This window comes from Nesoenas mayeri (assembly GCF_963082525.1).
Source record: "Nesoenas mayeri genome assembly, chromosome: 1".
NCBI classification, from domain to species: Eukaryota; Metazoa; Chordata; class Aves; order Columbiformes; family Columbidae; genus Nesoenas; species Nesoenas mayeri.
In genome coordinates this window covers 102,557,734-102,701,912 of record NC_137541.1, presented here as the reverse complement: position 1 = coordinate 102,701,912, position 144,179 = coordinate 102,557,734, and the positions used below count along the sequence as shown (strand labels likewise).

At 38.1% G+C, this 144,179-nt stretch overlaps 1 protein-coding gene across 2 annotated transcripts; it reads left to right on the top strand.

Annotated features, from left to right (window-relative positions):
- Nucleotides 1-37,693: 37,693 nt before the first annotated feature.
- MID1 (midline 1) lies at nucleotides 37,694-134,512 on the top strand (the record flags this gene model as incomplete). 2 transcript variants are annotated; one of them, XM_080363229.1, is made up of 10 exons in its annotated part: nucleotides 37,694-38,353; nucleotides 69,284-69,367; nucleotides 91,896-91,991; nucleotides 104,875-104,982; nucleotides 108,009-108,157; nucleotides 111,856-111,983; nucleotides 120,827-120,970; nucleotides 130,083-130,244; nucleotides 132,442-132,649; nucleotides 134,164-134,512. In XM_080363229.1, 10 exons carry the CDS (start codon nucleotides 37,694-37,696, stop codon nucleotides 134,510-134,512), a joined length of 2,088 nt encoding a protein of 695 aa, XP_080219355.1. The 2 variants fall into 2 exon arrangements, with proteins under 2 accessions (XP_080219355.1, XP_080219356.1); XM_080363230.1 differs by lacking the exon at nucleotides 69,284-69,367.
- Between the last annotated feature and the right edge of the window lie 9,667 nt (nucleotides 134,513-144,179).

Genomic DNA, 144,179 nt, shown 5'->3' with positions numbered 1-144,179 from the left:
AATAGAGTGGATTAAAAGAATCATGCTATATACTTTCTTTGTGAAATGTAAGTTCTCATATGAATTTATCAGTATTATCAGTATTTCTGAGATTTATTTTATTTTTTTTTTTTTAGTCTTCAACAAAATCACAAGGATTTCCCCTCATATTTGTGTTTATGCTGTTTTGGGTGGGGGTGTGTGTGTGTGGGGGGGGTGTTTTGTTTGTTTGTTGTTTTGGTTTGGTTTTCTTTCCTACAATCTGGACTTGCAAGGCAAGAATTTTTGTTTACCAGGACTCAAGTTGTGGTACATCAGGGAACAACTAAAGGGTTAAATACTACTGTTCTTTCCTCTAATGGAAAAAAAAAAAAATAAAACAAACCCTTTTGCTGTTATAGCCAATTCTGGTATTTTGGTAAGTGTTAGCAATGGAAAACTCTGTCTCTATCTTAGCTGTACCTATCCACCCACAGCTATGCTCCTTACTGGTGTGTAACCTATGAAGGTATTGCAAGGTTGCACTTTCTTTTTCTTAGCTTTGCTTGATCAAAAATGGGCAGCTCTGAAGCCTGATTTTGCTTCTGCTGAAGTCAGTGGGACTGGGGGGGTTGGATGGAATCCTCCTTCAAAATACTGTGTTATTGTAGTTATTCAAGAAGTATGTCTGTGAGTAAATTCACAACCTTGTGACAAATGCTGAACAGATCAGGTGGTAGTGTGAGAGCAAAACCAGGCTTTCTTTCCTTTTTTTTTTTTTTTTACAATTTTTATTTTCTTCCATATTTTCTTGAATAATAAGAAATTTATATTTGAGTTTCAGCATGAGCTGAGTTCCTTGCAGTGTTGAAATATTTTAATGAGGTAAGAGCTGTGCAGGTTACTCACCATTTCTTCACAAATACATCTAATCTTCAAAAGGTTCTGCTTATTTAGATTTTTCAGCTCAAGTAAAATTTAAAATTATAATGCTCTTACATCCCTTGTTAACCAGCTTAATAGGAATACAAGTCTGATAAGAATGAATGTTCAGAGTTGCCTTTTCTGTGCCATAACTTTTGCTCCTGATCTCTAATTAAGCCTTGTTACTGAAGGTATAAAAAATCCTCCCACAATATAACTCTCCTTGAATGTCATGGGAGGAGTTTGCTGTTGCCCCCCCATGCCCTTCCTCCCTTTAAAGAGAACTAAAGTGTAAACTGCTTATGAAAGATTACCAATGAGTGGAAATAAATATAACTTATCCCCAGGCCAGTGGAAGCCCAGGTAATGAATGTTTTGTGTGTACACTCATCATTCAGGACCATGATGGTTTCCCAGTAAATAAGAAAGCCTGTCTGCCACTCCTTCGATTTTACAATCTGAAGGAAATGAAGGATGCAACAAAATATAGCACTTCTGTATCTTGTTTAGCAAGGCTGGGAAAAGCAAATCCTAATTTTCAAAAGAAAATACATGTTGTTTTTAACCTGTGAAACTCAGTATGAGGAGAGATGCTTGAGGGAGAAGACGATTGTGGACTGATGGCACTATTTGTATAGCTAGGAAGACTATGCACAGAAAGGGATTCACAGATAGTTCAGATTAGACTCTGGATATTACCTCATCCAACCTTCTCTTCAACATAGGACACTACAGCAATTTATTCACGCTTGAGCATTTCCAACACTCAAGAGTCCACAGCTTCCCTGGGCAACCTCTTGTCAACAGGCAGCCTTGTGAAGAGAGTAGCTCAATTTGTCCTATAATGAACTTTTTTAGATATTCAAGAAGTGTGATTAGATCCCCCTTGAGCCTTCTTTTCTGCAGGCTGAGCAAATGTGGTTCCTCCAGGCTTTCTTCATATTTCAGATTCTCCAACCCCCTAATAATCCTGGTGACCTCTGCTGGCCCCTTCTCAACTTCTCCAACTGAGGAGACCAGAACTGGTCACAGTATTCCAAGGTGGCCTACCAAGTGCCAGGCAGACTGAAATAGCTGTATTCTTGGTTTAATGACTACACTCTTGCTGGTGCAGGCCAGGAGACTGCTGGCCACCTTCCCTGCCAGGGCACACCACGGGCTCTCATTCAACTCGCCACCACCCCCAGGTCCCTTTCAGCAGAGCTGCTCCTCTAGCCCATCAGTTCCCAGTTTATGCTGCTGCTTGGGATTACTTTCCAGGTGCAGGACATTACATTTATCTTTGCTAATGCTCATGTTATGGCCATGTTGAGAAAGTTACTTTACAGCCTCTAAGAGAGACTTCCTGGCCAACATAAAATAAAAGCTCAAACCTTTCCCCCTTTAGCTTGTTCTTATTGCATGATTGCCCACAAAAGGCTTTTGTTGTTTCTCAAGCATTATCTGTCTTTCTGGACCAGAAATCTTTGGGTATTAGATCATGGATCTTATCTAGTTTATCTATTTCCATGGATTTTTTTTTTCTATTGTCTAGTTCTATGAATTTATACTTTTAAATATTGCAGAGGAGTTAGCGTTAGGAAGACAGATTGTGTCATTGTGTTCTAGAAAATCTGGAAACTGTTACTAGAGAATACAGGTTTATGGAGAAACGTACTTTATTTCCCTGTTTGTCTTGGACTGATGAGGTACATATGTCCTAAGAGAGACTAATAACCAATGGTGCTGATTTTTTCTCTAAGGCTCCCTTGAGTTTTCAGATTAATTCCAGTACATTCTCCTAGTCCTTTATTTATTTATTTAGCTGTTTATTTATTTATTTATTTATCTATTTATTTATTTATTACCTCGTTGAATCAAGCTTTGCTGCCCCTCACCCTGTCCTTGCTCTAAGATTTCTCTTACTACTTTCTCACTGCCCTGTCCCCAGTTTTTTTGGCTTCTATCTTTAACCTTCTGCTCCTTCCTCAGACATCTGGGCAACACTAGAGCTCATGGGATCTGTTCAATAAGCCCAGAAGGAATGAGGGGTCTTGAAGAAAAGGAGGAAATGCCATCTCAGTCCCTCTCCTCTTTGAATGTGTTTCTAACTCATCAGGGAGGTAGGCTTTGCCAGCCTGGAACTCCTGTCCCAGTCAGTGTGCAGCTGGAAATATGACTATGACAAAGAAGAAAACTGGTAGCATTCTTTTAATCTTCTCTTCCTTCTACCATTGAACTGGAAATTTTCCTTGAAAAATCCTAAGCTTGAAAAAATTTTTGAATCTTTCCAAACATATTTTGGTTGATGTTTGTGCCACTGATTGGTGCTACGTCAGGACATGACTAAATGGGTTTGCCTCTTTAGGGTACTTGAGAAGAGATAAAGGAAGGGGAAGGGAAAGAGAAAGAAAGGGGCGTCTCTGGCTGTGTGTGTTCTATTTGTATGTAACAAAAGGGAAAGCAGCTCTCTGTTTTTCTGGACAGCAGTACATTTTGAAATACCAGGGTGCATTCCTGAGGCTAGGCTAGGTTACTCAGAAAATAAAGTGCAGAAGAGAGGGGCAGACAGAGGCCCAGAAGGAAAACAACTATGTGGGAGAGGAGACCTGGCGGAGCCTGTGGAGAAGGAAAAGATTACTAGACTCTCTTTTTAAAATTGCATTAGGAAAGAGACTTTACACAGAAATTGTGAATGAAGCTTGTTTTGAAAGCCTCGATGATGAAAATAGGACTTTTGGTACTACAGAATCAGAAGTTGTCTTGGTAAGCACAGATGCAAGCAAGAGGAATAGTTCACAAACTTCAAGAGTTTGCAGCCAAAGAGAAGGAAGGCAGCAGACAGAAAGGTAAGGAGGGTAAAGAAGACCTCTGAAGGCATACAAAAGGTGTTAAAGACTCACAGCAACCATTGTAGCTTCCCATTCTGTCTTGTTAAACTGTTTGACTTAGGTCTTCTTGAAAGGACCTCTTCTGATGGTACCTGTCCTTTACAGGCCCCTTTGCTTTGCAGTGCAAAGGGATAATAGGACAATCAATGGAGTTTTGGTTTAAAAATCCTCTGGGAAACTATTTTCTTAGCCAGCTTTTCTTTCTAATGGGTATTAAAGACACTACAATGTTCTGGATTGGTGGGTTTTTAACATCTCTAAAATAAGCTAAATTATAAGGCTTAGTTTTCTGATCAAACTCCCAAGATTTTTTGGTTTTTCAATCTCAAGATCATTATGTAGTGTGTAAATAAATGTGTTCTACCAAGTGCTGAAACCTTGCATGTGAGGGCTAGACATATAAGCCATCAGTTAAAAAGCCAAATGTACCAAAACCATCTTCATTTCTAAGGTTTGTAAGCCAGAACTATGGGGCAGCACCAATGTAAAACATTCTGGGATTTAAAAAAAAAAAAGGTAATATAAAAAAATATGGGATTTTTTTTTCCCCGTGAGGCACTATTAAAAGGGCTTCATTTCAATTGTAAGATCCTTACTCCTGCTGATCTTATAGCTCTTCCACTGTGTGAACGTCACCCTGCAGAAGTGACAATCTGACTTTCAGTAGACAGAAAAACAAACCCATGTTGCTTTATTTTGCAAAAGTTTTACTCCCCAAAACTAAACTTTTCCTGCACAATTTCACTATTGCAGTTCTATGGAAAAAGTTATTTTTTATGACAAAGACATTTGATATTGCAGTTATATGGGAAAATATATTTTTATAAGAATTGATATTTTCACATGTCATCTCAGTAAAATGTATTGTGAAACTTGTGGCACCAGTTAGAAGCTGATATGGACAGACAATGGACACGTAATGGATAATGCTGTACTTCAGGCCAAGCCTAAGTCCAGCCTTTGGAGTTGAAAGGTGACTGACTGAATTTTCCCAGCTTTGGACTGTTTCGTTTGAAAGCGCTGTGCGAAGACTTACCCATTAGGGATTTAAAGACTACGTGATAATGTGCTTTTCCATACAGATATACACAAAGCAGTATTAGGATGGCATGTCCAGTGTAGCAAATCAAGCAAGTTAGCAGTGCTTAGGGATTTAATCATATTTATAGAAGACATTTGTTTACTTTGTTCTCTTTCTTGTGTAGGGTGAAAAGGTTGTGTACACCTTCAGGTGATAATGGATGAATTATTTAATTAATAAGGGTGGGTTTGCTCCAAATCTGAAGGTCAAAAATCTTTGTCTAGTGTGTGGGAAAGGGTGATGCTCAGTGTGATTAACACCCAGAGGAAGTTTGTTGAAGTTTATTTTGGCTGGTCTGTAGTTGATAATTCCCTTGGCTAATGGAATGCCCGGCTCCACGTCAATCACCATTTGCAGGGCTTAACTTCCAATAGCACTTATTGGTCACATATGTTGGCCTGTCAACTCTCGTTTCAGAAACAGGATGTAAAATGGTAAACTGCAGCAGTTGGGGATTTTTTTGTTTCTATTTTGTTGTTGAAAGACTCAGATTTTTAAAAAAGGAAGTATAGGAAGGCTCTTGGTGAAAGTCTGCTTATAAGAGAGCAGACACCATGTCTTGTAGGAAACTCACCATGCCACAGTACTTCATTTTACAGGCAGGATAAGTTTGAGAGAGGTTAGGAGAATGGGAATAAATGAACAAATTCCTATGGCTATTGCTACTTCTACCTTGGCTGACAGATGGGTGCTCTCTGAGGATGCTCTAAGGATATTAAAGACTGTATATGTATTAAAATGATGACCTAACATCATACCTTTGGTTGTTGTTGATGGCATTCGCTGTTGGCTGGACTTGATTCCATAGGGAGTTCGAGGAGAGGATGCTTTTTGTGTCAGTAGAGTGTTAGCCAATGCACGGTCCAGGGCAGCTACGACTTTCTGGAGTACTGCCGCTAATAGTGTTGCAAGTACAGCAAATCGTGTGTTGGCCACTCCATACCAGCTAGCTGAAACAAACCCGTAGTCAGAAAGGGGAGCGAGGCAATGACATACTGGAGAGCCATTGGAAAATTTTGTCATGCCTTGGTTTTATCTGGAAAATCAAGATTATAATGATTTTGAAAGATGTTTTGAAGTTTACTTACAGTTTTACTTACAGAGTGGTGACATTGATTTAAGACAGCATAGGAGATGGCTCCTTACCACAGAGTGGAAATGTATACTGTGTCTTTGTGGAATATGCTTCTCTTAAAATGATACCCTCTTCCCCAGCAACAGCTAATCTTTCTTTTCTCCCCATGTCCCCCCCAAAAAACCCAAAATGAACCAATCGCCTTCCAAACCAATCAACCCACTAAAAATATTTCATTTTCTGATGACAGAACTCCAAAATAAGGCGAAGTTAGTTTGTTTTGGTATGTATCTGGACTGAACAGCTATTTTGTTCAACTTGATTGTATTAAAGCACTAAGTATGCTATTCTACATACTGCATGTAAAACAAAAATATTTGTATTTAATAAGTAGCAAAATTAATTGAAATAATTCTTTTTTACTTATTCCTTAAAACATTTCATTCAAGTTGACATATTCTGCCTCTCTTCTCCACTCTGATGAGGTCCTACCTAGAGTTCTGTGTCCAGCCCTGAGGTCCTCAGCACAGGAAAGACATGGACCTGCTGGAGAAGGTCCAGAGGAGGGCTATGAAAATGGTCAGAGGGAGGGAACACCTGTTCCATGAAGAAAGTCTGAGAGAGTTGGGGTTGTTCAGCCTGGAGAACAGAAGACTCTGGTGGGTCTTCAGTTGTTGCCTTTCAGTACTTAAAGGGGGCTTATAAGAAAGATGAAGAGAGACTTTTTACCAGGGCTTGTACTGACAGAACAAAGGGTGACAGTTTTAAACTGAAAGAGGGTAGATTAAGGCTGGATATAAGGAAGAAATTTTTTTACAGTGAGGGTGGTGAGACATTGAAATAAGTTTCCCAGGGAAATTGTGGATGCTCCATCACTATTCATGGTCAGGCTGGATGGGGATCTGAGCAACCTGATTGAGTGATGTCCCTGACCATAGCAGGGGCATTGGACTGGATGACCTTTTCAACCCAAACCATTCCATGATTCTGTGATATATTTATTTTCGTTTATTTAGGGTTTTTTTTTTTTTTAGGTAATATTATGAGATATCCTCTTTTAATAAGTCATTCTAATCTTGATTAAACCATGTGTGACTGCATTCAAAAAAATGTAATAATTTAACTCGAAATGTTCTGAACATACTGCACTCTAGTGATGGGAGTCATCTGACAACATAGGCACTGATGATAGGACATCTATGTCTTAGTCCATTTGCTGCAGGCTTCATTTACAGCCCATGGATACAGGCACTTCTAGGACGGTAATCTTTTTTCCACTGAAGCTATCTAAAAAGATAAATTTCTTCCTTGAAATGGTTATTGAGTGCAAAAGAATCCCATAATTAGTAGGATCTAGTAATCTGTAAGCTTCTGTATTATGGACACCTCTGCTCTATCAAATGAGCTGAAATGTAGTCTAATTTCTGATGGGCTTTGTTTTCCATGACATCTGTTATATCCCATTCAAAGATGGCTGTACAAGACATGCACAGAAGTCTTGCTCTGACCTGAAATCAGGTGAGATGAATTTCAGTCTTTATGGAGGGTGTGACCAACTGAGGTTAGCAGAGTGGTACTACAGTCTCCTAGCAGCCAGGGCTGACTTGTTCAGCAGAATTCATGCTATAGTTTCTTTTACATGCTACTCTATGATATTTAGTCACAGTGAACTGAGCAAGGGCACAAACTGACAACTTAATTTCAAAAACGTTGACTTCAGAAACATTTGTCCCATCCAGAGTAGTAATATGGCTGGCAACTGTATTACATTTTGCAGGTCCCCTAATGAGAATCTCAGCCTGTAACACGCATGTTACCTTCTTCATACCATGCATTTTTATCTTCATAAACCAGGATTCCACTCATAAGTATCTCCTGGCCTTTTAGCGTCCTCCTTTCCTACTCATTCCCATTCCCATAACTTCACCTTTCCCTGTATGCTCTGTTTCTGAAACTCCATGTTTCCTTGCTCCCAAACTTGCCTATGCCTGAATCCTCAGTCAGATTTTCCTTAAGCTGCTGATCTTTTGGCATATTCAGTGCATGTGTCCACATTAACAGGTCATGTTGGATCAGCTAACAACAAATCTGTAGAGTGAAATAACTGATGCAAAGAACCCAATATTCAGACTATGCATATTTTACTCCCATACCATACTCCTCCTAGTCAGGGCTTAAGGACCGGATATTTGTTAATGGCTGAAGGTCATTATTAAGTGTTCATCTAGAACTCGTCATCTGGGTTATTTAACCTGAGAGGATGAAACTTCACGTGCTCCAGTATCAGTCAATGATGAGAACCAAAGCTTGATTAATGGAGAGGATTGGGAGGTTGCTTAAAAATGTTCTCATGACCTGAACTGAAGCACTAATGGGAAGACATACAGCAAGCACAGGCACTTCTGCTTTGCAAAGGCATTGATATCCTTGAATTAGCATATGCATTTGAACCGCTCATTTCCCTAACACTGCTTTCCAAAGCAGGCTCATCCTAAGTGATCATGATGTTAACAATGCAGACACAGCTAATGAGCAAGCCACACTCAAACTGCTCATAAGGCACAACGGTGTGACTATCCCTCCAGTGAGCAGCTTAAGATATATGTGAGTGAATTTAGGTATGCTGAGCACAGAAAAAATTATGAAGGGCAGATTTACTAGGAGAAAAAGGTGGATTTGGGTCAGACTGACAGAGAGGAGTAGTAATGCTAAACGGAGTTACAGTGCTAAGCCTTTTAACTTCCTCTCTGGGCTTTGTTGCCAGACCCCTATGGGGACTTGATTATTCAGACTTTGCTCCGTCTTCCCAAGCATCCATTTCGAGCAGAGCTGCCTCTTTCCATAGTTAACAAGGAGCCGAATGGCAAAAGGCAGCTAGTGTTTCTTTAAGGTGGCAGACAGCTTTTTACTTTTAAAACATTGTAATTCAACCAAAAGTATGGAATATCTACTGAACAAGTGCATAAAAGTGTTTAGGAAGCTATACTGCTCAGGAGGATGGGAGTATTGTATCTGTATTGCATTATATCTTATCTCTGCTAACCATGGAAGAATCTCTTCTATAGAAAAGCTCCGGAGTACATAAAGGCACTGTTGTTTCTTGGAGTTAGTGAAGCTATGAAGCGCGTGAACTTTACCCCTTGCTTCTACAAAAGGCCTGCCAATTCTGTGAATTTTAAATCCATGGGAAATTTTTGTTGCCCTCGGCTGTTGAGTTTCAATGGCTTAAACTCTTTCTGAAGTTATGCTTGAATGCTATTTTCTTTATAGCATCTAAAATGACACCTTATGCTTTTCCTGCATCCATAATGCTGAGAAAAAGATGAATAAGTGTTCTCTGTTCAGAAAAGCTGTCATATATAATCCAGTCTGTTTGGCTGTTTCAATGTAGTGATTTAGTGCCAATAATTCCAAGAAATACTAAAATGTGTTTAGTAGGCTGATGTTTTAAAATCTGAGAATAAAAAGACTGATGTTATGGGTCATGAAGGAATAGCACATATAAACTGGGGCTAGGGCACAAGAAAACTGGAACTGCTTCTTGTGTAATGAGCCATGCATGGCAAAGACTGTAAGGAATGGCTGGCAGCAAAGAGCTATCTACAGTGATGTAGTCATTTTATGTTGCATTAAGGTCTTGTTATTTTAGTACTTAAACAAAATTATGCTGCAGGAAAATATGGAGCATATTGTACAACTTTGGTAAGGAAGAAAATCAAACCTCAAATAGTTGGTCTATGATTTAGGAGAATTACATCCGTCAAGTTCTGATCTTTAGCTGGGTATTTTGGAGATGAAAGGGGGGAAACTTGAATTCAGGAAGGAAATGGTGGCATATGGAGCCTTGGAAAAGTCAAGGCACATGTGGGCAGATGCAAACAGCACTTTTTTGGCTGTGTGACCACAACTTCATTTTTGCTTACCCAAGATGATAGGCAGAACAGCCTGTATTTTCAAGTCACTAGTAACATGCCAAGTAAATAGATCTGTTTTTTTAAAGTGTACTGGGCACTTAGTCCACTGAAAATTTGGACACAAGCTGGATATTTGTAAAAAGTATATTTTTATATGCCCTTTTGAAAATGTAAGACAGTAGTAAGAAAGGAGCAAAAATGAAATCTGCCTTCAGTTTTCCTATCTGTATTATAAACCAATATCTTAACCCAAACCATTCCAAGATATGTCCAGGCTACTGCATCAAAAAAACAAAGATCCTAATTTGAGAGCTCAACTAGGTCTCTGCATCCATACTTTCTTCTATAAGGAAGGCTGTGACGTGCCAAACAATTTATCTACCATTTCCCTAGTGAAAATTCAACCCTACTATTAGTTTAACTGCCAGACATGCTCCTAACTTCTAATACATGATGTAAACCACACCAATAATCTTTGGGTCCAGATTTCAGTCTGTAGTGGTGTGTCCAGATTGACAGACACAGTAGTATCTTCAAAGAGGTTGGAGGAAGAACAGTGCTGTCGAATGCCAGATTGGTAAAGTATGCGGGAATTCTCCCCTTTGTTTCCTTCCAGGTTTCTTCTGCTGCCACAGCAACATCTTCTCTTAGCCAAGGGAAAAACTGCTTGGACAACAGTGTGGTCCTTGGCTGTGCAGTTACCCCAAGCAGCCCTATCCTGCTGTAGATTTGAGAGACTCAGTGTGAATTTGATCTGTGGACATTTAGTTTTCAACCAGGTAAAGTAGGCGTGGTGACTTCCACCCTCAGACAGGCAAACGCTCACTCATACCACTCACTGGGTGTCTTTCACAGGATCAGCTTTTGTGCAGAAAAAGAGTTGAGCTCTTGTGACAGTGCAGAAACCCAAAATAATCAAAGTCCAGGAGGCATATTGAAAGATTTATGTTTATTTTATGTCAAATATAGTAAAATAACAGCTTTTAAGTGATTTTTCTAAATCCTGTTTCTGACTTGTGTGCATGTGAGGGGAGTAATAATGAGGCTCCTGCTTGCCTATGGTGCTTGTCTTTTGGTGGGCTGTGATGGGAAGAGGTGAGTATCAGATCTGTTCTCGCTGGTGGAACTTTGCTAACCAATTCCCAAAACAGTTTTCCTGGAAAAGTCTGCCTGTTCCAGATGCCATGTGTCATCCCACAATTCCTTTCCACTCCCCAAGCACCTGAGAAAGACAGATGGGGAGCTGAAATGGGTCTTGGTAATATTGACCATAAAAAGATACCCTTTCCCTCTATACCTAAACTATATATTTTTAATACATCATTTTGCAATATAAACAAACACCTGCTTCTGAAATATATAAGTTGAAAGAAAGACTGTGGCCCTGATTCTTTAATGTATGAAGTAACAGAATAAGCATACGTGTGTGTGAGACTGCTTTATAAGATTGTATTTTTAAAACGTTTAGTCCTAAGAACAAGCACTACTCAATGTACTGAAGATCTTTTCCAAACATGCAATTCATTGCGAGAACTGGTATACTTCATCTGGTACAACAGGGTGATATTTATCTTCAAATTAGACAGAACAAATCTTCTTTTGAAGCCCTTGTGGCCCTCTGAGTACTGGTCTGACTCAAAGTAATGAAATATATTCGTCAGAGAATCTCAAGTGGATGCTGAAGTATTATGCCTTGATGGTTTATATTCTCCTCCCTCTTCTTTATATTATTTTAAACTCTGTTGTATCTGAAATATGATGGTAGGATATCTGTGTTCCCGATGCAACATGAAGGTATGTGACATAGGATTTTTTCTTTGATTATTTTGGGGGATGGATGTTGCACAAATGCTGCTGAAAAATTAACGTCACTCATTCATTGAGGACTCAGATTTCATGTCTGATTTTCACTATTCGATCATTAATAGTGGCAAACACATGAATAATTCTGTTAATAATATTGTCAGATGCTTTTCCCTCTTACTTGAGTATAAAACCTGAATAATGTAATTTACTTTATTGACTTCTGGAAGTGAAAACAATTCTAGGCATTGTGGTCGGTCACCTGAATTTGATATTTTTCTGCCGTATAGTTGAGTAATTTCTAGGATCTATCATGCAGCGTTTTGATTTTTTGCTGCTTTTTCCTTGTAAGCATGTAATATATTCAGGTTTCCATACAAATGAAAGAGCTAACATCTAAAGAAAGGCTAATAATACCTTGTAGTTGTTTACACGGTTTGTAATTATAAACCATCTTGACCACATCTTGATTGTGTATGAACAGTCCAGCCCACCTTCCACCTAAACAGAGTTATGAAGCTCAGTTTGATTTGATAATAAAGCACTCAGGCAGACAAGGACGGTGTCTCACAGAATCACCTTTTAGTACTTTGATTTGCTGATTCTCATAACTTCATAACCAAAGTGCAAATATAATGCAAAGCTCTATGTCTTAATAATATTTGTTTTTTATTTGAGTAGTAGCACTTCAACATTTCAAGTTAAGTTACAATATAATCAGTGGTAAAGGGAGCAGAGTTTGTCTGCTAAAGGCAATCTATGCACTGTGTGTGAGATAAAATACCGACATGAATTCACAGCAAAATGAAGTATTAGCTTTCTTTTCTTACTAAGGGTTCAAAATGTTTTGCTCTGTGGGATTTGATGTAAGTGATGCTGGATGTTTAGCCTACAGTCTTCTATTCACCTTTGAAAAGCCTAGGTTGTAATCTGATTTAGGTGACAATTGAAAGAGATCAGTGGTCTCAGTTTAGCTCCTTGTTTATGAAACCACCATCACACACTTAATACAATCCTGAGCATTGCATAACGGACCCATTTTGAGACACACTGGCACAATTGCAGTAAAAAAGCTATGGAGCATAACCTTGACTTAAAATATCCAATAAATTACTTTCTTTTCAACAGCACAGACATTTACTGAGAATTTGCAAAGTTGAACCATCCTCACTGGATGAGATGCCTTTATTCTCACAGATGATAGACAAAGGGTGTCAAACTCAATTTCATCGGGGGCCACATTGGCCTCGTGGTTGCCTTCAAAGGGACAAATATAATTTTAGGACTGTATAAGTGTAGCTACTCCTACCACGAGGCTTATGTGGCCCCCGATGAAAATGAGTTTGACACTCCTGTGATAGACTATTCTGCAATACAAATGGCAAAGCTTTTGGTACTGCTGGAAAATAAATCCTCAGTAGGAAGAACTGCATTATGGTAAATGTGATTTACAGTGGCATATTAAAGATAGCAGGATAGCAGAATTTGGACAGATGCTTTATTGTTAGGTGGCCATCAAGTCAGAAAGTATGCTAGGTTAAGAAGGCACTGACTCTGATCAACATCTTCAGTCATCTGTTTACATCTGACCCATCCTGAAGTTGTAATAGACATGACAGAGTAGTGTAAAACTCTGCAGTAACACATTAGTTAATTAAAATAATTTGATATTGAAATAAAGGAAAATGTGGCCATAAGTAATAAAGGAAAATAAATATTTATAAAAAGGATGTTTCTCATCCTGCTTTATTAAATACTGAAAAGAAAGCTCTATTGTAGTTTTTGAAAAACACAGTGCCAGTTAATTCTTTTCTGTAACCAAGTGTGGATGAAAAGTTGTGTACCGCAACCATCAGTAAAGGTTTTTGTGAGATACAGTCTAGACATAGCAGAATAAAGAAGTTTAGAGTTTAGCACTTCGGGGGGCAGGTTGTGGGGATGGAGTTAAGGGGGTGGAGAAGAGGAGGATTTATGCATGTATGGCTGATGTTTGAGCAGCTGAATTTCAAAAAGTGGGAAGGGAAGAGAAGGAAAATCTTGTCTGGCCCCAAGCGGGAGAAAAGAGAGAGAACAAAGCTTCCTTCAGTAAACTCAGCCAGTCATATAATCATAATTTCTGAGTTCCTCACAAGAGACCTACCCCACTATCACTGCTCTAAAGAGAGAACAAGATTGTGAAATCAACAGTCAACACTGGGGGGAGAGAAAAAAAAAAAAAAAAGGTAGATTGTAAATGAGGCAGGGTTTATGCTGAAATAATAACATTAGCAGTGATAACAAGGCTCCTGGTGAACCACTTGGCAGACTTTTAAATCCGTCTTCTCAGATGCAGAGTGTCTGCCATTTTTAGGCAGGTTCTTTGTCAAAGGAGCTTAGCCTTGTGACAGAATAACATACTCTTTAATGTGCATATGGAGGAAAAAATACCTTCCCCCATCTCCTGTGCTGGTAATTATGATGCATTGATAATATCTCTGTATTGCTTGCTTGTTTATTTTGTAGGGTGTTTTTGTATCCAATTACTACCAAATGACTTTAAAAATCAAGGTGATGAGAATACATTTGTTTTCTGGTTACCTAAAACAAATGAAGGTGTACTGAGGACAGCATTAAATCTTCTTTCAGTATTAAACATTTAAGTAAGTGATGGCTGTGCTGCTGCCCTTTGAATTCATGCATGTCTGCTAGAATATTTAATCTAGCAGGCTTTCTTGCACATCTCATCCATGCTAATGGGAGGAAAATGTGTTGGTTTCTGATTTTTTCCAGAAAATATCTCATTGAGTGGCTGGTACGCTCACCTCCTTGAACAGAGAGGGTAATGTATTGCTGATGGTTTTAGTCCAATAGATTTACTCCATATTAACTGAAACACATGGAGTCTTTAAGGACCATACACTTTTTATAGAGAAAAGCAGCCTGCCGCAAATTACATTCCTCCATCCTTTAGATTCATTTTCTTTGAAGGAAGGTAGAAAAATTAATACTTTGTCACAGAGAAGGCATAAGTTGGCAAAAAAAAAAATCATTCAGAATATGGTACATAATTAAATTTAGGAATATAGATGAGAAAAACAGGTCCCATCAGTTCTATTTCCCACAGATCACTTTTTTTTTGTTTTGTTTTGGGTTTTTTTTTTTTTTTTTTTTTTAATTTTCACTTGGCGTTACTGCCTGAGAAATGGACTACACAACCGCTGCAGGATATTTAGGACTGCAAAACTTGGTGTTTTACACAGGGTCTTTCTCAGAATAACACTTCAGAATCTGGTCTTCCCCCTGCTTTAGGAACCTGTTTCTTCATTGCTAAATTATAGGCACCTCAAGATAAGCTGGAAGCTCTGCCAGACTCTGCTGCTACCACCTCATCTTTTGTATCTTGCTTATATATTTTGGCCAGGAGACCTGCCATGCTTCTTGCCAGGTATTTAAACTTGTCCTTATTTTCTAGAGGTATCCATAGTTTAGGGAAGAAAAGCACTCCAGAAAATATAACAAAAGTAGTATTTTAACAAATAAGGTGTCCATATGTGGCCCTTTCATATATGTAAAGTTGTTGATTGAATTGAAAGACAAGCAAAAAAATAGAAGCAGCTTCTATGGGGGGAGGTGCAAAGCTTGGTTCTGGAAATGAGAGCTGCTATTGGCTTTAATCAGTATTTTGATACTGGAAGTCTTCCAAGTGCATTTGCAAGGTTAGTGGAAAGTGGAAATGTGCAGTAGAACAAGGTCTGCCCATTTCTCCTTGGCTTAAATAAGTCCAGCCTTTGTGAAAGTCTTGAAGGAACACTGGGTCATCCATTCCTGATGGCAATCCAGGAACCTGAACAACCTTTGAAGATATTGAGATAAACTGGATATCAGCTATGTGTTCACTGCAATTATATGTTCCTCTCTCTTGCAGAGAGGCCTGGTTTAACTGTCTGAAGGTCAGGAACCCAGAACATCCTGGCTGTTACCTGCTTTTGTCTGTTAACAGTGGAAGAGATGGTTACCTGCAAAAGGATACTCACACTATCTGTTTTGGACATCTATCTCCAGAGTGAGATTTTTCCCATCCTAGGGTGCCTATTTCACTCTGTTTTCTAGAAAGAACCTAAAGAGCTGGCTAAAATTTTGTCTAGCTTTTCAATGGCTAAAATAAAAGTTTTACTCTCAGTCCTGTCTAGAGGAACTTATCTATCAGTCATTTGACACAGGACACCTAACTTAAGCAGCCTGCATCTCCTGCCCTGCCCCCTTGACCCATTTGCCCTTTCTCAGGCTGGTTTCTTTACAATATAATCAGCCCCATCCTATCCAGCTCATCCTGTTTGCAGCACTAGCGATGACGGAAGTTGTCTTTTGCTAACTGGAGATGATAAAAGAAGCTGAAATAAATCTAATAATGGAAAGAATGGATCAAAGCATGGATTTATATTCCAGGTGAGACTCCATGGCAGGTGACACTTCAGCTGCTATTGTAGGTGTGGATGTCTGTGCTGATGAGGAACTTGGAAGAAATAGAAAACACTGCAAAACAGAGTGTAGGAGCAGAGCCCTCAACACATCAGTCTCACAGGCTATAACAACTATATTTACCCCAACTTCCAGCAGCTGCAAAGGTGTTCTTTCTGGCATACTGTAGCTACTTCTTTTCTCTAGCACCTCAGGTAATACAATACATACTCATCATTTCTTGTGGTTGAAATGGAGATGACGACTGTGCATGTTCTGCTAGGGGATTTTCTCAGCCAGGACAAATGCAAGCAGAAGACAATATTAGGTCGATCCAGCAGAAAACAATGGCAGTGAGAAAATGTGACATTTGAGTCCCTATATCCACTTGCAAGAGTCTCTTGTTTTCACACTGATAGAGCAAGTCACCGGTGAGGGAGAGTTAGCTGCCAGCTAGATTGGTTTCCCCGAAAAGAAGTTCCTGTGGGCTACCTGCTGTTTAATAAGTGCACTCTAGTTGTCATTCAGGCTCTTGAGCAGATTATGTTTTATTTTTATGGAGAAAATAATGAATTATTCTCTCTGTTACACAAAAATCACCATGACCTTGAGTTTACCAAAGATTCAGAGAAGTTAGTGCAGAACGATCCAAAGGTGGGTTGTTTGGCCTGTATTGTCTTCTTTTCTTTTTCTTTTCTAAGTCATTCTTGGATGTCAGATGTTGCTGAACCTGTTTGGTTGCTTCGTGAAATATGGATGGACATGAACTGCCACCTGGGGCAGCTACCTGGAGCAGCTGCTACTATGTCTGAGTAGCTCACAAAGACACATTTATTCTAGTTGGCATTAATTAGGTGGAGAAGGTGGGGAAGAAAAGAGAAGTTATTGCATTCCTGAGCTGATGATACATACAGGACTGACAAGCGGAGAGGAAAATTGCAGAGCATATCAGCTGTCTCTACTGGCAACTGAAAACTGGGCTAAGTTAACAAACAAGGCTAAAGAATAACCCAATCTAGCCCATTATTTGCAGCCCAATAACTTTATTTTTCTGGTTTTTATATTTGACCTAAAGAGAGCTAAGTAAAATAAATTAGTGATAGCTGTGGCAAATAAATGTTTCCAGGAATCGAAAATTGAATTTGCAATTAATTTTAAAATGCCTTGCAGCACTGTGCAAGGCATTACCAAGCATTGCATCCACTTTGTGCGTGTGTGTGTGTGTGTGTGTGTATGTGTAATTATTGCTCAGCAGGTCCAAAGCTTAAAATCAACTGGATCTCATTGCCATGGGATGTTATGAAGACCCAAAGTATAAAAGGGCTCTCAAAGGAAAAACTGATGAGAGATGTGCACATGGATGTCTGTCCAGCTGCCTGTTGCCAATAGTAGAGTGAGTACACCTGGGAGAGGTTCAGTCAGTAGCTGGTTGGTTCCTCAGTTTTCCTTTAATTCACATATCTTCTATGTGACACGGCCTGTCCGTGGCAATGGTGAAAAGGGATGTTTGGTTAATTGATAGCTGTTTCCTATGAAAAAATATATCTGCATTAAAAATCTGAGGTTCAAATAGATGCAAATTAATAGCTGTAACATGTATTATTGTCAGCTGGTTAACGGTTGTTCTCTGTGGCGTGTTAGTATCAGTCTTGCATGATCTTTAGGTTTTGAAACATATAATTGAATGTGTGATGGATTCTTCATTGATAGGAACTTTATCACCCTTACCAATTAGAGGACTTTGTCATTCCTTTCAGGCTAGAAAATTTTATGCTCTAGATCTAGAAGTTTTATAAAAATTCCTCCCCAAGGATATTGTTACTGCTTAAATAGCCAGCTGATTTTTTTCTTGAGTCACCACTGGAGTCTTTGTTCTTAGGTTTATCTGCTAGACTTTGTTGTTATTTAAGCTTATTCTTTTTCTCTTGCTTGAGAATAAATGCACCATTTCCCATTGTTTTTGAGCTGAGAGGTATACTTTTAGTTGTAATTTATGTTGTAATTTATGATAGGTTATAGCATCAGGAGAATCTTTTGAAGAAAAGCAGATAGTTAACAGTATTGTATGTCTTTCCTTGTCTCTCGGTTGGCATTACTTTTGGGGCAAAATTCCTTTATGTAGACTACAGTGATTGTGATACCAAGAAGTGAAGGGGCTCTTAGAGAGCTTGCTACATTAGCAACAGTCTCTTAGTCTGATGGGAGAGAATACTTACCTGAGTCCTTAATCTGTAATTTGGCAATGAGCTCTATTTTCTCTGTCTAAATGCAGGTGCACCACCCTGATGAAGACACTGGCAAGAGAAAAAGGGGCAAAGAGGGCAAGAGGAAAGTTGCCAGATAATTAGAGATTTAATAATAAATAGAAAAAATGGGTGCTCTGTTACCCAAGATTTTTGCTCGTTTAAGTTCTTGCAAATCACAAGTACTTAAGGAGGGAGAGTGATTGATGGGATTAATTAGAGGTGTATGTTTAACAAGTGCTCCTAGCTATAATAGCCTCATTAATTAAACTTGAACTTCATAAGAAATCTTTTCATAATCCGTATTGGTTTATGAATTCTCTCTTATTTTTGTTTTTGAGTGGAAGAAAAATCAGATTAAGAGGTCAGTAGTGCATAGGAAAAATAATGTGTAATGCATTTCTGTCATTCACATTTGTTTGGAAAATCAGGAAAACATGAATCAACACATAAATCACACATAATCAGCAAGGCCAGCCTTTGTGGAGATCTTTTCTTTAGCAGTCTTTGGACGTCTGTGTTTAAATTCATCTTATGTGAAGTTGCATGAACCAGCCTTTAAACTAACCATAAACTAAGTAAATAATTTTTATGGTTTAAGCAATTTGCTTTCCATTGAGAACACTGAATATCCATAATCCTCTTATTTTACATACTTGCATTTGTAAATAGTTATATCTCTTCACTTGATAAACTCTTTGGAAAATAACATAAGGGTGTATATGTTTCCATATATATCGAGGGTCTTGATCCTGCAGTCTTTTGTGAATGTAAAATCCACTTAAGTCAATCCATAGGCTCTATGCTGTTAAGTAACAATTTGTGTTCCCTAATGCTTTGCTTTGTTTTATATGGATTAATGTCCTTTATTAAACGTCACCGCTTTCTTTTACTAATACATTTCAAAGCTATTCATTTCAACTTGCTAATGATCCTCATTCATTTTGAAATATTCTGGTACATTGAATACAGGAATATCCCTGGAAGACAAAAGATATACCCTCAGGACTAAAGATCATTTCATTAGCATACACTTGCTTTAGATCTAGTTCTCTAAGTATTTGTCTATGTACCTAACTTCATTTAATATTCCCAGGAAGTTCATGTACCTGATGCTGTCTCTTAGTGTCTGCAGAGCAATTGCCACTACTGTTTGCAGTAAGAAGACACTCCTTCTGTAAGAAAGTGGTTGAACTGTGGCTTTAGTTGGAAACGACTGAAGTTTCAGTTGCAATTCACATGTGTACATATGAATAAGAAAGACAGAAATTTATCACTTAATTGTGAGACTTTTGAAATAACATTTTATTAATATGCAAATAATAAATTCTAGGATGTAGTCCTAAGCCTATAATGAAAAAAATAGTTTGGTAATAGAGCAAACTATGAATTTTCCAATTATTGTGTAGTTACTCGGGAATACATTAATTTCTGTAAGACAAAGCTTAACCTGTAGAAGTATGTATGGCAAAGAGAAATGTAGTTGGACTTACCTGTGAACATACAGTGTCTTGGACATGAAAGATAACATATTATGTCTTAATATCAAGTTTAATGAGAGTGTTTCATATCTATCAGTCTTGATCACTTTTCTGCAGTTTTTCAGGAATTTTGAGTAAAATGTTATTTTCTAAAGAAACTTGACCTGATTCTGCATTCTTTATGTTACTCAAAACTTGCATCATTTTCAGCAAGAATGTTGGCTTAAAAGCGAAGAATAAAGACACTATCTTTTGATTTTTAACACTGAAGCATCACTGTTGCTTTTAGCAAAACTGAGAGCTGGGTATGAGGCTAAAATACACTTTTACTTACTGGAAGTATATATTCATAACACTACTCATGAATACCACATAATCTTCCTGTGAGACTAAGGTTTGTGTTTCAGTGCTTAAGAATATAAATCTAAATTGGTTCTCTAATACAGTTCCTTGTGGCCACTGTTTAAAAACATGAATAGATACAGGCAGTGTTTCTGAAGTCTGTTAATGTGATATTTGCATCTCAGTTTTCTGAAACAGATCACATAGAGGTAAAGCATAATCAGATGTCATCTTTGTAAAGCAGGTCCACTGAAGAGACTAATCCATCTGTTATGCTAAAAAATATTTTAAAAAATAGCAAAACACTGTAGGATTTAGATACAGCCAGCAGCCTCAAAGTCAAGTCTGATCTCTAAACCTGAAGTCTTGAGGCTTCCTAGATTTGGAGATCTCATTGTCCACTGCACCATTTAGGATTAATTGTTTTTCCAAATACTGTAGTAGAGACTTTGATTTCAGAATTATGTCTTTAGAAACTTCAGGTTTCATGTTTAGCAAGTTTCAGATCAAGTTTGTTTTGGCATGACATAGCTAAAAAAGCATACAAACGAAAACAATTTTCTTATCTTTTCAGAACCAAACCTTTTCTGTGTGATTAATTTGAAGAGGTAAACAATCCTTTAGGATGTGCTGCAGGAGAAGACATAAAAAGGAACAAGTTCCTGTGGATTTGACTGCAGTAGTTTTTGTCTTCCCCGCCCCTGTTTTTAAGCATACATTTGCACACTGATATTCTTCAAATCTTATTTTAATACTGATGTTTTCATATGTCTGCCCTGATCATTCCCTCAATGTCCTTCAAGGAGACAGATTAGAATTCAGTGCTATATCATTAATCTAACAATTGGGAACAGAGTAATTAATCTTCTCGTTCTCTATCTAAAACCCAAAATGCAGCACTGAGCAAATGGCTTCATTGATCAAAGGGAATTGTTAAAAACAAGTCCTTTGTAGCAGTGAAATGGGATGGGAGAAGCTGTTATTTTTCACTCTCCTTTCCTTCCCTATCCCCTAAGATTGCAAGTAGCTGCTGTACATTGCAAACAAGGGGATTTTTTTTTTTCATGGCTTATTTTGAATTTAGAAAGATACTATTCTGTCTGAACAAGGGAAATCTGGTACTTGATGGTGCAATTCATAATCTACTCATCTAACATGAACCAAGTGCTACACATTGCTCCTCCAGCAAGGCATAAATTGTTTTTGGATTACATGCTGCTGTTGAAATTAGATTTGCCTTTCCCCAGAGAGCATTAATGGTGAGTCATTTATAGTATGGCTTATTGGGCCAAATTCAAATGATATTTAAAGACCTTTGTAAATGCAGATGAAGCGTTAGAGAGGAAAATGGTCTACCTGCATACAGTGAGACAACAGAGGGGTTTTATAGCTCAAAGAGCAATTAATATTAAACAACCATTTGAAGGAGAGTTGGTACTCAGCATTCATATGAAGCAGTTTCATATTTAGAAGCTCTTCATATTGTATCACGTGAGTTGCTCTTACTGACATGATATTTCCTAATTTTTCCAAAAGACCAGACTGACTTTTTCTTCCTTGGATGTTCTTGATGTGCAAAGAGAATCACAGGGTGCAGACACTGACAGAAAAGCAGGAGCATCTACACTTTCTCCACTTTTACTTGGAGTGGGCAGAGGATGTGACTTATCAGTAAAGTACTGAGAAGGTACTTGCCCAGAGGAGAAGAGCCCTACGTGTCTGGCATGCTGTTCAGAACAACCATGAGGTTGCTCTAACTCTGGTTCTGTTCAGAGAAAGAGTGAGTTGCAAATGTGTTTTGGATCAGTCCCTCTGTGCTGACTGACAATATGGCAAGAGAAAAAAGAATGGAGAGATACTATTTTTAACCAATCCACTGTTGTTATTTTTCTTCATCATAAAATCCTAAGATTAGCTGTATAGAATGATTTTTATAGGTGTGCTTGTCTGTGAGGAAGTAACAAACTGCAGACATACTAATATATTTGTTCTAATTGTTAATATTACAGCTCCACTATGAACTTGTTATACTACATTATGGCATCTGCTTTCTACGGACAGTGGACTGATGATTTGGAGTATGTGCCTGGCAGTAGCACTTATCAGTCTAAGAATGCGTGTCCCCTGTCCATCAAAAGAAGATAAAATAAAATAAAAATCCACCAGTAATGAGCTTTAATACAAAGATTGCATTTTTATTCTGCACATGGAATGAGTAGCATAAAGAATTCTCTTTTGTGGGCAGATGACAAAACAGTAAAAAAGAGGTTTTGGAAACTGCATATTAGGATTTCCAGACCAGCAAGTAAAAATCTTACTTCCTAGCTTTCTCAAAAAACACTTGGACCCATTTTCAAGTCCATCTGTTTTTCCAAAGATATTCATGCCTGACTTATTAGTGAGACAACTGAACCCAGCAAAAATCTATACTAGATGTGTGGGGGTCAGTGAATTCCAGTAGCAACACTAGAGTACCATTTTGTGCCCCATCTAAGTTGCTTCTCCCAGTCAGTCCTGGTACTATATATTTCTAGGACTTTAAATATTTTATGGAAATAGGATTTCTTGTAACCTAAATGGAAATCTACTTGTTTCTATCCTATTGTTGATCTGGTGCAGCTCATAAGGTGCTCTGTCTCTCGACTGCAAGGAGCATTGTAACTGGAATAATACTGCGTTACAATATAGCACAGCTATGAGGTGTGTAGAATATGAAGGTTGCTATTTGATGCTCCTTTAAACAGCAGGATCACACTGGCCAAACTCTTCTAACACAGAGCTGACCCTGAATTCTGCAGAAACAGAAAGCTTCACAGCAAATAGATACATTCTGGAGATACTGCCATCAGAAAAAAAAAAAAAAAAAAATTAGAACTCACACATGATTAAATAATAATTTTACAGTGGCTCAATGGGTGGGTATTTGTTAAGTATCTGAGCCTTAAGCTACATTAAAGTTAGACACATTAACTTATTTCTCTATCAATATATTAGCTCAGAATCTTAGACTGAATTTCTTCATGATCTAATGTTGCCAGTTGAAATATACCAAATCTTCTGGACACAGTTTAAGAAATTATTTTCACCAGCTACCCACTTCTTCCCCCTATTGTAACTTACTGCAACCATATATACCTTAAGCAATCACTTTTTAATTTGTAGCTGGCAAAGAAACTGAGCTGTGGTTTAGCACATAATCTACTACATCTATGGTGAAGGTGGTGACTTTGGTGGCTGACACGTCTTGTGTTTCCTTAGTAGGATTCATCAAAGCTCTTAGTGGGTACCATAAGTATACAAATGCACAGCTGTGCTGGCTCTGAGCTCTAAATATGATGTTTTGTTAAACTGTGGTACTTTGATCATATTCAGAAATATATGTCAGTCTTTCTGCTACATGAGTGTGTAACTCCATGTATAAAGGCTTGTCTAGTGGGGCTTTCATGAATGTCAATATGTATTGCAGAGGAGGAAGGCTAGAAGTCTTCTACTTTATACTTGAGCTCAGAAAGTGGAAGAAGGGACATTACTATGGTAGAGGGTGTGGATATTTGTCAGATACATTCTTTATCTTAAGCTAAGATTCTTGAAGAAACTGAAACAAGCTAGCATAGCCAGTGATGGAAGTAAAAGTTTTTGAGCCTATGGGTTTGAATTCATAATTATTTACTTGTATGCATGTGTGTATGTACAGAGAAAAGTGCACTGCATTCTTCACAGACATACCATCATATAGACATACTCAAGTTTTGAAATAATTTTCTAGTGTTTGTTTTTGGTTGATTGGTTGGTTGACTGTTTTTTGGTTTTGTTTTTTTTTTTTTTTTTTAAATATACCAAATATTACCCTTGAAATGAAGAAGCACACATGCAGGAATCAAGGCAGATGCATCCATAGAATTAAGATTATTGGAACTGTTTTGCATCACTTTTGTGATTGATTAAGGAGAAGATTTAAATGTAGAAAACTACTTATTTATCTAAACTGTTTCAGACTGTGGCTGGCTGGCTCCAAGCATAGAGCATGAAAAACTTGGGCTAACTATAATGTGGACAAGCAGGGCAGCAGGACAACACCTGCTAATAATACTGTTCTTTGGAGTGCCTGTTCCCAAAAGCATCTGGATGAGAATGAGCCAGCATGGCTGGAGGGACACTCCAAAGAAACTGCATGATGCTGTTTAACAAAATATCAAGGACAAGATATGAGCTGAGAAATCTAAAATCCTTCCATCTAGGACTTGTCCTATGGCCTCTGCTGGGCTTCTGATCACTTCACTGGACTGTAGATTATCCATGGACGTTTAATATCATGGAAAAGAGTTCCAATAATAGTAATCCCTCTGCACATCTGTCTTGCTTTCTGTATGCTCATTTCGCTTGTTACAAGCTGTCATTCCACACACATGCTAACAGATGTTGCCAGCAGAGAGCTTTAAAAACCTTACAAAGACTCTGCATTTGTGAGGGCTCTGGTCTATTGTTTCAAGGAAATGAAATGAATAGGAAATTCAATAATCACAACAGTTGTTTATTGTTTCAATGAGAACAAAGTACAGGCTCTTCCATTGAAGAAAGACCAAAGACAGTGTGGATTTGCAACCTTATGCTCAAATGTCTGAGGTATGTTTTGTTACACTTTGTTGTGTTACCAGTGAATGAAAGAGTGCATTGCAACATGAAAAACAGAGAACACGAGGAAGCAATTTTTTCCTGCTGTTTCTACTTTGCATGAATTTTTAACACCTTTGTTGGAGACCAAATGTCTGGTGTGACTTTAGTCAGGATTCCTCCTGGGCACTTTGCTGAAGCATTTGTAGTTTTCTGTTGCAATTTGCTGCTTACATGCAAATTTAGACAAACAAACAAAAATAAAGCACTGCTATCATCTTGTGTTTCACCTGCTGAATTTCAGAAAGTGCGATCTCCATGGTGTTTGTAGGAAGAGAAATCTTTCCCTCAGGTGCCATAGTCTTTCAGACCGTTCCCACCTTTGGTAAACTCCTGCTGGACTTTGTGTTGTTAAGTTTTTGAGTAACATTTGAAGAAAACTGGAAAAAAAAAAAAAAAAGAAGTGAACTGGTTAAGCATGAGTCTTTTGTGCAGAGTTCTGCCTTTCTGGTGAACAGCAATTTGGTAGCATTCATTTTGCTGGTGACAGGTTTGGCTAGTCCAGGTCAGCCTCCTGTCACAGGTCTTGGCACTGCTGGCCCTCACTCGGCAATGGGTTAATTGTCCCCAGGGCTGAGCGTGTCCTCACCTGGGTCCCACCCCAACCCTTGGGTGGATTGCTGGGATGCTCAGCAAGAGAATCCATTTGTCCTTGCCTTCTCACCCTACTGGGGCTGGCTTCTGGAAGGGAGAGAAAGTATTTTGCTCTGAGCGAAGGGCGAAGGGCTGGCTAAGGGAACACAGATCCTGGCGGAGGCGGTTAGGTGGAGCGGGTTTTCCTGCAATTGTAGGGGAGATTTTCCTGTTGTGTTTCAGCTGTGACTGTCTCACAGTTGCAGACGTGGGGCAGTGCTACTACAGGATTACTGGGACAGTGGTGGCTGCTACTGCCTGTCCCAGCTGGGCTGCCGGTGCTTTCCTAGAGGGTCAGCGTGGTTCCCGTCTTTGCAGCAATGTCTCAGCCAGAAGATGTAGGGTGGGATCCAGAGGTGGGTATGCGGCTGGGTGGCTTCCAGAGGGCTGAAGCCAATGTGTATGTGCAGGCTTGCCATTGCAAGTAATTTAGGAAGTATTTATAATGCGTTTAGCACTCGTAAGGGAGGGGCTGGGGTTTTCTCTGTTGCTGTGATGAATTATCTTTTCGGCACTGAAAACTCAGGAAAAAAGGGAACGTTTTTTAGCAAAGAGCATTTTTCATCTTGTGTTTTCAAACAAGAGCTTGTTGTTGTCTTGTTAGTTGTCATTAAACTAGTTAGAGAGATAAAGGGGGTGTTACCATCCTCATACTGTTAACAATATCTGGAATATTACAGTTCTGTTTTAAAAATAACAGATGAAGGCTGAGATACATGTTTACATGAGAAGAATGAAAAAAATATGGTAATTCCCTGAAGTCTGCTCCACTCCTTGTGCAAAGTATTTCAAATTCCATTTATTTATGTGTAACTGATGAAGTTACATAACCTAAAGCGATGACGTGTTTAAGTATGATGACTGAGAGATGACGTTTTTTCAAAGCATGTGTTTTTAGCACTGGTATGCTCAGCGTTATGGTCTGGTCCATACAGTTATGTTATATGCAAGTTCTGTATCCACAAAAGCCCACAAAACATTCCATACATTTATGTGAATGAGAAGCATGTATAGTTCACAGGTACAGAATTTCTAATGTGATTTTCCCAGTAAAATATTTCAAGCTGAGCAATTGTCTGAGAACAAGACAAGCTGACATTCAGTCAAGTTTTAAAGTTGATATTTAACAAGCTCCTGGAAAAAAAAATCTTGAGGCTGGAAGTTGTTCAGATGCATGCCAGTAATTCTTTCAAGTGTGCTACTCTCTTTATTACAGTAATAGTGACCTGCTTGCTAGCTGACAGAAAATCTACAATTTATTCCAATTTTTTTAGATAAACAGTGAGACTTTAAATGTTGTTGATGAAGAACGTCTCAAAAGGTTGTAATTAAGCTATTGTTTTCTCTTTCCATACTATCTTAAAAGCTACTAAGCCATTTTATGAGTGACATTGAGAAACTTTTGCTCAAGAGGCTTATCTGGAGTATTAAAACAGTTACTCAGAGGCAATTGCTCATTTTAGGTGTTTTTTCCTACTCCCTTGTGGTATGTTCTGAAGAATATCCACAGGACAATTAATTTGAGGATGTCAAGTAAACTAGTAAGTAGTCCAACCAAACTAGTGAGTAGTCCAATCACTTGTAGCAAATGGATTATTTTCGTGTGCACAGGTGTGTATGTGTGCCTGTGTGTCTGACAGAACACAACCGTAGCCAGGTAGTGAAAAAGCATTTTCCATTCATTTTATGAGGCTACTAAGCAAGGCCTTTTCCAGGATCCTATCTCCTTGAGCACAGGAGAAGAGCTGTACAAACCCAAAGACCATCACATCTCATGGCTGGAGGAGATTAGGACTCTAAGTAACAAAGCCAAAAAGCTCAAAAAACCAACCCTTTCACTTGATGGAGTGAGCTTAAATTTAATAGTGGAGCTTCTGGCTGTTGTACAGTTCTCTGGCTGATATCAAGTGAAACAGAGGTAAAATTGGATCATTTTTCCCTATCACCTCACTAGCTGCATTAGAAACTGGTTACCTGATTTCCTGATTTACTTCAGCTCCCAGAGCATCTCTCTGGCCATCATCAGGGATTAAAGACTAGTACTATTTACCACTTCTGTTTCTAAACTGTAGATTACATTGCTCATACAATGCAACCCTTTGCTGCTCTTAATTTCTTAGTTTGAAGCAATGAAGTTTTGCCACAGTGCAGCTCCTACAAACCTGTGAGGCAAGATATGTGGCCGTGGTTAATGATTGGTTTTGTCTCAGGTCTTTAAATAGCATTTAAAGGGTAACATTCTTAAAGGATGTAAATGCATAGAAGAAAACATTTGAGATCACCAGGGTTTATTGTGGTTTGATTCTGCTAAGTAACACTTTCTCAAGAAATAAAATACAAGTGGGCATGCCTCTGGCAAGCAGTAAAACATTACTGGTTCTTTGTGAAAAGCACCAGCTGATATAACTTAGAAAGTCCTCAAGAGAGGTTAATGGAAGCTTGCCACCTTCTTAGACTTGAGCTGTATTAACAAGGAATAAAGACTAAGACTTTGCATCTCATTGAGTGAGACATGGTACCTCACTGAACAGGCTGCGTGGGGATGACAAACTGTTGAGTGTCTTAGGGGCAGAGCAGCCTATTCTTGTGAACTCCTACATGCAACTACGTACTTCTTTCTCTTCTCAGTTTATTTTGCTGGGTTTTGTTGTTTGTTTTTTGTAGTTTTGTTTGTTTGGTTTGGTGGTTTTGTTTTGATTTTTTGTATGTATATGGTTGTGTTGGCATCAGAATGTTTACTCATGCACTAAACATTTTGGGTTATTTGGCTTAATACTGCCATTTGACAATGCCAAGCAACATGAGGAGATGTCTAGTAGAGTAGCTACTACACTCCTTGGTATTATAAGTGGGAGAAACTTACCCCCTTGAAGCTTGTTAGAGAGCTGCAGTGGCATGGCAGGAAAGACAGGGATGAACAGTTGGAAGGAGAAAAGTCTTGCACCTGGTTCATGGTATAGGAAGGCAAGCTACTATTTTGTCAAAAAATTGTAAATAAAATACAGAAGATGAAGTTAGATTTGTCATACCAAGCAAGTTGGTCTTAAGACTTAGTGCAGACCCCATTGTGTCTGGTTCTCAGGAGCTGTCCATGTACCCTTCACATGTAGCAGGGACCAGAACCATCCAAATGCAGAAAAATTCCTGCTCATAGTGTCAGCTGGAAATGGGTTGCTTTGGGATCATTTTCCTGTGACTCAATTCAGTTTTCTGTGTATTCTTTTGGATCTATAAATCAGAGGATGATAGAAGTGAGGCACATTGGGAGAAAATTTGACTAAACAAGTCATTGTTGGGTTCGTAAGAATAACAAAGAATAGATGTGGATTCTCTGTTTTCTTTTTTAAAGCTCAAGAACACTGGAAACCATTACTTGTTAGTTGATATGGTTGTAATTTCTTATTTTCTTAAGTTTCTTTTATACCCAGAATGAAGCAAGCACATCTAGAAAGTGCAGATCACTTAATCCTAAAGATAATGTAAAATAGAGATACCTGATTCTACTGACTACCAAAGGACTCTACAGAGACAGTTCAGATGAATGCTCTCACCTGTGCTTAGGAACAACAGTGCAGCAAAGAAGAACTGCTAGTTCTGCTAGAGATTTGTTACAAGGTATTTGCAGATTTCTCTTCTGGACTACAGGGCCAAAGAACATTCCTAAAGCCATTCTGTTAATGGAGAACAGGAATCTAGTACCCCAAGATGGAGTGACAGAAGCTTGCTCCTGGTGGCCTTGGTGACATCAGTAGGAGGGAAAATGTCCCTACTCCTTTTGGAGCAGGCCTTGGGGTTTGATGAGGGACCATGTGAGAATTCTGCTCCCCAAATGGACAAGCAGACCTGCCAGTTCCCACTTCGTTGTTTCTGGGCTCAGGAAGCCAGAGTTGTGTGTTCCCTGCACCAATGACAGAGGTTTCTCTTAGATGCCTAAAGTAGATTATCTTCTGAGCACAGATACAATTTGTTCCTTATCCTCCACTCTCCCACGGTTCATAGCTAGTTTCCCTTTCTAATTACCTGATTAAAATATTGATTTTTAAATACACCACTGGTCTTATGGAGTTCAGCTTACTGACAGTACAGCAGACATAAATTAGAAAGAGGTCCTCAGTGTTGGACAGTGGAGTTTTTTGCAATCACCAGAATCTCTCTGTAGTCTTTGCAAATGTGCAGAATATAATTCTGAGAATGTGTTTTTGTTCTTTAAAAAACAAAAAAATATTTTACAAAATTCTTTTTTAATTATCACATCTGAGGAGCAGAGAGCAGGACTGGAGAGGCTAGCATTGTGTGCCTTATGATAGGGATAGCTCTGTATACACAGGAAGTTTAGTTAGTCAAAACTGCATCTTGTATGTAGTTCAAATTCAGAGTCCTGTGTGGCAGGTGAGATCACACTTTCATACCTGTTGTGGTTCCTGGGACATTTCTTGCTGTTATTTTTAAAGGCTGTCTGTGATAAGAAAGCAGACCTTGGAGTTCTTCATTGAGAACTTATAATGTCATTATCTAGGTGGAGGCGATGAGTATTTAAGATTTCTTTTACTTAGCTGCAGGAAAAGAATTCATAGGACAACTTGGTGGAAAGAGAATGCAATTATTTCTTTAAGCCACCCTAAGATCTTCCCTGAAAACTTGCCGTAGCTTAAGGACCCCAGTGTTTCCAAGCTGCACTAAATTATGTGTTCATGTGTGTGAACACATATGACTAGAAGGAATGTGCCGAACTATTTCTGTTGCTATATCATCTACACTAAAGATCACAGAGTACCATGTCACCTAAGGCATTACACAAGTGAAATTCCCAGCTGAGGAGATGTGGGAGATTTCCAGGTCTACTGTGCAGACAAAGCCCTATGAAAACTGCTGCGTTTTGATATTTACTATATGGATAAAATTATTTTACTTTTCTTTTGTTATTGAGTAGCATCCATCATCTAGGAAGCTCTTGTCTTAAAATCAGAGAAAAAAAAAAAAAGTGTGATATATAGCAATTTGTCCCCTTTGGCAAGTTTGTGAGGTTGCTCCAGTCATTGTTTCCCATACTGCCAGTATCCAGACCAAGATGTGAACCAAATTCCTCAATATTTGTTATTGTATAGTTACTATATACCCCAGAATAAATACCAGTTCCTCAAATGAAGAGTGTGAATTTAGTTGAAGACATTTTTGGAAGAGACTTTCAGCCATAATTTTTTTAGAATGTCACTGCTGTTGCCAGTAGATCTGTGCTGATTCACATGTGCTAAAGATTAAGCAATCCTTTGCTTTCAGTCCCCTGAAGCATTTTGAGGAAGTCTTAAATCTTGTATCTAAAAAATAAAGCTAAGAGAGTTGCAAGAATATAGAAAATATAGCTCTAAAAGCATTCCAAATGTATTGTATATAGATTTATGCACACATGTATGAAACTATCTCTAATGCTACAGATAATAGTAAATCAGCTATTTATCAATGGCTTTGGGATTTATAGGACATGATTTTTTTTCCTTGCCTGTTAGCATTTGCGACTCAGTTACTGTTTTAGCTTCCATGAGAAGGAATATGTGATGTTGTGCCAAAGACCTTAATTCTATGAGATGTTCTTGTCTCACTGAATAACACAAAGGATCCAGCCTATTGAAAATATGTTCTCCTACTAGCATACATTTCAACCAGAGAGGGATGTTGTCTTGGCTTTGTATCACTACAAACAGCATAGCAAATGTGCATTTGTTATATAAATATCCTTTAAATGTTACAAACAACTATCTCAACATCATGTAAATATTCCCTGTAATTTTAGACAAGGCAGCTAATCTTTCTTCTGTCAGTGAAAATGCGTGAATAGGATGAACTAGTCATTTTCTTTTATGTTGAGTATTTATTTTTGCATATCAGGAGCTTTTGAACAGCACTATCCTTTGAATATTTATTAATTTGCACTGCTTTGATAAAAACCAGTGGGAAAACAAATATTTGCTTCCTTCAGGGTGTGTGCAGCTTGCTTTATTTAGCATTATAGAAGTTTCCATTAAGTATTTCTAAAGAAAAAAAAAAAAATCTGAGTTTTTGTTATTAGTTCCTTTGCTCTACTTACACTAACTATACTGCTTACCTGAATATCTCACTAGCTGTGCTGCTGACAATTACTAGCATCACAAGTACTCGTAGACTTCAACGTCTGTGCTACAGAAGGTAAAAACTGTAATGGACTTGGGACACAGTGGGCTATGAAGCAGTCTATTGTTTTTATCACATCTGAAAGGTTTATTGACTGTGAAGTGAAATGATCACATTTACTTGTTGGAAGGAAAAGTTCCTCCTGAAACAACTCTGTGTATATCCTAAAACAGGAAAGAAAATGTCAAGAAAGAATAGCATTTTCTTTTTTCTTCCTTTTTTTTTTTTTCTTTTTCAGAGCTAACAGAAGGAATTGCAAGTGTTTTTTTATTGCCCATAGCAGACTTTATGACAAGAATAGAAATTTTAAGTTTTCCTTTTATAGTGCACTTAAGAGAAAAATACTGTCACTTTGAAAACTGCAGATGTATATTATGATAGTAGCCTTCTTAAGCACTTGCCATAGATTATTCAGGAATAGTGTGTGTGTTGACTGTCATTCCACTTATACTATAAATCTAGGATACATATATCCGTGCACACACACATTCATGCATACATGCACACCACATTTTATTAACTTTCATACTTAAATGTTCATATTTCATGCAAAATTTTACTTCATAGTCATATAATTGCAGTTTAAGAAATTGCATTTTCTAACTGAAAAAGTTGGCAAGCGTTTTCTACAAAAATACTCAATCTTCAAGTATTTGATATTGAATTTTATCTGTGGTCTTGTGTCTGTTTATGAACAATCCTATATATGAGCTTGGAGGATCATGGCTGAAATAGTCTTACTGTAGTATGCATTTGGTAGTAGCCTTAACACAACGAATTGTTAGAAAATTTTATTAGGAAAAAATGCTATTTGAACCTGCTTGGGCCTATTTGGGCCATAATTCGACAAAAGACAACAAACCGTGTTTTTGACAGAGACATAACACACCATGGCATTTTGGAACAAGTCCAGCTCTTTTGCCCAGTGATTTTTTTCTCACTAAGATTTGCAGTATGGCCTACAGGTCTCTTTCCTCCTTCAATATCACTGAGTCACTGCAACTTAAAAGTTTGCTGAAACAGCTTTTATTTTTACTATGGGGTTCACATTTACTAGGGTGGGAAGTGAAATGTTGTAGGACATCTTTTTCCACCACTTTTTCACTCCTGACAGATTCTTTTCTCTCCTTCCCTGAAGGATGTAGGAGCAGCTGGAACAGAAAAGGAGCAAGAGGCAACATGTGGCATGCTAAAACATTGCCTGCTCACTTTATTCAAATAGCTAGTGATTTATTCTTCATAGGGAGAAATCTGTACTGTCTTACTGACCAAAAATGACCTCAGTATACTGGAAATTTTGCCACATTCATTTTTAAGTGTAGCTTTATATTTTACTCATTTCATTTCAAACATTAATGCTAATACTTCAGAACAGTTCATGTCCTATAATAGCTTGAATGTACAGAATTAAGGTGAAGAGTGTTCTTTGGCAATGTCACACTGTAATTACTTTGTTAATATAACAAATGTAAATACTTATCAATATTATTGATCATCTAGATAACACCAGTGAAAAACAGATGAATGTGGAGACCATGTAAGGTCACTAATCACCTCTCTGGTGAGTGTTATTAGTTAGGCTGAAGTGTCCTATCCAGATCCAAATTTAAAAAATGCTGTTAGCCTTCTTGAAATATTTTATTACTGTAGCATCACCAGGTCTTATAGTATTACTGCTAGATGTTTGTCTTTTTCCCAAGGAGTTTAACAGAACCATTGTTTTGGACATTAAATGCAATTTTCTGATTGTATTTTGGGTGCAGAAAGAGTGAAAGCCTGTGCACAGGAGCCAAATAAGGGTGTTTGTTGTGAGGGCAGCTCCACGTAGCAATATGTGGTTTGCAATATCTTTCTAATGGCATCTGAGTTCTTCAGAAAATATAAATACATTGCTTTCCTGTGAGGAAGTGCTTACAGTTTTGATTCATGGAAGACTTCCCCCACCAACACATTCTGGTATTTTTATCCTGCTGCTTCTATATACTGCTTCTGTACTTAAAGCGTAGAGGTCATCCATAACACTGGCACTCCCAGCAATGAAAAACCAGGAGTCAGCCTTCAGTCAGCCCTGAACTGATTTCAGGGACACCAAATCACCACATTTTCCTATAAATAATAATGTTTCAAAGAATTATGAACTGCATGTTTTGTGTTCTTCTCAGGAAATGTGTTTCTAGGCTTTGATTACTAGGGTCTCATTGACATCAGTGGTAACAGTCTTCTGGAGTTTGGTAGTATCTCTGATCTGTATTTTTTCAAGTGTAAAACAAACAGAAGGCATAATACAGCATTTTTGAAGCACAGCATTGCATCCAGTTACGAAACACCTTGACATATTTTTTTTTTAATCTGTTCAGCTTTACTGGTACTTAACATACTGAAATTTATCTAGTTCAGCTTTAGCTTTAATTTCTCTCATGTCTTTTCACTTCTGAAATGTGTTGGGTGCACTTCTGTGCAACTGAAGGCTGTAATAACACCTGCAAAATATATCTTTCTTAAAACAAGAGCTGCAAAGATGCTAATTCCACTAGGCTCAGTAGAAGTCTTGCCATGAATTACATTGAGATTGTGATTTCATTTACTGCATTGCTTACCATATATTGCATAAGAAATTGTTATGGGCTGAGGAAATGTCAGTTCCAAAATTACTTAAGTGTATCTTTGCTTTTTAAATAACACTTAGCTTTTGACAATCACTTTTACTTTGATGTCTGCTCTTAAAACTACCTCTTGTGGGTAGAAAGATAATACTTTCCATTTCGGTGACATTTTCATAATTGCATAATCTTCTCACAGTAGCTCCATATTTTTGCAAATACAAAATGCTGTACTAAGAATTCCTTCTTTCCTTTCTGTGTGTGGAGACTGTCTATGTGGCTATCAATTTATGGGCCGTGTCAAACATGGAATACAACCATGTGCATATATAACCCTGCGTATTGAGTTTCTACCTAATCTTCTAGTTTACTGTAGCTATGGATTATCTACCACTCCTAAGGAAAACAAACAAACAAACAATTCTTGAATATGAAACTTTAAGGCAAGGGCAAATGAGTTTGAAAGATTTTGTAGCTGGATCAGCAGCACAGTCTGTACTTCAGGCACTAACCTAAAAGCAAAAGCAGAATTGTAGGCAATTAAAGAGTAATCATTGGAATGCCCAGAAAATGCAGCCCCTCTTTAGTGCCTCTTAAAGGATTCATTAGTTAGTCTCAGATGCAGCGTGGCAACTGTGAAAGAAAACAGGGAAATGTCATTTTTTGCTTTCTGTCAGTGTTCTCAGCTTTGATTACCTTGGAAGATAGGCTGTTATTCCAAGATGTTTACAGTCTAAGATCAGATTTTGGCACTCTTGCTCATACTGAATAGCATTAGTCAGGCCTAAGCTACTGCTCATTCAGGTCAGATAGATCAGAATTAGTCATCAGTTGAAACAGTGGTATTTATGTAGGGGCATGACAGTGATTCAAATGGCTTTTCATGAAGCAGTGATGCAAATGTTTTTCTGCTGGTTTTATCTGTTTAGCTCTACCTCATTTCATGTGAGTACCATTAAAAAAAAAAACAAAACCACACACACAAACAAACAAACAAAAAACAAACAAACAAACAAACAAACAAACACAAAAAAAACCCCACTCCAAACCTTTGGTTAAAAACAAAAAAATGGGGCTTTAAGAAGGAAACGGAATGAAAGAAACCTTTTGACGCATGAAGAAGCCGAAGGGACTTTGTACAGAAATTAGAGGATGGAGGAAAGCTCCATATCCAAAACATGGTTCTAAGAAACAAACAAGAAAGGTTGGGAGACCTTCACTGGACTGCCAATAAAGGAGCAATGATTGGTTTGCCTTTTTTAAAATGTTGTCTCCTGTCAATGCCCAATTCTCTTCTCCCACTTCCAGTGCAGTGTTCAGCCTGCAGAATAAGTAGATGATGAGGTGCACGGTTGTGGTGTGGAAGGGATTAAAACAGTGTGGGTTTTGATCTTCTGGGACTTCTGTGATACAGATAGCAAAGAGAAGGAAAAGACAAACTGGTCTTCATTTGCAGAAAAAGCTTTCATCTTTTCTGTGCTATGTGGCTACGACTGAGAGGGAGTTGTCTTTCTGCTTATATCAAATAGCCAGGCCTTTAATTTTGATCAGATGCACCATACAATTACGGCAGCTGATGGGTAGTTATAAATGAATTAGTCTTTGGCAAACTGAACTTTATTTCAAGTAAGATCAGCATCACAGAAGATACAGGAAAGGAAATTTTTTGATGGGGTCAGTGCATTTTTTAAATGCTCAGATTTCTTGGCAGAATAAAAGGATGCATTAGTGCAAAGAGGCAAAGTATCCTAATTTCTAAGCAAACCCTTGGAACAGACGCCTTGCTGCTCTTCCCACAGAGCAAGCAGGACTAAATACTGACGGACAGTCTGAACCTTGCCTCTGTTTGCTGAACTTTCCTTTTTACTGTGGTTCATGTTGGGGTTATAGGTAGCATTCCTGTGACTGCCACCACGCTCCCCACACTAATTGTCATGAAGTACAGAAGATTCAAGCACGCTTGGTTCCCAAGGCTGCTAATGAGCCCTGAGCTCTCCTCACCCTTAATGAACCAAGGTTCCTTTGTGGGGGATTCTTGTCCATCCCTTCTTTTCCCTGGCCAGGGGACGAGGCAAGAGTTCACACAACCAAACAATGACTTTACAGTGTAAAGACGATGCAGCTGTGCCATCTGAAACCATCCCCAGTTATGAGCAACAAAGCTTAAATAGATTGTACTGTGAAGAGGTACAGCTCTGTGAGTGTGAAGCATAGCTTTTGCTTCTGCTTCACTGACCTGTCTGTTTGTGGCAGCGACGGGCCCTTGACAGGAGCTTAGGCAGGGAGAGCTGCGTAGGGCGACTCTTTCAAAACCACTCTCTGTAACGCTGAGCACAGGAAAGGAAACAAAATGAAGTTTCAGTTGATCTCTGATGGGGGTGTACTGCTGCATCCTCCAGAAAATCCCTTGCCCTCTGTTTAAAAGTCATTGATTCCTAATCCACTTCAGGTGATTAATTAGGCCACTAAAATAAGCAGTAGTTCATCCATATTAGCAATAGAGAGTACTCACATAAAAGTGCAAGCACACACACACAAACCCCCTAGCAAATCACACATCTTACCTGTCTTACTCTCTAGAGGCTCTTCTTGTACTGTAGGTTAGGTTCATGAGAAATTTGGGCTTAACTATTCTTAATCACCTACTTCATTTGTCTTCCTTTAGTCATTTCAGTTACAGCACTGTGTGATCCTCTGTCTATATGTATCTTTCTGCAAATATGCATGTGATATATATTTGTGCATATGTGTACACGTACACATGCACAAAAATACCAGTATATGTAAATAAAGACACATGTTCTAGAAATACACAGGAGTATTTTGGTATATGATATATATGCAAACTATTACATGCTTTCCTAGAAATGTTATTCCCTGTGTATACTTAAATATATATTTACACAGACATACTTTACATGCTGTACTAATGCTATAACATCAAATGAAATTTTCAATCTGTTAAAAAAACTGTTATTTGTAACAGCAGTGAGAGATTTAAGGTTATCAGTTATAATACTCTAGACTAATCTTTGCGCAGTGTTATATTAAGTTGAAGAGGTTTTTTTTTAAGTTTTAAAAGCAGGATCTGCAGAAGAAATCTAATTTTCCTGTAACAGACTATTTGAAGGCTATAATTTGGGGTTTTAATAATGCACAGAAACATCTGCTGCTTTCCTCTGTTGCATGAGAGAGAAAAAAAAGAGAAAGAAATTAAGAAGGAGCATTTGCTTTGCATTCTTAAGTGAAGAGAGGCAAGACAAAAAATAAAACAGCCCAGTTTTAAATACCTTGATGTGTGCAGGTTCAAAACTTTAGATTGCCCTCCTGCCTGGCGTGGTGGATTGATAGCCCCGGGAGCAGTGGCGAAAGTTGACAACCCCCCATGGCTGACCCCTCATGTACTCTCTCGCCTAATCGAATTTTACGTGTGTTTCCAGATAGCTGATCAGCTTCCCTGGATTTCGCTGACGCCACAGGAAAGCTTTGCCTGAAGATGGAAACACTGGAGTCGGAACTGACCTGCCCTATCTGTCTGGAGCTGTTTGAAGACCCGCTGCTGCTGCCTTGCGCTCACAGCCTCTGCTTCAACTGCGCGCACCGCATCCTGGTCTCCCACTGCGCCACCAACGAGCCGGTGGAGTCTATCACCGCCTTCCAGTGCCCGACCTGCCGTTATGTCATCACCCTCAGCCAGCGTGGACTAGACGGGCTCAAGCGCAACGTCACCCTGCAGAACATCATCGACAGGTTCCAGAAAGCTTCGGTCAGTGGGCCCAATTCCCCCAGCGAGACCCGCCGGGAGCGGGCGTTCGATAGCAACAGCATGTCGTCCTGCGAGAAGGTGCTCTGCCAGTTCTGCGATCAGGACCCTGCTCAGGAGGCGGTGAAAACCTGTGTTACCTGCGAGGTGTCCTACTGCGAGGACTGCCTGAAAGCCACTCACCCCAACAAGAAGCCGTTCACTGGCCACCGGCTCATTGAGCCCATCCCAGACTCTCACATCAGAGGATTAATGTGCTTGGAGCATGAGGATGAGAAAGTTAACATGTACTGTGTGACTGACGACCAGTTAATTTGTGCCTTGTGTAAACTGGTTGGGCGACACCGTGACCATCAAGTGGCAGCTTTAAGTGAGCGCTATGACAAGCTAAAGGTTAGTGCTACTTACTGGCCTTTCTAGCCAAGCAGCCTGTGGTTGGGAAGGAAAGTGCCCTTGGGTTCTGTGCTAAATTTTTCTTTTGGGCGGAGGTTGGGAAAGGTAGGTACACGGTCTCTAATCGGATGAGATACACATGCAGATCTATATGAGCACTTGCTCATCACCATTGAAAAGATGTCAGATGATGCTTAAAGAAAGAGTCCTCAGTTGTGCTTTGATTTCTCTATAGCTGTCATAAGGAATATGCAGCATATACTACTATTTAGCTGATTTTTTTTATCTCCCTACAGCTTTATTTGTGGCAGCTGACAAGGTTTAGTGCTGACTGCACAGACACAGGCGTTGATTCAAATGTCAGGCATTCTTTGCGTATGCTCTGCTGTTGAATATTTTTCATTTGGTTGCTTTCATTGTGAAAAGCCCTTTGCATCGCTGCTAAAAGAAGATGCATTAATCTGTGCCGGCTTCAGGGATGCCATCTGCCCGGCCAGCCAGGGAAACCAAATGCCAGCTCAGCTCTTCCCGCTCTGCCTCCCTCCTCAGCTCACAGGCAGTAGTCCTGAAAACAAATTCAAAATTCTTTCTGAGCTTCTTGTGGCATTCCCATGGTTCGGCGAGCTCCTGGTACGTGTCCTGCCAGGTAGCCAGATAGCTCCAGCAGGCTGCTGGTGCCATGCAGGATGCCCTGGGTGGGGTGGCAGTGGGCAGCCAGGTCTCAGGGTGCTAAGGAAGCTCTCCAGGCTGCTGGCGGAGTTCCCACTGAACTCCCGCCCACATGGGTGCATGTTCCTCTCACGCCAATTTAGGTGCTGCTGCAGAGCAAAGAGAGGAATTAGACACCCACACTTTCCTGCACCCACTCCCTTCGGAGGGTCTGAGTGTTCCTGTGTGTGGCTGACAGGAAATATTTTCTGAAGATGGGCTGCAATAGAGAAACCACAAACGCAGAGGGTAAAGCTTATTTGTCAGCCTTCTTACTCAGCATTTCAGAGGCCGAAAAAGAAACTGAATTAATAGGTTTAACTAACTGGAAGTGTTTCCTTAGATACTTTCAGGCAAAAATATGTGGTTGCACATGATAATTTTATGTGGGCGCAGTTGAAATCTGCATACACTTGCTGTGTGGATTTTGTGCCTCTATGTACGTACAAACATGCAGATCGTATTCTATGATTATTTTAGCATAACGAGAGACAATACCTAGGCTTCATGGCTTCCTTTAATCGACTAAAGACTTTTTTATTTATTAAGGAGGAGTTTGGGTTTTTTGTGGGTTTTTTTGTTTGGTTGTTTGGTTGGTTTTGTTTGATTGTTTTTTTAAACTGCTTTGTTATTTTGTTAGAGTTTAGCCATTGATAAAATGGGGCACGCACTATAAATGTGAATAGAAGGTGCCTGGACTTGCTGTACTTTTCGATAGTCTACTGGGTTTATATTGTTAACAGGTGCTACTATTTAGTAAGGTAATGGTGATTGAATGATTGTATTGCTTACCAACTTTATACAAGTAGGAATGTACTACTTAACAAGAAATACCCTTGGAATTAAGTACTAGATACGTATATTTTTGAGGATGTCAATGAATGTTAAATATTTCTTAGTGTTGGTATACCTAGATGTATTTCTGTGCCAATATGCCTAAGCAAACTCTGAATGGGTACCTCAGACAGGCAAGCAATGTTGATGTTAGATGTTACATAATTTAGCTAGCTTGGCAGAAGCCTAATAAAGTACCTTTTGCCAGCCACTTTGAGGAGTAGTTCAAGTACTAATTCAATGATTACCGGAGGTCTGTGTCAAATATCTCTTCTTATAATGACAACTTCTACCATTGTTTGTAATATCTGTATAATTTTTTTTTTTTTAAATATGGACTTTTTTATACTCAAACTATCTAAAAGTACTTTGTACAGATAATTATTAACCTACATGAAATGAAGCTCCTATCCCCTTTGTCATAAGACAACTTACTTCCATTTTCTAAGGCCAGTGATTACATCGGTCATGCCAATTATGCCAATGATTCTGACATGTTTATACTCTGAGCCCAGGAACAGTAGGCTAGGTGGTTTCCATCCAGATGCAGTATCCATTCTCTGTTTATAAGAAGGTAACCTGAAAACTATGTCCTCATTGCCTCTTCCATCTCAGAAATTTGTGCTGGTTTATACATCAAACTCTGAGAATGAGATTTTCTGTACCATAGATGGGCATCTATCTCTCAGGAGTAAAGGAATGATACCCATTCATACCAGCATTTAGTTGCTGAGAGACAAGAATTTCAGGTCCATTTTAATGTTCAGGTCTCCTCCATCATAAACAATGATATGACCTCTTGAGTCGCTGGTCATGCTGCTAATGTAAATCTTAGGCATGAACTTTTAGATAGCCTTTGTTAACTTACAGCTAATATGCATGTGCCATTGGCAAATTCAATGATGAAGGGGATTAGAAAATCCCTACCTGAAAGGACAGGTTGTTGCTTGCTGTATTGCTGCTGTGGGTTTTTAAAATATGTGGGGTTTGCTAGATAGGCTACCCACATCTTTAAAAAAATTCTGAAAGAATGAGCATGCAGTAGCCAGTATTATAGTGGATTCATTCAAAACTGAGTGGTTAATTGTATCTTTAAAAAAGAAACGCAAAACCGCTTCAAGTGACTCTCTTTCTTGTGGTTTTCTTTTTAAATCGACACATTGTTAGTGCTAACAACAGCAACTGGTGTTGCTCTGGGTGTCAAGCTATGCTAATTACTTGCATTCTCTTCCAGTGGTGTTACTAATTATTTAAACAATATATCATCCTTCATTAAGCATAGGACAAAAGATGCCATTACAATCTAGCTCCTTTTGTGGCAAAAATGAAACCTCTTAATTAGGAGTTCTGTACACTTGTCCAACAGAGGCTTCTATGCTGAAGTGTCTTTAACAGTCAATGTAACAGCAATTGTGGACACTGGAAAATGAGAAAGTATTTTCCCTTAGCAACTACTGCTTGTACTGGTGCTTTTCTTTCTCAACTTGTACTGGGTTGGAGGGAGTGAGAGCATTTGTTTTCTTCCAAGAGGAGCAATTTCTTGCTTAGTTACATGACCACATGAGAGAGCTTCATGCTTATAGTTGTTTTAGTGTTTATTTATGTGGTGTTGGACTTTTTTTAAGTAGATCATAGACAGATGCATATTGAAAATGGAAAAATGGTAAACCATGACCATGACAGAGAACACGAAATATTCTGGTGAAGCGCAGAATTTATGAGGTGGTGGTCAAAATTGTAGTATAAATTAGGAAAAAAAAAAAAAAAGCTACATAAACAACGAGACCTTTAGAAATAGATGATACAAATGCTTATGGTTAGTCCACCATATTACCTCAAAGAAAATATATATGGCTTGATACTTTTGATATTGATTCTTTGCTTTTTTTATTGTTTTAATGGAAAGGAAAAGACAAGTGAAAAATATGTTCATTTTTTTTGGAGAAAATTCATAAAATTACCATTGTTCTATAGATGTATTTATACTCTAGAAAGTGATAAGAAAAATTAAAATATAAAATTTATATTGAACAAGAGAGAATATTTTGGGGAGAAGTTGCAAGGTGTGGATGGAAAGATGTCACTCATTAAATATCAACAAAAAGCCATGAAAGGGTGTAACAAAAGACAAAATAGACAGTAAGCCATATTTTTTAATTATTTAAAGCCAGTACAACTCTATTGAAACCAATGTTTTTATTCACCTTCACATTTACTGAGAATCTGACCACTGACACATATATTCTTGCCAAATTTTGGCACAATTTTTGTGGTGCTTAGTCAAGCACCTTTTGTTGAATGGAACTGCTGTAGGTTAGCTGTGGTTCTCCATGTTTTTGTTTGAATCTTATTAGTGCTGACGTGTATTGGGCATGTTTACCAAGGCAGGGCCATCCTCTGAATGGCACTCAGTAATTCCAGGAACAAAAGGGAGCTTCTTGTTTGTGCGGCTTTCACCTAGTTTCAGTGGCAGAATTCATACACATCTATCTTCCCTACGTTGTTGATTCAGGATGCAAGGATTGGTTTTCTACAGTGTGTCAATTCAATTATTCACAAATAATTTTTTGGTGGGAAGCAGCCACAAACTGTTTCCATGTAAGGAAAATTGCATTCAGCCCTTATAAGCCTACTTTGACTGTTTAAAAGTAGGAGACTCTGTCAAGGCCAAAACTTCTACAAATAGAGTGCAAAAACTTCTGCTTTCCTGCTATGTGTATTATGAATTTTAAAATTTTTCATACTGAAAAGTCTTTGTAGAGATACTGGCAAAATATGTGTTGAAGCTTTCCAACTATTTTTACTTGACATTATATTGTACTTGCACATACAGTGATACCATAACAGCCCAGCACTTATAAATTTATACTTGTGCAAACAGTGGGGTTGACAAACTGGAAACATTGGTTTCTGGACTTGCATATAAATATATTATGCGCATACATCTAAATGTGTGTCTATACACATTTTATGGACGTATTTATAGTGCTTGTGTTAGTATATAAAGGCAATACTGCATATGTTTGTCTGTATGTGTATGTAGACTTGTTTGACTAGCATAGAAATACATGTAATTTCTAGTAATGTGTAAGCTCACTAGTATCTAGAATCTTGAATTTAAATAAATACACATGTGCCTATACTTTAAGTAAGTATATACAGTTTCATATATATGTGTAGGTCAGTTAAAATATATTGGGTCACTTACACATATGAACTACATGTTAATAGTTTTACTTGATATCCATTTTTAACATTCCATACATATAGCGTTTTTTAGTAGTTGAGTATTTCACATCTAAATTTGTAGTTTCCTTGTTTACCCCTAACTTTACTAACTTCCTATTTAAGGGAAATTATTTAACTAAAAAAAAATCTGACTGATAGGTAAAGACATAGTATTTCGGTGTTATAGTGACGTGTTATTAAACATTTAGATAAGTGGCACTTTCCTTTACATGGTACTTAATAGATTCAAAGTGTAGAAAGTTACTTTCTATAGTGCCAGTTATGCAGGTTTAGCATATCGTTAAAACACGATAATCCAATCTGAAAATGTGGAGCTTGTGGACTTTCATTATTACTAGATTATTTTTAGATTAGATGCAGCTTAATATTAGTATTAGATTTTTTATTAGATTAAATACTTCTTGACAGATATTTCAGTGTGTTATTTTTTATGAAATTAAAATGATGAATGGTCACATCTCTTAGTATAGACTATTATCTGATATTACTTAGCCCAGAAATACATGCGAAAATGTAACTAAGTGGCTGTGCTTCATTATTTGCAAAGATACAAAAATATTACGTTGTTGCATGGAAGAAGATTGATATAGAAATGAACTATTTTACTGCATCTGTTTTCCAGCTACACTTATTTTATTATGTAGCATATAAATATAAAGGCAGACTTTAGAACATTCTCTCTTTAGTCTAGTGTTATCTCAAGTGGCTCAGTTTCCTCCATCTTGTATTTCTTTGGCGAAGTCTAGAAGGATTATAGAAAATGTTAATGCACAAATATTAATAATAACATCAGTCCTTTTTTGAGGGCTTGTTTGATTTGGCTTTTTTTTTTTTTCCTTTTTTGAAAATTTTAGACTGTTTTAGTGTAGTTCAAAATTCATTGTATTTACAGCTGTATATAATGAACTATGACTTTACAGTATTTATAAGTATCATGATATTGTTTCTAATGAAATAATTAAATAATATATAAATTATTAGATAGCACAAGTCAGTTTTTTTAAACTCACCTTCACAAATTTAACAGCTGGCAAGTCTTTAAAAGGTGTTCGCATACTACTTATTTCCTTCAATTTTTAGTGGAAATGATGGTGTCGAAGGCGTAGTCTATTCAGGAAGAACACAAGAATTAAGTAAGATTGTGAGCAGTACTGCACTATTATCTTTGTTTTCATGACTTTGGTTTCCAGGGGAGCCAAACTGGGAATTAATTAAAAGATATTTTCATCATTTTCCATGGAGTTGGTCCAAAATGTTCAGATAACAGACCTTAAGTCCGTGTTCTAGCTCTAAATGTGCTTATTGTAATGACCTCTTGACTGACACTTTGTTGCTTATGAGTTTTTAGATAAAATGATGCTTGAAAGTTGTTGGTGGAATATGATGCTCGAAATTTGATGTTGGAATGTCATGCATGACATAGACTTCCTCAGAAGGAGAATTTCTGTTTAAATGATAAATAATAAAGCAATTTAAAAAACAAACAAACAATTAAAATGGAAATGAAGTAAATAGATGAGGGTAAGGGCGAATAACAAGCTGTTTTAGAACACTAGGCATAGACTGACCATTTGTTTAGGAAATGTAATGACTGTTTACCGGAGTAACAAGGATAGGGTTGGTGACAGGAAAAGTTACAAATGAGTGACCTTTCAAAGGCAGAACACTTAAGAGTTTTAGCACAACAGTACATCTTCTCATAACTGATAAATTGAATGAGTAATCTAATTCTTTTAGTGCTTTACTGGGGAATGGTAAAGCTAGTTGGAGGTTGTGACTAAAAAAACCCATGGACAGTAGGCTAAAACTCTTCAGTGGCACTGAGACATATGCAGAAGGGTATGAATATGTTGCTCTATTTGTTAGGCAGGTATATTCTGAACTGATTTTAAGGTATAACCTTATCTTAATGCAAATACTTTAAAAAACAATGTGACAGCAAATAGATTTTCAGACAAAGGTGAAGGTGGTTAATAATTTGCTTTAAACAAGCAAAACCCACCCCAAAACCTGAATGAAATTATCACACAAACAAGCACTGCAGAACACTCAATATTCAGATTTCTCTCAGGCTTTTATTTAATATCTTAAATTACTCTGTGAAGAGACATTTAAATCACTTTAGCTCTGTCCTGTAATGACATACAATCATAGGAGCATGATTAAAGCATTTTAGTTCTTTATTTTATGTTGAACAATTTTCATGACTTATTTTACTTTTTTTCATATTGTCTGATCTTAAAACACAAATACAGCCATCGTCCCAGCACACTATTTTCCATTTCAGGCTTTACAAGACTACATCTATTACGATTTTCTTTGGCTTTCTTTTTTTCAGCAACGTGTACACTTCCTAGCAAAATGATAATATTTTTACGTATCCTCAGCCCTCTGAATCTGTACAAAGGGTCTCATACCAATATGGTGCCTAATCTGGAAAGCCTGAATAGTCCATGTAATCTCTTCCAGAAGGTCATGGATTGGAAAGCCGTGTTGAGTTGCTAAAGCACACTTTGGCCTCAGAGCCTGGTATGAGTGTTAAGACTGTGTGTTCCGTCTTTCTCCCCACCATGTTTACCTGTCCCCAAAACCAGCCATCCAGCCCTTTATGTCCCTTGGCAACCCTTGACCCTCCACACAGGAATTCTTTTGCTGGGAAGGACACTGTTGCTCTCAAGAGCCAGCACCTATAACGAAGATGTCGGGTAAAGGGATTCCTGCCCCTCACAGCTTTCACGTCTCATAATGCACTCCCACAAATCAGATAGAGCCTGTTCTATTTTCCAGTTACCTAGAGTCAGTGAAAAATGAAGAAGCGGGAAATAAAATGGAAAATTAGGTGATTTTATCATTCTATGACTATACTGAGTTATTCCTAGACCTTCTGTAAATGCTTACTTAACCAATTCCTGCCCTCTTACAGTATAAATTGTCTTCATCAGTAAAATGTTTAGAACCTATTGGGAAGCTAATGAGTAATATATCACTGACTTTCTTGATGGAGTGCCTTGATGGTACCAGCAGGATTGCTTTCAATGATAACCTTTTCTTTTTTAATTTCTGTAGAATGGAATGGAATCACTTAGTTTACAAATTTCTCCTTTGTGTGCAGTGTTGGTTCTATGCAATATCCCAATTTAAAACTGTGGAAGGGGAGCACGTGCAGGGTTGTTTTAATGCCTCGGATGAAAGTGCTCAAGGGACTGGAGCTCTGTGTTGCCTCTACCGTATATGTCCCCCCCAGTTAGAGCTGACCAACCCACTTTCAGCTGTCCCCAGTCGCCAAGATGTGAGACTTTGTCATAGCTAGAATTGCACTGCAAAATTTAGAAAATTATGTGCCACCTGCTAGCACCTGTGTGTTTGCATATACACCTGTCTCTGAAAGAGCCTCAAGAGATTGTGAGAGCTGAAAACTGGAAAGGGAAGAGAAAAAGGGGCAAGCAATGAGTTCATAGTCAGGAGTATGGTCCTGTAGATGGCTGGTCCTGGGGATGGAGCTTTTGAGTCCCAGGACTATTGTAAGGATGAGATCACTAATATACCTCTTCTTCAGGGCTATGCCTAAAATTATAAGCATTTTTTTTCTGTTTCATTTCCTGTAATTCCACCTATAATGCATACACATATTTAAATACATACTTTAATGGTATTAAGCTTGCACTTTTGCCTCAGAAGCTAAACTGTTCAGCTACAAATAAGCTGGATCATTTCTGATGGTAGATCACACTGGAAAAAATCTTACCATGCTCAGAGTATCAGAGCTGGAGGAAGTAATGATTAATTTGAAGCTGCTGCTGAAAACTGAAAAAAAAAAAAGTTATTCCCTGATAAAAATTATCCAGTTTTTGTCTTTTCTTTGAATTTTGTTTGGATATATATGGATACTTTTATGACTTGCCAAACTCTCCTGTTTTTCTCATGCAATTCACATTGAGATTTCATGCTGTCTGTGAATAACAATGTCATTTCAAGCTTGTAACACATTAGAATGTCAGAGAAATTTTCCATATCTACATCCAGAAGATAGGTAAAATTAGTTAAAGGTAAGAAAACAAAACAAAACAAAACAAAAAAAAAACAAAAAACACCATCGTCTTTCATTAACTATCAGAAAAGCTAAAACATCCTTTGACAAAGTAAAAGAGAACTTGCATTGCTGTATTAGTTATATGGATTAATGTTGTTCTGGTTTTCAGGACGGTTGTGTCCCCTGGCACTCTGCTTTGCCAGCTCGCAGTTGCTGTGGGCTCCTGCATTACAGTAGCCTCACCACTGAAACTCATCTCTGCACTTCTGGAGTTGTACTGGTTGTTTTGAAATACGAGGCTGTGCACCCGAGTTTTATTATTTGCTATGATGCAGCCAAATGTTAAAAGAGATTGAAGACAGGCAGCTATTCACAACACATGTGTCTCGTGGTAGAAGCATTAAGGAGACTCATTAGGCTGTAGTTAATGACAGTGTGTACAAACTCTATTTCCAGATTAAGCCAGCAGCGTATGGGGAATATAACTCATCCAAACTGAACTGGAGCAATATCTGTCTTCATATTAAGTTACCAAAGAGAAGAAAACATACTGATCAGTGTATGAATGATAGGTCAGCTGAGTAGGTATCTATAATGTTTTATTTGTGGCCCGAAGTCTAAACACATATGTGCAAGAAAACCCTTCAAAGGAATAATTGAAGGAACTATTAAAATATTACAAATATTTGATTGACATTATCAGTTCAAAAAAATAAGAAATTGTCAGTACAAAACTAGATATTTTAAATGTCTTTGCTAGTATAGCAAACCTAACTATATTCTGTAACCTATAAAAGGGGAAAAATATATGTGCAGATATGCAAGAGACTGGTAGAGTTGAATGCTTGGTAAAGAAAGCCCTTGTGTTTTTCCAGTAGACATGGACCTCTTGGTCACTTTATGGTCTTTCCTATGGCTCCTGCTTCCCCCATGTACACAGATGCTGGCGGCTGCTGAGGCAGCGGGTCACTCCAGGATGGTCCTGCCAATGCTGGGGCCCTCCTGTTGCTCAGGGTGTTATTCAGCTTTGCGGGACTGAGTGCCGCTTGCTTCTCTGTGAGTCCTTGCTGTTGGAAGACAAGCACTGAGGGTTAAAATCCATCAGTACACTGAAAACTCTGCCATGTGAGAGAGCCCCTGCATTGAGGCCGTTGTTCATCCCATAGGGTGATTCGTACTCATTTAGGGAAAGGAGCTGCTCAAGGTGTCTGATGAGGCTGTGCAAACTTTGCATGAAATTTATAGGATGATGCAATCTTTTTCTTTTTTTTTTTCACGTACCTTAAATATGGGCAGATGTTATTGTCCCTTCTGCATTTGATTACAACCTTCAACTTAAAAATATGCTGCATCTTGCGGGGGTAAGGGGCATTATATTAGGCATATGATGAGGTTTTCACCCTCTTTTGAGCATTTCTTATGATCACTCTTGAGGAAAAAGTGACCTTTCCATTCAGATCCACCAATTAGAGCAGCAACCATGAAACTGTTTTGTGGTTTTCACATTGTCTTTCTCTCTGCTGAATTAGCTTTTTTTTTTTCAGACTTGGTAGACATGTTCTCCAGCTCTCCTAAAATTTCAATGCACAGAAATTCTTATGGAAGCGGGATGCTATGAATTACTATAGTTCTTTTTGGCTAAGAATATTATCAGGGGAACTTTTTTTTTACCCCTTTAATTTACTTGATTACTTCCAGCTTTGTCGATGTTTATACAAATTGAAAGCCTTTGTCTGAACATACAGTGAATTACTCTAAGTAATACCACCTCTTTTAAATTAATAATTTTCTTCTCATGTCTTTTGTTAAAAGAGGCTTGGTAAAGATGGTGATAAGCTAATAAAACATTTTTCTGAATACCTGCAAAACACTTAAATGAAGTCTAAATTTTGAGCAGTTTTAAATAGATTCTTGCTCTGTCTAAATCAGTTTGCACGTTCACACTTGAAAGCAATGTAATTTGTCTGTCAAATAAATCACTACTACTCATTAGGAAAAAAATCAAACAAACAACAAAACAAGCAAACAAGCCTGATTTGGAGTTGTGCTCTTAAATCTCATAATGCTTAATTTCAGCACTGTTAAAGTCAGTGAAGGCTTTGGATTTTATTGTATACAACATCAAAATAATTTTGAATAAATTAGGAAACTATTTTAGCCTAATTGTTGCCTCTATTGTGTGCAGAGTTGAGTGTTTGCAATGTAAGGGTGCAGGTAAATTGTTGGGTTACTTGTAAATGATTGTCACAAGTTACAAATTCAGATGTGAGAGAGCTTATTTTGGAATTACTCTGCTTATAGTATAACAATTGAACTGTCACTGCAAGAAGAAACACAACAGAAAAGTAAAGGGGAGGATGCTTGTTTTTTATGGTGATTTGTTTGGTTTGGGTTTTTTAATAGTTTTGTTTTGCTTTGCTTTGTTCTGTTTTTTCCTGATATTTTCTAAGTATGGTAGGAAGCTCATTTCACCCTGAAGTTCAAGAGCAGAGTGCCTCATTGAATGACTCCTGCTTGCAGAATGGGCTCTGAATCTGCTGTCACATGTTTTCCTTGGAGGAACATGTTTCCTTCCTGAGGAGATCTGTAAGGTCAGGCAAATATCCGATCTTGGAAGCTGCTTGTCTCAGCGCTGCTCTCTCGGACTCATTTCTACAGAAAAATTTGTAGGGAAAGTCTGTCAGAAACTCTGGAGTGTAGCTAGATGCTTCAGTAATGGGAAGACACTTTAAACAAGGCATGCCAGGTAGAAGAGAAATGTTTTGAAGCTTTGAGGTTTTATTCTTTTACATACTATGTACATAATTTGAGTATTTCTGCTTAAGAGTCAGAATTCATGTAATTGGTTTCTAGTGCTGTAAAGCAGTAATATCTTGGTGGTTTGAGTGAAAGGCCTCCTGTTCAGTCTTAAAAAGTTTGCCTTATTACTACTTTTGCTTCATATTATATTTACAGCATATATCAAATTCTGGCCTCAGGCATACCAGCATAACTCCACATTGCTTCAGCAAATATTATTGGATTTTTTAATTATTTATTAGGCACTTATTTTTGATTATTTGGGTTTTTTCTTGTTTATACTTCTAGCACTGAGAATACATTATGGGATCACTGAACCAATTTAACAAGTCTGCTGCTGCCAAAAACTGGTGCATCCTGTTACATCGTTCTCTCTGATGTAGTCTAGGAAGACTGCTGCGCTAGATGCTGATAGTAGATGTACAAGTCAGGTGTCTAAAATACAATTTCCCAGCAGCCAAATCAATTTAATGGATAGATTCTGTGGGTCCACCGTTTTCCCTCTCCTGTAGCAGTGTATCCCTACTTCATCCTCAGCATCTGAGCCATGCCTGTACATTCTCACCCTGATCTATAACAGCTCTCAAGGTCACTAAAAAAACAACTATGCATGTTAAGTGACTAATTTTCTGGATGTCTATCAAGTTGAAATGACTCAGTGACAGTTCAGACCTACTCTGGTTCTGGCACACAGTAAAGATGAGGATCTTACAGAGCAGGACAGGGAAGAAAATTATTATCCTAAGCAAGGAAGAGCAATTCCATCTACAGCCCCTAACTGTGCATAAAAAGTGGATATAGCAACTTCTCTGTGTCCAGCTCTGCTAAGGGTTGTTCTCTTTATCCCCACAGAGCACTGTTAAGATGTACGGATGGAATTTTTGACATTGAGTCAACCTTTCAGGATTTGAAAAAAGAAAGCTTTCTTTTTCCTTATGTTGTTAAGTAGCCAGAAAGTATTTTTGCCAATAAAAACAGCTACATTGACAAACAAAGCGAAATGAACTACAGAGGTACAAAAGTGGTGCCATAACGATGCCTGTACAAAGACTTTTTTCCATACAAAAATTCTCTGCAGAAGTTACACCCCTCACATGATGTTAGTGCTCTGGCAAAAGCTTCCAGTCTAGTTTGTAACTAGACTGGAAGCTACAGTTTTTGTTAGGAATAGTGATCGGAGAACAAATTTGGTCTTTGGAGCTTTTTACCCACCTGCTGTGAATTTTGCCCTATGATTAGGCTTCATGTCAACCTCTAGTATGTGTTTAGAACTTACTGTAAGTCCACCAGACAGTTACAAAAATTGAACAAATATTTCACAAATTTGGCTTAAAGTTTGAGCTTCAAAGCAGTCATAGAAGTAATTTGTTTTAGCTTTTGTTGAGAAGCCTTACTAGATTTCTAGTAGGGATATAATATTTTCTGCTTTGGGAAGAGTTCATCCATGAAAAATATGGACAAAACTGAGGATTTTGTTATTTATGTATTCATTTTGATTTATACATGACTTCTGAAATAGTTCTAGAGCAGTCCTTGAAATATAGCGGAATGGATCTGTCTGGCAACTCCCTTTTAACCACAAACTAGTAGAACTTCAATAGCTGAGCTGCAACAGGTGTAGATATATCTGATTTTTAAGAACTCATGTCAGAGCCTTCCCACTTTCTCACAGGCTGGAGGATCAAATGGGCTTGGGAGTCATGCTCACTAAAACAGGGCTATTCTAAACTAAACAAAGAGCAAATTCCAAAACACATCAGAGCTAATTTGCCATTGTTTTCACCATAAACCATAATGAATCCTCAGCAAATGAATGCAGCTGCTATGGTGCTGTATCCAAAGTAATGTAATTAAATTGCTGCTCGGGGAATTTTAGAATATAAATTTGGCAGAGACTCGTTACTGGCAATTTGACAGGCAACCATTTATAATCTTATCCAGAGAGGTGATCCTGTGTTCTGTCATTCTAAGAAAAGAGAGAGGAGAAACAGAACCAGGATGACAAATGGCCAAACCAAAATCTGAAACAAGAAACCGCAAGAGCTTAAGACTAATCCAAGCCATGCTGGAAAGCCTATTGGGAAGGCGAGGGGAGGACAGGAGGAGAAATCTCGGATGGGTTACATTAGAAAAATTCTCCACCATGCTCTGCAGTGACAAGGTCAACAAGGAAACAGAGTCCACCAAAGGGAGCCTGCAGGAGCCACAGCTTTGCCACTGTCAGGATCAGAAGAATCACAGCCTCAAAGCAGATGAGCAAACTCCTCCTCCCTGCCTGCTCCCCTACAAAAGCATCCTTCCCCACACTGTCAGTGAGTGTGTGGATGCTTGATCACAACTCAAGTGGCCTCACTTGGGATAAAGCAATGTCATTGGGTAGGTTGGCCTCATGTGTGATGAACTCCTCTGGAGCTGTCAGGACTCAGGGTGGCACATGAAGATCCAACATACAACTCAAACATCTGTAAAAACTTCCGTGATGAATGTGTGCTGAGCACACTAACATTGTCTTCGCTTGGGCTGTTCAGCATCAAACAAGGAGCCATTCAACCGCCAAGAGTTACGATGAATTTACTACTACAGTCATTTTCTTGGTTACAAAACTGTAAAACTAAAACCAGTGTCATTCTCTCTCATCAAGAAGAAGACTTCATTTCTAATTTGTGTTAAAAGTGACCCCAAATTAAATTTCAATTTCAGGAGAGAAGAATTTGTATTGAGGCCAAATCTCAGCCTTTAAATGTTTATGTTTAATAAGCCTTACTGTGCTCATTCTAATTAAGTATATATTAAATATTGCAGCTCAGACCATACTTCAGTTTAACAGCTATGTTTCTATTCCTTTATATGCTAAGCAAAGCTCCTAGGATTGTATTTCCAGTATGAATATTCAGTATTATGGCTTCAGAATTGGATATCCATGAATATTTAACATTACATGTTCTCAAAGGAGCTACCTAACTCTGCAACTTAAGGACAGCTGATCAGATGAAGCCAACAAAGTCCTTCATGTTATCTTCAAAGTCCTTTACATTATCTTCTCTTTTTAATATTTTTTTTTAATTATTCCTTAGTGCAAACCAGTTGCTGGCAAAGTTGCAGAAGCAGCAGCTGATGCCAGTGCCAGCAGAAGTAATTGAAAGTGAGGAGGGAGAAGAGGAATATTTCAGGTTTTTGATGACAACAAATAAAACAATTTGCTAAAGAGAGAACATTGTAGAGATCCAATGTTGAGATTAGAGACTAACATGTTCAACAGTAAAATTCACAGATCATCTTTGATATGGAAAGAACATTCAAAAATACTAACAGCGAAGAGTTCAGAAGCAGGTGGGAATCTCTTATATATGTACATATTTATACATACAGAAAGACTATATTTTGAGGTTTGATACTCTCTACCCTGAGATTTAAAACAAGAAGATAAAATGAGCCTGCTGCATCCTACTGTTGCTCAGCATTGCCCAGTAAACATTCTTTTGGATGGGAATAAAAAATAGAGCTAACATTTGGCCTCAAGGTAAATGTTCCAGCAGCATAAATCTACTCTAGCAACAGACTGATGTCTCCTGAATTTGAACTGCCAGAAGGGGAAGTGAAAAGAGGAATAAGCAGGGTGGGATTTGTAGGTCAGTCACGGATTTCATGTAATTCATTTGTTTATGTAGCTTTGCAAACTCAAAGCTGTCTGAGATTTAGAAAAACAAATATTTGTGTCTTCTCAGAGGTTTGCCAAATGACAGAGTACTGGCAGTCTTAGCAAGAGGCTGAAATCATTTGTTGCCATGTTATTTCAGCTCACAATAAGCTTTATGGTTATCCTGGATTTCATATGTAATACCTTGAGAACTGCTGAAGGCAATCGAGTGCTTCTATCCCATGTCATACCCAAAAAACTGTTGTAGCAGTTGCTTAACAACTCCACCGTGACTTTTTTAGCATTACAGGATGATGGCTTTGGTTTTGGCCTGTCTGGTCGGGTTAATGGGGCTGCTGTAAAGTTCTGCAAAGTCACTGAGAAAATGCTGGCTTAATCTTGAGCTTATTGGAAGGATTAGACTGGCCTTATCCTGCAATTTATTCAACAGAGTTGGGTAACATTTTTAGTGACCACAAATTCATCACAAATGGAGTTTTGATCCTAAAGCTGTTTTCACTTTTGAGTAGAACTGCAGAATCAGTTTGGGGTGAGGAAGAAAATATCCTGGAGATAAATGCTAGTCATGCCACCCCTCTTCTAGCCATTGAATTGGGGATTATGGAATTTGATTTTTATCTTAGCATGAGAGTCTTGGAAACCACACATCCCTCTGCAGAAGGACACTGTCACCAAGGAGAAAATTAGAGGGAATTTGGAGCGGGCTTTTCTTCTCTCTTCAGTGTGCTTTCTATCTTTCATTCGTGAGGGTGGAAAGAGCTGCTACTTCTGATTCTTTCCTCAGTAAACCACAGTAGCATAGTTTGTCCCTGATGCCCTGCATGGAGTCTCTTGTGCCCAGCCAGCCAGAGGTGCCAGGCTCTGCCATCCCAGGGGTCCACAGGCTGCTCTCCTGGCAGCTTTGTCCCACAGGGTCCCCCGCAGCTCATGGCCTGGACACTCACACCACTGCTGAAACAGCTTTAACAGCAAAGGTGTCACTGGCCATGTTTACTCTCCTGTTTGCTTGTCCTAGAGCCTGGAGTTTCAGTCGCATTTAGAAAAGTGGGAAGTCCAGGTCAAGTTTGTTCTTCCCCAGTCCAGGGTGAGGACAGTACCAAAGAGGCAAAGCTACTTTTCTGGTTCCAGTATTTCAGTTTGGCTGCCGACCCAGAAAATCAATTACAGTCACAGACCTATGTAGTGCAGAATGAGGTAATATTCAGTATGACAGTGGTTATGTCTGGTCTATGTGGAGCCAAGATACTTGCAGAGGTTGCTTTCCATGTGCTGCCTTTTGTACTCCTTTAAATTCTCCCAAGGAATCCTGTTTTCTGTGCAGGTTTATTTAAAATAGAGATGCAGTACATTAAGAGAATAGTGACTTTTTTCTTTTTCTTTTTTTTTTTTTTTTGGCACAATAGTTCTATAGAGTGCTCTTAGATGAAGTTCAGCTAATTTATATACTAACAATAGTGAGCTGATATTTCCTCTGATACTGAGATTTGGCAGAGAGGACCAGAAGGAAGTGTTTCAATCAAATATATAAGGGGACAGTAAAAGGGAAAAAAGAGACTTCCTCTTTATTATGTGAGGAGAATAACATATTACAAATAATTTCCACCCATAAAAATGCCCTTTTGTTTTACAGCCTCGTTTGGGATTTGCTGTCAGGCCTGTTTTGATCGTTGTGCTATCTTTGGAACACCCCATCTTTGCCTCCTCATATCCATAGCTTGCCTTTGCATGCGTTGCATCTAATCCTGGTTGTTTACATTCAAAGATCATTAACCAGGATACTTATTATTGAAGAGCAGTGCTCCAAGTCTGGGTTATTCTGGCCCAGTTGTTGCAGCTGGTTTTTTGTGGTTCTTCAGTCATTGCTGGATACTTTCATCTTTAATCAACTGACCAGCTGTAATTTAGTGAGAGCACTAATGGGCCAGGCACTCTGAACAGGGATATTTGAATCTGCTTTCTGCAATTTTGCAGATCCTAAAGTTAAATCACAGGTTGAGAAGCTTCCCACAGACTTTGAAGAAAAAAGCTTTGTTCCGTGCTATCAGCTTTTTCAGTGTTTGCAGGAGCTGTTACTCTGATTATTGAATGGCATGTTTTTGCATTATAAATGAATAATAACTGAAGGAGAAAGAAGGAAGAATTTTACACTTTTGCACAGCACGAGCACCACAGCCATGTTTTCTTTACTGAAGCACATGGCCCATTCTGTCCTACCAGTGTTAGGAAACCCTCTATTAGCTACTTGTCCCTTCAAGCATTAATTCAGCCTCTGAGCACTCAGGGGCTTGTGCTGTTTGCAAACCACACTGTGTAGAAGAGCTGAATTGCTCAAAGGTTTTTCCATCAGAGGCACACCACGAAGCTTGATGTGTGTCTGATTCGGAAACCCCAGGGCAGCGTGTGGTTAAACAGCAGAAGGGCCAAGGAGAGATGCTGCCAAGTCCTGTGGAACCCAACACCAGGTTTCCCAGTGGGGCAGAGGAGAGAGAGATTTCTGATGCCAAGGTTTTCAAAACAATCAAAAAATGGAAGTAAGTTCTGTGATGCCTCAGCAAAGGGCTGATTTCCAGCCACTGATTTTTAATAGCTTTAGGACACAGTCAAGCGATAAATGCCAAAAATATGCTGCTCTCTTCTGCACTTTCATGTTGGTTGCAGCCAAAATCCAGAAGCTTGGAGTTTTGTTTAAACAGCCTGTGGAGCACAGTCCTGGGAATTAAAATTATCCAAATAATAAGCAATATGGAAAAAGTTTTGTTTCTGATTTGTTCAAATTTTTGGTTGATCTCTCTTCATTAAAACTAACTGCTTTCATAATGAATCTCTCCTTCTGAGAAACATTGGAGCTTAATTTCTACAAGGACTCCCATCCAAAGTGTTACTTTCTATTGGTTAGTCCCTATTTCAGCAGAAATTTACAATTGCAAAGTTTCTATCACAGAATAAAGATAGAATAGGCAAATTTTTTCTAATGCAACATTGTATTGTGTGTGACCAAGAGGTCTATTCCCAATGAAGAAACTTCTGTTTTAACAAGTTAACATTTTTTGCAAAATACAGATACTGATATTCTGTTAGACAGCCGATGGCAGCAAAAAGCATTTATCAGTTTCTGGAAAATAACACCATGCTGCTTCTTAATGATGAACAAGCTATAATACTTGTTTTTACCCAGCTTGTCAGCTCAGTTTAGCTTGTATACTAACAACACAGCTTTTCTGTGTCAATTCTACATTAGATCAGAAGGATTTTTTCTATTAACCTTATCCATGCTGCTCAAGTTGACTTCATGAGAGAGATGGGCTCAGGAAACCTGCTTTAGTTCCCTGATTCTGGCTAGCTGAAGTTCATCAGCATTCATTATTATTACATATTTTTCCACATTCTTATTCCTGGCGAGTTGGTAAAATAAAACTTCTATAGACTCAGGTTTTCTTGGATGAGTCCTATCCTTCTGGACTCTGCAAATTTTAAAAACTATAAGAGCGCCCAGAATTTCAGATGGTAACTCTAATGGATTGCACACTTCTAATTTGGCTGCTTTTAATCTGGGATCCTAAGGGTCTTTGGGATTTCTAGTGACCATCACCCAGGCATGTGCATGCTGGTTTTTACCCAGGCACAGGAATTCTGATGCTGTCAGGACACCCCAACATTCCTGAACATGCGTTATATTATATATTCACTTACAACTGCAAAATAAGCCTTCAGTGTGTCCCTGGGAAAGGTCACACTCTGCCCAGATAGCCCTTGCAACCCCAGCAGTTCTATATGCTCTTAATACCTCAGATTTATCGAATATACAGCAAATGTTCACAGCTTTTCAATCAGGAAATCTGCAATAACAGAGTCCTCTTCTGTGTAAACCAAGCTGTGTAAACCTGTCTCCTTGAATGATTCACATGATGGTAGACATGGATGGAGACAAAACCACCACCAGCTTTCTATCTACAAAGATTTTTATTTTTTTTTTTTGCATAATAGGAATGATCTGTGATCTATTTTGCTTGTGTTTTGCCATGTGTTGATGTTTCATTAGAAAAAGTGGTCCTGCAGGGGAAATACCTCTAGCGAGTATTTAAAGTCTATATAGCATATTGGCTATACTAGTCTTGAAGGTAAAAGAATGACTGTGTGGTGCAAAGAAATCTATCACTAGGATATTGTGCTTTATTTCATTTTTTATTTCTTTGTTTGATTCTTCTTTTTTTTATATTTTATTTCATTCATGAACTAGTAGCCTATGCAGTTATGGTGAAAATGGTTGGAAAATATGTCCTGTCTTTCTGCTGTGGATTCCACTTCTGACAACACTATTTCAGTAGAAATTTGAATTTCTGGCACAACTTGTTACTGTATCTACTTGTTTTATTTCTCATCACAGAGTCATAAGAGATGCAAAATAAGTTAGTGTCTACTTTAAAGAACAAAAATCTATCTCTCTTGAAGACTCTTTTTTCCCTTGTGAGACAGTATTCTTTCCTCCTAAGTCAATATAATACTACTCAACTACTTTGATATTTCAAGTACATACATATCCTTTGAGTATCCTAATGCATTTTTTGCTTTGAAACTGCACGCAAAAATGGGATACTTGCTAAGTCTCTGAAATTCGTGGTTCTAATATGTTTTAAGATATTTCTGAGGCAGATATTTGGAGGCCCTATTATTTATTGACTTCTTATTCTGGAGAATATTCATGGTTTCATTATAGCTATTGATCTCTGAATGTTACAATTTGCTATTTGACTGAAGTGAAGGGCTGCTTATTTTGATGATGTACAAATTAATTGATGAAATTTCTGGGTTTAATGCAATTTAATAATTACAAATATTTCAAGGCAGATATGTTTTTTGTAAAAAATTATGAAAGAGAGGAAGAGAGAAAGGAATGAAAATTAGCACAGAAAACATTTAAGATAAAAAAAAAAAAAAGATAAAAGCTGTGTAAAGACACCAGTCCTGTATGTGCAAATCTTGCTGTTGATTTAAATGGGAGCAGGAACTTGCTCCTTATTAGAATCACTGCTTATGAGATATGGAAGTATCATTATGTGAAGTTATTTTGTGGTTTTGTTACATTTTTTTTGGTGTCACAGAAAACACCCAAGAGCTAAAGGCCCCCAAACTAGCATTTAATGTCTAAAACAAGTTTAGTAAACCTCTTATCATTATTGGCAACCTGCAGTCTGTTGCATTTCTCATTCTCCTGTCAAAAAAAGGGTCTTTAGTGAGGTAAAACATGAGCTTTTCATGTCTAGGGACTTGGCAGATGAACACTAGAATCTCTGTTAAGCATCTAATGTACAATAGGTGATTTCACAAGGCACCTTTGCAATTTGGCAGCCTTATTTGCAGGAGACCTCAGGATTAAATGAGCCTATAGTGAATTAGTTAACATTACCCCATAGAAACCTGCCTCTGTAGGTCAAATCTGAAGTTAATTCACTAGGGTACTGCATTTTCTTCTTTCTGTGCTGTCAGAATACAACAGGAGACACCTAGCTCAACTCAGTACCTACTGCACCCTTTAGGTATTGGTGTGAAATGTATTCACAGCTCTGAAATACACCGATGAACACAGTGGATATAGATGTGACACTCAACGAGAGACTTTTTTTTTTTCCCTAAAAAAAATGTATACCGAATCACCAAATTAAGTCTTGCCGTAAAGACTGTGGGTTATGTTCAGGGAATTAGAACCAATATTACCCTAGTTCTTTCTACTCTGATTATGACTCCTTACAAAGTACCATCCAGTTTTTAACATCCATTTTTAAGGGTGGGCTTCTTTTTCCGTACCCTACTCTTTCAAAGTTGGTATTAGCACCATTCTGTGATGGCAGGCCTGATTCAGGGCTCATTGACATCAGCAGAAAATGTCCTAGATGACTTTGCAGACTGTTGCACAAGTACCACAGGGAATCGATGGCTGCACCCATGAAAAATTTACTGGGATTGAGTGTTTTGTCGGCATATTGAGTAATAAAGTCTCAGGTGATGTCCGTAGAGTCAAACTGTGTATAAGCCATTTAAATGCACTGCAGCAAAACCCATGTGCTTTGACTGAGTGCTTAATTGAGCAATTAAATGTCCAAGTACTGTGAACTTTGCATTGTGAATTAGCTATCTGACTCCTATTTATTTATTGATTAACTCCTCTACAAACCCTAATAATATCTTTGTATTTTTCTCACATATCTTTTGTCTCATTCCATGCAAAATATGTCTGGAAACCTTTAAAATGCTAGGTTTTTGTAAAATACATTTTTTCATGTTTGGTTTGGTGAAAAAAAAAAATACACACATTCTTTCAGATTACTCTTTGTTCTATTTACTCTTGGCTATTTGATTTAAATTTTACAAGGCACTGATCATGTCTTCTCTGTTTTTTTAAAAAATCCATTGGTACTTTTACCATATATAAGTGACAGAGGTTAATAATTATTTCACATACAATTTTATACTGCACTTGTACAATGCAGAACCCTTCAGGATTATAGCTAACTCAAGAGATCATTTTTAAAAGGCTATGTTTTTAAACACAGTCAACTTTTCTAAATACATGCACTGCATAAATTATGGTGTTTATCTGTTGCCCTAGGCTAAAGATAATGGGAAGCTGTTTATTCTGTCCTAAAGGGTAACCTGCCCTTTCAGTGTGCCTAGGTCCCATGAGATGGGATAACTGTGATGGGACCTCTGCCTGGAAGAGATCAGAGCAGTCCAATGCATGTTGCTTGCTAATAAAAATTATCCTGCATTTTGTGATACCATTTGAAATGGAACATTTAGAGACGGCATGTGTAATCTCAAAGCTCTTAAGAATGGACAGGCATAAACAGTAAGAAACAATACAGTGTATCAGCCCCACAGAGTGGAAATATATGGCACATGGTGATCTGTTGCTATCTCCAGTTGTGCTACTTGCAAGAGTAAGTGTCACTCATGTGAGGGTTCATGGGATAAAGTCCAGGGCTGCCTTTTCAAAGCACTGAGCAGAATTGCTAAATAATGGTATTTTCCAGGAATGCCTCCAACCAGTATTTTTTTAAAACAGTACAATAAACAACAAACTGGAAGCATCCCTTTCTCTTTGGCATGTTTTCCATCACATGACAAAACTACATAGACCCATTAGGAAAAAAAAAAGAACATTCTATTTTTAAATGTAGGGCTGCATAAAGCAGATTCACTTGAAAGTTATATATATATGTATAAAAATAGAAGTGTCTTTTTTTTTTTTTCTTAATCTTCTAAATTTCTTGCTATCCTAAGTTTAAATAAAAAATTACTGAGTCTTAAACATTGTGTGGTTCAGGACCCATTTAAAGCATTACAGCTAGCATCATTGTGTTTTGTAAGTCATCATGGCAAAGCTGGAGTGTAGCATGTTCCAAATGTATAAACAACCTGAAAATCAGAGGCGCAGCCTGTTAGTACTAGCTGTGACTTTATTCCTGTGAGTCACCATTAAAGTTTGCAGTGGAGATCACAGAGATTGTGCAGGTTTTATATTGTATAGTGGATTGCACCTGAAAATCATATTTTTCAGTCATTATTAGCATCACTCTTGGGGAATTTTGGAGATAGAAAATAATTTTGGACACTACGACAGGTATAGCTATGGGCTCTTGATCTTTTTCTGGACTTTGAAATCTAGATTCTCCATCTCAACTTCTGAGTTAAGGTGCAAGTGGATCTTGGGCAGGATGTGAGAAAAGCATTGTTGGAACTTCAAAGGAAACCATAGTGTGAAGTGGAAGCAACATGACACTACAGAACATCACAAATGTTCTTTCATCGCTTCTATTGTGTTTTCTTCTCTTGAAGCACTTCAAACCCATAACTACTTCCAAACTTTCTGTGAGTGTATCCGTCTTTTAAAGTGAGAACAGAAAGTATTGTGTTCATTTCACCCACAGTCATTGCCAAGCCTTGAGATGGAACCGAGGGGTTTTTTTATTTATCAATAGTGAATTAGGAGTATTGTGCTTATATTGTAACTAGTAATCAATGCTGCCTCAAATAACTGAGAAACAGTTTCTCAATTCCTATCTAGTTTTCAGACTCACTTTACCAAATGCTTCAATGTTTATTTCAAACAAGGAAGCTGAAAAAATGTTTTATTTTTAATTATGTTAGACAGAAGTATCTTAAAAGTCTGTTAAAGCATTATGCCCTGGTGGAACAAATAGAGAAACTTGACACTTCACAGATAGTGAATGCTGCAGTGTAACTTCCAATTTCAGTATAGGAAACAGGCAGATCAGATCAGGTTAATCTTTGATCAAGAGTAAAAATTGCCAGGAAGATAATGATAGTCATTTTGTGGTTTTTATTGTCACAGAGAACATGAGATAAGCATTTTTATTTATGTTAACAGGGGAATGCATGATTAAATAACATCTATTTATTTAAAACAAAGCTAAGACTGACTGAAATAAAATGTTATGCTCTCCCTCCATCCTTATTCTTAATATTTAATAAATTATCTTATCTTCTATCAACTGCTGTCTGATATTCTATACCATTCTTCAGTCTGCAAGGAAAAAATAATTAAAAAAAAGAGCTTTAAATTAAATATAGTCTAATGCCTGGGCACAGATCCACTTTTGAAGCTGTAATTCACTTCAACAGTTTTTGATAATTTCAGAACAAGTAACAGAATCTCCTGTAACTTATGCATATTATTAGGTCACAGAGATTTAATTTCCATTCCAATATAAGCTTTCAAATAGAGACACTTGTAGTTTTTTGACGTGAGTTTGGTTGGGTTTATTTGGTTTTGTTTTGGTTGTGTTTTTGTTTTTCTTAATTAAGGCAATCCAATCTCTTTTGCAAAGAAAATACTTCATTCAAAGATGAAGACTACCTGTCTTTACAGAGGTATTGCAGATATCTATAGATATGAGAGTGAAAGGACTGTGTATGAAATTGGGAGCAGGGACAATTAGGAATTTGGGAATGAACTTTCTATTGCTGTTTATTGTAAATTCTGGTGTAGAAATCATTATTTTTTCTCCAGGAATGATCCAATTTTAATTGAATTTCTGCAAAGAGAGACAGAAGTTGCTTGAGGAACTGAGAAAAGGAGAACCATTTCAGAATAAGCTTTGTATACGTCAGTAATGATTAGGGAGAACTCCCTGTTAGAAATTTATAATTCTGTAAGTAAACATACACATAAGGGGGACTTTGTAAAAGAGGATGATAGGAACTGCATGTTCCAGTCACAGGTAGTCTGCTAAATGACATTTAATGCAACTTGTTCAGGTAATAATATGGGATACCAAAGTTCAAGTGTATGTTCAATATATGTTCAATATGTGACTGTAAACATTGAAATAATGGCAGGAACACAGACCTCACACTAGTGTATTCATACATGATGAGAAAATTGCTCTGCAATTCAGGAGAGAAAATATAGACCCTTATATGTGTATCTATGTTGAAAGAGTCATCCTGGGGCCAAAAGGAACTTTAGAAGCTAAAACCTACTTTTGTTGCTTATCTCATGAAGTTTCTGACCAGTTCATTCAGTTAATACACTGTTATCTTTCTACCATCATTCTTACAAAGCTCTGCAGTCTTCCTTCATTTTTTTGCCACAATACCTTCAGCCAGCTGTCGTTTTCCCAATACACATTCCCCTCCCTCTGCTCCCACCTTTTGTTCCTTAGACCATGTGGACTTCCCTTCTCAATAGCTGCAACTGCTTCCTTGTCCCCATCTGCCTACTGCTCTCTTTGAAACTTTCCCTCAGAGAATATACATCTAAGAAATTAATTTTTAAGATTTTTGACACTCTGACCTTTAATGACATTTGTGGGGCTCGATATCTTTCTCTGAGAGTCATATCTCAACATCTCAGACTCAGGCATCAGCATAGTTTGTTGAGATCAGTCAGGAGCAAGCTCTGAAGGGGAAGGAAAAAGGGTAAAACAAACATGGCTGGAAGGAAAAATAAAACTCGCTGAGATCTAGAGAAAATCAGGCAATTACAGGGTTGAATAATGCCCAGTCACAGAGGTTATTTAATTTTGTCAAGACATTTTTGATCAATGACAAACACGTGCAACCGTAATTGTGTGTGTCTGTATACGTGCACACCTATGCAGGTATATATTTTATACATGTATAAGTGAGGGTGTATGTATGCAGTTGTATAAAACAATGGTTTCAGACAGGCTGAAGTTTCTCATATCTTCAGCCTTTCACTTTTTGATACAGCTAGTCACATACTCCGTGTCCTTGCTTGTCCATATGCTGATCATTCCCCATATAAGCTCCTACTCTTGCTTCCTCGTGAATGTTCATTTCAGGCTCACTTTACTCCTCTTCATTGTCCAAGGTACTACTGTCAACATTTATGTCCCAGCTATTGCTTCAACCATGTTACTTTGCCGTCACTTTAGCATCCTCCTGTTTTGACGATCTCGATTGCAACTTCCTGTGGTTCATTCGAACAGCCTACAAAGTGGTATTTTTGCTGCATTTCCTGTGTCTTCCCTGTTCTTCTCACTGTCTTAGTGCTGCCATTTTCCAAACACACATCCATTTCTCACATTTAGTTCCCTTACCTACAACAAAGCTCAGTGATTCAAGGCAAGGTCACTTCAGGCTCTAAGACGGCACTTCCAAAGCCACGAAGTCTTGTATTTTTGCTTGTTCACAATGTCATAAATCAAGGAATTAAAAAATAAAGTTAACAAAAGGTGAAAAGGTGATCTTTATTTATTTATTTATTTATTTATTCATTTATTTATTTATTTTTTAATGTTAAGATCTCTGCTTGTAATGTTTAACTACTTTGGGGAAGGGACTAAATGTTTGTCTTATATTTATACAGTCTCTAGCAGAGCAAAGTTCTGATATGTGACAGGAGTCTGCAGCAAGAGACAGAAGAAAAGATTATAAATTGAAGGCTTTATTGCAGGTATTTCAAAACTACTGACTAATTCACTTTTAGTATTGGATCTAATATATAACAAAATACAGGGTTTTTCAAAAAGATGGACCCAATTTGAAACCACCGTAGCTTTAGAAATGGGTCCATCTTTTTGAAACAGCCTGTGGTAAGTATTAAAAACTACAGGGAAAATTTTTACTTGTTAGTTTTAGGGTTGTTGTTTTTTATTTTTTTTTATTTTTACTTATAAACACTTGGGATAGTTCTGTAATCATAAATTATAGTTTTTAAAGCATACTCTGTAATATTTACATAGAAAGTTGATAAATTCACTTAATTTTGTCCAGCTATCACTCATCAGTAATCAGTTAGTCATCTGTGGTTTATGGATAATTATCGTTATTTAAGTTTTAGCCTAAATTCTCTAACATTTAAACAAGGCAGCATTTGAGTAAGTGTCCCTGGAGGGACTGTTTCAGTGTTCAGTTCTGCCTGTAATTACTACAAATTTCTTTTAACTTCACAATTATTCACTAGTGATGGTTTATTTACAGACAAATGTCTCATGAACTAAAGAAGGAAAAGGTTTATAGCAGGCTCAAAATTCAATGTTTTGTCCTTTCCTCTCTGTTGTTAATTTGTATATCATCTGATTCACTGAATATGGGTTTATTTTGTGTGCTTATTTTTTTATAATTTGAAGGCTTACTTTGCTCTTTGCATGTTTTAGAAGTGGCTTAGTTCAGATGGATTCCCGGTGCTGGGTAACTGCATGATTACAAAAAAGCTTAAGGGTGAGCACGTACTTGTGCAGCTTGATGAATTCCAGTCTAAGTCCTCTCAACCATTCCAGGGGTGGAGAAAAAGGCTCAGCAGATGTGGAAATGGGGAACTATCATTGCAAATGGCAGATATGATGGATTACCTGAGTGCTTGGTGTTATTCTTTGAAAGAAATTAGGTAAAGAACAGCTTTTTAGGATAGACCAGTTCTTGGGAACCTTCTTAAAAAGTGCTTAGAGGAAAAGCTCCAGTCTATAGATACAACTGCATTATTTAGATCTTTCTCATTAATTTAGACACTTTTCCCACATTTGACAGGCACAAATATTGCAAACATGAGTGTGAAACTCTGATAAAAAATGTACTAAAAAATGCAAAGCTTTATTACTTGACTATAATCCTTTCCAGGCCATGGACTATGCTTTTGCTTGTCTTGTTACAGCTTTTGAAGCTGCAGTACTATATTGCAATATTGCAACATAGTGTACCATGTATTAATTGATAATAGATAGTATCATATGTATTTTAGTATACTACATAATGACATGTAGTAGTAGCCTGCCGTATTGCTAGTGATACAGACGGTACTATCGTAGCACTTTCCAGCTAAGGCAATTATGATACTTTCTGTTTGAGAGTGGTGGATGCATAGGAATTTAGAAAAGAATTTATTCTTTGATTTTAATTCTTCTGTGGCCAGAGATTAGCTCGTTTCCTGGTGTGCATAGCCCAGCCCCAGTTCACGTTGGAGAATCTCTGGAAAGGTGGCATCAGAAAACAGGCTGTATGACCAACAAGACTAACAAAGCTACAAGTAGAGTGGCTTGTGCCTCAATAACACCTCCAAACAAGACCAGTTTCCTCCCGTGCTCCATGGATTCAGTTTTCCTTCCTTGCACCACTTTCTCAAAAACCCATGGGTGTTCCCAGTACCTCTTACCTTCCTTAGGCTACTGTCTGGGAAAGCAGCAGTGCAGCGTGAGGGGTGCTTCCAGGAAAGGTGCATGCCCCAATAGACCCTGTGGGTCAGCTCAGTTCACACCACAATTTTCCTCCTCAGCAGGGTCATAGAATCACAGAATCATAGAATAGTTTGGGTTGGAAGGGATCTTCAAAGGCCATCTAGTCCAACCCACCTGAAATGAGGGGGATGAGGTGGCTCTGCAGGACATCTTCAACTAGATCAGTTTTCTCAGAGCCCCATCCAGCTTGGCCTGGAATGTCTCCAGGGATGGAGCATCTACCACGTCTCTGGGCAACCTGGGCCAGTGTTTCACCATCCTCATTGTAAAAAACTTCTTCCTCATGTCTAGCCTGAATCTTCCCTCCTTTAGTTTAAAACCATCACCCCTTGTCCTATTGCAACAGGCCCTGCTACAAAGTCTGTCGTCATCCTTCTTAAAGTCCCCTTTTAAGTACTGAAAGGCCACAATAAGGTCTCCTTGAAGCCTTTTCTTCTTCAGGCGGAACAACCCCAACTCTCTCAGCCTTTCTTCACAGCAGAGATGTTCCAGCCCTCTAATTATTTTCATGGCCTCTTCTGGACCCTCTTCCAACAGGTCCATGTCTTTCCTATACTGAGGGCTCCAGAGCTAGACACAGTACTCATGGTGAGGCCTCACCAGAGTGGGTCCTTAACTGAGTCTTCACTCCACTACTCAGCAGTAAATTTTAATGAACTTTGTGGGACTTCAACATATCCAGGACTTCTGTGTTGGGTTTTTTTTGATACTAGCCATTCAGTTTGTAATCTACTGTAGATGTGGTCGATAGCCACATGTGGGTAATAACAGGCAGGTCAAAGTTAAAGAGAAGGGTGAATTTAAATGAAACCCTGTTGGAAACAAAACCATTTCTATCCTCAATATATTCTCCCTCTCAAGAATGTTAAAAAGCTTTTTCACCCCTGCTCTTTCCTCTTTCCCCAGCACAGGTCTACACCAAATTGTTGCACTAGTGGCTGTTGTATTGTTCTGTACTTATGAGTGACCCCTGTATTTCTAGAGATACATGTTCTGAGGATTGTCCCTATTCTACAGTTGTAACTTTTTTGTCTAGAAAGATAAGCAAACTATAAGAGCATGCAAATAAAATATTTCTGACTAGCTGAAATCTGACTGACCCTTGCTTGTAGAGCTAGCAGTAAGATCCTTCTTTTTGTGGCAAAGCATATAGATACTACAATGGGAGATGTAAATCACCTATGTCGAGCTTATGCAAGATTTGCAAAAGTTATTCAGGAGTTAAGGTGCCCAAAATGTAATGGGAGCCTATTTTTTCTAGTTTTTTTTTTTAAATCCATGCCTCATAAATGTGTCCTTCAAATCCAAGGCATCTGGAAAAACAAATCACTAACATCTCTTAGTAAAACCAGCTTAATTTTCAGAGGGGCTATAAGACTTTCAACACTCATAAGCCTGAAGAAAATAGTCTAGGCTCTAGAAACTTCTAAGGAAAATGTCATTTACAGAAGTTTTGTGAGCAGTTTCAGCTAATCTGAGACCTCATCAACAAGAGGGATGGTTTTGCTTCACCACTTGCTTTGAGATAACTTGTTATCTACTGCCTCACTTGTACTGGCTGGTATAATCGTACACCTTTGGAAGGATTTGTTTTCAGCAAGATTAACATTTTGATGCCTTTGACTATATGCTCCCACATGGTGTAGTGCTAATGAAAGGCTGAGAGCAGGAATGCCCCTTTCAACAATGGCATGTTCTTAAGTTATTTTAATAACTTGAAATCAAGTCACTAGCTGCCAAAAAAAAAAAAAAAAAAAAGGCAAATTAAACTGTGTTTTCCCTAGCTGGGGAAAGGAGATTAAACAGAGTCCTTCCTCTACTCAGAGAAACAGTGTGACATTTTTTATGAGGGAGTCTTTTCTGGAGTTTCAGAAACAGTCTCTGAGTCACATATTACACACTGGTTTTGCTATCTAATTCCTCTCTTTAAAATTGCATCTAGGTTGGTGCAAAAGTAATTGTGGTTTCAGACCATGAATTTTAAATCATTATAACTAGGCTCAAACACATCTTTATTAATCAAAATAGGAACCATTACAATCCACGGAGTTTTGCCAATGAGAAATAAGTTTGTTTATTCCTGTCGCATAAAAATCCATGCTTCGGGATTTGACGAACTCTTGGAAAGCATTTTCTGCATCCTGCTGGTTGTGGAAGCATTTTCCCTGCAAAAAGTTGTCGAGATGCTTGAAGAAGTGGTAGTTGGTTGGTAAGAGGTCAGGTGAATATGGCAGATGTGGCAAAACTTCATAGCCCAATTCGTCCAACTTTTAAAGCATTGGTTGTGCGAGTGCGGTCAGGCATTGTCGATGATACTTTAGATTTTCAGTCAGCTCATGAGGCACGCACTTATTGAGCTTTTTCACCTTTCCAACTTGCTTCAAATGCCAAATGACCATAGAATGGTCAACGTTGAATTCTTCGGCAATTTTTCAGGTAGTTGTAAGAGGATCATCTTCGATGATTGCTCTCAGTTCATCATTGTCAACTTCCAATGGCCAGCCACTACTCCTCATCTTGAGGGCTCTCATCTCCTTTGCGCAACTTCTTGCGCCAGTACTGCATTGTATGTTCGTTAGCAGTTCCTGGGCCAAATGCATTGCTGATGTTGTGAGTTATCTCTGCTGTTTTGCAACCCATTTTGAATAAAAAAATTGCTCGAATTTGCTTTTTTGTTTCTAACAACATTGCCGTAACCTAAAATAAATATAAAAGAAATAGCAAGTAATAAGTCAGCAGAAAAAAAAAAAAGGGCAAGAAAAGCATATTAAAATCATGTATAACATAACCACATTTAAGGCTATATTCCAATACCAAACAGCAAATTTCAACAATGCAAAAACCTCAACTAATTTTGCACCAGCCTAATACCATAAATAAAAGGGGCAAAGATGCCATAAACTCTGTCAGTGTCAATTCATTTCTTTGTCACTAAGGCACTAAGCCTACCCTCGAGTCTAGACCTTGCTGAGAAATCAGCAGCTGTGACAGTATCTCTCTGTAGTGCCATGATAGGCAAGGTAAGGAAACCTGCATTGATAATTCAGTTTCCTGAACACAAGCATATCAACATCCAGTAATGAGCACATTTTCCACGGTCATGTGAAAAAAATTGTGTCAGATAATGGAAGTAAATGAGGGCAGTGGTTTTTGTACTTTAAAGTAGATCAAGCCTTCTGGCCACATATGTAAATTTAAAATAGATCTTAGAAGGGAAGTAAGACGCATTCATAGCAGAGATTGTCATGCCAGTTATACAGTTATTTTATTCCTTCCCTTACTCTTCTATCATCACATGTAGTATCACATGCTGACTTTACATTTTTCTTTAGTAAATTCCTTACTACTTTTAATATCACAACATCAGTGAAAAGCAGTGATCTACATAACTATATTATACAATGTTTGAAGGGACTTAGTGAGTCAGGATTACTTATTAGTGAATCCACAAATGCTGGCTTTGGTTTGAAGACTTGCCTGACAACTTCTGAGCTGCAGACCCTTCCTCTCCCTGCTCTGTCACAGCTCATCACCTCCTCAGTTTTTCTGCTATAACTGTCTGTGGAGCTGCATTGAAAACTGGGTCTCTTATTCTGGTTTAAAGTATAATCCCATTCCCTCCTTCTTTGTCTGAGAGGTTTGTTTTTAACCCTGATGTGATTTACAGTGCAGCCACAGAGAGTGGTGCCAGCAGGGACAGGGCAGAGGGGAGCGCACTTAAACTGGCTTTGTCATCAGAGCCAGTAAGTGATAATATCATGCTAAAGACTATAGAACTCTTCATCTTAAATGCTCTTGTAACACTGATATCTAACCTCCCTAATCAGTTGATGGGTGTGTGCTAAGAATTAATTTGTACAGGCTGCCAGAACATTTGTAGTGGTTGCTCCCACCCTGCAAAAGTCAGCAAGTGACAGTAGATGGAGGGTTGCTGTGGAAGGCCTCTGGGTACTGCCCTGAGGCCAGTTTTGCATTGCCTCATTAAATAGAGTTAGGCCAGTACTACTTTTTTTCTTTTATAGATGAAGGAACTGAAATACCCAGTGATGTGAAATGGCAAAGGCCAGAGAATTAACATCCCTCCTGGGAATAAAAGTCAAGACAAAACGTATGTGAAAAACTTGTTCTGTGGGGTTTTTTTCCTACCAGCCTGTACTCAAAATAATGTGGCTCTCATAATGACTCTTTTTTTTCTTTGCTGGCTTTTACCAGTCAGGAATGCTTTTTCCTTAAGATAAATAAGAAAGTAATAATATAGTAAATCTGTTCCTTTTAAAAGCATGCTTACTAGGCAGTAGAGCTATATGCCATTTCCAGAATCTCTTAAAGAATGGTAAATCTTGTTTCGCTTAAGTATTTTTTTCGCAAAGGAATTGGGATTTGCTGAGTTACGGTTGTGTGTGTTAAGTCAGACATAAGAATTTCATTTTCAAAAGTAGTTTTTCTTCCAGACAGTGACTTATTTCTTGAACAAATAGGAATATAGAGGAGTGCAAGAGAAATGGTTAGCACTGAATAAAAATTTTGAGGGAGAACAGTTCGCTTTTGGTATATGGCAATTGCTGGATGAATACTACAATATCTCTAAAACAGTTAGCAAAGTCAGACTGTGGCTTTCCTAGGTGGTCTTTTCTCTGGATGTAAGGAATACAGACAGGTTTGTTTATCGCAGTATTAGCACCTAGCAATGTTTATTTGGTTGGTTTTTTCCCATTGTGTTATATTTTCACCAGATTTGTCCTCAGTGCAAAATAGGGGGAGACTGGCTTTGGATATAGGAACATGAATGACTGAAGAGAATGGGTTTTTAACTGATATTTTCAGAAGTGCAGAACGGGCCTTGTGTTTAGGAGTTGAAATTAATAAATGTTATTAATAGATTCAAAAAACTTTTTTTCAGGGCTATGTTCTAGATGCCTGCTTCTCTACACATTTATAAATATCCCACAAAAAAACATATTTGCAATTGAAGCCAACATACCTTTGAAAAACACAAATCAACACATTGAGCCTGCTGTAACACCAGCTGCTTCTTTACCTGGTTGCAATCCAAACCAGGGCCTCAAAACTGAATGTACATACAGACCAGAAATCTGTTCAGTTCAGTGCTGTACACACTGAAGGTCTCAGCCCTGGTATAGATGGGCTGCAGGGACAGCTGGGCTTTAATGGCATCCTTGACTGGGTTGTATCTGATAATAAAGATCGAACTGGAACTCAATGAACCTCACACATTCATAATTAACATTTTTAGCTTGCTTTTGAAGCACTTTGACAGGCAGGACTTTCAGTTCTTTTTTGGCTTGAGACAAAATATTGCTAGGTGGCTGAACACAAGTTTTGAATGCTGACAGTTTTAGGACCACAGGACATATGGGGGTATGAGAGCAGGGTGGCCCAGTCAGGTCAGTGTGGGAAATAGGGCTAATCTGGGGACAAGTCACTGCAATGTAGCATATGTCTTGGTGTCAGGGCAGAGCAGGGTCTCTCACACTGTGACCCCAGGTGCCAGAGGGATCTGCTCCCAAGAGATGGCTACAGCCTAGCCCACCTTAAACCTGTTGGACGTGTATTCACTGAGTAGCATAAATTAACAAACACCTCCAGTCATTTTCTGATCTGCCCACCCCTATGGCAAAGTTATGCCATCACTCTTCCAAATCCTATGCTTAATATCTGTAGTTTTACTCATACTTGACTCTTATGTTAGCCTGAAAACTCAGTGCTTTCATGTTTTTAATGTAAGCTTATAAATGACTCATAGAGCATTAGTCTTCTATGTCAGATAAAGGAATGCAGCCTGAAAAATATGGTATCTCTGGGAGATTTGTCATGATTAATATAACAAGGTACCTTATCTGTTTTTCAAAGTAAATATCAGCATCGCAGTTAGCAGGGGCACATTCTCAGCTGACACAAACAACTTTGTCAGAGTCACAATTTACATCAACCGAGGATCCACTCCTTAAAAACAGATGCTTAAAATTCGAGACACTTTCCAAAGCAACAAATTGCTGTAGGCCAAAACTGTCCCAAATTTTGAAAGAAAACACATTTTGTGAAATAATTATAATATGGGAAAAGAAACAACTTTAATTTCTTCTTTGATTTGCAACGTAAAAACAACAATAACAACAACCAAAAAAAACCAAACCAAAACAAAACAACCAACAACTGCAAACAAACAAAAACTACAAACTCCACAGAGTCTTCTATTTGGAGAGCTTATTAGTAAGAATGCTAGACACTCATCCCATCCTAGCTAAAGCTGGTGACAAGTTGCATTGTATTATACATTATACTTGTTAGCAAGTAGAATAATATCATCCTCTAATACTCTGCTAACTTGCAGAGAGTAAAGAACAGATATTTACACTGCAAATATGCTTAACAAGAAATGGAAACTAAACAGTCATATTAACTTCGCAAGCTTTTGTTAAGTAAAAGCTGCATTAGAAGAACAAGTGCTTTATTTTGGTTTCCTTTTCAAAGAAAGATGAGGTGAAATCCTACTTAAATCTAAACAATCACAAAATTAATAGAAACAGAAATCACAGGTTGGTACTTTAGAGGACTAAAGGATATTTCCTTTGATATTTCCATTTTTGGTGTCTACAAAAGAGCATCATTTCCAGAGACAGACATTGTACTGTTCATACTTTCTAATTCTCAGTTTTTGCATATAAGCAGAATTTCCAAGGTTAAAAAATAAAAAAAAGAATTGCGAGAAACAATTAAAAGCAGAAGGTTGCCTCTATTGGTCCCATTTATGTGATTCTGTTGTAATCTATGATTGCATTTCTGCTGGCAGATGGAAATATTTTGCTAAATGGGAAAGTATAGCTGATATCATAGTGATCATTTGAGAATTAGAAGAATGCTGTCTGGAGCTGACTTTTTTCTCTGTCAGCATAAGTCCATACAAAGGCTTGCAAAATTATCCACCTGAGAGGCCTCTTCCTCTGAGGGAGACTAATTTCTAACTCCCCTCTTCTTTCCATAAAATCAGTCTTCCCCTTTCCTGACACCCCGTCTCGGTCTCCTTGCCTGCTTGGATCCTTTTCCAGTTGCATCTGCTCAGCATCCATGCCCCAAGAGTACCATTTCCCTGGCTCTACATCTGTATTTATTGTGAATTTTTTCCTTTGGTTCCCAGACTGCTTGGATCTCCATGGATCCTCATCTATTTTCGGTAAGCCCCCCCCCGACCACTTTTCTGCTCAGGGCTCTGCCCTTCCTGATGGCTTCCCCCAGTGTATCTGCCCTGCAAGGCTTTATTTTCCTAGTTCTAGCTGTTTTCCCACCATTGTAATTCCTGTATACAGATTCTCATCTAACTCATGCTGACCTTCCCCTGGTCCTTCTGCTCTGTTTCTTCCTCTCCCCACCTTACCTTTTAACGATCCCTGTACCTTTTTCATTCCTGGGGTTATCATTCCAGTATCTACCCTGCCATTTTACCCTCTCACTTCCAGGCTCTCTGGTCTGCCTGTACTTCCAGAGGAGCTTCCAGCTCACCCAACTGCCAGTTTAAGCATCTTTTTCCAAAGTCATTCTTTGCTCACTCTGCTTTTTCATCTGTCCATTCCCACTACTTTCCACCACTTCTTTCCAATTTAGCCTCATGTGGAGCAATTTTTATCCATTGCTAGTCTACCAGACCCATGTCTTTGTTGGACTCCATTCTCTGTCTCAAACCAAACTACGGCATGCACTTAATTGCAATTTTCAACTGAACTCCTCTGGATTAACTAGTGAGTCCTCATGGGAGGGGAACTGAGGGCACAGGAGTGGCAAATTCTGCTTTTAGATCTGAAATATGACCCTGCCTTGAGTCATAAGGTAGGAGAAGTCGGTACAAGGATATTGTAATTTGGTTTTAGTAGCCCTGAGCCGTACTGTGACAGTGCACGGACCTTCTAGTCAGCTGGCAGTTTGGAGCTCAGCTAGTGTTGACAATCTTCAGACCTTTAGATGCAAAACTACGATGCACATTTTTTTTTCAGATCTTGCCTGAATTTGAAAGGACTAAAAGCAAAAGGCAAAAAAGAAAGGCATATAGCTGGCACAGAAACCTCTCCTGCTGAATTTAATTCAAATTTTCAAAGCACTGAATCAGCAGAGCAAGACTTTTTATCATTGATGGCAGCATATTTCCCTGAGTCTATGTTGTGAAATTAGTTGGTGGTTTTATCTGGTATTTTGAAAATAAATAAATAAATAAATAAAATGAGGCCAAGTAAACACTGTAACTGGAAAAAATAATCTGGAATAACTAAGGTATAACAATATGTGTGTGTGAAATCAGGATCGAGTAATGGGAAATGTCAAGTGTGCATAACCATAGGTGAAAACACAATCTCTGCTGATATGAGTAACGGCTTTAAAAAGTCTGAAATATGTTCTAAATAGTTGAGAATAAATTACGAACTGAGCTACATCTCTGGAAATAATCTGATTCTTACATTCGGCTAATGGCTGAATTTAGCCCTTTGTGTATAGCAAAACTTCTACTTTTTAGAACTTGCTGCGGGCAGACATTATAAATTATCAGCTTTCTAAGGCCAGGCATGACCATGGTAATTGCGGAATCTGACCTCATGTGCAAGAGAGACTGCAACATTTTGCATACTGATTCTTTCATTTCACCTAAAACTCACAGTTAGTGTATCTAAATCCAGCTATCAATATGCATGTATTTGGGGGGGGGCTGTTTCCTGGGTTGTATTCAATAGAAGAGGTTGAGCCTAATGGCCATAATGACATGACTGTATCTTAATGGGAACACACCACTAGCAAAACATTCCAATTAACAGGGGATGTACTGAGCTGAAATAAATGGTTTTAAGTGATGATCAGCCTGGTGTGAAATTATAAACTCCATTGTTACTATTAAAATGACTAATTACAGCTCTGATGCAGAATAGCACTCAGGTTTTTAAATCTGTGGGACTAAACTGAAAATGCTTTCAGCCTTTTGCAAGACCTCCAGGGAACAATGAAGAGCATCCAATTTTTAGCTTCCAGTTTTATTTAATTGGTGCATTATTTCAGTACAAAGTATTATATAGTATTTGTTTCCTCTTTCTTCAGTCTTCTTTTAAATTGAGTTTCCACAGGATGTCCTAATTAGGAGACCCGTACTATATATCCTCAAAAGAATTAAAGATTTCACTTCAACTAAATGGCACTTTTGACTGGGAAAAAAAAAATCAAAAAAAAAGAAGAGCACAACAACAAAGCAATTTAATGGGACAGGGAAAAACAGAGCAGCCAGGCTTTTCAGGGAAAACTGAGAAACAGTTTCATATAAGGATTTATAATTTATTTAGGTGGTCCTCTTTACTTTGCACTTTTCTAACACTGTATAGCACTAAATTATCTTAATTCAATTTCTACTTCTATGTAAACCAATCCATACACATTTTAAGGCTTTTTCTTCCTTTTGCCCTACAGCGTTCATATTGAGGAAGCAAATGTTAAAAGCAGTTACAAGAGGACTTGAATCTGTTCTCTCTATTGATAGGGTTTAAAATTAGAGCTCTTTGAAACTTTCATGCCCATCAGTGCAGTCCGGAAGCACTAAATCACAACTGCCTGGTGCCACATGATGACAAGCCAAGTCTTGAAAAAGCAGTGACAATTTTTCTGCTCTAAAGTGCCCAACCAATGCTGAATGGATGAAAAAAAAAACAAAATAAAAATCTGACTTTTCTTTTTAGTAGAGTATATGAAATAGTAAAAGCTGAAGATGCCTTTGAGTTCCTATTCTGTTTCATTTAACATCTCTCACAATTGCCCTGAAAGCTAAAAACATCCCTTAATAAATTACAGTGTCTTTCTTTGTGACAGATTCCAGGCGAAGTAGAAAAGGCATGGTATTTCTGTAAATGTATACTACCCAGAAAGTATATTATACTGAAACTTGATATCCTGCAGAAGATAAGAATTCGAAGGATAGATTCAATGAAGTTAATAGAACAAGCTATGTAGCTGCATTATTTACTCATGTTTTTCAATGTACATTGAATAATGTAATCAAACATACAAAAACTTGGTATCTGTGTACTACAAAGATGGTCATATTAAACAAATCTAATAAAGCTCATAAGCCCATCAAAATCCTAAAAGCAGATTTTCCTGACATCTCTCTCCTTGTATATTTAAATATTCACAGATATTTGTTAGTTCCTTGTGCATTTATAAAAAGTGCAGTAGTGTTCTTCACGTTAGGATATTATGGGCCTCATAGCTCTGATGAAAGGTGAGACAGTGTATAAGCATGCTTCTAAATAAACATCTTTATTAAGTTCTTTACATAAAAACTATTTAAGGCTCAATTTCCATCTTAGAAGACCTTCAGATTTTCACAGTTTTTGTTAATTTTATTATTTGTGAGGATAAGCCTATTAATTGTGAAATTACAGAATAATTTTCCTTGGAAGAGCCCTCTGGAGGTTATCTAGCCCAGCCCCCTACACAATGAGGGCAGGTTGCTTTGGGACTAACTATTCTGGGTATCTTCAAGGATGGGATCCCACAGCCTCTCTAGGCAACCTCTTCCAGCCTTTGACCACCTTCAGGGTGACAACAACCAACTTTGTTGTGAGAGCACACGACTATCCTGCTGTCTACTGCGGTCTGCAGGGCCTTTTCTGCAAGCATCAGGGTGAACAGCTATTTTACATGCAGTAAAATATCTTTCCTTAAAGATAATCACCATGTTGTGCATTGCTTTTACAGTTATTTTCTTTCATTCACATTTGCTTTTAGTGCTAGTTGTTCCACCCTAAACTCCAAAATCATTTTTGATGTACAAACTTCATTTGTACCTAAGACATCTCTGAAGGTACCTGCAGAGAACTGTGCAAAATGGAACAAACCAGACTTCTATTTACTTTGAAAAGTACCCAGCAGCCACTGTCATGCACTGGAGACATACAGCAGTGCATGTTTAGTAGTGGGAATGTACAGAATTAAAGAGCTGGACAAACTCAGCAGGAACTACTGAAATCTCCCTTTTCAGACATGAAATTTCAAAATTAAGTCCAGCAGGAAGAGACTAATTTTTCTTAAAAAGTTCCTGAGGTGCTATTTTTAGAAGTCTTAGTTGGGAATGTTTACCCAGTAAGTTTTCACTTTGGTCATGTGTCAATGAATGGACTGTTACAGGGGCAATATACCTCTCTTATGTCTCTTAGGCATCTTTGTGTCATTGCTTTTGTTGTCATTGGTAATCATGTATATGTTGTTTGAGCAATAGTTTGATATCAAGTACAGTGATACTAGTCTGACAACAAAGGAATAATCAATATCTTGAGTGCCCAGATGACTTCTCTGTGCAAGCATGTGTTACTAGCACGTGGTATCTGTGATAGGAAGGACCTTCTTAGCTTTACTGGCTTGTGATGAATCTCATTCTAAGCCCACTGACTCTGTAGAAAAACTAGTATTGCTGTAGTGGGTTTTGAATTATAAAGGCATCTGAGGCAAATTGAATAATCTGTAAAATAAAGATCATAAAGTTTCTCTCTTGTAGAAGTAATTGAAATTCTTAGAGGGCAAGTAAAAAGTATGCATTGTTACAGTTTCATCTCTATGAAGAAAACTGATTTCATTAGTTTTTATTTAATTACTTAAATTACTAATTTAAGACATTTTGAGATCTCATGCATTTCGTGTTTCATTTGTTTCTTTCAGTTGAAACAAGGTGGTTACTATGGCAACAAAGATATTACAAGATTTGAGTTGCTGTTATCTTTGGGAACAAATACATTATTACAAAAACAAGAATCCCTGAGATATTGAAATATAAAATAGAATATATCCTTATTAATTAACAAATCCTGGGTAAAAGCTAGTTTTATACTGAAAGTATGCAGAATAGGAACTACTGTTGCAGAAACAAATGAAAAAAATGAAAGTTAATGGAGCTGTCATTTCAATATTTGATAATATTATCTAGAATATGCAGTTTCCCAGATATATTTCCCATATGCCCCACAAACAGTTACAACAAAGTGAAAGGCTTACTGACATCAACGTGCTTTTTCTGTCAGTGTAACTGCAAAATGTATGCACTTCTAGAAACAGTAGAGCAATTGGGAAAATAGAGCCATGCTTGACATCAGTTATGTGGGCAATACATTGCATAGTCCTCCTGGCACCCTTTCAGCTATTTGCACAATTATTTTCTTGCTCATCTCACAGACTTGCATGTTTATGAATGGGGCAAACAGGCATGCATGCAGAAAGGAGGAATCAAAGCCACTCAATCTGGGAGAGGCTGATGACCTGAGGGTTGACAAGAGTTGCCAGGCTTTGCTTTCCAAAGTCCTGGACATATGGGAAAGAGTGGACCAGGCCAGTAGGAATTAGAGAGATGTCGGTTCTCCTCTCCCACACATAGCTCATTTTGGCTGTTAGTGACCCTGTAGGTGTTCTGAATCAGAAGAGAATTGTGTAATTGAAATGAGCTCAAACTGGGCAAATCAGCTCAAAATATGGGCATTGAGCCCAGTGAGTTGGAATAAGAGCCCAAGCTAACCCATAGGTTGATTTCACCGTGGTACTTGCTAAAACACACTCATATGTGTGTGCATGCCTGCACGTGCACACACACAGAGAACCACACTTAAAAGAATGAATCAATTATAGATGTAGCTTTTTAAATAATAAATATACTTATTAAATCATTAATCATAGAGCACCACAGTTTGGAAGACATGTCAAAAGATGATCTTTTCCAACCTTTCTTGGGAAAGGGAGCCTAGGTGAGGTTATCTAGACTACCTGTCCAATTGCATCTTAAAAACCTCCGGTGATGAGGACTCTACCATATCCCTGGGGAGTCTGTTACAGTGACTGATTTGTAAAAAATGTCTTACATCAAGATGAAAGCTCTTCCAGTGCAACTTGTACCCATTGCGTCTTGTCTTATCCATGTGGCTTCTTGTGAAAAAAGAGTCTCCGTCCTCTTTGTAGCTGCCCTTTTATGTATTGGAATACTGTGATGAGGTCTTCCCTCAGACTCCTCCAGGGACAAGAGGCCTAACTTCTCCAGTCAAATCTAATTCTTTCAGTCAAGAAAAAGAATAAAGGAAATTAAAGAGCTATACTTTCATTGGGTGTTTTAAATCTGTTCAGTGTACGAAATCAGGTTCAGCCCTCAATCAGTGTTGTGTGACCTCTAAAATGCTACGGTTGATCATGCACAGAAATACCAGAGGAGACTGTGTTCTACCTCTACACCTTTTACACATTGCATAACTTATTTTTTTCCATGTTACAGAATATAAATCCATACTTGCTTCTGTACATTTTATATGGCTAAAGAGAAGATGTTTCACAAAGTCTTTAGGCCTGACTCTTAGAAACAATGAGTGTAGAAAATAAAAACCTAAAGTGATATACTGTGTGAATTAGGTCCCTTCCTTTTCTCTAAAGAAAACTTTGTCTGAGATCAAAATCAAAATTACTTAATTAAAGGCCCCAAATAAATACTTCCATAGGCTTTACAGTTTTTTCCCAAAGTGCCATGAAATCATATACTTATATAATCAGCATTGGCTTATATTTTCAGTGGAAAAAGTTTGCTTGCCTTGATAGTAGGGAAAACTTCAAAGGCTGTGATAACTGAGTGAATAATTTGTCTGGAGGAAGTCCGTATAAATTGCTTATGTTATCTAACTGTGTCAAATGAAATGTTAAGATCTCTCACTTTCTGCACAAATAATTGGATTTGCACATCTCTCTAAATTGCCAGTCTTTTCACCAGAATGTAGGCACATATATTTTGTATTGCCTGAATGCCTGTCATGATAAATGGTTAGAGAAAAGTAGCCAAAGCTATACATGAGAGTTCAGGCAGGCTGATTCTACATCTTCCTACTGTTAGCCCACCTGATGTGAAGATGATCAGCAGGCCATGTAAGACTAGCTCAGTTCTGCATCCATAATTTAGATATGCTGGACTGGATAATATGAAAGGGTCTAAGATTCTTTGTAAATCATGCAAAGGTAAGTTGGAAGGTTCCATTACTCACACATGAGTTCCTCTAGAGGACTGTAATTTCTGCATTTGGCATTCTGGAGAAAAAACAGGTAACAGGAAAATGGCACTTGATTTTTCTTAAGTTTCTAAGGTTTTAAAGAAGGGTTAGATTATACCTATGACTCGCTCTTCTTATAGAGAAGGGACTGTTGTTTCAGATGTTTTATTCTGTTATTCATGAGTATTGTGTTCTTAATTTGACATTTGTGACATTCTAGGATATATATGTACTTTAAAATTGCTTTGGTTTTCTATGTATTAAATACTCTCTTTTCTGATGCCAGATTTACTGAATTTACTAGGGCAAATTTGGATGTTTAATGTTAAGGCCGAAGACAAAGCATCCTGTCCTTATTTTATTAGTAAAAATGTTCAAAGTCTCTTCCTATTGGAATTTGCAGATCTCTTGTTAATTGTTCTGGTTCTCTTATGAACACAACATGTCGATCTTTCCTTAGTGTTCTGCCTTTCAGCTGAGAATCTGAAATGTCAAGAAAACAGAGAAAGTTCCAACTCAGAAGCTGAAGTACAAAATAATGTTTTAGAAATTGAAGCAGTGATAGATAAGCCTGTTCTTGCACAGTGAAAGTTTGAAATCTTACAGGTTGCTGTGGTTTAACTCAGCAGGCAGCTAAATACCATACAGCCATTTTCTCATCACTTCTCCCCTGGTGGGATGACTGAGAGAATTAGGAAAAAAAAAAAAAAAAAAGGTAAACCTCGTGGGTTAAGATAAAGTCAGTTTAATAAGATAGAGGTGTGGAGGGAGGAAGCCACAAACAAACAAACAAATTATAATGGTAATAACCATAAAGGAATACATTAAAAAAGCGATGCACAATACAACTGCTCACCACTAGTCGAAGTGACATCCAGCCGGTTCTCAAGAAGCTATGTACCCTGTTTATACACTGGGCATGACTTCATATGGCATGGAATATCCCTTCAGCCATTTTGGCTCAGCAGTCTTGACTGTTCCCCCTCCCAGCTTCTTGTGCATCTCCACCCTCCTCACTGAAAAGTCCTTGACTTGGTATTAGCAATGCTCAGCAACAGCCAAACCGTCAGTGTGTTATCAACATTCTTCTTGTCCTAAATCCAAAACACAGCACTATACCAGCTACTAGGAAGAAAATTAACTCTATCTCAGCCAAAACCAGGACACCGGTGCATGTATTTGGGCTTCTATTTACACTTTTTCTTTTTTTCTAAGAGTGTGATTTGGTTTCATATGATGTGATCTGTTGCCTTGACAAACAACAGCAGACTTTTTTTTTTTTTTAATTGTATGCTTTAAATGTCTTGAGAGACTAGAGTTCTGTGGTGCTAAAAGGAATGCCTTGTTATAATCCACTAATTCTTACCAATAGAGGTTTTAACCTGGATGTGCTTTCAAGCTATATGTAAGTTGAAGCAAAAAATGGGAAATAACATTTGGAACAGAATGATGGGACGTGAAGGACTGATTAAGTAGAACTGGCTTGAGTTACATTTACGGTTTGGCATGCTGCAAGTGATTTATTGTCATAGGAACATAGTGAAAATAAACTACAAAAGTACTTCCTAACATGTGTTCTTGAGCTAAAATTCACTACTTTGAAGTATCCTTATGCAATTGTTCGTATTACTCTTAACAATTCGTTAGTTGATACTAATTGATTAGTTCATATTAGTAAAATGAAACACATCTGTGATTATCTGCAATGCTGAAATAAGTGAAATACACAAGTCTGCTGTGGCCTCCACATGAGACATTTGCTTTTGGCTTTTTGTTTTTTTAAAGCACTCCATATACATTGTCAAACACTGTTAAATAATCATCTGTCTTTGAATTATTGGCCCCTAAAATGAGAGTTAGATTAACACTGAATTGATTATTGCATTTTCATCCAATAGGGACTGAAAATATCTTAGCAAAGGAAGGAAAGGAATTACTTCTTCAGGTGCTCCCCTGGCTGTAGCATGTGCTCCTCACCTCCTGGGCATTTTCTTGAGCATCCAGATTATTTTCAGATCTTCCACCCAGAAACTCTTGGTGTCATGCACTACAGGCAAAGCAAGAGCCAGTGACTGGGTTCAACTCAGGTTCATAACCTAGCAGGAGGTGAGGGGCATATTGTGACAGCAGCTGGTCAATTTACAGCATGACCAAAGAAAAAGGGGCAAAATATTTACTTGTTTTGGAGGTAAGAGTGGTGAGGGAGATCAGGATGTCTGGCAATGGAGTTGGATCCACTGCTGAGGTAAGGGGAAGAATAGCTTTTAGTGTTGTACATTAAATGAGAGGATGATGCTTGGGCCTGCTGACTATTTCCTTGGTATGCTTTTCTTTCATTTATCAGTTTCAAATGCAAGGAAAAAATGAAGTGCTATTTTTGTTGTTGTTATTTTTCCTGTGCACTCATATTTAAATTGTACTCAGATCTAAGCCTAGTTTTTCAGCTAAAAGCTTCCAGATTTTTGTTTGTCATTACTTTGTTTTGGTTTTTTTTCTGTTTTGTATTTTGAGGGGTTTTTACTTGTTGATAAATTTGAAAACTGGAGTTGTTCTCTAATGAAATATCATCAATAAAGTTTAGACAGGTCAGAACAGAAACCTAACCTGAGTACGACAGAAATATGAAACAGAATCTTATTCCAAATCATGATCTATATTTTGCAATTTATACTCCCTATTCAACTTAAACTTAATTCACAACCATCACATTGTTTAAATAAGCCTCTATGTATGTAATTGAACTAAGATTATTTACCATTATTCTCTCATTTTATCCACATCAACTTGTAAAGTCAAAGATTTAAATGTAATAACAACTCTGTAGCTGAAATCTGAATCAAGGATGACCATTTCCCTTACTCCCAAATTTAAGATCTGGTGCTTGGTCAAAAGCTTTGAACAGAAAAATAGTGATAAATTATATAATCAGGCCAGACTGACAAGCGTCATAGATTAATGTTTAAGTATTCTTTTCAAAAAAGTACTTAATTCCATGTCTAAACATTAAGACTGTGAGTAACTCAAGTTCACTCTACCAGACTTCTTTTGGGGCATTTACTCAATATAGAGGAGGGTTTTAGTTTACTGAATAGGAAATAGAGCAAATGAATAGAAGAAAACAGAGTGAGATTTACACTTCTGTCTAGACTAAGCTCTAACTACGGGCAACAAGGCAATGAGCATGTGCCGGAATGAGCATTAACCTGGACAGATGCCCATTTTTTTATTGCAAGTAACCTCTTGCAGCTGGAGCCTATTCACTGGAAGGAAAAGGCAGAACCACCAATGACTTTAGTGCTGCAAAAACTGAGCACTTCAGAGTGGAAGAATTAGCTCATGGTGTACTTCTTGGCAAAACCCTGGAAAGTTTGTGAACACAAAAAAATATCGTAAAACATAATTGTAAGAGACACTTTGTTTAGTATAATTCACCCTAAGTCAGAGTTCAGTCTTTCTGGTTGACTGGTTGGCTGACCCATGTCTCATGCACCATGCTGTTGGATGGTAGGACTGGCATTTTCCAAAAGCAATGCTGTGCTCTGGCTTCGCTTGGACTTACTGATGGTGCCTCTGTGCCTCCTAATACATCACCAGAACAGCTGGGACTATACTGTGTTCACAGATTCACCTGTTTCCTTACTATAGAGAAGCTGCATAGAAAGTTGCTCCCATTTCTTGAATAAATTCCTGCCGATGGTCTGTTTAGCCCAACTGCTAGATGCTGCATTGGTAGCTGACAAAGCTGCTGTGTGCCCTGGACATCCCAGTTCTTCCAACCAAGCTGAGAGGTGGACTTCCAGCTTCATTGTCTGGATGGACAATTAATATCCTCAGGAGGGCAATCTATAGACATGCTTTAAAGTGCTGTTTGCCATACTGAGAATCATAAATGTGGATGGGTGCAGCTGTCTTACTTAAATGGCAGCTTTGTTATGGGCCAGCAGAAAGGAGCTGAAAAAGGTTTGTGACAGCTCCACCGATCTGCTACCTAACACAGACTAAATCACCTTATTGGCCTTCTCTACTCCTTGCCTATCTAGACGTCCTTTCTAACCTGCCAGTTTTACATAATGCTGAATTGCTTTTTATACATACCTGGTTAGATAAGATGGAATTTTTCAACCGCAAAATGCAGTAATATGTACTGACTGATTAAAACCAGACTTTTTTCCATAATATAACCTCTTAAATAAAATAGAAACTTTCAGAAATGTTTAGGCAGGCATCTGTAGAAGCCAGGACTTTAATACCACTGCATAAATTGTGGTTCTTTAGATGAGTTTTTTGCTTTCTCTTCCTATAAATGTCTGTCATTAGTTATGTGCAGAAGTCATAACTTCAGTTTTTGGAATGAGTATTTCCCAAATCTTGCTTGTGCAAGATTAGTTTGGCTATCTCATGAGCAAGAGCTCTTTTTGAACTCCTGGTTTCAAGTATGTTCCATGTCCTAGGAGACTGGACGTGGATGAAGTCAGGATGCTGCAGGACAGCCATGCAACAGTACAAGTTCTCCTTAACCCCCTTCATTGCACTGGACTAGCCCATGGGGAAAAGCAGGAGCTTACTAACCCCCTAGCTCTCCACAATAAGTCTTTAATGACATGCTTTAAATGCAGGATGTCTGGTATCTGTTGTGCTCTTTTAACACTTCAGCTTCCAGTTTGACTACTGCATTCAGGAACAAAAAAAAATCAAAAATATTTGGGCTTCAAAGATATCTATAGTTTTGCAAAGATTTATTAGCTTACATACCAATCCAAGACTGGTTTTGTTCATTAATTTAGTCAAATACTTAATCGAGACTTTCTTGAGCCTTGATTCCTGATTATTATGCTAGTCCTTCTTTGATTAATGATTCATTAGAAATAGGGCTGAACCAACCCCTCAGATTCCAGCCAAGCCAAGAATTGGGTATCTTAGAATAGTTTGAAATGCTAATCTCTAAAAAAATTACTTGTCCCATAGTCATTGTCTAAACTGAGACAAAGTTTTCATAACATGCTTGAATGCCCTGAGAAAGCAAAGTGCTTTCTCTGTTTGCAAGAAAATGTTATTTTCTTTTCTTTATTGGGATGTCCATTTCACATTGCAATATTGACTATAACTAAGCAGTGTCAGTTCCGTTGGCCTGTTTTGTTGGTAATGATCCCTGTTAACAAACAGACCAGTTTTTAAGTGTATATATTGTTTCTTTCCCAAACATACTACTGCACATCAAAGGAAAACTCTTGCTATAGGGTACTATGTATGGCTCTCATCCTGTCCTTTTTCCTCAGAAGCCCCAGCTGTGAAATTTCTCTTATGCTCTGAGGAATGGAGAAGATGCAGTGAAAGAAGACTAAAGAGCATGGCAGCAAAGCAACTCACAAGGCTGATTAGTGTTGTTAAATCAAAGGCAGAGCTGTGGCTGCAAGTGGCAAGCATCCATGGTATATTTGAGGGCATGGTTTTGCAGAGAAGTGAAAGTGCAATTATAGGTTTTCCCTAGAAAGTTGTCATCTCAGTTAATAAAGATTTTATGTGGTCAAGAACCTGAAATGCTTGGATTTCCTTTAATTTTTACAATGTCTTATTTTAAAGAATGGTTAATAAAAAAATAATTGACATACCTATGAAATATGGAAAGAGGCCCAACTTAGTTAACACCACTTAAGTCACAGTGGCATCGAATACAGCTATTTTTATTGCACTTTTAATAGAAATAGTCCTGGACAATTAATTAACAGTGCAGTATCTCATGGGTCTTTCCTTGTGATACACTGTAATCACTTGAGGTAAAAGTCTTAGTCCCCAGAAGTGTATCAACATTGTAGCTGTTGTTTCTTTCCACACAGAAATGTGGACTGCAGTTGTCAAGCTCTGCACATTTGAGACTTGAGGTCAATCATTCCTATTAACCGCAAATGTTACCATTCCCTGGCTGGAGAAATACAGGGTTGAGCATGTGTATCCTATGGAAGAGTAGTCATCTGTTTCAGACAAGGATGTAGAATAAAAATTATCTTAAGTTTTTCCATGTGCACCTGGTATGTCCATTTAAATAAAGAACACTAAAGGAAACATTAAACTCGCGCAGACCCAAAAACTTGCTCAAAACCACACTTGGTACTCTGGTGGTTCTTCTGGAATTAATTGGCAACTCTTTAAATAGATTAGACACGAGTCCTGAAGGCAATAGGCCTAGTTCATAGGGTATGTCACTACAATGAGGTGGAAACATAACTGGCACACATGCAAGCATAACTCCTTCAATTTAGGAGGAAAAACACTTGCAGTGAAGACGTGGTTGCATGGACTTTGTTAGCGACAGGATCTCTAGCTGGCCTGCATGTGCTAAAGACTCATCTGCCATGTAAACATTGCTCTGGTTGCCCTTCTAGCTTGAGTAAGTGAAGGTACAATCACACTTTTGCTTTGTGGCATTTTATTCCTCATCTCTCTTTTACTGCAATCTCTCTTTTACTGCAGTGCAACTATGTGGCTTTTTGTTACATGCTTTAACCAACCAAATCTCAGAATTTATAATCTCCGTTTCAGTTTGATCATTTGTAAAGAGATGATAGGAGCGTGGCTGTGGTTCTCATGAAAGCTATATAACTACTTAAACTCATTTCCACTATGTAGGTCTCTGATAAGCCCAGAAGTCTTTCCAAAGTTGTTTTCTTCTTTAAACCAGGAGGTAGCCTCAAAATAAACCTTATCCTGGTCAGTACTACACCAGGAGCAGAGGATATGCAACCTGCTGTCAAAGTTTTCTGCCAAAAGGCTTTGATCACGATGCATTTGATGTGATGGCAAGGCTGTTGTGACAAAGGACTATCCCACAGTGTGTGATTCTTAGCACGTGCTGCATTTTCAGTGGATTGGTTCTCAAAACTTTCCAGTAAGCAGTGAGCGGAAGATACAAATGAGTAATTGTATTTAACCGTGCTGTGAAAAAGAAAAATTTTAATGGGAAAAAGACAGTGGTTTTACTTCAAATGGACTTTAAAAGCTCATTGTAGCTGATAACTATATGTTTTATTTTGTGAGCTGTTGAACAGACATTTTTTATGGACTGGGAAAATGCCTCTGAGAAGGTCTTGGGGATGCTGTTGTTTTCTCTGCTGTGACGTAAGGCAGGAGCACACAAGTCAGCATTTTTCTCCTTAAGAAGCTTACATTAATTTATTTTGACAGCATTTTCAACCCATATAGTAGCTTAGGACTATCTGTTTGTGCTGCCTTCCTATTTTAGACAAGCGTTGCTTTGCGTGAGACTGTTAATTTGGCAAAGGGCATGGGTTCACATTTGGTTTTCATAGACTGATAGATTTAAAGGCCAGAAGGGACCATTATGATCATCTAGTTTGACCTCCCACTTCAATCAGGGCATAAGCCTCACGCAATCGTTACTGCAGCAAGATCATGAGTTCACTGTGAGCTAGACATCAGCTCAAAGAAGGCATCCAGTCCCAAGTTGCCTTCCTCTAATTTTTAGCATTAATTTTTCCAACTTCAGACTCCAGTTCCTGGATCATATCATTTTATAGGCATGCAGAGTCAAAAGGAAACATCATCCTCAACTGTCCCTTTCAATTACATCTCTGTGATTTCATCTACCTGGATTTATCCCAAGATTGTAGGAATATTTATGTTATGTAGTTGTCAGACCATGCTAAATGGACAGTAAGTATTCTTTTCACTTTATACTGATATTGTAAAAACAGTTGCAAAGCACGCAAGGAATGTCAAGATCTTGGGCTAGGTCTGCATTGTAAGTCAGGAAGCATTCAGCCTGGCTTTTGGTTTTTGAGAGAATTTTACATCCATTGAGTTGACATTGGTTGAAGCCTGTTCACAGAACGAATGCACAGCATTATCCTTTTAAAAACCATCTCTGCATTTCTAAGATCAGTTTTGAATAGACAAGTAATAATGAAAATTAGCAGGTGACAAAAAAGGAAAGAAAAAGACAAGAAAGGCAGGTAGAATTGTTTAAGAAATTATAATTTATGTAGAACATTTCCAAAAATACGGTTCTAATTTGATTCACCTAAGAGAATGGCAGTAGCAGATTAGGTGGGAGGAAGTAAGATACTTTGATTAAGCTTATTCTGCCACTTATTTTCACACGTACTCATCATCATGTGAGAGCACACTTTCTCCAGACTTAAAAACTGGCTAAAAGTCACTATCCCAGGAATTCTGGGATCAATTTTTCAAGACAGCCAGAGCTCCAAGTTTGCCATTGAAGTTTTACACAACCTGTGAAGTTTCAGGCATGGATATGAAATGCATTTGTGACAATTTAAAAAATCTAAGCAATTTAAAGTACTTCTGAAATTTAAAGTCTTTCAGGCCCTTTCCAGCTCCCTGTATACAGAGTAAAGAAAGTGTAGGGCTTGAACTCGGTTTCTAGTACATACTATCATGCGGTAACCAAAGCGGTGCTTTGGTCTATACAGGAATGGAATAGGGGAAAGAACTAGAAGAAGATAATGTGAATTACTGCTAGAATTGATCGAGTACTATGACCTTTAAAACTTCCAAGTCATGCCAGTTTTAAGAGCTGCCATTCACTATTTGCCCTAGTGAAACTGAAAAGATTGACATTAATTTCAGAAAGCAGCTGCCAGGTTCTTGCTATTTAGTAAAGCATTAATACAAACTGATGTTCTTCAACAGAAGTTTATAAAAATTCTGATACTTCTTGACTTAAAAAGACTCCAATCTCTTGTATATCAAACTGCAAGAAAAAAAATTCCAGGCTTTCCAGTTTGAAAATGACACAATTTGGAGAGCTAGAGCACAGGAATGCATTAACTCTAATTTTTGTGCAGCAACTTATTTAGTAAGGCACTTATTTAGTAGTTATCCTCCATTTTCACAACTAGGAGATGCAGGAGACATCAAGAGACCTCTGTGAAACCATAATAATATATATCTATTTATGTTTATATTCACTGGATAAAGAATTTATTCGAAAATTTTGGGGTTTATGCAGGATTTGAAAATATCCTGGCTATAATAATCTATATGTAATCTATGGGTAAATAAATTTATGTTTCAGAGAAAAATGCCTACTCTTGGTATTTTAATGGCCTTAGTTCAAGACACTTTCTGGTTATTGAAAATCAGTGAAGTATTCCATAACAGCTTTGAGAACACTTTTTCTTCATAGTATGTGAAAGTCAGAACTCTTAGCATTTATTGTGTCTAATAATCCATTTGAAAGTAGACAATCCCAAAAAATAATTTATATTTTTCATTTTAAATATTTTCATATAAAATCTTAGAACTTGTACAAAACTAATACATGGGCAATAAGAAAGTATATAAATATAACTTCAAGAGTATTTGCACATTTGAACTCCCTCTTAACAAACTGTTTTTTAAAGACAAAGGTTATCTGATGCTGTAACTATATATGGTATTTTGACTCTGCTCTAAAAAAGAGACAGCTCAGCAAACATGCCTTTGCAATTAAATGATCATTCACATTACATCTTATAGACATATAAGATACAACTCAAACTGTTCGGTAAAGAATGCCCGTTCTTGTTACTCTTTGCTTTAATGAGCAATAAAATAAATGCAGTGTAGAAGGCATTTTTACAGCCAGAGCTTGTGATACACGATATGCATGGCTGTGCTGGGAAGAAAATGCCAAAATTATGTACTTCAGATACCCATCACGCTTCTTGGAAGGGTTATATATGTAAAGCCATCAAAATCCTGTGCTATCTTTAATGGAACAGAACTGACTGCTCCTCCAGTGTTTACAGCATCATCCCTGGTAAATGACAAAGTATGTACGGTTCAGCAATGAAACACTGTGAGCTTCATTCATTTGTAGCCATATGCAATAAGGAGTAAGGAGACAGCATGGCTGCAGAATGGGAGGGCGAGGAACAAAGTGTTTTAAAATAGCATGAAATAGGCAGGGAGTAACAGCACCACACACACGTTAAATGTGTGCACAGAGGTGGGGGCCAGAGGAGAAAGATGAGAGAAGTCACATGAGTTAATGATAGCTGAAGGTGGAAAAGTAGCAATGTGAAGAAAAAAGCCATTAATAAAAGATGAGGAGGGATTATGTTAATGGGAGCTTTGCAGAGATACTACAGCCCTTGTGGGGAGAGAAGCACAGGGCCCAGATACTGGTATTCTTGTCCTGTACTTCCCAGATACTGGGGACTGTCAGGAATACTAAGCAAGGGACTAGTGTCACACGCTTAAGTAGGTGAATAACTATGAGGAACATCTTGTCACACCAACAGTCCCCAGATTTTAAAAATGAAATATATGCCCCTAAAGTTACTGAAACAAATGATTGGTTTACAGTCAGGACTCTCTCATTACTTGCTTCTTTTTTGCTTCTTTTTTATATACTTAAGATGTATTTACAGGGTTTGTGTTGTGGTTTGTTTGTTTGTTGTTCTTTTTTAATCTGTGGAAATGTTGCATTTCATGCAAAACTAGGAGGTTTTCATGCCCCTGTGCTTCCAGAAGATGGAATTTTATGTAAAACAGCAGCTATCATTAGATGTGTAGTAAAAAAACAAGGAGCTGGTAGTTGCAAGTTCCATGATGCACCGCAGGGTCCTGGTCCCGAGGCAGCCAGACCAGGCAGCAGGTCACAGCCATCACAGACCTCCTTATGCTCTTGGGTTTCCTTCCTGTGGATACAGAGGAGAGTAGGGAGGCTGAAGCTTTTTCTGCTAGATCTCATTCTCACATGCAGTTGCACAGTGGCCAGGGTGCAGCCTCAGATCTGGAAACTGAGGAGCATACAGATCTCCCATGGTTGCAGATATTTATTGCAGTCAGAATCAGTTGATAAATACAGACATAAGCCATAAGTTCTCTCTAAAGAAAACTTAGTGAAGGTGCAGTCTGTGAGTAGGTATTTCATTCTTATGCATAGAAAGGATGTTTTCCTTTAGAATTATTTATTCTAAAATATAATCTTACTGAACCAGGGAATTAAATCAATTAGATCAACCCTCCCAGCACTGAAAATCCCAAGAGGAAAGTGCTGATCCTTCTACTGGGTCCTTACAAGTACAGTCCCAAAGAGGCACATGCTCAGAGACCTCAGCAGCAGGCTTTTAGATTCAGATGTTGGACTGAGGGCAGGAAATAAGGAGTCAAAAAGAGTTCTAAACCAAAATAAACCTCCTTTTTTTCTGGTGAAATGCTTTTAACCTCCCTGTTGTTCTTCTTAGTCCTTTGTTTTCCTCCTAAAACTAATTGCTTAATCTAGTTTTTAGAAGGTCCTTATGAACTCTATTTTCTAGAACTCACTCTTATCATGAACTTTTCTGCTCTTTTGTCCTGCTATACTTGATGCATAGACAAAACATCTAAGGGTACATTATCACAATGAAAGTCTCATGTTCATACCTGTGTAATTACAAAATTCAGATCCCGAAAATATATCATTTTTTCAACTGTTCACCTAAACGTTAAATTCTTCAAAATGTTAATGTATTATTTTCTTTCTTTTTCACAGCAAAATTTGGAGAGTAACCTCACCAACCTTATTAAGAGGAATACTGAACTGGAAACTCTTTTGGCGAAACTCATTCAGACCTGTCAACACGTAGAAGTGAGTACTGACCTTTCTTTGAAATGCTTGTAAACTTAATTACGTTAACTTCTAGTATTCAGGAACATTCATTTCCTTTATAGTACATTCAGGCCAACAAAGCCAAAACCACTATGAACAAAAAGCTTCCATATCATAAAAAACTTGCAAAAGACAACAGGAGTTTATGCTTTCTAACAGTAAATGTTACACAAATATCCCCATGCCATCAAAACTTTATCATCGGTACTTTCCTTATTGTCAGTCTCAGCCATGAGTCCAAAGTGACACGTTGGATACAAAACATTTTCACCCAAAGAAAACAAAACCAAAATCAAAACAAACCTAAAACAAACAAACAAACAAACCAACCACAAAAAAACCCAAACAAACAAATAAAGACTGTTCTTCCAAAGAGATCATCTCATCTGTTCTTCCTTCTCCTCCACCTCTCTGGAGCCCCACTGATTTCATGGAGCTCAAGAATACCATTAAAGTCTACCCAGAGTGTCAGACATGAGGTGAATGGCTTGAGTTCTTTGTCTAGGCAGCAACAATGTCAGGCAGAACAATTGTAGGATCAGCTGGAACGACTGTAGTAGGTAATGAGAGACAGAGACAAGGCACATTTTCTTCCCCTATGTATAAAACTCGGAGCAAAACCCATGAAGCAGATGGGCCCAAGACAGCATAAGGCCTCCTCCTCATTAGTGGCCTGTGTCCAAGATGGGCTAGGTCTGGAAGATTTAAAATTGCTCCTCCACCTTCTCTGCAATTCTGCAATAAATTACCAATTCTAAGGTTTAGTATTACAAAAAAATCCAGCTTGTTCAACTGGTAACAGATGCGCTACTGTCCCTGGAGCCCTCTTTTAGAAAATTTCTCTGTAGACATAAAGCAATAGCAGCAAAGCTGTTAATGAATTCCTACCACGTTTTAGTCATCAAATTAGTCTAATTAGCATTTAAATGAGCTAAATATTAAGAAATGAGCTTCAGTCAAAACCCTGGACCTCGGCTGCGCTGGAAATTGGGCAAGTGGGGATGTGGAAGTAAACTTAAAAACTATCTCTGTTTCTCAGAGCTCTCTGAAAATTTCAGATATCATGTGAATTTCTCTAACATTAGAGAAGCTGAGGCTTAGATAGATTTTTAGAAAGTCAGTATGCTCTCTTTCATTCCAAAACAGGAACCAAAATGAAACAAACAGTATATTGATTGTAACATGGATGTTACAAATTTAAAATTGCAAAATATTAGAAAAAGCTGAAGCTTCTAATGGCTGTATTAGTGTTGCCATATGCATTCACTCAAAGGCTGAAACTGAACACACAGTTGATTTCATAGGAAATGGTTTGTTTCCATTTTTTGATACAAGATATTAGATGATGATGTAGAATATATGGTACACAATTTGTAAGCATGTAAAAATATAGGCGGTGCACTGTAAAAACTTCTGTTGTGTACTTTAGGTTTTTCTTACCTAATTTAAAATAATTTTATAATGTTATTTTAATGTTGATTTAGATTTTGGGGGGTTTAAAACCCATTGGGAAAAAAAACCAAAACCAAAAAAAACCCCAAAAACTTTGGGTTTCAGACATAATTTGAACTTTGAAAAACAAGGAAGGAAAGGAAATTATTATTCCTTGTGTTAACATTACCAAGTTTTCATTACCAACTTTTTTTAGTTATGCTAATTAACTTTTGTTTATAGGAAAAAAAGCAACTTTTTTAAAGTCTTTGTCATGTCAAAAACCAAAAAATTCAATATTACATGAAAAATGAAAAAGGAATGTCTTTTTTGGCTTTTGATATGGAGCAGAAGCTGATGTTTCCAGAAATGAACAATAAACAGGCCCTGTGTCTTTTGAATAAGTGAATCCTCACCAGCCAAACCAAATGTTGTCACAGAGCCACTGTTTCTCATCAACTAAGTGAGCTGTTAATGGATTCCCAGCAACCAGTTTCACTGCAGATTAATTATTTACCCATACATCCCTCCCATCAGACAATTGTAACTTCATCAATAGCACAGGCCAAATCCCAATCTCCCTGTGTTTTAAAACTAATGTTTATTCCCTTCTGAGAGAGTGTTATTTTCACTTTTCACTCACATGAGCAGGCAAGGAGTGGTTGGGGATGTACCTTATCTAAAAGCTGGAAGTCTTCCAGCGACCAGGGAGGGGGAATCTGGGGCTGCCTTTCATCACAGCAGTGGAGGCATAAATCTTGCCTATTTTTAGATTGAATTTATCAATTTATGACATGATTTGTTCTGGTGAGGAACCTGATCTTGGGAAACTTGAGAAGTTCACTTCCAGTCTGGCATACCTATGGGTGGTGCACCAGGAAAACTTTGCAAATAAATCAAGCCACACTTGTATTCTTTACTGGTTTAAGAATAGCAGAGATATTATTAGAGCTATTATTTATAATAATAATAATAATTGTAGTATATGAATGTCTGATTTCACACCTAATATGAAAGTACAGTCTGTGCTAATACTTAGTTTATGGTAACACTTAATTTTAAAAATCCCATTTTCTCAAACAGAACCATACTGTGAAAAGTGAACACTTGAGACTATAACGTTCATTTCTGGCCCAAATTTCAGGGGTTTTTTTGTTGTTTGTTTGTTTTTTTGTTTCATTAGAAGCACCCTGACACACTGATTTTACTCATCTTTCAGAAACATCCCTAACACATTTTTTGTTTCACATTCATTTGTCCATCTTTCATGCTCCCTTCCTCTGTAATCCTGTCTGTCATTTCTTGGTTTTGCAGAAACCCTGTACACTGTTAGTCAGGAAAGTTTTGTTTTCCTTCCTTGGAGATGATGGCAGCTCTACAGCCTCATGTCTCTGGCCAGGCTGCTCTCTGTAGAGCACCCCCTCACTTGGGGCATTTCACTGGTCTGGCCCTGCTGAGCCAGTTCTGCTCCTCTCTCTTTTTTGTGGCTGCCTCGCCAGGGAAAGCAGGCTTGGCTGCATCAACTGATAAACTGACTCATAGGAATATTGTGTCCAGTTCTGGGACCCTCAGTTCAAGAAGGACAGAGAACTGCTTGAGAGAGTCCAGCGCAGAGCTACCAAGCCTCTGTCTTCTCCAGCTGGATGCAGCTCTGGATTTAGCCACTTCGCAGCTGAACCAGGGAAGGATTTAATGCTGTAAACACTTATGTTCTCCTTTGGTTTTAGTGTCACAGGTTTCTCTAGTTGACAAAGTGCTGTGTCACAGCACAATTGCTTCTTTGTCATAGTTTCCAAAGCAGATTGCTTCTATGGATGTGTGAGGCTTCTGCAAATGCCTTTTAGGTCACAACATTAATTGGCATAAGGCACAAATTTGAGTATGAGCCTCTTTTACCAGTTACTTTTTTCTTAGCAATTTGAGTTTTCTTTCTGGACTTTTTTCCCATCTCTCCTAGGAAATATATGATTAAATGTCTGTTATGTAGTCAGTACCATGAAGATTCTCTCATCTGTTAGGCAGAAACATAATGTGAATTCAGCTGGAGGAAAAATTGGAGCAATTATCTAAGGGGGAAGGGAAAGGAAATGGATTTTGCTTGTAGACAGCTTTATAACATCTGTATCTCAGTCTTTCTGTTTGTTTTGTTTTGTTTTCAATTCACCAAATGTCATAGGAAGCAAATTCTGGACACTGCTGCAAAATCATTTTTGGTTGTATAAAGAAGGGAAGGCATTTTCTTCTATGTGTAACCCTCAAACTGCTGCATCCTATGCTTTCTGTTTGTAATGGAAATGCTCAGTTTCTAGCTCGCTTCTAAAGATCTGCTGCAGGCTAAACCTCTGTATAAAGTTCCCATTCAAACTTGGTTTTGTGTATGTCAAAGGGTGTTTTTTATAGCCATGTTATATAATCATATATATATAAAAAAAAAACAAGTAGTCTATTGAAAGAGATACTGGACACTCACATGTATTGAACACATTTTAAATCAGTGTAACAACAGTAGTGCAAAAGTGGTGAGGAGAAGATAGCAGCACCTGGAAAATCTTGCTGTTGCCTTTTTGTATGTGCAGCTGATTAAAAAGAAATGAGCCAAATGAGAAAATTATAAATAATGAAAATTCCAGTTTCTGGTAAGCCTTCAACTACAAGATAGCTTCTTCAATTTTTGCAACAAAATATCTACATCAATTTTAATATAAGATATATAGAGCATTCCTCTGGCTTGAGGGACAGCAAAATCAAAACTCAGCTGTCAACACTATTCCCTGAGGACACTCAGGCAATAACGAGGCTTTATCTGTGACAATAAAAACCAGTGAATACTCTGTTTTCACTATGTTTCATGGTACTCACTCCTTCTTGAGATTTGGGAGCATTTTATTCAAAGCCCACGTAAAACGAGAAATTCTCATTAGGAAAATTTAGGTGGAAAGCCTGTTTGTAAATCCTACTGCCTGAACTGCAGCAAATGGCCTTCGTAGTCATACAAGAGTGACCACTAGTAGTTCGGAATAAGGAATCTATTTTTCTGGGTTTTTCTTTTTTAGATAGTAGAAAAGGGGCAATGGATTAAATAAGTGTTTAGCGTCACTTTCAGATATATGGGACAGATAACTTAGAAAGTAAGTCCAGTGAAAACTGCTTTTTCCTCTGCTCCAATATATTCCATTTTTGTGAAGATGCTTGTTCAGCAGCTAAATTTATTTGCTATATTTAAATGCTAGAAGTAACTGACATTTTTTTATTTGTGAAATAGACAGGAATATTACTTGAAGGAAATCAGGAATTCTTACTCTCAATAAGAGACTAATTAACAAACTTTATGATGTGCATAAAACCCTAAGCAAGATTTTACAGCATTTTTTTCCTGAGACCGTTTCTTATGAGAGAGGGTACAAGAGACACTTTCTCTATTAACATTATTTAGATGAAATATATGGCATGATCTACTTTTGATTTCTAATCAATTTAGTTCTACATTTAATTCCACTGCACAAAAGTTGATTTCATTCAATGAAAATCTCAGGTAAGCTTTAGTCAGAATCTTAATTACATAGCATTAAAGAGATACTTCAGAAAAATAAAAACTGACAAAACATGTTGTCACGGCATATGGCAATATAGAATATTCATTCAAGGATGTCCTAAGTTGCGTGTCAAGTAAGCCCTTGCCTAGTAGTCAAATACTATTTGCCTAAATAATTATTTCATTGCTTTCACAAATTACTAATCCAACGTATAATTGGTCATGTGTATATATAGAACTGTAGCACTTACACATATATTTTATATACAGATTAGGCATGTGCTGGAATATGCTATTGCACCTACAACTATTTTGTAATTTCTGGAGACTGGAGTAGTAATTATGATAACAGATCATCCAGATTGCTTATAAACTAATAGCAGTTCTTGCCATTGGCTGTTAAGGTGGTGAGTTCCCATTCACCCCATCTCTCTCACATCCATGTATGTGTTCACATTCTTGTTAGAGTGATATTCCTGCAAAACATTGTCCCTGGACTAGAAAATGGAATTTAGTTCACTGTTAATCCTTAGCTACCTAATGCAGCAGGTAATATTTTGTGCCTGAGAATATAACTTGTCAGGCAAAATGTTATTACTTTTTTAAACCCTTTGTCTTTGAGACATTTGCCATTCTGGGAACAAAATACTCCTAAGTTCCTCCTTTTTCTACCTAACATAAGTAGCTAAACAACAGTCAGAGCAGCAAGGAGACCAAAGGCATTGGTCTTCTTGTGAGGATGTTAAACACCAGGCTAAAGACCATGGATCCTGGATGAGAATTTTAAGTCCTGAAAAGTTGGTTACAAGGGCACTGGCCTCAAGGGGGGTTTAAACTAAAAAAGGGGAGATTCAGAATTGTTATCAGGAGGAAATTTTTTACAATGAGGGTGGTGAATCACTGGCCCAGGTTGCCCAGAGGGGTGGTAGATGCCCCATCCCTGGAGACATCCCAGGCCAGGCTGGATGGGGCTCTCAGCAACCTGATCTAGTTGAAGATGTCCCTGCGCATTGCAGGGGAGTTGGACTAAATGACCCTTGAAGATCCCTTCCAACCCAAACTGTTCTATGATTCTACTATTCATCTTCATCAAAAGACAGGCAATTCTTTGAACTTCAGTGATTATTTAATTGTTCTTGCTTTTCTACACTAAATGAAGCAAACCAAGTGGAATATTTTGCTTAACATAAAACAAAGGCTTAGTGTCAGAAGGAATAACAAAATAAAAACAATAAATATGTAAATATTGTTCAATTTTTTAAAAAAATCATTATTTAGGTTCAAAGAAAGGGCTTACATAAAGCACAAAAATGACTGAAAATAAGTGGTTAATATGACCTTTTTAGTGCATCTTAAAAAACCAGATCACTCTTAGGGCTTTGTCTGATCTTGAGCTTAATCTTATTTTAAGCCTCATTGCTGCCAAAAGTCTCTCCACCCCTGCTTCTGCCCTCCACATTGTGTTTCTCTACCTGCTTCTCATGTGTTTGTGCAACCTGCACATCAGACAAGTGGGCTCAGACCAGCCCTTTCCCCAAGTGGCCGCACCAGCTTCTGCAGATGGCAGGAAGAGTGGGCAATACCTTTTTTCTTCTTGGTAATATGATCCCAGAGCAGGTTAACCCAGTTGTGAAACTGTGGTTTATCTCTCAATAAATGTCTTTTGTCCAGTGTGCTTTCCTACCCTGAGAAAGATCAGCTATAGTTCCAACATGATGCTGGATTTGTGTTTTATAAAGACTATACTTGGTTCCTTGAAGCAAGCCTTTTTGATGGGCTTCACAGCTGTTGACACAAGGACCTCTGGAGTAGCTCTTTATGGGAACTTTCCAGATCATCTAAGTTTTTTATATTTTTAATGAAATTCTTATGAAAACAACTTGTTTGTTTTCCATTAAACTTCTGATTTGGTTTTGTGGTTAAGTTGAAAATGTCACTAGAGAACAGCTAGGTATCTTGCTGGTTAGTTTCTCAACAATGTGCTTCAAAGCACAGTGGAACAAAAAACTTTAAAATAATATTTTATTAAGTAACATGAGTATTTCAAATTGCTAAAAATGTTTGCTTTTAGTCAAGATTGAGGCAGATAGTCTTATCAGTGGTTTAGCTATCCTGGCCTAATCGATTCCTCATTCACAAAATTCCTAGGTAGCCAGAGTAAGTTGCTGTGTTGTTGCACTGACCTTTGTTTAACCTGCTCTGAGACTGCCTCTAAACACAGTTCTCTTGCTTAGAGATAGATGTGGAATGCAAACAAAAACAAAGCCTCTGGCACACTTGAAATGGGAGATGGCCATTCCTTTTTCTCTTGTGCCAATTCAGAATAGAGGAGTTGTAGATGATCCATTCATATGGCAAGCTGATTAATATCACATATTTCTAAGGGCACAGTTTGTCATAATAGATAAAATCAGTTTTATGCTTAGATGAGATAAAGTCTGAAAAAGCTTTATTCCAAGAGTTGCTTTTGCTTTACAGAAGACTCAACTGAATAACCTGTGATATCAAAAAGTTTTAATCCATGACTCTCATTCAGCCTCACTATCCATAGAAAGAAACGGAAGAAATAATGCACATTAGTCATTATCCTTTGTATTTCCATTAGATAATTAAATGAAACATGGATGATGTTAAAAAAAAATGACTTCAAGGTATTGTAACTATGAAGAAAAGTTATTCCCTTTACAACATACAGTAATTAAAAAATAAATAGGCCTCTCTCTTTAGATGACTCTAATCCTTCGATTCTTCTGGAGACTCTAATCCTAGAAAATGTGTTCCAAACCTACATGACAATGAAGAAAGCTTTCCTAGGGTAAACAGGTACTGCCCATTATATGTCATCATTGTAGATTTTTTTCCTCTGTTTCTGAGTTTGGTGTAAGAAGGAATTCAGGCTCAAAATCTAGAGTGAAATATGTGGCAATTGTTTTAAAATTGTTAAGTGGAATCATTACAATTACTTTCCTGATTTTTTTGTTTATTTGTAAATATATAGTAATTTTATAACCATCAACTCGAACCCATTTAAAAAAAGCTGATACCTCTTCTTTACCTGTATGACCACAACTGCAAATAAATTATTTCTGAGGCATTAGGACCATTTTTAAATAGTAAAGCTGAAATTCAAATTCATACTTCACTTTCCAAAGATCAGACTCTTTCTCCAACCTACTTTTTTCCATTTTGCAGAACCAGTGGAGGACTAGTGAATAAAAATTACTTTAGTTTTGATGAATTTATCCCAGACAGTGTAGTCTTAAAATAGCAGGCCACCTCTAATTTAGGATGTCTTATTCTGCTCGTCATTTATACATTATTTGCTGAAAAGGCATATGTGCATTTCCACTTGTGGACAAAATTGCCTCACTCATAAGGAATCTCAGAGGGACAGTTTTGCTTCTGCAAGGGAAATTCTGCTGAGACAGTAAAAAATCCTTTGATTCCAGTATATTAGTTGAGGAAGTTTTCATGAGTATGAATCTAGCCTTCTGAAACTGTGTTTGCCTTTGAATTAAGTCTAGAAGTTCTTCTGCAACCTTGAACCTCTCACTATGTTTTAGTTCTGTGATTTCCCAAACATCTGCTGGGGACTTTGAAACCACCTCATTTATTTTCTTATGACCTAAGCTGCAATTTAACTCGGGTCTCTGAAGATGAAAGCCAAGGAAGCCTCGGCAGAGAGCAGAACACTTTCCAAAGCAGTTCTCAGCTTGTGGAGCAGGCAACAGCTGGCCAGCTCTCCCCTTCGGTTTGGGAAGGCTTGTCATTTCCAGCTCCTTGTCAGACATCTGAGGAAGACCCATATTTTCTTTTTGTTTTTTTGTTTTTTGTTTTTTGTTTTTTTTCCTACACCCACTCCCTGAGGCAAAGGCCAGGAGTCCCCATCCATCTGTCTGGAAAACCTGGAAAGAACCCTGATACATATTTTTATTTATTTATTTATTTATTTTTCAGTAAACTGTCTGTTTAAGATCTTCAGATATTACAGAAATTGGAATAAATTCCCCACAAAAGCAGCAGGACTATAATCAGTCCTTGGTTGCTTGTTTGTATTAGAAAATGTCATCATTTTTGCTAAATCATAACAGGCCTCCTAGTCAATTTTAAAACTGTTTTGTAGCATGGAAGAGAAGTTTATAAAAATGATACCGGTAAAACATAAAGCTTTAGGTTCAAAGTAGTTCTGGACATGGATTTTTAAGGACTTTGGTGATGCCAAAACTAAGTGTATTGATGTGAGCAAAATCTTCTACAGAAAGCTGTCCCCAAATCCAGCATAAACTCTCAGGCAACAGATATCCCAAATTAAAGAGTCAACATGTATCTGGGATGAAGGAAGCCCAGATTTAAGTTTGTTCTCCACATAATTCAGAGCCTCCCACAACCAAAGTGAGCAATGCAGTCTCCAGACTTTTCAAATGTAGCTCTCAGTCTCTTTTAATGAACTCCTTGGAAAGAAGGCTAGTTTTTAATGTGGAAAGATGTAGAATGCAAAACCTCAAATATTTTCACCAGACCAAACTCACATTCCTCGGCCAGCCCCAGCTGGAAGTTATTGTCAAGGTTGCTGTTCATCAAAGGACTCAAGCAGAAGGCAGAGGCTTATTCTGGTACTTCTGTAGCACCTGTACAGCAGAGCCCAGCTCCATGCCTGTGGCTCTTTGGTCTGATATATGACTCCTCAGAAACATACAAGTAAATAATATTCAGTGGTAATCTCACAAATAGTCCCTTTAGGGCCACAGCTAATATGGTGCACTTAAAGTTAAGCATGTGCTCAATTATAAAGTTATTGCTGAATCAGAGGCCTTGTAGGCTGAAAATTTGATTAAGGAGTATTTCAACTTGAGAAAAGCCCCTAGATTATTTTCTTTTTCATACAAAGCTCAGACTTATCAAATAATTTTGAAATATTCTTTTCACTTTTAATAAGCTTGTGCAAGCTATAAAGTAGGAAATGTCTTCAAATGAAGTTCATAAAAGGGTATATTTTTCAGATTTCAAAGAAAAAGAGAAGTCTGCAGTCAGTGTGTAAGAAATCCAAGGTTTTTTTTCCAAGCATTTCGTTTTTCTTAGCCTAGACTTTTTTTAAGATTTAATTAATATGTTATTATTCAAACCAACCAGAGCATTAAATAGAACAAAGTTGACTTAACCTTCCTTAACTCTATGTTTCATGACAGTTACCCAAAGATTAATTAAATCTGCTCGACAAAATGAACTTGTGATGTAAGTGGTGACAGAAGTGACACTTTGAGTGGAAGCTACTCAAAAATCCCGTGAAGTGTTACAGTAATTAAGTGCCAAAGTCAGCTCTGGCATGAGCAGACCTCAGTATCCACCCACAACGAGTTGCGCCCATGTGCAGTGGATGTGATCATTGCCCTTGACTGAGCCCATTCGGGATTCTCCTCTCTTTAGTGGAATTTCAACCACTGGTGAAACTGGGGTTGGAGCTGGGGAAACTTCTGCACTGGATGGTTCATTGAAAACAGCTCTGTAGAGTTTTGTGCCAAAGTGCACAACGGGCGAATGTGATGCAGCTGGGGTGGTGGGATGATGAGAAGAGGGGGAGTAGGAGGGACAGTGTTGATTGACTTATTCTTCTAGGCTCCTTGAGTGGTCAGTGGAGAGACAATGGCATTGCCAGTGGCTTTGGGTGAGCTGCTCTGTGGTCTATCTCTCTTCATACACCACAGTGGGAAGCCAGGCAGAGCAAACAGCTAATGTGAGGAGATAAATAGGCACCTAAAACTGCATGATGGAGGTACTTTCTACATCTTCACCTACTGCATGCAGATCTCCGCAGCAGTTTCAGTACCACCTGACCCCTTCCAGAAACAAATATATTTTCTCTTTATTATTCTGATATCTTAATTAATAATTAAGCCTGTAAAATATGTAATCAAACTTTAATTTTATGAAGGTTCGAGAAGGATAATCCAAAACCTTAATAGAAGCAGACCTTTGTAAACAAGTCGCATCTTTGCCTGGAGGACACAATGTATTTCACATAAGAAAGGTTATTTGTAAAATTTACCTTGGTCCAAATTTAGATATATAAGCATTTGCTTAATCTTAATGAGCTCCACAATGTGCTTACAGGTAAAAGCATGTTTAAACACATTATTGGAAGAAAAAAAAGAAGGTCGAGGCAGATCAAGGGGCTCATCAGACTGAAAAATAACCAAGAAATATATTTACTTGACACCTGCAACTGTTCCCTGTTGCTGTTCACCACCACCTCTTAATAGAGAATGGAAAGGGTGACATGGCTCTAGGAGCACTCAGCTGGGCTGACGGCTGCTTTACCCTCTTAGCGAAGTATATATGGAAACACAGCTTTGAAATCACTCCTTAAAATTTTTCTTCATATATGATTAGAACTTTTTGCTTTTTTCTCTGACTCTTTTTGCATACATGTGAGTTATACATACTACTACTGGTGGGGAAGTACCTTTTTATTGTCATACAGAATGTTGATTTCTCACTGAAAAAATCAGTCTCCCTCAGAAACAAAACATTTTGAGGTGAGAAACAAAACTTTTCTAGTTCAAGTTGTCTTATTTTTTCACAAAAGTCAATGTTTTCCATAAAAAGATAATATTCTTTGTGAGTTTATTTTGCATGAAATACAGTTTCACTGGCTGTGAACCTACTGGCTATTTATACTGTAGAAAACTATATGAACACAGCTATTTTTATTACCTGATTCATTGCTGAGCCAAAGTGGTAATACTACAGACAACCAATACACATGACTTGGCTATGTCACTTGGATCTTCAGTATTTCGAATCTTTCAAGAACCACTAAATGGAGACTAAAAATAATAATATTTTCAAGTGTTAAATTCAGCAAATGAAACATTAGGAATCACTATGAAAGTAACCAAAATGAAGTAGAGAACATATTGTTCCACTGTATGACTCCATAGTTTGTTTGCACCTTGAGTACTTAGTACAGTTCTGTTCACCGTATCAAAACAGAGACGACAGACCTTGCAAAGTTTCAGAGAAAAAAACAAGGATGACTGAAGGTATGGTATGTCTTTCATGCAAGGAAAACCTGAATCGCTTAAGACTCTTCAGTGTAGAAAAGAAGTCCTGCTAGAGGACAAAACAGTGATCTGTAAAAGCACAAACAGCACCAGGACTGTGGGTAGGTATCAGTTAATCACTGCCCTTTCCAGTAAAAGAACTTGGGATCATTAAATTGAGCTGGAAGGAGGCAGGTTCACATCCCCCTAAAAGGAAGTAGTTGATCATTGGCCTGTCAGTTAAACTGTGCTGGTCATTGCTGTGGGATGGTGGGGATACTTGAAGTTTGCAGAGATTGAAAGAAAGTCTAAATAAATCCACAGAAGATAAGTCTTCTGAGGACTAGTGGTGATGTAGAAATTGTGTCTGGTTCAAGCAGACTCTGAGCTGCAAATGGTTGGAGGATAAGAAAATATTAATGTGAACCATCATAGATGTTGGGACTTCTTCCTAAGATGCTTTTCTAGCAAATGCTGGCACTGGCAGCAGTGAGAAACAAGATACTACGGTGGATGGACTGTATGACCCAGTACTTGTGCTCTTATGTGCATCACTATTCACTGCAGTCCTATATACAGCTTGAAACTGTGATGTGTTAAGCACCTCCTGAAGAGCGTTCACTTCTCACTGATGTCTACTTTAACTGACATCACTCAGTACTCACAGGACCAGGCTTTTCTCATTTGAGTTAGAAAAGTATTTCATAAAATCCAAGACAGGGAAAACAAAATAACGCATAGATTAAATACAGAAGGGAGCAAAAATGCCAGACTAAACATTTTAGAAATTCTGCTTTGTAAACTAGAGAAAAGAAAACATCAAAAAAGGTTTTGCTAATCATAATGGTTTGCTTTGTAGGTAAATGCATCCCGCCAAGAAACCAAGCTGATGGAAGAATGTGACCAGCTCATTGAAATAATCCAGCAAAGACGACAAATAATTGGAACAAAAATCAAAGAAGGAAAGGTAAAAGCTTTTCTTCTTTAGATCACAAGTAGGTTAACACCGCTTCCTCCTGCTTATGACTTTTTGACTTCAGGTACTATTAATACAAATTTGTAAAAGTCCTTACGTGGTCCTGTAGCCCTGGGCCACTGCTATTTTCATGTAAAGAGGAATGAAATATATCAGTATTAATATGCTAGACCTCAACATTTTCTCTCACTATTTGTAATTGTGATTGTGATTTTTAAGAACAAACACAGAAATTATGTCACCATCAGTTAGTGATAAGAAAATTATAACTAATTAATGATTCCTTCAGTCATTTATGTGCCTGAGGGTATTTGCCCCAAAGTTTTCACTTTCACAAAGTATCACAACATTTGGTATCATGGCTGGCAATTATCTACATAAATATTTGATACTTTAATTACTTATTAAAGTACTACCACATAAAGAATATGTTTCAATTGTTGTTCTTGAGAACAAGAAGTCTAACTTATTTACAAAACAATATTCAAAAGCATGCAGGAAATTAAACGAAGTGTGCATTTCTAATTACTGAGGCATAATGATTATTAGCAACAAACATATCCAGCAGGAAAAGTCTCTGATATTCAAGTTTCAATGCATTTGGCTAGGTACCTGTTAACTCAAAAACACATTAGAGTTGAATTAACGTTCTTATTTTCTAGGTACATGATGTTTACTCTTTAACATCTCAACTAAGTCAGTCAGATATAAACTCTTCTTGTGTGGGAAAAGCTCAGGAAAGGGAAAAAGTCAAGAGCAGGTTAAATGGTTCATGCAGCTGTCAAGGTATTCCAATTAACTTGAAATAAAAAGCCTGTAGGCAAGGGCTGATTTAAACATGTTTGAAAACACAGGTCCCATAGATTTTGTGACATAATCTGAATGCCCTCATGCTATTTACAAAATATGACTCACTACAAAACAGAAAAGATGGCCTTCTGTATTATTGTTTCAATTCTGTTTCTCTGTGCAGTGAGACCAGCTGTGCTTCCAATCAAGCAGAAAACTTTCCATTCATTTGGGTTTGTGCTATATACATGAGTTGCTTTAAAAAAATCTGTTGCTTGCAAACATGTATTCTAATGTCCATTAAAGTGTGGAAGATTTATAATACAATTTACTCCAAATGTATTTGAATATTTGAATCTATCTCCATTCTTCGTTTGACTTTGTTCAACCAAAAGTAATACCAATGGAGGTCCAGGAAAGATCTGGAATGCTTTGCTCCAAAAGTTGTATATGTTGAAAAATTTGGGGGATTCAAGAGACCCATGAGGAAACCTACAGGAAATTCTGCCCAATGGACCTTCTTTTAAAAGGGCCTGTGGCTAAGTGTCTTTCTGGAAGGTAGAGCATGAAAAATTTGTATATAGGACTGCAGTTATAGCTACAGAGCTGGAAACACGGAGTAATAAAGCTCTAGCTATGACTGCAAGGCTGCAGATTCACAGACATGAGTCTGACAATGTGCTTAAATATCAAATACATAAGATAATTATAGGGCAGCTGTTGTTCCTGGCATTGTGGGGAGTGGGAGAGATGAAACTTTTCCTTTAAAAGTTCATCATCAGTTGTCTTTTTGAAGAAGATATAAAAAAGAATCAAGCAATCAAAAAACCTAGTTCATATGTAGATGTAACAAATCATGACATGCCTTATGATTGTCAAAAGCTCACAAGGTAACAAATAGTTCAGTTCATTGTTTGTTTAGTTAATTAATAAGTAAATAAAAAGAATAGCTACATAATACCACAATTAATATTTCCCCGGTTAGTCTGGTGTAGACTAAATTGTAATCTCTACAAATGCACAGTTAGAGAAAACATTATGGCACTAGTTCATCCTAGAAGCTGATCAGATCATTCATTAACAAAATCTTTGTGCTTTCCTAGCATTTTTCTCCCTTTATTGTTTCTGTCTTTAGAAGAAACACCAATATGGCAGGACTGTAGTCATTTGACCAGTATTTTCTTTTTGAAAATTTTACAAAATATTTATTTTCTTACTGGTTTCTGTTGTTGGGTAGGTGCACTAAGATACCCTTAGATCTACTTAGGATGCAATTATATCTGAAATTCAACTCAGTAACTTCATAGTTTGTGCTCTAATTGCTGAGATCAGGAATGTTATCTTGATTATAAATATTTCTGCCAGTCCACTTAGTTGTTAGTTTCCTCATTTTGAATGTAACTGGGTCTTAATGTCTTTTTGAGCTCCAGAATTATTTCATTTCCTTCCTGTTTCTTACTCCTGTTCAGACTATGATCCTGATGTGATAACACTGGGAAGGACTGCCAGACCTTTCAGGAACTACAAGTTTTGTTAGCCAACATTGTCTTTAAATGGAGGATTGACTCTGCCCCTCCCTAACCTTTCAGCTAATGATTGCATTCACATCTACTGTGTTTTTCTCCAGCACATACATTTGCAGTAATAATCATCATCTCTCCAGCATTACTGTGCTTCTGTCCTGTTAAAAATATTCAACAAGAAAACACCCTGTTTGTCTAAAACCACATAATGAAGAGGGCAGGTGTGTATTGCTAGTAGAATTGAACAGCCTTTTTCTGTCAGATTTTATTTTCAAATTATTATCTTGTGAAACTCACCTCAGTAATAGGAAAAAAGTAGCTAATCTGTGAGCTGCCTTTGACACAGATCTCATGACTTCAGGGAAACTGCTATCTAAATAGCCCTTAGTTATCATGTAAGCAGAAAGTACCAGGAAATGACGTTTCTTCTGTTGCAAAATAGGCCAGCTGTGCTTGTTTTGGCTCTCCCCTGTTGTTTTCCATGTGGAAAATATTGAGGCAGAAAGTGTCTGTGTCTGTCCCCTTATTAAAAATGTTATGTGGTTAGATGGGGCTTACCATCAAGCTAGTGTGAAAAAAGCTCTTGTCAGTGAATACATTCATCTTAAATCCCCCTTTTCTTTCTAGTTTTATCCTCAGAAGTGCAAAAGCAATCACGATTTGTGACCTTAGAGATGTGACTGCTTTCTTATGTTTCCACTCAAGGTGGTGAGGTTGAGAAAACTGGCTCAGCAGATTGCGAACTGCAAACAGTGCATCGAACGCTCAACATCTCTCATCTCTCAGGCTGAACAGTCGCTGAAGGAGAACGATCATGCTCGCTTCCTGCAAACTGCTAAAAATATCACTGAAAGGTAAAGAAGACATTCCTCTTGCAAAACCTCAACTTAAGGCAAATGGGTTGTTGAAGTGGGCAGATTGTCTTGTCCCGCAACAGATGTGGTCAAATGGAGGGGAGTATTAATTGACACGTTATGCCAAAACACTTTGTGTTGTACCAGAGTGGGAAGGACTTCACTGTAATGCTAAACCAAAACATCCCTTTGAAAACAGGAGCAGCTGAAAAAAGAATGCAAAGTAAGAGTTAGAACAGTAATAGCATGTACACATGAAGGAGGCAGCACAGATGCCAGGCAGCTATCTGGTGCTAAACACACCCAAATACAGGTTTCTGAAAGCTGAAATTCCTATTCTATGAAAAATTCTGAGACTGGGAAAGAAATCAGGCAATTATTACATTCCTAGAAGAATTTTGGAATTATCTTAATGGATTCGTATTCTTCACAAGATAGCAAGTGACAAGGTAATAAAATATGTAACTTTGGGAACCTGCAACATGCATCTCTAAGGTAGCCCACTCGAAGAGTTGGAGATTCAAAAGCTTGGGTGTCCGGAAGGTATGGCAGCTGCTGTGTTGGGTCCCTGGGCACAGGGATTTGCTGCTGCTTCTAGGATCCTACGTTCTTTTCAGCGTGCCAGATATACCAAGGGCCCAAAGACAAGGGAGCAAGACAGGAAAACTGTGCTGTCAGAAAATTTGGTTTGGTTTTCAGTGCAATACTGTGCAACACTGTGAATGCTGAAATATTACCACTGAATTTTAGCAGTATTTTCTGATGAGAAAAAGTTCTGTTGGACTTATCAGCTTTTTTAGGCATCAGTCAAATAAACAATAAAAGCAGAATGTATCTCGACAATGAAGAAGAACACTATAAAAACTATGCTTATTTATTCAGCTGCTTTTTTATCTCTAGGTTCACATTATATCTTCATATTGTCCAGCCAATTTTCACCTCATCCAAACCAAGAAATTATTATTTTTGCTGTTACTATTTTCTTTTAATTTTATCACTTATTCTGGAGTGCTGCATGCAGATTCTCGAAATATCAGGCTTCACCAAAGCTATTTAATCAATTTATAAATAAGCCAGCAACATCAGCTTGCTCATTACAGGTTCAGAGAATTGAAAATCTCTTGAGAAAAGCAAGGCAAAGGAAGGGAAGACAAGAAAAGGCAATGTATTACATTTTCTCTGTCAGACTTGGACCATGGTTTGGGCTTCATCACCAAGCTATGTCATGGCACAGCTTTTTAACAGCTGAAGCTGATAGTAAATCTGCCACGAGTATCATGAATAAAAATCTGAAGTTGAGGGTCTGGCCTTTTTTTCAGTATTCAGTGGAACAAGCAGTAGGGCAGAAACCTGTGAAGATATAAAGTTTTTTAACTGACTACCAGACAATATTCAGGGAAGGTCCATTTTTAATTTGTAAACATGAACAGTTGCATCATAAATGACAAAAGACATTTGGAGAGTAGGAGAGTAGGAATGAGACCAGCTGACATATGTGCCCAATCAAATCTAATTCTTGGATATCATAGATTGATATCTGTAATGAGATTGCTGTCTGTAATGAGATAGCTGTGAACGCTCTGAAAAGCAGAGAATCATTTCAAGCAGAGAATAAAACTGAGAGGAAAAGAACACCAAGTGCTTGCAGACAAATTGCAAGTGGAAAAAGAGACTAAGTCTGATTAATAAATTATTCCCCACAAGTAACTCTCTTAGTTCTCATGTGGTAAGCAATATTTTATTTGCTTCTAGACTGCTCTTATAACAGCCTCACCAGGGCTCTGAAGTCCAGCAGCTAAAACAGTCTCCTGAAATTATGCTCATTGCATTTCTTCATGCCCATATTTCAAAGTAATTGCAATATAATATTCTCTGTTGTAAGCACAACAGGTAACTATGTAAAGCAAAGACATTACACACACTCCAGTGATTTAGGTCATGCATTATTTACAGTGGGTGAAACGCATTTATCCTAGAAAAACCCTTTCCAGCAAAGTACAGTGTCAGATAGAGCAGGCAGAAATTCAATCCTCTGAACCTAATATGGTGACATGGTGTCTGAAACTGCGAACTGTTGAGCTGACTGAAAACTGACTTTAACATATTTACTCACAGTGCACTCTTTGCATAGCCCCGAACAACAGTCCTGGTGAAATGGTGCTTTATGGAGGTATCCAAAGAAGCTCTTAACCTTAGAAACCTGTTTGCTGGTTTATTAGCAAGGCTTTTGTTAATTTTGTAGAGCTATGTATCACCCATGAATTTTCCCTAATGCAGGCACTTACAAGAAATGCATATATATATATTTTTTTTTTCCTACTAGATGTAAACATACCATAGTGCAACTGGAGATGAACTACTGGGTGGGTGGTGTGAGGCAGAAAAAAAAGAAGTGAAAGAGCTCAGAGAAATTACCCTCTAAATTAATGGGGCAAAAGCACTTCAATTATTCTCTCTAAATAAATAAATAAATTAAATAAAATCTGTACTAGGATCTATTTTAAACTAAGTTCTACTGCAGTTGCAAGAGAAACAGTGCTGAAAACTGTATAAGCATTACTGAGTAGGAAACTTCCTCAACTCAGTTTTTGAAAACTGTATTCAAGACAATGAGACGTGCAGCTCAGGTTTTGACTTTCCTAACTGTCTTTCCTTAAAATACTATAGAAGAAATATATGAAAACATAGTAAGCATTTGCCCTGGAGCCACTTGAGTCGTGTCTATAGAGACATACTCTAATTTGGAAAACTGCTAATTGAGGTAATCAAAATATTTTGATCTGACGTGTGACATGAATGACAGATAACTGACATACATCGAGTGCGTGGCTGTGTGTTTACCTCCAAACTGAAACAATTAACAAATTTCTGTTGTATAGTATGATGTTGAAAAATCTCTTTGCTTAAACAGACCTAACTTTCTGCAAACATATCCGGTATGCAGCTCACTAGTAACATGTATTTTGATATAGCAAGCTGAAGGATCTGAAAACTCCATCTGATGGCAGTTTTCTTGCAAAAGCTCATCTCTTTATATTAGTACAGCTAGACAGACAAAAAGTGGATGTAGCTTCTAAAATGAGGTAGGCAAGGAAATTGTTCTGTTTTGGGGGAAATGTAAGTATGCACACATGCTTTGCAGGGAAAAACCTTTCAAAATAAACTGTGCTGACATCTATTTGTTTTATCTCCCCACTGTGCTTTTTGAAGTTAACATCAGTGTGCTGTGCTGAACAGCTGAGGAGGTGTGGGGATCTGCACCAAGCCTTTGGGACAGCAATGCCAAGGAATGCCTGCAGCAAGAAGCTGCTTGGGAAAACAAGGGTTAGGAGAGATGCAGCATCTGTCAGGATTGCTTAAAACACAGATAAAAATGATGCTATTGCTACTTTGGTTTGGTGGGTGGCTGGAAAGAAGAATTCAAAGCATATAATTGCTTAACCAATATTTTGTTGAAAATTTTTCTGATTTTGCATGTTAAGCAAAAGCTAAGTAAAAAAAGTTTTCTATAGAAGACTTTACTCCCCAAAATAAAAGTGGTAGGAGAAACTCGTAACTTAAAACATAGAAATATTATACGTGCAATAGTTTTCATCAAGCTTTTGGAGAAGTGGTAACAATCATGATGACCAAGTCCTACCTTGATGTCAAAGTTATTGTGTCTTGGGTGCTAAAAGATTTTTTTCTTTTCATTAAAGGGTTTCCATGGCAACTGCATCCTCCCAGGTTCTAATTCCTGAGATTAATCTCAACGATACTTTTGATACTTTCGCACTGGATTTTACCAGGGAGAAGAAATTATTGGAATGCCTTGATTACCTTACAGGTAATTTTTTTTCTCAAGGTGCTACTATCGTATGTTCCTCATAAAATAGCAGTGACAGGGCTTTCTTCATTCCCCTCTGTGGTCAGTTAACCTTGGCTGGTGCCCACAAAGTCACTCTCTCACCCCACTTCCTCAGCAAGGCAGGAGGAGAAAATAAGATGAAGAGCGCATGTGTTGAGATAAGGACAGGGTGATCACTCAGCAATTACTGTCACATGCAAAACAGACTCTGCTTGGGGAAGATTAATGTTATTTATTGCTAATTAATTGTAAGAGTAGGATAGTCAGAAATAAAAATGTAACAAAAATGTGTTTCCCCCCACTTCTCATCTTCCTGGGCTCAGCTTCACTCCCAACACTTCTACCTCCTCCCCCTGAGCAGTGCAGGGAACAGGGAATCAGGGTCACAGTCAGTTTATCACGGATTGTCTCTGCCGCTTTTTCCTCCTCACACCCCTACCCTGCTCCAGCATGGACTCCCTCCCACAGGATGCTGTTCTTCATGAACTGCTCCAGTGTGGGTCATTGCTACAGGCTGCAGTTCTCCAAGAACTGCTTCAGCATGCATGCTTTCCCTAGGGTACAGTCCTTTGGTAATGGACTGCTCCAGTGTGACTTCACCATGGGCCACGGTTCCTGCCAGGAAACCTGCTCCTGCATGGGCTCCTCTCCATGGGCTGCAGTTTCCTTCAGGACACATCCACCTGGTCCACTGTGGGGGTCCTTCATGGGCTGCAGGTGAAGATCTGCTCCACCGCGGTCCTTCATGGGCTGCAGGGGAACAGCCAGCCTAACCATGGTCTGTACCACAGGCTGCAGGGGAATCTCTGCTCCAGCAACTGGAGCACCTTCTGCCCCTCCTTCACTGACCTTGGTGTCTGCGGGGCTGTTTCTCTCACATTTTCTTGCTCCTCTCTCCCAGCTGTTGTACAGTGTTTTTTACCTTTTCTTAAACATGTTATCAGAGCGGTACTACCAGCATTGCTGATGGGCTCAGCTTTGAGCAGCAGTGGGTCTGTCTTAGACCTGCTGTGTCTGACAATGTAGTCAACTCCTGGTCTTTCCTCACAGAATTCACCCCTACAGCCCCCCAAACTACCACAACCTTGCCATAAACTGAATACACTCTCTGTCTTAATCTCAAATATATTACACTCAGCAGCCCTAGAATGCCCTAGGAAGCATTAGGTACTACAGAGCACAACTGGGATATATTTCCTACCTCTTTCCTTCCACCCCAGCAGGGTGTGGGCAAGCAGGAGTGAATGAAATTAAAGCCAAGTGAAATGAAAGAACAGCTGGAGCTCAGCCTGGAACGCCTTGGGAAGGGAAAGCAGGGAGCAAATTTGGTTTTCCAGGGTGTTTTGTTCTCCTTTGGTGCTGCCCCCTTCCTGTGGCAGATTTCAGCCTGGCAGATTTCCTGTGAGCAACCAGAAGCTGTTTAAGCAATCAGCATCAAGGGCTCAGCAGTGAAAGATAAAATTTCTCATGCCGGTGATACTGTGTATTTCCTCCATGACAGAATAGGAGGACCTCTCTGTGTCTGGAACTAGAGAGCTGGCAGTGTACCGGGGTGTGGGGTGGGTTCTCCATGAGCCCCAGCTTGCTTAACTGAGAGCTTTGGCCTTAAGAAGCCTGCCAGATTAGACCCTTTCTGTAGGCCTGAGTAATGTGCGATCTCAGAGTATAATAATGACTCACAAAGAGAAACAAATTACTGTAATTTAGGATGTTTTGACTTCAATGCCAGAATTAGAACAATTCATTCCAGTTCAATTGAAAACAGAAGAGACACAGGGTAGATTTTCATTTTGCAGGGTCTTTAAGCATCTGCTGCTAGCAGTGAGAATTTGCAATGGAAGTTACAAAGCACTGTTAGAAAACTGCTTGAAAATGCTTCCTGTGGCCATTCTCTTAGCCTGGTTTGCAGGAGATATAGCTGTGTTATTTCAGAAGAGTGTGAGAGCATGGAGTCTCCTCGCTGCCAGCCACTGGATCTTTTCCAGGCAGAGGGCTGGCTTCTGGCTTTTCTGCAGGGAAATAAGTGAACAGTTTAATACTGGGAAGAGCAAGGTGGCCTGCATGCACAGGGCAGCACCACCCTTGCCTCGTGGAGCTGTGTGGTTCTTGCCATAACTGAAAGAGAATTTCTCTGAAAGAAGTTTCTTTATCACTGTGTAACCTGTGAATATAATCAGTGTTTAACATATACTCAAGCAAACGATACATAATAATAATGTGGTGAGAGTTATTTGATCTTTTTATACAGCACCCATGAAATGTTTTGGTGTCTGCCTTTCCCCTCTCTCCCATTCTCCCCAAAGTCTGTTGGAATTTTGCCACCATGTTGAGTACTCACCCCAAAATTATAAAAAGCTAAGGAAATGAAAGGAAGAACTAAGAAAAATCCAGACTCATTTGCCCTAACATCCAGTTCTGGGCCCCTCAGTTCCAGAAGGACAGGGAACTGCTGGAGAGGGTCCAGCATGGGGCAACAAAGATGATGAAGGGAGTGGAGCATCTCCCTTATGAGAAAAGGCTGAGGAAGCTGGGTCTCTTTAGTTTGGAGAAGAGGAAAATGAGGGGTGACCTTATTAATGTTTATAAATATATAAAGGGTGAGTGCCACGAAGATGGAGCCAGGCTCTTCTTGGTTGCAAACAATGATAGGACAAGGGGTAATGAGATCAAGCTGGAACACAAGAGGTTCCACTTAAATTTTAGAAGAAACTTCTCAGTGAGGGTGACAGAACACTGGAACAGGCTGCCCAGGGGGGTTGTGGAGTCTCCTTCGCTGGAGGCATTCAAAACCCACCTGGACATGTTCCTGTGCGACCTCACCTAGGCATTCCTGCTCCAGCAGGGGGATTGGACTAGATGATCTTTTGAGGTCACTTCCAATCTCAAACATACTGTGATACTGTGATACTGTGAATCTACCTGTAAAACAATCAGCCTCAGCTTTCCTCGCTAAAGAGGAAAAAACACCTCATTTTAAGGCACATAGATCAGGTCAGTTGACTCCATTCTGGAGGTGCCTGTTTCTCCTAATTGGCTCCAAACAGAGGCTAGAGAGATTCATTCAAATATAAGTAATTGTGGTTTAGATCTTTAAAGTTATATGAGGTGAATTCCATCTAGCAGTCTGTTCCCACATCACTCAGGCCTTCTGCACTTTGTATAGCATACGTCAATATTACCAGACTAAATGTACACTGAAGAAAATGAAGGTTATATCTGTAACAAAATGAAGGGTGCTCTTGCTACAAAGATCCTTTCCATGGTGTGTCATTCTGGCAGTGTTATTTACACAGCTCCTTCTCTGCCTTCTTCCTACCTCATCCACAGTCCTGAAAAATTGCTCACAATGCAGTCTAAGGAAACTTGCAAATGTGTCAAATAATTCAGCCTTTTTTCCTAATCTACCATTTTTATCCTTGCCCTTGATGCCCTGTGAAGAACGGTTTTAGCTGGCTCTGTGTTTGTAGTATTTTTCTTCACATTAATAAATAGCATATGCCTCCAATGGGAAAATCCGAAACAAATGTCCAAATTACTGAGCATAAAATATAACCTATGCGGACAGTGAAAATTTGTTTATGTAAATATAAGTGTATATGTAATGTATATGTGTACATATATAGTCCCAAGAGTCAAATGCACTTGATTATTCTCTATTGTTTTCAGAAACTCTAGAGGAAGATTTATTTTACCCCTATCAGATTGACAAATGGAATCTTCTTTGTAAGATCTTAAACTGCAAAATGTGTGACAGAGTGAATTGGCCTTTACTTTTATCATGTTTCACAGCTAAGTAAAATGAACACCATTTGTAAGTCCTAGTGGTAAATCTATGTTGTGAGTCAAGTGAAGAAGTCTAGATGATTTCTATCATCTGTTCTGCTCTGAACAAAATGTCAAAGCCTGAATTCCAGCTTCATTCTCTCTGATGTCAGATGCCTTCGAAGCAATTGACATTGGTTGTCTTCTGGAGATTTTCTTCTTTGGTTCTTCTCAGTGTACTATTTGTCAGATCTTCTCCATCCTCCATCTCCTAACTTTAGTTGTCTATGTGACACATGGAAGTTTGCATCTTTCTCTCTTCCTAGTCTATTTATTTCCCAAATATAAATTTAACTAGTTTGTGCTTATCATTTCACAGCTGTCTGTCCAAAGCTTCTGCTACCCAAATGAAAATCTGATATCTCTTTGAAAGTTGCCAGCCAGACATTGAGATGTCAAGCTTAGTATTGTAAAACAATATCCTTAATCTTCCTCTGAATGTTCTGGCCTCTGCATATATAGCCTTGATGCCTTTTGAAAGCTTTCTTATCTTTCTAGTTCCTAAAGCTCTTCATCTGGAACTCATATTTTTCTAAACATGTATCTAGCTGGATCCAGGCAATGCATAGGACTTGCAAAGTCTGCACAATATTACTAACATAAGGATTCTTTTTATCCATTGTGAATCAAAAATACTTGTTCTATGTCTTAATACTTTGAAATGAATTGCAGAAACATCTATTCTTTGACCATGCAATTTACCCTGCTTCAGAAATCTCACCTGAAACGATACATTTTCTTCATCTATCATTTTACCTATGACTCTACTAAGAAACACGCATTGCCTAACATATGCCAGCAGTTTTTTTCATAGGAAAACAACTTCATTCTGGAAACCCTTTACAATTTGTCTCTCCTCCTAACTCTTTCAGTATTAAAAGATCAAAAAGACCACCTCCAGCTAGCTCAGTCTTGTGCTTTGGGTGTAATCTCGTCTCATTCTGTTAGTTTTTAACAGTTCTGGTCTACCAAAAGACTATTTCTACATGGTTGTAAGACTGAGCTCTTGCCACCAGCTCATGCATGACATGGTACTAAGACATAAAATTTGTATTCACATCTGATGTAACTGTGCCTTTCAAGTTCCTGCGTGCTGGTTCAGTCCAGTATAGTGATACACCATGGAGCCCAGTAATGAACAGTTAAGAGATGTTCAGAGCAGCTTGCTCAACTCCCTCATGTTCATACCAACAGTATGGTTCTATGAGTTGGGGTGATTTCAGACAATCTCTGTGACCTTGTGCCGAGAGAATTTAGAAATAGTCTCAATAGTTGCCCAGGAGCCACTGCATTCATGCTAGGATTGACTATTGAGAGGTGTAAGTTTCCATCAGCTGCCTTTTGGGTATGTGGACCATGTGGGTGCTTTCAGTCTGCTTCAGAGCAAAAGCCATGCAGATGACATTGAACAGAAGGGAAGTTAGACTAACCTCATTGAAAGGGAGTAAGTGTCCTCACAAGGTCAGTCACTTCTGGGATCAAATTTAAGAAACTGCTTTTCTAATATTAGTTACTGTCTTTCAGACACTTCAAATGTGTTTCCTGACTATTTAAGTGTGCCTGTTCAGCTTTGAGTTGAAGTCACACAAATAAAACAGCTTTCAGCAATTATTTTCACTCATCAGAGAGTGTCAATTTGTGAATGCAGATGGATGAAAGTCAATGCAACTGAAGCAGTAAACACTTTGAGATGGTTGCCCTGGTCCTCTGTGGAGATTGCCACCCCGTGACCAAGGAGAGTTACATATGTTAGGAAGCAATTCCTCTACTGAAGCTTTCACTGTGTCTTACTAAGTCTACTGGCACCGATTCAAGGTTCCCTCACTGCTCAAGGCTGTAAATTTGTGGTTTTTGAGAGCTGCTTCAATTTTTTCTCAGCTCTCCCTGACATTGGGCAGCAGTCTGTAGACAAGAAGCTGCCAATAGCTGAGGGTATTGACAGCATCAGCTGTCAAACTTCGGTCTTGTTATGGTTGCAAGTCAGTGTTCCATCCTTGCCCTGAAATGGACTGGAAGGACTTCCAGGCAGTCACTGCTTCTCCACTGGGAAACAGGGCGGAAGGGTGAATATGAGGCTTTGTGTCTTCCACATGGAAGCATGCATCCTGAGCAGTGATGGAGCACACCCAACCCAAGGCCACATGGGGGAAGGTGCTGGCACAGCCCTGAGGTTGCTCTGGAGTCTCTGTACAGCTTTCACTGTGGCACCTGAGCTCTGTAGCAGTACTAGTAAATCTGACAGGTAAATCACACATGATGAAATGTAATAATGAAGATAACTGATTAAGGTCAATCTCTTTAATTGCATTACAGACTTATACTTTCCGAAGGAGTATGGCCTGTAGGATGATGAATTTGGCAGTCAGACTTATACATTATTTTAGCGGGACCTGTTGCAATAAGACAAGGAATAATGGTTTTAAATTAAAGGAGACAGCCATATCCTGGGCTGTACCAAAAGAAGAGAGGTGGTAGATGCCCCATCCCTGGAGACATTCCAGGCCAGGCTGGACGGGGCTCTGAGCAACCTGATCTAGTTGAAGATGTCCCTGGTCCTTGCTGGAGGTTGTAGTAGATGACCTTTGAAGGTCCCTTCTAACCCAAACTGTTCTATGATTCTATTATTCTGAGAGTTGTAACAAACTATTTGCATGCAGACTTCCCTGTCTGTCTGCAAGAGATGCAGGTAAATTTTGTTTTGTTTTGAGTGGCTTATGAAATGAGTGTTGCTGAAGAGCTGAGTTTCATTCAGTGTAGTTTCAAGGGGGTGTGGGTTAATCATAAGAACAAGAGAAAAGATGTCGTGCTTAGGTCAAATCTCTTTTTTCTGTCATTTTCCTTACCTGAAGGCCTGTAAATTTCCAGCCATAAGGCCAGCCATGTGTGCATGTGAAAAAAAAGAAATTTGGCTGTCATTTTCAAAGGAGTTGAAGACAGGTGCTATTGAAATGCAGTTTACAGTTCATTAAACTTTCAGTAATGGATGCTTTCCATAAATTAATATTTATTATCTCTGTTGCAGTAACAACAAGTACATTTCTCAAGTAAAAGGATTTGCTCTGTTAGGTGCAGGAGATAACTGAAGAAGACTTTAGTAAAATACTAGCACACAAAAAAATGGATCCACTTGTCTATTTGTAATTAATTTTTTTCTTTTTTTCTTTTTTGCCTTTGAAGGACAGGCAAAATATGAAAATAATATTTAAAACAAAACAAAACAAAACAAAAAAACACAATAACTCCAGTAGGTTCTTCTGCTGAATACATTTTTGAAACGTAGCTGATAGGACCAGTGCGGTACTGCATAGCTTTCACAACAGTTAGTTGGCCTCTGTTAGTACAGAATCTCTAAATTGCAGCACTAATCTTTACAGCAGATTGCGGGCTTTTTTCTCCTCCTTTTGTTTACATTCCCCCCGGATGACTGTTCTTATTTTAGTTCATTTCCCTATCTCTTTATTAATACTTGTCTGTCCCAAGGGTACCTATGCTGACAAAAAAAACCAAAAAAATAAAAAGCCATTGGTAAGCTTCCATGTTACAATATTTAGAGCATCACAAATCACAGTCATAACATGAAACACATTTGAACATTTCCTTATGCCTCTTGGTTGAAAGAGCCTGGTTGGAAATGCATCTGCACTTTAATCCTTGGGAACACACATTGGTAAACTGGGGAAAGGAACTATAAAAAATCTTGATGGAAAGTAAAATAGATGTTTCATAAAAGTTAGTTGTTGCAAAAGGAAATGTGGAATTCCTTCAGAGGGACATTTTCTGAGGCCATTATTTGTGGCTAACAGAAGTTAAAGAGCTGATAGCAAAAATACCATTCAGAGTTGCCTTTCTTTTCCTTTAATTCAAGCATGTTGTGGTTGTTTCAGCTTGAGTTCCCTCCTTCTTCACTCTGTGACAGCTGGAACGAACACTATTAAGCACAATGATTTTTCTTTTTCTTTTTTTTACATTATGGTGGCATGTAGGGAAGATGATTAGGAATGAGGCTCCCACTGAGACAAGCTTGCAGGAAGCCCCACCAGCCTTTCAAAGAAAGACCCATTTGTTTATTATTTAGATGCTTGTCTTTGTAGAGGATGCAAACAAGGAAAATTTAGACCTAAGAACTTTATTTCAGTTTTTCAGTTTTTCAAATAGGACTTTAAAATAAACATGTGTGTTAATATGGGAGAAGAATGTAAAGCTTCCTATAGAGATCTTGTTTGTTGTTTAAAAAAAAAAAACAAATTAAAAAAAAAAAACAAAACCAAAAACAGTGAGACAACTTTTTTATTAAAGTGTTTTGGTAATTTTCTAGAATTATTTAATTAGCAATGACATAGAAGTTTAGGTTGTAATAGTCATACAGTCATGAAGTTATGATAAGAACTGTTTACATAAGGCTGACAAAAAGTGAGTTGTATAACCAACAGAAATTATATGCATTATATGCATTATATGCTAGGAAATAAATAAAAATTAGCTTGGAGAGATTGAGCATGAAATCATGAGTGCTGGACAGCTTCCCAAAATTATATTTTTCAAATAGCACTTAGCCATTCTCTGGTAAGATAGGGTAGGCAAACAGTACTTTCAGGTCAACAGTGAAGAGTATTGACTCTTCCTATTGATATACATTTCAGGGAAACTTGGTTAATTATAGTGTGATGGTTAGAAATAAATCTAGAAAAAATGTCAGTTGTGCCCATTAATCACAGTTTAACGTGATCACCAACACATCACTTGTAGTAGGGCATTTGAAACTAAAGGTACTTTAATACAAAATATTTTCAAAGTCTGGAGTTTCTAGGTGATTATATTGATAGAAAGAATTCCTTTGCAGCAACTTATAATCTAAGTTACTACTGGAATTAGTGAAAAGTTGTTTAAAAGTTTGTTGGACAATATAGCTTCAAACTCATACATCTGATGCCCTAATCCCAGGTGAGAAGGAAAATATTTCACTCATTGTGTCAGTAAGCCTCTTCTGTTGTATCTCACAGCTCCCAACCCACCCACCATTCGAGAAGAGCTCTGTACAGCTTCTTATGATACCATTACTGTCCACTGGACATCGGATGATGAGTTCAGTGTGGTCTCTTACGAGCTGCAGTACACCATCTTCACTGGACAAGCTAATGTTGTTAGTAAGTATAAGCCTTCTCTTTTCTAGTTCTGTTTCCTTATGCTTTCCTGTAAACCAAGTGCTTCTAAATATAAATGTACTCATATGTCAAGAACAAAAGGAAAAAACATTTTGTGGGAAGATTTAAAGCCAACATTTTAAATCCAAACCAGTAATGATTTTGAAGAGTTCTAAAATTAGGAATTAGGTTAAAATTTCTTATGTGTTTTCTGGGACTGCCATATAGTGAGAGCTTTTGAAGACTAAAACCAGCACATATGCCGAAAAGCACAAGTCCTGTCCGTGTTAACAGGACTTATAGAATCACAGAATAGTTTGAGTTAGAAGGGACCTTCAAAGGTCATCTACTACAACCCCCAGCAAGGACCAGGGACATCTTCAACTAGATCAGGTTGCTCAGAGCCCTGTCCAGCCTGGCCTGGAATGTCTCCAGGGATGGGGCATCTACCACCTCTCTGGGCAACCTGAGCCAGTGATTCACCACCCTCATTGTAAAAAACTTCTTCCTCAAGTCTAGCCTGAACCTCCCCTCCTTTAGTTTAAAGCAATTGCCCCTTGTCCTATCACAACAGACCCTGCTAAAAAGTCTGTCCCCATCTTTCTAACAGACTCCCTTTAAGTATTGAAAGGCTTCAATAAGGTCTCCCCAGAGCCTTCTCTTCTTCAGGCTGAACAACCCCAACTCTCTCAGCCTGTGCTCATAAGAGAGGTGCTCCAGCCCTCTGATCATTTTCGTGGCCTCCTCTGGACTCAATCCAACAAGTCCATGTCCCTCTTATGTTGGGGGCCCCAGAGTTCAATGCAGTGCCCCATGTGTGGTCTCACCAGTGCAGAGTGACAAAATCACCTCCCTTGACCTGCTGGCCACACTTCTTTTGATGCAGCCAAGGATATGGCTGGCTTTCTAATCTGTAAGTGCATATTGCCAGCTCATGTCCAGCTTTTCATCCTCCAGTACCTGCAAGTCCTTCTCAGCAGGGCTGCTGCCAATCCCTTCACCCTCCAGCCTATACTGATACCAGGGATTGCCCCAATCCAGGTGCAGGACCTTCCACTTGACCTCATTGAAGCTCATGAAGTTCACATGGGTGCATTTCTCTACTTGCCTCTTGCATCTTAGGTGCCTTGTTGCAGATCTAGCCACAAGGACAAAGACCTAATTTGCATTGGCTCAGCTAGTCGACCACTTGGTAACCTGTGTTGAACTGGACTTTAGTTAGAACTGCAGACCTATTGTCATTTAGATACCCTTGACAACTGGACCTTTGTCAGAAATACAGATTAAGTCCTTCCCTGTGACAGTCTTCAAGGCTAAAAAGCATGGATCTCAGTCAGTATACTGAAGACTAGGGCAACAAACATCAGTGAAACAAGAGTTTATACGATAACTTTTTTCATCTTATAATATTAACTGTCATTGCTTTATATTCTGTATCATGGCACATCTTTTACTGAATATACTCCCTGTTTTAAATTTGTGACTTTCCTGAATGAATAAGCTAACTGATTGTTCCTCAGATTGTGCTGTTGTTAAATAACTATTCCTCTGAGAAAACTATATTTTCTAACCTTTGGTCAGGAAGTCTGGGTTCAGTGCATAGCAATCATTGACTATGAGTTTGGAGAAGTCATTTAACTTCTTCCTGTTCCCCATATGTTTAACAGGAATAGCACTAGCGGACAAGTATTTGCTTTATGAAACTGAAGGATTCTGAAATGAACCAAATCAATAAAAAAGTGCAGTTTGTTCCATAATTGTGTATTTAATTTGGAACTCATTGCCACAGAGGGCTGTTGATTACATTCTGGTTGAGTTCAAGAGATGACTGGACAAATCATGCAAGAAAAATCCACTGAGAACAATGAGGTGCAGAAGTGATTTTGTTCTTTCAACAAATGTTGAAAGAACATGCTGTGGACATGTTTGCATACTTCATATCAATGGAAAAATGATATGGTCTATACCAAGTCTCAGTACTGATCCAAAATCTTGCACTGACTACTCTGTTGGTGTAAGCACCTATTTTTCTCCATCACTAAACTGGAGTTAGTTCTCCAAGCCACCTGAAAGGATACCTGAGGCTTCATGCACTGGCATTTTAAAACTATTTTTAAATGTTATACTGTAAATATATCATGGTTTCCAGGACTGACTGAAAAATTGAGTGGATTATTGAAAATTCTATGAGTGCTTTGCTGAAACTTTCATCCAGTATTTCATTAAGCAGCCTAATTTTCAAAATCACATTGTAAAATTTAAGACTTCTGGAAAGACCAAGTAACCTTCAATACATGCTCCTACATCTGAGTGAACTGGACATCAAAAAGGTATAATAGTAATTTGGAATAAATTGGAGAATGATAGGTAGAGAAGGAAAAGGTTCTGTTATTAATTACTACAAAGCAGACAGGTCTTAATGATAACACAGTACTTTGCTTGTTTTCTGACACAATTTTATCTATTGCTTTATGCTAGAAGGCTTTATGCAAGTCAGCTATTGGCACTTTGTGTAAACACAGAAGCAGAAAGCAGTACCATTTCCACATCTTTGTGATGTGGGGTTTTTCTCTTTGCTTACTGGTGAATAAATAACAAGGTATTTCAATTTTAGGCTGTATTGCAGGTTTCCCATGTGAAGGCAAAAGCTTTGATCTGCAAAACATGTATCAATTAGTCTATTTTCAGAGATGCAATATGATAATTTTGGGGTATAGTATGAAGTGCTCAGTCTGAACTTTCATTTTACCACTTTTAAAAAATAATGTCATTAAAAGTTTGAAGATAAAACAACTCAACACTGTAAGAAACTTTGTTTACAAAATGCTCTGAAGACCTTGAAAGGCAATAGAAAGAAATTAAGGAACTGGGCCCTTTTTGTTTTCTTTTTATCTTTTTGTTTGTTTGTTTGTTTTTAATGCAATAATTCTTACACAAATATCCCAGCTGTTAGTTTCAATTTATTGAAAGTTATAATGTCAACCCAAATTAAATACATGCATATATAAGTATATGTGGAAAGGTTTTCTAAATGTTGTAAAGCTTTTTTTTTACTCTCATTATTTAATGTAGGCTTGAACACCTCCAATAGAGATATTCCCACCAAATCTAACTGCTACAGATCTGCCCAGGTTTCTAACACATGGGACTCTCAGTTCATTCCAGCTTCCATTGGTATGGGAAATCTGCCCGCTAACATGCTGATTTTACTCAGAACACTGCTTGGACCTTTCTTTACTTTATTGGATTACATTCCTTGTCCTGCACCAGGGTCTAATATCCCACTTTTATAGACAACTTTCTAAGATTGTCCCTAGAATATCGCAGTGTGCCTTAATAGTGTTGTATTACACAGAGAACTATTTTAACTGTAAGTGGTATTAGCAGGCACTGCACATCAGCCCTCATGTTTTGCTGAACTGAAGCCACATGATTTCTTTTTAAATCCTTTTTAATGGAGTAGATTCTGGATTAGCACAAATTTCCTTCGATTTATGGCACTTGCATGCTGTTGCACATATTTATTTTTTTAAATTTATTTCTCTGTCATACCCCAAAAGGTTTCCCTTGGTATTGTGTGTGCCTTGTAGCAGATAATGTAAGCAGGTTCATAGATTGTCTTCAGTTCTGTGTTTTTGTAGCTACGAATTAGTCTCAAGGGAGTAGCTAGAGTACTATGTTAAACCAACAAGCTTTTTTTCCCCTGAGACAATAGGAATCACTTTGCATACATACCCACCTACTGTGCTAATGGAGGTTGTTATTTTGGAATCGGTTCTTAAAACCACACAGCCAGACTGGCTGCACTTTCCACTCCTCAGTACATTTCCCCCACCAGAGGCATATATCATTCAGAGATTGCTAAGAATTCAGTAACAAAAACACGCAATCCTATGTTTTTCTAGTGTATTTTCTATCCAACATAATCAACTATATTCTTTTTTATTAACTGAAAAATTGGAGAGTTAACATTGCATGGAAAAGGTCCAAATAGAGTATTTCGTTTTGAATCTTATTTCATACAGGAAAGATTATTTCCAAATGTGGCCAAACTGCTTGGCTACTAAATGTTTGGCAATCCTGTTCTGTGCATAAGAGCAATACAGAACTTGAAATTAAGCAGGCTTTTACTAAAGCAGTTGTTCTCAGAGTTATACCATTCACACATTTGCATTTCTGAGAGGCAGTTAATCACCTGCAATCTGAATATTGTAAAGGTTTTTAAAATGACTTTGTCACTAGCTAGCTAACAAGCATTATAATTTCATTATCCCATTTCAATACATTTTCAAGTATTTATTGAGTATGCATTTTTTTAGCATCATGGAATTGCTTTAGTGTGCTTCAGGAAGGTTAAAATTTAAACACCAATACAAGATGTATTCATGGAAAACACCTCTCTCTCTTTAAGACAAAAAGCAGTGAATAATTCTCTCTTTCCTGGTAAATGGAATATAGGTTAGTTAGTTTCATCAGCTAAATACTAAAAATCACTATATTAAGGATAGAGTGTACTGTCAGAACCTTCACAGTGTTACAAGTTTACTCTTCCTATAAAATAGGATAAAATTATGTTGAAGGACTTAAGAAAATTAGGAGCCAAAACTTCTGTGAAAAACAGAAAGTTTATGATTCACCAATTAGTTTTTGAATATTCTAGCTTTTGTCTGTTTCTGGAAGTTTTAATTTATTAAAAACAGATTCGTTGCAATCTTCAGTAGACCAAGATGACTTCTGTCTCTTGAAGAATATAAAAAGAGTGTATTTCTTAAAAAAATGTGATGTGTTTTGCAGAAATCCTGCATATATTATTTTCTTTCTTGTGGGAATGCAGAGTGGGGGTGGAAAGCCGCTACCTTCACCTAGTGTATTTGTTCTATCCATTTGAATCGGTAATAATTTATTTAAGTAGACCATTTAAAAATTATTAAAATACTCAAGAGATTAAATAACCTTCCTATGACTTCAGCGCTTCTCTTCCAGTTTTCAAGATGATATATTTTATTAAAATCTACCAGTGTAAATTTTAGGAGGATTTACACCCTCAGATTTTTCTCATCTGTTTTTTAAAGTGCATCAACAGCCAACACCAGGGAAACAGCTTTACAAATTATTACCTCCAGACTGTGAGAAACTCGTTTTGAAAACTCACACATCCTGTACAGACATCCCTGTGCCCACTGCACCATTCCAGGATGCAATTTAAATTCTCTACATTTTTGTAGGCTACAGTTTTAAAATACATTGTTTTACCACCTGCATAGCCCTGTAGAAAGCCCTGGGTTTTTGAAACTAAAAACCTGAATGTGGCCTGGATTAGGAGGGGGTACAATGGAAGATCCTTAGCTCCTGCTGCTGCGTCAGTGAACAGAAGATGTGGCTTCTCCACTTAACCAGCCACAGGGAGCTGAGGAGACAAATGCTAACCCCAGATTCTCACGATGCCAGGCTGCTTGCTCATTTCCCTGAACTTATCTTAATCACCTTATTTTTTATTCAGAGAAGAAAAGCTGTCCTGACATGGCAGAATTGCAGACAAATTCTTTTTATGTAGTGACAAAATTTTCTTTCATACCTAAATGCTTATCTTGATTGCCACTAGTTGCTATTCTCCATTCTGAAGGATTTTGGACTTGTAGATTGACACCATCAAAACTTCATTCCCAAGATTTCTAGATGGAAGTGCTGTTTAAGAACTGTTATCGGATAGCTCACAGTCAGGGAGCACATGGACGCATCACTAATCCCCTTGGTACAGAGGCAAGAGCCAAGCTTGTTGGGACAGCAGTGTTTGTTGAGCAAAGTGACTGAGTCAGTCACTGCACATCCAACATTTATTGTACACCAGTAGTCTAGGGTGCCTAAGAATGGTAGGACAAATAAAAGAAACCCCACTTGTGTTGTGTCATCAAGGAGGATAGACCCTTCTCCTAGAACACAAGTCAGGATAAACAAAGGGTTCCCAACTCTCTTTATTGACCATGCAGATATTTTAGGGTAGGTAAGGTCCTAGCGCAGGAACTCTGCTCTTTGTACACCTGCCCATTAGTGTATTGTCATTAACCCCAGTAGCAGAAGCCAAGATGTAGCAATACCTAAAATGATCATGGCTCTGCCTTCTATACACAGAAATCCAAATTAACCATTAACTGGATTATTTAATAATATAATAATTTACCCTGTGTGAGTATTTGCAAACTAGTTGAGTATTGGGTGTATATAAATCCACATATGTGGGAGGAGAAGACAGACTGGAGAGGAGACTGATAGCAGCATAACTGTACCTTTACAGTCCTTTATATACCCATTTAGATCCAAGTTTCTATGCCTCATCAAGGAGTGATCGGCCTCTGAAGGGTAACATGAAAACTGTCATGATAGCCTGAAAAATGTACCCGTTAGAGAGTTGTAGTGATGTTTCGTCTCTAGTTTTGAGATTCTTTACCAAAAATCTAAGCACTTCTGGGTCTACATAAGAGTTTGTTTATATATGGTCTATGTATACCATAGACCTTTGTTTTCAAAGTGCAGTTGTGGAAAGAGAAAACACTTCCAGAACCACTGTCTGGATTCATGCCACTTACTGTCATATGTTATCTAATACCCCATCAGAGACATCTGAGTTAAGGATTCCTTGGTTATCTTGGACTCCCTCTAAATCCAGTACTTCATTTTGGTTTACTTTAACTTAACACTTATTTTACAACAGCACCTATGAGTCAGATAAGTGATGGTCTCAGTCCAAAATCAGCGTGGTAGTTCAACTACAGAAAAACTGTGCCTTTAATACCTGTGGCAAATTTTTATTGGGAAAAGATGAGCATTCCTCTGAGCAGTTAGTGAAATATTTTATGCCAGGTAACTGCTGATTTTATTTCCTTTCTTTCTCTTAGGAAACCCATTCACACCCAGTCTAAAAAAAAATAAATATCATCCAGTAGGTATGATTCAGTGAAACAAGATGTGGACTGATGTTGCTATAGGCAGTTTACTACAGGTGCTAGGCACAGCTGGAGTTTTCAAGGGGTATAACACTGTGTTCTTTTGTTTTCAGGAGATAGGTGGATGATTGCTCTATATGATCTAGTTTTGTGATAGTCTTGAGAAAAACAGTGCTGTGAGGTTGGTTTTCCTTGCAGGTTCTATCCACATATAGCAAAATGAATCCCATGTAACTGATATTTAGGGAAGGTACACGTGGTCAAGACTTTCACTGGATGGAGCATAAGGAACATACTAGAATTCCTTTTTACCACTTTATGTCAGAAAACTGCAGCAAAGAAATGTTCTTATTCTGATAAATCATGTCCCAAAGGCCACAACCCATCTGTGAGTTCAGCCACAGGCTTAGGCTTTCAAACTTCAAATCAGGGTGGCAGGGGGCTTCACCTCATTTCAGATACCTGAAGTTAGAGATCTCAGCCATGCTAGTCATGTAGGCTTCCTCCCTGGCCAAAAAAAATAGAGGTACTTGTGGTAGGATGTTCACACCTGGAGAAGTGAAAGAAAATACTCACTGATTTCTGCCTCTCCTCAGAGTTCAGAAAAATACGTTAGATATTGCAGCTCTTCATTACATGATGAGGTGATATGAGTCCCACCTGAAAATGTGCCTCAGTTACCCATTTGCACAGCAGAATAAATAGCTGCCTGCCTCTCAAGGATACTATCTAATATAAGAGAAGTTTAAGAAAAAAGCTACATAATTCTTAGATTGAAATTTGGGGTGTGAGATCTGTTTCTAATGATCTTTTGTTATTAAAAGCATGTCCCAAATGAGGAAGGAATCTGTCAGCATGGTTATGAATTCTCTGTGAGTTGGTAAACCTGTATCAAAGGTCTTTTTACTTTCAAGTTTTGTACTTAGTAACCTTTTGATTTTTACTTTACATAAAGGTTTGGTATTGCCTAATATGCAGAACTGAAATTACTACTAACTTTTAAGATTCTCTTTACTAGTATTTGCTAGTAAAACATCAGGTTAAAGCTGAAAGCTATTTTTTAGTAACACAGTAGCTTTCACAACATGTTCTATATCCAATAAAGGCAGAGACCAAGAAGTCTGTCAGGTTCCTAATTCAGTCCAGTATTTTTCTTTTACGTTTTCCAGCCTTACACATGCACATACTTGCATAGACTTTCATCTGCATATATCTTTTTCTAGCTCTAAAGTTATATAAGAGGTTATGAGTACATATAGACTTCATGAATGTTAAATTTCTTATTTATCTAAACATTTATAATAAGAGAGCTATCAAATGGGGATCCACTAGACCAGAAGCTCTTAAAAATGTACAGTAAGTAATATGAATGATTGACTGTCCTTGCAGCTATAATGCAGTAGGAAAAAATTATGTAGATGAATAAATTCATCTTAATGGAGTATTTTCCTATTTTTCATATGATATTTCTCCATCCTTACTTTATTTACTTCCTTCATATTATACTTCTGCAGTACACATCAAATGTACCCAAAAAAGTTTGTAACTGGAAAATTATCTAGCTATTCTCCAGCTGACTTCTAATGATGGGGACATAAATCAAAAAATTGCATCCATTAAATTTGCTGGTTTAGATTACATCCTGGCAAAGTCTGCAGTGTAAGAGCCAAAGCTTGCTCTGAAGCCCACTTTCTACCCTGTTCAGCCTCCCATGATTTGCTTCAGGTCCTGAAGAATGCATACCTGGGGACTGTCAGCAAAGGTGCCTCCCCAGCCCTCCTAGCATTACTGCTTACATTAGATTTCTGAGACTTAAACTGAGTTCATTAATCCAAACAGTAGATTGATGGGATCTTCATAATCCTTTAGTTCTTAAGCAATAAAGAATTCCTTGTGCTGGGACACGAAGAATCTCAGACTGCTAGTGCCTTCACTGGCTCATTTCATAAATGCCCATTTTTTATGGTTGACTTCACATAGCAAGAACTTAGAAGGTACCTCGGCTGAGGGCTGATGAAATGCGTCAATGAAATTAAGTAGCGACTCAGTAAATGTAACAACACTTTAAAAGTAAAATTCCTATTAGTCCTTGGGCGCTTGAGAGTGTTCTGAATGTTCCTCTGTTACAAAGCATTTAGTATGTTATGACTAATGTGCTCTGCTTGAAATTACAGGTTTATGCAACTCAGCCGACAGCTGGATGATTGTTCCCAATATCAAACAAAACCACTACACAGTGCACGGGTTACAGAGTGGCACTAAGTACATCTTCATTGTCAAGGCCATTAACCAGGCAGGCAGCAGAAGCAGTGAGCCTGGCAAACTCAAGACAAACAGTGAGTAACAGGAGAGCCGGCACGCATGCATCCTTCTCCTTTCTTGCCTTCCCTTTTAGGCTCAATCTTTGGAAGATACAAGAGCGCATAGAAGCTTAACTTGTTTAAAGTGCTCCCTGCAATTAAAGCCGCTTATTTAAGTCAAGAGCAGAAATTACTTTTTTTTTTTTTTTTAAAGATAAATCTGTAGTTTCATTACTGGAATATCATTTAGGAACAGAGCCATCACATGTGAAATAATTGAAAATACTCTTTTGTGGTTCTGTTTTAATGTCTTCTCTATTTTTCCTCCGCAAAGCAAAAAAACCCTTTTCCTATGCTTGCAATAAAACATTTTATTTTTGTATAGCGTTCATAAGATAATTGCTACTATAATTTTATCCTCTGAAATGATCTCTTTCATAGGATGCTGGAAAATGTTCTTAGCTTCATCCCCCTCATTTTTTTTATGGAGTTCAATAAGGTGGTAGAGTAGTCAGAGATCCCACTTCAAAAAAACAATAGTTACACAAATTAATAACAGATGTAGTATACCAGTTTTAAGACTGGTTTTCAGCCTTTTTCTTCTTGTCTGCCAGCCAATCCCTCAGTCATGCAGTCATCATGGTCAGCTCTGAGCACCGGAAAGGGAACATTGAGATTTGTGCGCCCTCTGAAACCTCCTGGTAGGGGAAGATGCTTGAAGAGGGTTGATACAGAATGTTGCAAGAAAGAGGCTGCAGGGAATGGCATGTACTCATTTCTGATTTTCTTCTTTCTGCTATTAACCTGTCTTGCACTTCTGTGTAAAAGCTGCTCATACAAACCCCACATCTGCTACCAAGGATCTGCATATTATTAAACCCAGTAACCTACAAGCAAATGCATAACCAGAGGACCCATCTGGAAATGGCAAACTTTCATCCTTTTGTCTCTTTGTTACCCAGCATGTCACCAAAGTAATCTCTTGGGTGACTCAGAAATGATGTGACCAGATACAATTCAGTACAGAGAAAGATGTCCCTCAGATACTGCTTCAGCAACACAAAGGCTACTAGCCAGTTAGAGAGTCAGACTGTAGGTATTTTACTGCTGCCGAGCACTGAGAAAAAGCAGGTAAAATGTGCCTCCAAATACTTTCCAGTGCATTTATTTTATACTTGGTTGTAATATGTAACTAAATACTTGTCGCAAAAGTAGATAACTCTAAGCAATTTATGTCTTATTTGAAGTTATGTCAGTTCCTCACACAGACCTCATGAGAGCAGTCATTTCTATTTTCTGTGCATGTCATCAAATCTTCCACTTACTTTTTTTTTCCTCTTGATGTGAAAGACAATAAAAAGGGAAAAAGGCTTTGCTGGACCACTCATGGAGTCATACTTTCCTAGTTGTCTCCTGGTGGAGGTAAATGATTGTTCTGCTTTTTGACACAATGAGCAAGCCTGTCAGAATTGTGGTGAGCTTTATACATCTACAGGGTTTGGTTTACCAAAAAGCTTCCTGTTATTGTCTACAAACCTTGTGCTACAGCTGAAGATGCTTGCCAAGAGCAACAGCCTCAGTAATGTTTTTACACCATATTACCTGGACCTAGTTACAGTTCGCTTCCTTTTTTTTAATGCACACTATCCAGCACCACATGGGCATCCTTCCAGAGCAGTCCTGAATTGTTCACTGTGCTTTTTATAAATAAAGCTGTGAGTAAATGAACAGACAAAGCTAATGCTTCTTCTTATTTTCAAACTCATTTTGTGGAATTTGAAAACATACTTTTTATAGTAATGATGAAGATGTTATTATGGATCTTTATCCCTAGAGTATTAATAGAACACAACTTATTCTAAATCTAATATGCTGTAAAAAAATCAACCCTCAGACCTTTATTAGCATGTATATTCATTTTAATTACATGCAATAATTAAAGTATTCAGCTTACCTCTAGGTCAGAGATAATGGTCATGATGATTATGCAGGGCTCTTTTTAGGGATTATTGACATGAGGAAGTTAGTGCACAAGGAGATTGACAGTAAAGTGGCAATGCAAACTAGCTATTGCAGGTAGCAGAATAGGTTAGTCTATCTTGAGAATGCTTCAGATGAGGAGATTAATATGGTTATATGATCTTGTGGGCTTCTTAGAGCCTTCCTAATCCACTCTCCTTTTCAAAATCAAAGCCAAACCATTCTTCTGCCATCTCTGTCTCTGCCTCTCTAGGTCAGCCATTTAAACTGGACCCTAAATCTGCTCACAGAAAATTGAAAGTGTCTCATGATAACTTGACAGTGGAACGCGATGAAACATCCTCCAAAAAGAGTCACACACCAGAGCGATTCACGAGCCAAGGGAGCTATGGAGTAGCTGGCAATGTGTTCATTGACAGCGGGCGGCATTACTGGGAAGTGGTTATAAGCGGGAGTACATGGTATGTATATAAAAACATATGTGAAAAGAATCACTAGTTCACACCAAAGGTCTGTGCAGGTCCCAGCACAGTTTCTCTGACAGAGACCAGTAGCAGAGGCGTTGGGAGCAATACAAGAGCAAGACAAACATATACTTTCACATAATTTGTCAAACTATTTTCCCAATCTCCAGCACTTTCAGACTCCGGAACTAAGTCTACCAGATAGATCATCTTTATATTTAACGGTCCTCACAGGACTTTTCCTCCATGATTCAGGATGGTTGATTTTTGAACCCACATACAATACATTTTATTATTTTAGCAAATTGAAGAGGTCAGAAAATTTCATCTTGTTTATACAACAGAACAAACTTTGTAAGTGGGATCATTTATTTAGGAGGACAATTGGACGAACCAGTTTCACAGAGGTGGGAGCCAGATTAGCTTCTGGGGCAGGGGGAGTGAAGCAGCAGTGCTGTAGGTCTGTGCCCCAGGGTATGAAGCGAGGGGCAGGAAATGGAGGAGTGCATTCCTCTGCTCCTGAATGATCCTCTGCATCACACTGCGGTGGATTTCAGGGGCCCTTTAGTTAGTGGAAGATATGTCATCCTTTGGGATTCAAAGGCAACAATCATGATGGAAGTTAATGGAGTGGAAAAATCAGTAAGGTCGCGAGGTATGCCCACTGTCTCAAACAAGAAAAATGCTGTTTGCCAACACTAAGGAATGGAAATAGGGTAACTTATGGCACATTAATCTCTGTTGGTTGAAAGCCCAACAAATACTGCAGTGTCTCTAGAACGTGAGGAACTTTTACATTTCTTTTATATATGAGGAATCAGGTATTTGCCCTTGGTGTCCATTAATGAGAACGTTTTCACAATCCTTTTACCCTGCACATCTTGCCGTAAATTATGGTTTGCAGAGCAAATGTCTTCACCTAAAATTGCTTCACTTGGCTCAAAACCCAGTTTGAAAAATGTTCATTGAATTTAAAAACCACACCAACATCTGGCAAAACATATTTGAGAATGGCAAAAATGTTTTTTTTTTTTTTAATGTGTCTTTTGATATTTACTCTTGCATTCCTTCTTCTGGGCCATATATTAAAGGAGCAAGGAGAGATCAGATTAGCTGACAGATAGCAATGCATTAAAAAATCAATGAATTTCTCTGTATTCGTCTGTGTGGAAGTGGAAATCTGAGGCCCACTGATTGAAACTGAGGACTCAACAATCTTCCTTTTGAATACCAGAGGCAAGCGCTCCAAAAGATAGCCATAGCAGCCAAACTACAAACAATGTGAGGGACAATAAAATTTCCCCGATGTCTCAGACTCAAAAGAGAGACAGGGAAAAACATTAATTAAGCCTGCGCAGATATTGCGGTGAAGTGTCTCTTAATTAGAACTCAACCAGCAGAAGTAAGAGGCTGGGGCATTCCAGTGAGTCCTCTGGGCTAACATTTGACTGCACTGAGAGACAAACCTGCCAGAAACCATTTGTTTCCTTGAGTTGTTTTTTATTTTGCAGGTATGCCATTGGTATTTCTTACAAGTCAGCACCGAAGCATGAGTGGATTGGGAAGAATTCTGCCTCCTGGGTGCTTTGCCGCTGCAATAACACGTGGGTGGTGCGGCACAATAGCAAAGAAATCCCCATCGAACCCGCACCTCACCTCCGGCGGGTCGGGATTTTGCTGGACTATGACAATGGTTCCCTTGCTTTTTATGATGCTTTGAACTCTCTACACCTTTACACTTTTGACATTACATTTGGGCAGCCAGTGTGCCCCACGTTCACTGTGTGGAATAAGTGTTTGACCATTATAACCGGCTTGCCCATCCCTGACCATCTAGACTCCTCTGAGCAGCTTGCATGACTGCTAAAAGCCAAAAGGTAGGATGATATGTCTTCCTGGGGTGGCTAGGAGGCTGCCCACAGGAGCTTGCCCAGAGCTGGTGGACTGCATGGCATCCCAGCCTTTGCTGCTGAATGCCAAATACAGCTGGAACTGAAATGGGGACAATATCTCTTTACTGTGTACTTTGTATGGAAGGACAAGAAATGGCTTTAATAATATCTTAGAACTTTCTTTTGCAGTTGGTTTTGTTTGGTTGGTTTTGTATTTAGTCTCTTACTGGAAGATTTCTAAATTATTTATAAAAAAAAAGGAAAAAAAAAAAGAAAAGAAAAAAAAAAAAGAGATAAGGGAAAGCCTGGTATGGACACCTGGAAAATTACTTGTTTTGCACATTGATGGTCCTACTAATTAAAATTTCATCAGCCCTCTACATCATTTTATTTTACAGTGGATAAAAGCAGGAAATTGGAAGACTGAAAACTGTGCAGTGGACAAGTCGGTATACTGCAGGTTTTATTCATGCCAATATTAGTGCTCTCATTACCAGTCTTACTGAGTGTGAGATCTCCTAATTTCTACTGTGCACATGGGAGTGTGCAGACCAAACAGAATAAAAATAAACAACCGAGGAAGTGGAGCTAGCCAACACAGGAAAAGAAGAAATTTCAATTTACTTCTTTTTACAGGGCAGTGCTCTCTCTGTTCATAAAAAACATGTGGATTATCTCCTAGAAATGTGAGTGCATAAATCATCTGGTGATTTATTTTATTGATGGCAACATTCCCATCTACCAGTGCTTCACCTTCATCTTTGGGAAACATTGTAGTATCACTAAGGCTGTAAAAGACTGATACCATCTCTGAAATCAGCAACACCGGAGGAGAGCAGCCAATTCAAGGTCTGACTCCAGACTAAATTGATAAAGCACGACATCATTTAAGGGTTGATTGTAATGGAAGATGTCATGGTTCTGATGGTAGACATGTGAATGCTTATTGCTGATTTTACAAGGTTTAACATAGCAAGCCCAGCCAACAACTCAGAAGTGAGACATGCTCCACCTTACCATAGATTTTAAATTAAATACAAATGTTTCATTGTTGTACACTATGTAGTCTCTATAACAAAGCAAGGAAATCTGTTTTACATGTGCTGTATGGAAAAACACTACAGCTGGAATTTGCTTATAGTTTTCATTGTCTTCTGTTGTTTGGGAAAGCACAGTTCTCCTTGTGAATGAGGAGTAAATAGCAAGTTTTCAGCAGCAGTAGGAATCTGGCCCTATGTTCATCCCTGTGTTGGTGGATGAACTTGAGTGTAGGCAACATACTATATCTCAAACCGAATCTTCTTTTTTTCTCTTTTCCTTCTACAGAATAGAAGCCATTTGTATTTGCTACAATGCTTATCTATAAATGATCATTTAGGGAGATGCTTGAGGCATATGACAACTTTAAAAGAATGGTTTTCCTACAGGATTTTTGGTTGCTATGCAAGTGGTTAAAATCTGCCTGTGTAGAAGAGGATAAATTGAATATCAGCTTTAAGAAAACTTGTGCTCTGTAATTTCTAACTATGCTTTAGGTGTCTTTTGAAAAGGATGCCTTAATGCACTTTGTTCATTAGTGGGTCCAAAGTAAAATGGTCCCAAGCTCAGCTTCTAATTTTTTAAATACTGATTCCCCAGGTACCAACCCGTACTGCAGTTTGCCTTATGATGATGTCAAAAACTTATGAGCAAGTTGAGGAATACGTACATGCATATTGGGTTTTTTTTTTTCCCTTTTTTTTCAATAGAAAATAAATGCTTATCCATATTCCTTTGATTTCCCTTTACATGCCCTACTAACTGCTGAATTAAATGGAGAAAAGTCTGACAGTATGTTGCTGGTACCATGTCTTTCAGCTGGGCAATATCTCATGGTTCACAGGTAGGATCCATTGACCTTTCCAGAGTTGATATAAATAAGGCAAAATGTGTACGTATAGTGAACTGCAGAGTTTATCATACTGTCTTTAATAATACAGAAATGTATACTGTCAAAAATGAAAAATAAATAAATTCCCAAACATTACATTTTAAAATTGAGCAAAGTGTTACCAGTACAATCTGATGTACATTGCCCAGATGATCTGTCCTGGTATGTTTGGAAGGTAGTTGAGATGGCATGAAAATTGTTATAATGAGTTTACAGGACATCACTGATGCAAAGCTGTGATTAAAAGATGCAGGAGCAAAGGAGTTTTAATGTAGGATTATTGTGAAGTTTCTGCCTAAAATGAAAGGGTATATTACCAAAGTGCATGTAGCAAGGCTGTGTATCTTCTCTTTTGCCAGAAATATTAAATCTAGAAGCTGATTTCAGTAGTGGACAAACTGAAAACACTGTTCAGCATTTGGCCATACCACATTGGCAGAGATTGAGCTAGATGGAACTAATACCATAGATTTGGAAAGATCCCAAATGATCTCACATATTTTCACTGTAAAGACAGACCATGAGTCTAAACACAGATCATGATTTTTGCCAATAGAAAAAGAATGGTCTGTTATCTACAAGCCTTGCTCTATCATTTTTATTTTAACAGAATATACTTCATTTGGAGCTAAGCCACTTTTCTCTAGCGGACTATTAATTCAGGCAGTACTCTTTGTGCATATATGTTTGTGCATACATGTATACATATGTATGGGTATGCACACACTAGTATATGCACAAATATAGTGTGTAATTTGTGTATATGCAGACATACATATATACACACAGACTTACAGTAATTAGTCAGGTGTTTCTTTTTTGCTTGTTTCTTGAACATTTCACATTCTGTATGGCTATGAGGAAACAAGTTTGCTATGAATGGTATTCTTCTGGACATTTTTTAATGAACAAAATCTGTTTATTTTACAATACTTGATTCAATGCCTGATTAATCAATAAAAACTTCCGTATGAAAATGTAGCTTCTGTGGTCTGTGGCATTTTGCATGGCCCATAGTAATCAATTGAAATCCAGGGGAACAGAAAACCTCATGTAAAAATAAAACATGGTACTTTAATGTAGTGTACAGTCTTAGATGAAAGTTTTTCTCTTATTTTTGAAAGTTTTGTGACTGGGAATGAGGTAGCATTGAATAATGCTGTGTTTAACCAAGGCAGATTTTTGAGGAATAGTCTGCTGAGATGCAAGCAATGAATGTAGTAGATAAAGCCTGTGTTGGTATAGTGATTGTTTTGAGGGTGTGTTTAAAACAAGTTGTGATTCAGCAGTTAGAGTAAACTATAGCACAACCTCTTTAGAAGAAAGTAGCAGTGCCTCCAAGTAGTCAAATGTCTTGTCTAGCATGTGATGGTGGAATGGTGGGGGACCTATTTCCCTCCGAGGCCAGATAAGATTTTCCTTGTGTTAGCCTTCCCTGTATTAATGCATGTCTAATGGGGAAAAAAATCATTCAGGAATGAGCTGTATGTCACAAATTATTTAGTAGACTGTCTCCAGCCCACTATAGTTTCCCATTGTTGGCTTTCAGAGAGCAATGTGAGAGATGAAGTCGCTGTATTTCCTGCCATGATTTTATTCTTTGTTTTGGGTATCTCATTGTTTTGGGTAACGCAATGCTCAGTGAAGAGGCCCTCACTGAGCACTGGGTCCTGAGGATAGGAAGCCTAAAAATCCTTCAGGTGTGGGTGCACCGTGAAAAGCTGGAAATCTGCAAGTACAGGTGAAAAACGGTGCACATTCTTCATTATATTAGCAATAGTAGATCACTAAATAACAGTGTGCATTAACTGTTTTAATCCTATGACATAACTGCAAAGACTATTCATTCCTTATAAAATGCAACAGGACACTATTTCCAGCATAAAGTGTCAGCTATTTAAAAATTTCATTGTGAGATGGCCAGCATTTATAAGCATTATGAGGCACTATCGACAGTGGGAGATTTCATTAAACAATTAATTGACATTGAACACAGTGTAAGTATTTCTTTCTTAATTATTCTGATAAAGCAAATCCTAGTAGTTCCCAGATTCTGCTTTTAGTTATGACAGCACAAATTTCAGATAAACCCAAGCACCAAAACAAAATGAGAAGTTCTAGTGGCTCTTATCTGAGTCACCAAAACTGAGGCTATTTCTTTTAATTGGAAACACTGTCTTAATTTCTGATTTAGGAGTGCAGAAGAGCTGGACCCACACAAAGGACACACTGGGCCGTCACAGTAACCAGCCAGCCCATGACTGGCCTGAACACCATTGGTGGGGCAGCATTGGGAAGCCAGTGATAAACAAAAAACATGCACAGGATGCTTATGTAGCGATGTACTAGCAATTTTCTTGTAACACTATCTCTAATGTCTTTTCACATACTGATCTTTCCAGTAGTGGAAGTGTGTATTAAGATATAGGAATGTAAAATGCAGTATTTTCCGATGTTGTTGGTTTAGTTGCCCATTTAGAAATTAGCACAGTGTTCTGAACTTCAGCCTTCATTTTTGCCTTTTCCACGTAGAGGAAAGTCCTGGTCACTCCAAAGTGATGGTGGTTGGTGTTCTAGGTTATGTTGAGCTATTGGTTTTTATTGTGCTTTTTGAAGCAAAATAAACTCGCCTTACCTTTTGACCTTTGATTTAGCACTGGTTTTCATATAAAAAGTTAAGATACTAAAGAGCAATGATGTGAACAGTGGATGTGCAATGTGGATGAGACTCTTGGTTTGGACTGTGAGGCTTAAGGCATCTGTGTACAGAAATCTCTGTGCCAAGACAGACTGATTTGTCATTCATGTAGGAGTTGAATAGTACAAGTGCAAGTGTTTTCTTCTGAAGTAGACTTTTGCATTAACTCCACTCTTGGAGAGGAATATTCTGTTTCTTTAATTTTTTTTTAAATTGGTTTTCTGATTCAAGTGCCGACTATGTTAGCAAGACTGTAAGTAAAATGATCTTTCATCATGTTACTTATTTTAGCAAGCCCTACCGTGTCACGTGCCTCTGGCAGGCTGCTGAACACATCAGCTGCAACCATAACCTTTGCAACATCACCTCTGATGTCTGGACTGACGTTTAAACAGTTGGTCAAGTATATGACTTTCCAAGGTAGGCTTCATCTTGCTTTGAGTAAGGAACTCTAGCACAAATAGGGATACCAGTTCAGGGTGAGAAGCTCACATATTTCACAAAGATGTTTTAGGGAAGATATGGGCTTGAATACCATCAGCATTGAGGCAGTTCTGGCTTAGAATGATGATGATGTATTAGGAATGCATGAAGTCTTCTACTACAATGTGTCATTATTACTGCTGCCTGAGGGACAGAGGTAACAAAAGAGAGAGTTCTGGAGCGGTGCGGAGAGAGATCACCCAGAGTGACAGGAGAGCTGGAAACCTGCCACCGCCACCTGCCCTGGCGCCATGCTGCAGCTCTGCAAAGCAAGTCTGCACCTATTCTTCCTTTTGTTACAGCTCAGACCCCATTCACATTCCCAAATGACAGGAAAAAATATCACAATTATACGTTTGAAATCCTAACCTGAATAAAAGCAGCAGGGCAGGGATGACAGCCCCAGGCCTTGATTCTCCTTTATTCACCTAGGTTTTTACATCAGTTGACTTCAAAGGAGACAGTCCTGATTTACACAGAGGAAGGTACAAGCTCGTGAACCTCCAGCTTCCAAAGGGTCAAACCCAACTGCAGCAGGAGCCCCTGTGTGAACAGCTCGGCATTCCTATTAAATCACGTCTTTGGAGAAAGCACGTTAGCTGCCAGCAAAACGGCAGTTTCTCATGAGCTGTTTCCCAAGGCCAGCACAGGTGTGTTTTAAAATGTATGCTTCTTTTAAAATGTAGAGTTCAATAACATTCTTCTTGGGTGAATTGTTCAGGCAATGCTTTGCTGTTTCCTCCAGTCAGGGTGGGAACACTTCTTTTAGCAGGTGCTGCGTTACTTTCATTAAGAATCATGAGAACGGCAGATACATAGGTTATGACACAATGCTGCAACATAAGACTATTGTTCTTGGACTTCCATTTAAAAATGGATAATAACTGAAGAACTTTAGAAGTCTACTTCCTCTAACTCTTTGTTCTAATTTATATAATTGTTTGAATGTATGGATATTTTTCCTCTCAAGGAATTATCACCTCCTTTCTTTTTAATACACATAGACATATAGTAATTAGGAGCATTCCTGAAAATCCATGAATTCATAGAATAGCTTATAATCAAGCCTTTGAAAGACAGCAAATGGAGGTTTTGTATTTTGCATAATGTTAGTTGTTTAACAGGGAAAAAGAGCTATAGGTGTTTGGATCACTGAAACATTTAGAAAATGACAGTCAAGTGCCATATAGAGGATGGGAAACTTTCCATTAGTAATTTATTATTTCTCCCTCATTTTTACTTTATATGGAAAACAAACTATTTCACTTTAAAATATTTCTATTCTCCTTCAGTTTCTTCACCTTTCTTTTCTGCTTTCAGTCTCATTTTCAGATTTTAAATATTTGAATAGCAAGAAGTATGTATTTTTAAAAGTTGGATTTATTTTTTATTTTCTTGAAAATTACCTTTTTCAAGAGACTCACAGAAAGTGAAATGAAAAGTCAAAACACTAATGCAACATGGCAGCTTGAAAGTTGAGAATATATTTGATGTAGAAGTTAAAGAAGGAGTGCAGATAAGCCTGTCACTCTTCTACAATTACTGAATTATTTAGTTTCATTATTGTGGGCTTAATAGCATTGCTCTCTAATTAAAACAGTGTTATGTGAAATGATTAAGGAGCACAAGCAGAAGAATAGTACCTTACTGTAGGATAACCCTGGAACAAGTCTCCTTTAATAGCAATATACGTATTTAACCTCATTAATGTCAGCTCAGGTTTGCTGGGTGGTTGGAGTGTTTTTCATTTTTAAATATTGTGTTCCCTCTTTAGCAGTAGTTCCCAGCCTAGCAGTATGTGTCTCCTTTGGGAAGCACAGGGTCTAGTTCCTTATGAAATTGGGAAGAAGTCCTCCCTATGGCAAGTGTGCAGGTGGTGCTAGCACAATAAGAACATCTCCTACTGGCAGGGGCAATTTGACCTATATTTCTGTCATCTTGTCTGCGTGAGTAGCAGTGATGGCCAAGCTGATGCTGAAATAGGTTCGTCCAGATCTGTGGGTGTGGGAAGAGGTGGAAGGCCTCTCTGGTAGATCACAGCTAGGGATTACAACCAGTGGTATACCCAACCCAGAATTAGAAATTAACAAATACAGATTTGTTCCTTAAACCAATCAGTAACATACCCTTTTAATTTCTTCAGGTGACTGTGACCTCTCTCTCAATTTGTTCAACAGTTGAGCATCTAAAACAGTTGGAGTTGAAAATCTGTAGGGTTTTTTTTCTAACTGTTGGGGTTTTGTGAAAGTGCTTTGAACACAAATGTCAGTAGCTTATGGCAGACGGTAGAGGTCAGGAACAACATAGGACCTAGAGAATAAATACAAATGTAGGCTGAGTTCAGAACGGCAGAATACTGCTCACAAACATAGTTTTCATCAATCCTAATCGAAAATACTCATGCAGGTGAAGAGAGAGAAACACAACTTAATTCAGTCTTGGCATGTGCATGAATAATGGTCAGTACAAAGTAGCAGAGGGACTGAAACAATTGAAAACCTGGTTGGTATTGTTTCCCCCTAACAGATGGGTCATACCATTCGTACAATGCATATATTTAGGCAATAAGGATGTATTATTAAGAAAGTGCCCTGAGTTATGCTGTACATTCTTACAAACGCAAGGCTGAGAAAATTAGCATATATCTTTGAATCATATATACAAAAAGAGCAACAGAAAAAAAATATTTATTCAAAATCCATAATTCAAACAACTGTACCCAAGCCATTCTTTCTTGCTAGAACCCTGATTCTGTCCTCCTGCATCCCTCCATGGAGAGGATGAAATTGGAACACTTTGTCTTTCTGTTGTTATGAAGTCAGTGCTTGGTATTAGTGTTACTTGGAAATCTCTCAGGACGAATAAATTTAGTCAGAACAAGTACAGAGTTTTCACCAGGCTTGGAGTCTGAATAAGCCATTAACCACTTTCAAGGATGAATTACCATTGAGTTATGAATGCTTTCATGTATTTTAACTGTGCGAGAAGAAACATGTAGTATTAAGAAAAAATTAATCAATTCTGTGTAGATGTAGGAACAGATGTCATTCTGTCCAGCTACAAAGCTGCTATTTGGTACAGGGACAGGAAAATATTTTTTATGGAGTTACTATATAGTGCCTGCACTTGTGCTGGTTGTCACGCACACAGAAGTGCTGTAGCTCTATGTCCTGACAACTTTTTATCTGTCTGTGGAATTCAAAAGCTCTGCAAATCATGCTGAGGGATGGCTTGGTGTCTGTGAGTACAACTTTCTCTAAAAGTGCTCCCACTGGCCCAATTTTTCCTGCTTCACCAAAAGCAGAAGGAGAGGCAAGCCAGCTCCCAGACTCTTCAGCTCTAATTCTTCCCTGACCTTTCTCATGGCAGGAACAGTGTGGACACAGGCTGGCCCTTGTTCCACATCTTGTGTGGCAACAGAATTATGCTATGAAGCTTTGAGCAGGCTCCTCTGGCCAAGGAACCTGACCCTGCAGAAAGAGAGGTTAAACGGGCCACAGTAGCAAGGTTCAGATGTTTCACCAGTAGCTTCCCCCAGCTTCTTCTAGAGTCAGGAAATGCAAGGGAAATCTTCTGCAGGATGGGGTATGAAGATGAGACATGTTCTAAAGGCGTGTCAAAAATGCTTAAAGTAAAGATTTTAAGAGACATTCGTCTTCGTAGGAAGGTCTGCGTGAGAAGGCTGGGATATATTTTTTCCATGTTTCCATGAAGGCATGGAAAGCTGCCTCCTTATGCCTCAAGTTTAGTAGTGCTTGTGGGTAGGCATGCCTCACTGTTAATTTTGAAGAGTGGAAAAATCATTGTCCCATGTTTTTCCCTCCACTCCGCTAAAAGTTTGACAAATGGGAAGGAAAAAATTTCAAATTCCACTGCATAAAGGTTCATACTGTTGGTCTTCATTGTCAAAACAATGTAAAAAGAGGCACTGAAACCTGGATGTGCAAAATTGTTATTTGTTACAACTGACATAGCCAACGTATGTTTGATCAGATATTCTAAGAGTAATAGAAAGAAATTGGAAGATTTATCATGACCAGAACTCTGATAGTGAAAGATAGAAATAAGGTGAAGACAGAAATAAAATAACTGAAGAGTGCACCTAGGAAGGTAAAGCCAGAAAAGATTGCTACCAGAGTGTAATGAGTCTGGTAGAAGATCATCTGGAAGACTACAAAATTGTGGTCTACCATAGTCAAGAAAGGTGATATTCAGTAACACAGGATCAGAGAAAGGATCATCCAAAGGGAAAGACAAGAGAGAGCCAAAGTTAGAAGGAGACGATAGTGTGGTTATTTAGTTTAGCAATTGATGGCTGAAAGGAGATAAGGTTGTTGTGCCTGTAAACTTATTATTAGAGGTAGCACCAGGAAAGGACAATAACAATTTCAAGTAAAAGTCAATATTGGCATAAGAATAAATGTAGTCAACCTGTTTATGGACAGTTTGGTCTACAGAAATCAGAAAGGTTACTTCACAGGACAGAACAAGAAAAAAAGGAACCTTATTGTTTCTGAGATGAAG